A 144,179-nucleotide genomic window follows, 5' to 3' on the forward strand; every position below is an offset into this window, starting at 1 on the left:
AAGGGGCATTCTAAATGGGGTGTTATGCTGCAAGATGTTTGATAGTTATTCAGTTTATGACCCAAGCTCTGAAAACTCCTCGCTGACATCTTCCAACAGGTTACGGATGCAGCTAGAAGATGCCGAAGCGATCATCCAATCAGCTGTCAGAAGTCATGTAATGAAAGTGTGAAAATTCGTTAAAGCAAGAAAATTTTTTAAAACCGAACATGATTTTTATCATGTTATACCAACGTGAAACCCCATTTCCCCATGTTAAGCATGGATTTCTATTTAGAACGCCATTCTTAACATAGGGAAAGTTGTGGGGAGTGACGCAAAGTTTGGAATTAAACGTTTGGCAGTCTTTACTCTGGCATTTTTTGGCTGCTTGTTTAACCTGCCGGAAAAGGTCGTAAACTGCGTGTTTACATCTGATTAAAATTTTTTAATTAAAGTTAATAAAGTAAGGGAAATAGGTATGAAAATCCAAAGTTAAGAAGAAGGAATCTGTTAAAGTAAAAAAAAAGGTTTCCATGTGGGGATTTTTACATTGAAAGGGTGTGACTTTGCTGCTTATCGATTAGATCGGGTGTGTTGAGGGAGTACAAGTGTTGCAAGTTCCTCGGAGCACATTCCGTGGAAGTACTTGTAAAACAGGCAGATGAATACAACATTGTTTGGCAGAGGGATGCAGGACCGGGTTAGGTTTTCGTTCATTCGCTTTCTGACGCGTATTCACTTATCCTCCCCCTTTTTTATGCACTCCTTCTCTTATTCTCTCTTACCCCGACTATTCTCAATCCTCCCATTCCTTTATCACACTCGCCTCCTCATCCCATTCCTCTCTCGCATCTTCACTTTTACTAAGGCTTGCGCCATGCCCTGCCTTTCTGTCATGTTTACACATCTAATATTTGTTCCTCCTCTCCCTTCTCTCACGTACACCGACCGTTTAATTCACACACACGGGCACTGGAAGCAGATCCTGAAGCAGTATTTTTTTCTTATTCACGTAAGAGGCTATTATTTGAGACCATATCTTCAGGCACACTTTGTCGGGAGTTGAGCAGCAAAATGTCTGTTGAGATTGGATTTGAAGTTCTGCATGTCAGTATAGTCAGGGAAGCTGGAGACCGGGAGGGAATTCCAAAGTCTAGCAGTTCGAAGGAAGAAACTAGTCATATATAAAATATATATCACAGCGTAGGTTATGGTCCTGGACAGTGCCAGAAAACCATCTTCCCAGGCATTACATTTTTTTTGAGAGAGAGAGAGAGAGAGAGAGAGAGAGAGAGAGAGAGTGTGTGTGTGTGTGTGAGAGAGAGAGAGAGAGAGAGAGAGAGAGAAAGCGTGTGTATTTGTGAGAGAGAGAGAAAGAGTGTATGTGTGTGAGAGAGAGAGAGGAGAGAGAAAGAGAGTATGCAACAGAGAGAGAGAGGAATGGTTCATCGCCGGTTACTCGAGGCGACCATCACTGGGAAATTCTGACGGATCCAAATTTTGCAACTATCTAGTCTGCCACCCACCATTTCTTTGGAGTGGGTGGGCGCTGAATTCTCCTCACATTAAACTGAAATGATTTCTAAACTTGCTGCAGTGGGAATGGGGGGAAGGCAGTAAGTACATAAACACAGACGCATATTCTCCTCTCTTTCCTCCTTCTGTCTCCCCCCCTCTCTCTCTCTCTTTCCCTCACTCACATTCTTCTCTTAGGCTTTCCTTTTTGTTATTCTTGTACTTCTTTCTTTTTATCTTTTTTCCTCGTCCTTTCTCAACATTTTTTGGGGAGGAGCGGGGAGTCGGGTTCCCACGCCTACCTTCCATATACCCTTTTCTATTCAAATATTGGTTTTCTAGTTTGTGTATCCATCTTGAAATCTGATCGGTCTAAAAACAACTTGTACTGCCTACCCCCCCCCTTTTCTAGTATAAAATTACCGATTATTCCAACCATTCACCCCCTCCTCTCACTCCCGTTCCTCCCTCTTTCCCCCCCTCACACGAATGGCGAAGAAGGCAGCACAAATTCCCGACGGACGATCTCTACATTTTTTACAAATACAAATCTGACCAGCCCAATAATTCCAAAATTATTTTCCACTGTTTTTTTTTTTTTTTTTTTTTTTTTTTTACATAAAAAAATAGAGAAAGATATTGTAGTTTGCTCCTGTGCACTCCTGTGAAACACTCTTTTTCTTTTGCCTGCTTCCCACCTGACTACAACTTGGGTGTCTTCAGGTCCAACATAAATAAGTTCCTGGTGAACCGCCTCCTTAAGTAAGACACTTTCAGATCTCCATTATTAACGATTACTACGATATTGTCCCATTGATTACTGTACACGCAATAACCCTTATCCTCGAGTGGCCTCCGGGCCTTGATACGTGGTGACTTCCATGTAAAAAAAAAAAAAAAAATCTCCCCTGGTTGTGTTTTTCTTTCTGCTCCACTACATGCCGTCGTCTTCAACTTTACACGTCCTTCTTTTTCAACCGCACTTTTTCTTCTTCCGACCTTTTTTTCCTTTTCTTTCTTCATCTCGCACACGTCCTAATTTGCATATCTGCCTTTTTTCATCTGCAAGCTATCTTACAGTTCTTGCTGATATTTTCCCACGCGCTCATATGCACCCTGTTAAACCGAGCCATAGATGGCGAACAGGTTTGACGCCAAGAGATATTAAGGCTGACAGGGCTCAGATGAAAATCCAGGCTGACTCAGTATCAGGGTCCGTTGCTCTCTGAGTAAAAGAGCCACTCACACTTGCAGCAATTGTATAAAGATATGCAACTGACCAAGCCGGCTGCACGAAGTGACGTCATAGCAGAGATAAAAGGACACACGTGTTCAGAGAAGCGGTATGCTCGTCAAAGCAGGTGTTCGAGATGGAGTGGTGTTCGAGGCGTAGCCGGTGTTAAGAAAATTACGTAGGTGACGTCGCAGCCGAGACGAGACGTCATGCGCGGTCGAAAGAGGATAAATGAACTGTATAAATATTTAGAGAAAAAAATGTGTTGTTGGAAATACTAGGTATAAAGGCTTTTGTTAAAAAAAGAAAGTGGGTCGAGTTTTTTTCTGGTCTCAGTTTCTTTGATATACGATTGATTGACTACGTTACATTTGGTGGTCGGTGCCTCTGTATGTGGCAAGTAAAGGCGTTTTAAGTGCGGAACTGCAAATCAATGGCGCGATAGTGGCAACGTTGCTTCTGTGCAATTCCTTTGTGCGTTCTGCACCAAACCTTCGTTTGTATATGGATAGACCTTGTCATTAGATTTTTATTTTTTTATTTTAGATAGATGTGGACTACCTCACTTCCTACAGCTGGGATCATCGGAAATTATTAGCTACTAGCAAGACCCGTGAAAATTCCACGGAATAAGAAATATATTTAATCAACAACTGTTTTGATAAAGAGCGCAAAAATTAGGAGGTTTTCTTTTTTACAGAAAAACCAATAACACGCAGTATTTTTTTTTTTTACACATACATATAATACACATGTATATAATCAAATAACATTATAAACAACATCGTAAGGCGGGGCAAATACCGTAACCAGGGTCCGGAAAATATCGTATCCACATCGTAACCTGAAAAAAAAAAAAAAACGTATCATATGACCACTGTATCCACTGTATGATAAAAATATTTCTCTGTGATTTATTTTACGCTAAAGTTCGCTATCTCTAAAGAAAAAAAAATATCCATATATATATATATATGTGTGTGTGTGTGTGTGTGTGTGTGTGTGTGTGTGTGTGTGTGTGTGTGTGTGTGTTTTTGTTTTTGCGATACGTCTTGAATTAATTCAATTATTTACGAAAGTGCATTTTTATCTAAATGCGAGTTCGGAATAATTTTCCCTTTAATCAATTTGGTACCCCTACATGGGGAGCGGCATATATATTATTTTTAAAATATAAGTATCCGCTGACACGTGTTTCGTCGTCTACGACTCATCAGAGTGGCTGAATCTAACGAGATTCGAAATTGGGACCCCATGGTAAGAAACCTAAACCCTTACCCCTCGTCCACCTCGCTGATTTATATATATATATTACCACAAGGCTGCCCGGTGTTGCCCGGTCGTAAAATACACAAATATATTTTAATTTATCCAGATTTCGTATTTATAGTAGTAGTAATAATAATAATAATAATAATAATAATAATAATAATAATAATAATAATAATTTGGTTCTATAATTAGAACCAATTCTTTATTGATTATTATCTTGCATCCAATAAATAGTAATGATTAAAAAAAAAAAACGACTTGGATGCCATCAGCTAGAATCGAAACCAAAATATTTAGCTTTCGAGCGGCATTCGCCACAATCTGACCAAAAGACACATGAATATCAAAACCTCACAAAATAACACACTTAAACATACAAATGTATGTCTGCGCATGCGTAGAGGATACACTTTAACTCGACTTACGCCGGTCAAGTTTCAATTTTTAAATTTTGACGCCTGAGCAGCTCTTTTTTCCCCTGCTAAAAACCAAATCGAACCAATTAAGAGGTTCTTCTTCGTTATTGTATCGAAATCCGACAGCCGAAAAAATAAAATTGAGTTTTCATAAAAAAAAACAACAAAAAACAAAAAAAAACAAAACAATAACCATTTTTGTTTATTTCAACAATAATCAATTTTATCTACCTAATTGTCAGGTCACAATTAGGTAAATACGAGGGCGTGCAATAAGTAATGCCCCTGACCAACTTCCAGTTGTCTGATCTAGCTGAAATTTTGCATGTGCAATGATTTATATCTCTACGGGTTATGTGGCAAATTACAGCTCTTAACTAATTGTGGTTTCTGTTTTACATGTGTTTGAACTGAGTCAGGTGTGAAATGGAGCCTGTTAAATGTCGAGCAGTGATCCGGTTTTTATATTTGAAAGGACGCACACCACAGGAGACTTTTGATGAAATGAAAGAAACTTATGGTGATAATGCCCCATCATATGACCTTGTAAAACACTGGCATCATGAATTCAAACATGGTTGCCCCCCCCTTCTGCCATTGATGAGGCATCTGTCCGTCAAGTTGAGGCTGCCACTTTGGAAGATCGGCGCATTACTATTCGCCAAATAGCCTAAGATGTCAAGATTAGTACAGGGACTGTGGAAACTATCATTCATGACCATTTGCATATGCATAAGGTGTCTGCCAGATGGATTCCCAGGTTGCTCACACCATTCCAGAAGCGAGAACGCGTCGAGTGCTCGAGGATGAATTTGGAGATGTGCCAAGAAGATGAGTCAAAGTTTTTCAAAAGACTGATTACACAGGATGAAACCTGGGTCCATCACTATGATCCAGAGACCAAAGCTCAGTCAATGCAGTGGAAGCACTTGGACTCACCACCTCCAAAGAAGACAAGGGTGCAGCCCTCCGCTGGCAAGGTCATGCTCACAGTCTTCTGGAACCAGGATGGAGTAGTGATGACAGATTTCCTGACAAAGGGTATCACAATTATGCTTCAAGAGGCGGGGCAAGATCAGCAAAGGTACCCTCCTCCTGCAGGACAACGCTTCGGTCCACAACTCGCATGTCGCCAGATCAGAAGCACAGGCGTGTGGTTATGAAATCCTACCCCATCCTCCCTACTCTTCTGACCTTGCACCCTCTGATATTCACCTCTTCCCAGCCATGAAGTTGTTTTTGAAAGAAAAGCGTTTCCCAGATTATGCAGCCTTGATTTCTGAAGTCAACGTCGTGGTTGGATGACCAACCTGGGGTGTTCTACAAAAACGGTCTCCAGAGTTGCATCAAACGATGGGATAAATGCATAACTCTGGGTGGTTCCTATGTAGAGAAAGACTAATAACTGTGCCAAGTTTCGTCGCTCTACTACTATGGGAAGTGGGTTAGGGGCATTACTTATTACACGCCCCTCGTATTATTGCATTATTACATAAAACATGTACTTCGTACAAGTAGATGATAGTGCTGCATCCACCATTAATTCTAACAAGACGGGCCGAGTTACTTCCCCTGACTTGATGCTGTTGATTTATATAAATACTTGAAATTTTTCGAAAATTATTTTCATTCATAAGTAATTTTCTATCTTATCGTTTTTCCTAATTTTTTTATATATTCATTACTGCAACATGACAATTCAGTAGATACCATTGGTTTCACTTGAAATTCAAGAGTTCAATTTTCAAATTTCACTACCATAACGAAAAAGAACCTATTAAGTTTCAAGTCTGTGGACCAAAAAATGATAGTGTAGTTTGATAGAAACCGTTCCTCACACACACACACACACACACACACACACACACACACACACACACACACACACACACACACACACTTGCACACACTTGCACACACACACACACACACACACACACTTGCACACACTATTTATATAGAAAGATAAATACAAGAGATAGAATAATTAAATGAAACAGAAATTATAGATGAAAGAATATCCACTAGTCAAGGTAGAGGGGTGTAAAAGGGAAGGAAGTGAGAGAGAGAGAAAGAGAGAGAGAGAGAGGGGGAGGGGGAGGTAGAGTAAAGAGGGGGAGATTCAGGTAAAATAGTTGTTTTTAAGCTGATTACAACGTGCGAAATATCTGTTACAAGATTCTTGGGAAGTATTAATACGACGTGGGCGGATGAAGAAGGTAGAATGAGACAAGGAAGGCGGGGATTAAATTAGTGGACGGCAAAAAAAAAAAAAAAGGGTGTGAGTGGATGGGATCGGCTAGAATCGGGCGTGGCGGCCAAGTGCACCTAACCTGTCCATTTTTGACCGCGTCTTCGAAACAACTCTTGAAAAAGAAACCTTCACTATTTGCGTTTTTGCGCCGACATTTGATTAGGCTATCAAACTCGCAAACGCCTCGAATTACAAACCCCGAACCATCTCTTAGGTCTTCTCCCCGTGTGTATGTGTGTATGTGTGTGTGTGTGGGGGGGTAGAATGTTGAAAGGTTGGATGCGCGAGATAAAGAGAGGGGGGTTACGTGAGAAATAAATTGAAAACGAAGCCGAAAGTTTTGCTATCAGCACTTCATTCCTTCAGATTCGTTTTTCGTAAAAACGTATTTCGGATTTTTATGCCAAAGCAGATGAAAACTTTATTTGAAGAATAGAGTAATAGAAGATTACATATGTACAGTAAAATTGTCGCCCTAGAAAAGACGACATGCTTCCATTTCCATTTGATGAAAACCGTTTTCTTTTCTTTTTCTTTTTTTTTTTTTTTTTGTTGCAGGCCATCTACTAGTTGGCCAGTTGTGCGCAAATCCCAAGAGCGATAGGAGCCTTTTATCATGTCGGAAAGTGACACAATGTTAAAGGAGCGAGATCGAAGATGCGCCGCTGTATAACTCATGCTCTCTACCGATCCAAATTGTGACAACAAAACCATTACCTGCACCCTCAAAATGTAAATTCGGGAGCTTCAACGCTTGAGGGCACAGCTTAATGTATCAGACGACCTACAACTATGGTCTTTGGTGGGGTTTAAATGAGGGCCACATCATGTCAACTCACATCTTCGAAGTTGGCTTGAAAATCAACACCAAAGTGTACCGGATGTGCTGAAGAGTGTGGTGATTCCCTAGTGCAATCAGGTTGCCACTGGCAGACCATGGATGTGGCAGCAGGACTCGATGCCGGCTCACAGTTTATTCATTCGGGAGAGAAAATAGATCTTTGTGATTACCACAAGCTTTTTTATTACAATAAATCTACATAAACGACTAGCTGGACGCCCGGGATGCCCAGTCGTACAATACGCTTAAACATGACGTTTTAATTCATGCAGATTGCGTATCAATACCTTCGAAAATTCACTTTTAATTTTAGTTTTAAAACATGCAAACGAAGAAATGATTTGCGGCGATTTTAAATGGTACTTCTTTTATCGTAAACTGAACTCATTAATAAGAAAAAATTAAAATAAAATGGTCAGGTACGCTAGGTGTGTCAGAAACTTCGTGAAAAATATTGAATAATTCGACCCCCTGTCTTTCCAAGCTTATAACTACTCGTAAAATGTAATTCAAACCCTAATTTATTTTCAATTAAAGGAGCAAGGACCAAGGTTTCATTTAAAAAACACACACAAAAACAAAAACAACGTTATTTAAAAAAAAAAAAGGTTTTAAACTTCGGACTTTACAGGTAAATTTCTAAAAAACGCTACTTTTTTGTTTTAAATTTGAATATATTATTTATTGATCTTTCATCTTCAATTTGTGATATATAAAACTTTGGTGGGTAAATTAATTATTTACTTTTTAACAGACATTTCAAAGGGGGGCGTGAATTAATTCGAGCCCCTGTCTTTCCAAGCTTATAACTACTCGAAAAATGTCATTCAAACCCTAATTTTTTTTTTTTTCAATTAAAGAAGCAAGGACCAAGGTTTCATTAAAAAACAAAAAACAAAAAAAAAACAAACAAACAAACAAACAACGTGGTTTAAAAAAAGGTTTTAAACTTCGGACTTTACAGGTAAATTTCTAAAAAACACTACTTTTTTGTTTTAAATTTGAATATATTATTTATTGACCTTTTATCTTCAATTTGTGATATATAAAACTTTGGTACATAAATTATTTACTTTTTAATAGACATTTGAAAATGGGTGGGGGCGTGAATTAAAAAAAAACGTTTGTCTAAAATATTATATTATATTTATTGGAAAGAGCATAAAATTTCACATTGACCCTGAAAATATCGTAAAACTAGAATCAATAGAAAAATTTTGGTAGATTTTTAAAGTTTAAACATTGAAAGATATTGAGTTCGTAAAATTCAATTAATTTCATTACTGTTTTTTTTTTTTAATAAAAAATAATATTTCTATTACTTTTTATACAACATTAATAGTTTATTTTGGAAGTATGATCCATAAAGAAAATAAACAACCCACTTTTAACAGAGAAATTACGAGTTTTTATATTTTATTCGCAATTTCGTGTTAGAGGTGTCAAAAATTCCTACAAAAATTCTGATACACTTAGATGTACACCCGGGATTGAACAGGGTATCATTCGATCTGTAGTCGAATGCTCTGCCACTAAGCTATATCTCCAGATTATGGTAAATCTTGTTTGTTTTTTTTGTTTTGTTTTTTTGTTTTTTAAGAAGAAATGATTTGCTGAGATTTGATTATCTCTCTTGGTTAGTGCAACGTAAAATATTCCCCTTGAAAATTATTAAGAGAGAAAAGTTATTTTTAAGATCAGATTTTTTTTTCGATACTTATCAGATGGATTGCTATACAAAACATATCTAAGAACACTGCCAGACATATTTTTTTTTACACAGGAATCATTACTTATCAAGGCCCGGAGGCCACTCGAAAATAAGGGTTAATGGGTATACATTAGTCAATGTGATTATAGTGTAGTAAACATAGGTAGTTGAATTTTTGTAAGTTGGATTACTTAGGGGAACGGTTCATCAAGAACTTGTTTACGTTGGACTTGAAGACAATCAGATTGCAGTCAGCTGGAAAGCAGGCCAACGGAAGAGAGTTCCATTGACATGCAGTTCCAAGAAAGAAGCTTTGTTCATGGAATCTACATTTAGGTTTAGCGACGGATACAGATTGTGGGAAACTATTGATAGTGATTTGGGCTAGGCGAGTGCTTTTTGTGAAAGTTTGGCAGGGGAGGACCATAGATTGAAGCTCAGACGAGAATCTGCCATCGGTATAACAATAAAGCAGAGTCAGGCTCGCAACGTCTCTTCTGTAGGAAAGATGTTGCAGGGAAGAGAAAAGGGCATTCCCCACTAAGCTACGAAGTCTATTTTGAACCCTGTCAAAGCAGGAAAAGCTGCTTCTAGCAGCTCCTGCCCAGATGTGGCAATAGTACTCCATCATTGGCCGTACCTGGCTTTTATATAAGTAGAGAATTGCATATGGAGTGAGATATCTACCGGACCGGTAGAAGGATCCCACCATTTTCCTAACTTTGAGTAAGTAACTTACTCTCTCTCTTTCTCTCTCTCTCTATCTCTCTCTCTTTCTCTCCCTCACACACACACACACACACACACGCACACACAAAATGACTTTTATATAATAGAAGAGAAGTAATAGAGATAATATTTTTACGAAAAAAAGATGATTGAGACAACTCTTAAATTTTCTTTTCACAATAAAAATTGAATAATAAAAAAAAGTGATATTGATGCATTGTACGAACCGGATGTCGTTACTGCTATATACTACGAACCGGATTTCCTGTAAATGCCCGGAAGGACTGGACCATCAATTGCGTGTCCTTGTGCTCCTATATTACGTTATTATTTAGAAAGTCATTCTTAACATGGAGAGAGAATTTTGTAACTATTATGTACTTTCATCTAATAATTTAACAAAGGAAAATATCGTAAAAATTGAATTTAACTTGAAAATACTATTTAAAAAATAATAATTTGAACGGGCTTCCGTGCATTTTTACCAACGCTCGACATATTCAGTCGGTGGCATCAGGATCCGGTCGAGCCCGAGCGGACATTTACGAGAAATCCGTTTTGTAATATTGTTGTGGACTGGTGGATATATTATACATATCCACCAGTCGTATAAAATAGGAAAAATGAATTGAATTGAGGAAGGAACGAACAACGCGTTTATTGAATTAAACGAAGTAGAATTTATTTCATGAAGAAACAAATGAAAGAAAAGGGTACAGCAGCACGTGTTCAGTTTGGCGTGCGTCTCTCGCTGTTAATTGGTGAGACGGAAAGTCTATTGTTGTAGAGAGAGAGAGAGAGAGAGAGAGAGAGAGAGAGAGAGAGAGAGAGAGAGAGAGAGAGAGTCAATCCAGTTTGGCGTGCGTCTCTCGCTGTTAATTGGTGAGAGGGAAAGTCTATTGTTGTAGAGAGAGAGAGAGAGAGAGAGAGAGAGAGAGAGAGAGAGAGAGAGAGAGAGTCAATCCAGTTTGGCGTGCGTCTCTCGCTGTTAGCTGGTGAGAGGGAAAGTCTATTGTTGTAGAGAGAGAGAGTGAGAAAGTCAATCCAGGCCATGGAGATAGAAAACTTGTAAGGTGTACGTACTGTCTGTTGACTCATGCCCCACACACAGTAGCAGGTGGCGTGAGGCGCGCGCGCCCCGCAAGCGAGCCGTTTGGTCCGTCGGCGCTCAGCTCGGAAGGCGAGTCGAAAAAAACTAAACAGCTCAGCTCTCTTGCTTTTATAGGTGTTTCCGGTGGTCTTTTGCGCATGTGTGGATTTCCTTCAAAGGGGAAGTGGCGTTGCATACGTGTGCGTACATGTGTGCGTGCATGTGTGTACGTTAGCGTGTGTGTGTATGCACGTGAATGTGAGTGTATGTACGTGAACGTGAATATATCTACGTGTGTGTATGTGCGCGCGTACGTGTATGACAAGAAAATGGTTTCAGATGTGAACGCGTGTTTTTGTGCGAGACTAGAAAGGCTTGCACAATATGCACAATTATTGACTTCCGGTTCGTACAATACAGGAGAACCAAAAATGTTTGGTACTTGTCCAGTTTTTGAACTAGACAAAAAACAAACTTTTTTTTCCTAATTATGAATGTCTACGGAGATGATACAGTAGGATGCCGCATCCCCAGCTTAAACCAAATAATATATACGGAGAGATACAGCTTGACATATCTATCACATCAAACGGAAAGATGCCAGTGTTTTATGACAAAGACACACGGCTCAGCAGATACATAAGCGATAAAGTTATCAAACCAGACATTGTTATCTCGAACAAAATCGAAATGTTTCGGTTGAAATAATCTCCAACGATCTTTAGGTGTAACTCAAACTTTTATTGCCTTTGCTAACAGTTATTTTTTACTGTTTGTTTATTTTTTTTTTCCACCTATTTTTTCTGTTGAAATTTCTTGACAATCGTTAATTTACGATTTAGTCAATTTACAACTTAACTAGTTTGCTTTTCTTGTCTTTTGATTGGATAAGCGCTTCATCATCCGACCGTTTACGTAAACAGTCGAAACATGCCGAACGGATAGTCTGCTTTGTTTGGTTCAGAAACTGTACCAGTACTGAATATTCATATTTGATGAGATTTTTAGGGCAACAGAAGATAAAGAATATGTAAAAATAAAAAAATTGAATTGAACAAATCCAAAGAACTTTACTTAGTAAGAGGTGTGTGTGTGTGTGTGTGTGTGTGTGTGTGTGTGTGTGTGTGTGTGTGTAAATGAATAGGCAGGAAGATATGTGTGCGTGTGTACTAACGCATACATTTTTTTTATTTTTGTATAAAGGAGTAACCACTTATGAAGCCCCAAAGGCCACTCAAGGATAAGGGTTAATGAGTGTACAGTAGTCAATGGGACAATATCGTAGTACTCTTTAGTAGTGGAAATTTGGTAATTTGGATTACTTAAGGGGACGACTCATTAAGAATTTGTTTACATTAGACTTGAAGACGACCATAATGTAGTCAGCTGAAAAGCAGACAAACAGAAGAGAGTTCCACAGGCGTGCGGTTCTTAGAAAGAAGCTTTGTCCATGGAATTTACGTTTAGGCACAGATAAAGAGTGAGGGAATTATTGATAGTGGTTTCAACTAGACGAATGTCTTTCATAAAAGTTTCGCAAAGGAGATCATACATTGCAGCTCAGACGAGCAATTTTATTTTTAATGAAAGCATGTGCATGTATGACCTTGTGTATATGTGTGTTCGTTAAGTGCGTGTTTCACTTGTCGTGAAGTAGTTTGTGGAGGCCCTCGTCATGTTTATCAAGTACCTTCGCACCAAAATGTCCCGGGCAATACTGTCTCACACGCACTTGTGCTGTCTATTAAATCAAAGGATAAATGAGTTGTGTTTCTGGGACTGAATATTACAATTGAAAGTGTCTGAGCAACTCTGTCAACATTCCCCCCTGTGGTGGAACCTCAGGCGATTAACAATAAACTTACTCCTTCCCAGAACGAACCTCGAATCAAACAGAACCAAGCCGACAGCAACACAGTCACTGTCGAACATGTTTTGAAATACCGTTATAGAGACAATTCTCTATCGATTATTATATTGTACTCCATATATAATATTTTCAAATACATTTCAAAAGTTTGTGTTTATGCAATTACGTTACCGTGTTTAAAATAGTATTTTCAAGTCTCATGGTATCATTTTTTTTTATTAAACTGTTAAGTGTAAATACAGAATAGTTACAAAACACCCTTCCCTCCTAATAATTTCGTATTGATTGGCTGATTATATATATTTTTGGTAGATTTCTGGATGAATAACGATTACAAATTGTCTAAGGAAGGGAAAAGTAGAAGAGTAGGGAGAAAGAGAGAAATAAGGGAAGCATACCGTAGCAGCATCATAGTAGTAGTTCACTACACGAGTCCCCCTCCAAATAACGGAGTTAATACCCTCCACAGAATTATTAAATATGTATATTGCCTAAATTTGTTTTAAAATAAAAGTATTCATTTTTCTTTTTCCATGTTACTTTCCTACCAGGCCTAGACTCATATGTGTCAGCAATTTTATCTTCAACTTTGTCGGTATCATCTGTCTTAATAAGTTTATCATTAGTAGTACCGTCATTTGTCTGTGCCTCAGTCGGTCTAATTTTATTATTACTAGTGTGTTCTATGTACGGCTTTAATCTATCTATTGATACGTGTGTATGAGTACCGTTGTTCATATCGATCTGATAATACTTATTTGATCGAGTCAAAACTTTATAAGGACCTGAGTACGGTGCTTCTAATGGTTTCCTAACGCGATCAACACTAAGCCATACTTTTTCATAGGAAGATAAACTTTCGGTATAAATGTTTTGGGACTGTCATGGATATATCCTTTTCCGTTGTTGAGTACATCAATTTGGGACATGCATTCACACAAATTACGTATGTACTGGTTATTAACTGGAGTTTCTCCTACTTTCTGCTTGTGTATCAACTGCTGAGGAATCAATATCGGAGCTCCAGTAACAGACGTAAAAGGGAAAAGCCTGATTCATTAGGGATGCTACGTATACCCAGCAGAATCACCGGTATCGCTTTCATCCATGATTCTTTTCGAGCCATTATTGCCGCTTTAAGGGTATGGTGTGCTCTTTCGATCATCCCGTTACTTTGAGGGTGATATGATGTTGTCCTCAATCGGTAAAAATCTACCTTGGCTAATTCCTGGAACAATTCGCTCTCAAACTGACTACCTCTGTCAGTTACAACATGCAGTGGGACTCCAGATCGAGATATCCATGCATTGATAAACGCTTCTGCTACCGACTGTGCAGTTATCTCAGTCATAGGCTGTATTTCAATCCAACGAGTTGCACGATCGATGCAAGTAAGCAAATATTTGTAAGGGCTCAGGTAAGGGTCGGACTCATTTTGCGTTAAGGGCAAGGGTTCAACGATATCGATATGTACCGTCTGGAAACATGCAGATGGTAACTCAAATTCTTGGACTGCAGACTTTGTGTGTCTGTGAATTTTTGATTATTGACACACTACATATTCTGCACAGAATTGTTTAATCGTTTTTATCTAAACTAGGCTAAAAGTATCTGGGCTTGACTAGTTTTATAGATGCTCCTGTACCAGGATGTGCCAAGCTATGTAAAGTGTTGAAAATAGCTTGACGAAGCTCTTTTGGGATAAACGGTCTGGGGTACTAGTATCGCATAGGACTGACACACAGTATTCTTTCAAATTAGTGTATGACTTTATTTCGTCATCACCTTTTTGTGCCTGGGCTATTTCAGCCAAGTCGCATGCATCTATCTGCACAGCTAATGCAGGCCGAGACATACAGTCTGCAACTATATTCTCAGCTCCTTTAATGTACTCCACGTCAGCAATATATTCGGCAAGCACTGATAAGTGTCGCTGTTGTCGATCTGACTTTGCTTAATTTCGCATAATGGCCTATGGTCAGTGTATAATGTCACGTGACGACCTTCTATGAGGTGGCGGAAATGTATCACTGAAAAATAAGCTGCTAGTAGCTCTCTGTCAAACGTGGAATACTTGGCTTTGGTTTGAGAAAACTTCTTGGAAAAGAAACCTATAGGTACTGGTTTCTTATCTGTCAACTGGTGTAATGCAGCACCAGCGGCGTATTGACTAGCATTTGTAACTAAGTGGTATTCTGTAGCTGAAGACTGTTGATGAGCTAACGCCGTAATTTCTGATAATTTGCTTATTATTGTTTTGAAGGCGTTAGTTTCTTCTTCATTAAGCTCGGTCTTTGCTCACCTCATCCGTTCGGACAGTGGTAAAATTATGGATGCATAATTAGGGATTGTGCGAGACTTTTTCTAGTCTCGCACAAAAACACGCGTTCACATCTCAAGCCATTTTTCTTGTCATACACACACGCAAACATACGCGCACACGTACACACACGTAGATATATTCACGTTCACGTACATACACTCACATTCACATGCATACACACACGCACACGCTAGGGTACACATATGTACGCACACATACGCGCACACGTACGCACACATGGCAACGTCACTTCTCCTTTGAAGGAAATCCACACATGCGCAAAAGACCACCGGAAACACCTATAAAAGCAAGAGAGCTGAGCTGTTTCACCCTTTTTCGAGTCGGCTTCCGACCTAAGCGGTCGACGGACCAGCCGCCCCCCTTTCGGGGCGCGCGTGCCCGCGCGCGCCTCATATCACCTGTTACTGTTTGTAGGGCAAGAGTCAACAGACAGTACGTACGCCTTACACGCTTTCTATCTCCATAACCTGGATTGACTTTCTCTCTCTCTCTCTCTCTCTCTCTTTCTATATATATATATATATATATATATATATATATATATATATATATATATATATATATATGTTTAAAGAAAAAATAGAAAAAACCGAATGAAATTATTAAAAAATCAACGTTTCGTCCTTGTCTAAGAGGACATCATCAGGATAATTGAAATAAAAATGTGATAAAAGAAAAAGTCATAGATCGTGCGAAAAAAGACAGTTTTTTAAAATCCAACCCATGTCGGGAAAGGACGAATATGTGTGCGTATGGGAAGGTTGTTTGATGTCTATATATACAATTTTAAAATGCATTTAAAATAAATATGTACATTTTTTTTTTTTTTGCGAAACTACTCATTTTCCTGAAAACATTCAAAGAAAAAACGGCTAGCCAGGATCCACCCTGATACCTTGCTCTTTGATTATTATTTTCCCTATGCTAGGAGTTAAATGGTAGAAGCCTTTTCTTTGCGTAATAGTATTAGAGGCTTCTACCATTTAACTCCTAGCATAGGGAAAATAATAATCAAAGAGCAAGGTATCAGGGTGGATCCTGGCTAGCCGTTTTTTCTTTGAATGTTTTCAGGAAAATGAGTAGTTTCGCAAAAAAAAAAAAAAATGTACATATTTATTTTAAATGCATTTTAAAATTGTATATATAGACATCAAACAACCTTCCCATACGCACACATATTCGTCCTTTCCCGACATGGGTTGGATTTTAAAAAACTGTCTTTTTTCGCACGATCTATGACTTTTTCTTTTATCACATTTTTATTTCAATTATCCTGATGATGTCCTCTTAGACAAGGACGAAACGTTGATTTTTTAATAATTTCATTCGGTTTTTTCTATTTTTTCTTTAAACATAACGTCAACCACCGCTGGTACATTTTTTCATTCCTTATACATATATATATATATATATACAACAATAGACTTTCCCTCTCACCAGCTAACAGCGAGAGACGCACGCGAAACTGGGTTGATTTTTTCTCTTTCACTCTCTACAACAATAGACTTTCCTTCTCACCAGTTAACAGCGAGAGACGCACGCCAAACTAAACACGTGCTGTACCCTTTTCTTTCGTTTGTTTCTTCACAAAATAAATTCTAGTTCGTTTAATTCAATAAACGCGTTGTTCGTTCCTTCCTCAAAGCAATTCACTTTTTTCTTCCTCAAAACAATTCATTTTTCCTATTTTATACGACTGGTGGATATATATAATATATCCCTGGTGCCACCAGCCCACAACAGGACTAATTTGCGATAAAAACCTGTCATCCCCAGAAATCTACGTAAGCATTTTGAGTCCTTAAAATTTTCAAACTCTTTGATTTTCTTTAACGTAGGCAACAAGCCTTCTTTGCTTACGTGAAAACCTCAGAAATCTAACTCTGGTACTCCGAATACACACTTATCTAAGGAAATCTTTAAATTGTTATCACTAAGGATCCTAAATACTCTATCTAAATCTTCCTTGTACTGTTGCTCACTTTCGCTAAAAACTAGTATGTCGTTCTAAATATATAAATATGCAATTTAATTTTTAAAATATTTTATCCATAAAACACTGAAATGTAGTCGCAGCATTCTTTAAACCAAATGACATGTAATTAAACCAAAAAGGTGTTACTACTGCTGTCTTAGGCATATCTTCAGGGTGTACCTTAATCTGATGATATGCTGCAGTTAAATCTATTTTGGAAAAATATTGTTTATTAGCTAACTATGTGCAGAAGGAATTCATATTTGGTACCGGGTAGCAGTCTGTTTTGGTAATGCTATTTAACGCACGGAAATACCGCACGCTCGATATGACCCATCCGGCTTCTTCATCAAGTGCAAAGGGGTTGCCCACTCGCTACTGGAAGGCTGGATAATTCCCGTATTTAGTAACTTTTTAAATTCTGACTGTGCTGCGTCTAACCGTAAAGTTGTCTGGCTTTAGCAAAGACTGGTACGTGACTGCCTGTATCAATCCTGTGATACACTCCACCATAGTCTTTGTTTGTGTCGCTATGTGGTGAAAGCGCATGATTATATTTACCTATTACTTCTGTAACATAATCCGCTAGGTCTATTTTGTTAAAAAAAACTTTGCCTACAAAACTCCTCTGTCAGTTTTTGGTCAACAGACATGTAACTTTATATATAGGGTATTCGAATCCATACGAAACTTTATATTTCGGTTCTAAGCGGGGAAAATTGGCGCAAAAGTGTGAAAATTAAAAAAAAATGGTGAAGGTCTAACGACAGCATTACGCATTTGCATGTGTAAGATAATAGCTATTGGTTCATGTTTTAATTTTTAACCTTGCAGCAAACATGTCTTCATAGCTCAGGCATTAACGTCAAAAGAAAAAAGTAAATCGTAAGCTAAACGATTTGGTTTCGATTCTCGGTCGTGGCGTCCGTGTCATTTTTTATTTTTTTTTTTAACTTTTTAAATCATTACTATGTATTGGGTCCAATATAGTATGATGATAAATGCGAAATTTTCATTAATCAAGATATCACATTTAAATGTATGTTTCGACCGGGCAATGCCGGGCGGCGTGCTAGTATAATATATATATGTGTGTGTGTGTGTGTGTGTGTGTGTGTGTGTGTGTGTGTGTGTGTGTGTGTGTGTGTGTGTGATTAATTTCCACATTTTCCCACAATTAATATTCGGATGGAAATAATCGCGGACAACGTGGGTGAGACAGGATTTAAATTTCGTCTGCGATTTAACAACCATTCCAAAAAACTATCAGATGCCACATTAATCAAATAAATCTTGGTAAAATATCACTTTTCTTTAAATATCCATGAAAAGAAAAATTAAATGTCCTGATAATAGAGAAAGGTAGTTTGATTGAAGCATTGCTGGTAAATAACTGTGGAAGAGTATAAGAAGGCTATTGCAATGCAGAAAACCGGCTGTTGTATAAGCGTAGCATATGAACAAAAATGGACAAGCGAAAGAAGGTTTTATTTGTTTTGTTGTTTTATTTAACTTCGGGGTTTCTATTATTGTACACATAGATTCGAAAAAGTTGTCAAAAACAAATATATAACAAATAAATGTTATCGATGGATAAGTTACTTTTCTACCTAACTGGATATTTTTTAGTGTTTTTATTTAATGTAACATGTTTTTTTCAGCTCGAAAAACATACAGTGTTTACCGATGTATTGGAAAGTTAAAAATGGCGACCGACACTCTCTTTGACACGGTAAGTTTGGGAAAAGGAGTTAAAAATAAAAAACTAGACAAAATACTGTTAGAAACTCGCTCAATATATGTTACCGTGACATAGGTTGACATATATTCGGTGGGTTTTTAACAGTATTTTGTCTAGTTTTTATTTTTAATTCCTTTTCCCAAACTTACTGTGTCAAAGAGAGTGTCGGTCGTCATTTTTAACTTTCCAATACATCGGTAAGCACTCTATGTTTTTTGAGCAGAATAAATATGTTACATCAAATAAAAAACACACAAAAAATATCTAATTAGGTCGAAAAGTAACTTATCTTGCCTTTGATAACATTTATTTGTTATATATTTGTTTGTTTTTTTTTTACATCTTTTTCGTATCTATGTGCTCTTATGGTTGTCAACGGGTTAAAGTAGATTTATTTGTAAGAAAATTGCGTTAAAATAACTTAAACGTAATACGGAAATGAACGATGTAAAAAAATGCAGAAAGTATTAACAATTATTTAGATAATTTAAACGCGAAAAAAAACCCAAACAATTGGGACGCTGAAAACGTACACAGTAAAACAATACGTTTTATTGTCGCGTTGATTATTAGTTTATATACGCATGCGTAACCGGAAGTTGTAAACCGGATGTTGGGTTATAAAACCCGTTACAACGTCATCTGAGTTTTATAATTATATAGAAGATATACAAAATAAGTCCATTGATAATCCATAAGGAACGGAAAAACAGAGAAAAGGATATTTCACTAGAAGTTCAAAATGAATAAATAAAATGGTAACAAAATCCAATCAAATCGTTTGTTCTGAATTTTCGTCATCGATTTACGTCATCGATTTAGAGTTTCACTGAGACTCTGAACACCAAACGAACATTTATTTTATTTTATTTTTTTTTTTGACAAGTTGTTATTTAACAGCAAACTTGATTTATGTATTGTATTTAAATGTATTCTTTGTACTTAGGCACTCATGTTACCGTGCTAAAATAAATTTTAACAGTTATTATTTAGAAAACCATTCTTAATATGGGAGGGGGAGTTTTGTAACTATTCTGGACTTTCGCCTAACAATTTAATAAAAAAAAAAGATATCGTAAAACTCGAATTTAACTTGAAAACACAATTTAAAAATAGCACGGTAGCATAAATTCATAAGTACCAAATATTTAGGTATTTTTTTAGTCCACCTCCACAATTTTCTTTAAAATGACGACTTCTGAAGGTTTTCGACTATGCTGAATAAGAAAATCTCATTTCAATTTTGCAGAGACAAGTAGTTTTCGAGATATACATATATGTACTATGCACTGTAGTTCACTGGCGGCTATGTTTGTACGCGCGCGTGATAAACAAATCTACTTCTCTGTGACCGACACTGCATTTGTTGCATATGTATTTTTCCTCTCCCTTTTTGTGTAATTAGCTCTCGTTAAAAATGCAGTGCTTATGCGTCTATGTTAACGCGCTATTAAGAACGGCTTTCGGAATAAACATCCAACCTCTCCATATTAAGAACGGTTTTCGGAATAAACACCTACAACCTTCCCATGTTAAGAACGGCTTTCGAAATAAAACCCCCAAACTCCCCATGTTAAGAACAGCTTTCGAAATAACCCCCCAACCTCCCTATGTTAAGAACGGCTTTCAGAATAAACACCCGAAACTTTCCATGTTAAGAATGGCTTTCGGAATAAGCATCTTAAAAATTGTGAAGGTGGACCTAATGTAAAAATTTACCAATATTTTTAATGTTGTTTCTTTTTGTTTGTTTGTTTGTTTGTTTGTTTTTTGTACGTTATGGTTATTTGGATATAATTTTTTTCATGTTATTTAATGCACAGAGTATTTAGTTCTCTTCCGCTGCAAGAACTGTGGCAGTGTGGCAGTGTGGCACCCACTGCGGTTGGAAAGTCAGCGCCCCCGAGGAATCTCTGTGAATTGTTAAACAAACCCAGATTGTTTATTTGTGTTTGTATCACTATTAATTTCTATCATTAGCCACGTTGAATAAAAGCTTACCGATAAAAGATGACCAATCGGGTGTTGTGGACAGAAGAGCAAAGTTGCAATAAAACCGGATCCATCATGGCGGAGACTTTTCATACAGGAAGTAGAATTTCTGGAACAATTTTTATCGGCTGCTGTTGAACTTACATTTCACACAGTGTCTGTATTTTTTCTTATAACAAATGGGGTAGCAGTGTCAGAAATAGCGAATAATTCCACCCCATCTTTCCAAGCTTATAACTCCTCGAAAAATGCAATTCAAGCCCTAATTTTTTTTTTCAATTAAAGGAGCAAGGACCAAGATTTCATTAAAAAAAAAAAAAAAAAAAAAAAACGTGTTTTTTTTTAAAAAGGTTTTAAACTTCGGACTTTACAGGTAAATTTCTAAAAAACAGTATATTTTTTTTTGTTTTAAATTTGAATATATTATGTATTGACCTTTTCTCTTCAATTTGTGAGTAAATAATTATGTACTTATCGGGGTCTAAATTAATTATTATTACACATTTACAAAATGGGAGGCGTGAATTATTCGACCCCCTGTCTTTCCAAGCTTATAACTCCTCGAAAAATGTAATTCAAGTCCTAATTTTTTTTTCAATTAAAGGAGCAAGGACCAAGGTTCCATTAAGAAAAAAAAAAAGAAAAAACAAATAACGTGGTTTAAAAAAAAGGTTTTAAACTTCAAACTTTACAGGTAAAATTCTAAAAGAACACTATGTTTTTTTTTTAAATTTGAATATATTATGCATTGACCTTTTCTCTTCAATTTGTGAGTAAATTAATTATTTACTTTCGGGTGACTAAATTAATTATTTGCTTTTTAATAGACACTTAAAAATTGGGAGGGGGGGTTCGTGAATTAAAAAAAAAACGTTTGTCTAAAATATTATATTCGATTTATTGGAAAGAACATAAAATTTCACATTGACCCTGAAAATATCGTAAAAATAGAATCAATAGAAAAATTTTGATAGATTTTTAAAGTTTAAAAATTGAAAAATATTGAGTTCGTAAAATTCATTACTGTTTAAAAAAAAAAATTTCTATTACTTTTAAAACAACTGTAATAGTTTATTTTGGAAGTATAATCCATAAATAAAATAAATAACCCACTTTTAACAGAGAAATTTCGAGATTTTTATATTGTATTCGCAGTTTCGTGTTAGGGGTGTCAAAAATTCCTACAAAAATTCTGATACTGGGGTTCGTATGGTATGGTTGCTTTTTTTTTTTTTCATTTTCATTGTAAATATTTGTTTCGTTTATTTTGTAGTATTTTACAGAATTTCAACCATACAGAACCGACTTTTTGCCGAAGCTAATTTCCAGAACTAGCCGGAAACTAACGAAGCGTTTTATCAGATCGGAAGTCGCTAAAAAATCATGGCAAATAACAAATAAAAACCACATCAAACGTAAAATCATCAAACCGAAAATGGCTGACTGTTGTTTTTAACCCCAACTGTAACCAAACCCTAAACTGTGTATTAATTAACCATTTGCCGACGACTGGATTCGTTTGAAAACACAAAAAAAAAAAAAAAAAAAAAAAAAAGACGAATGTTTTTTTTTTTTTTTATGGGTTTATTTTTTTTTAATTACTAAAAACAAAAAAATTCGTTAGGAAAACTAGAAAAGTTGAATCGTGTTCCTGTCTTTTCTTCCTTTCCAGACACTCTTTGTAGGTAAGTCTTCAGTATCAAAGTCACATCAAACGTAAAATGATATGGTTATGATGACTGAACTTATGCTGAAAGACAGTAATTTATAAATAATGAACGTATTTTATCTTTAAAATCACTGAAACACCGAAATGAGTTGAAACAGATACATCGAGGGTATTGCCAAGGCTGCTGCAAAAAAGGTGGACTCTCTCTGCCGTGTTGGAAAATTACTTAAGCCTGAGAATATATTGTATCTCTACAAGGCCATCATTCGCTCATGTATGGAGTACTGATGTCACATTTGGGCTGCTGCATCTGCTACTAGTCTCTTCCTCTTAAACAGGGTTCAAAAGAAAGTCGCCAACCTTATAGGTCCTACATTGTCAGCTCCAACCGCTTTCCCATCGACAAAATGTTATATCACTATGTTTGTCGTACAAGTATTTTAATGGTATGTGCTCCGACGAACTACAAGCCCTTGTACCACCTCTACGAAAATAGCGATATCTGGTTGTCTTCAAGTCCAACCTAAACAAGTTCTTTATGGGCCATTCCACTTAAGCTAACAAATTTGCCGAATTTCCGTTACTAACGATTACTATATTGTCCGATTTTACTAGTGTACACTTTTTGATCTTTATCCTCGAGTGGCCTCTGGGCTTGATAAGTGGTAATGCCTATGTAAAAAAAAAAATCTAGGTCAGAGTTCAAGATGAAAATCACACATTTGACGAAAACTTTGCTTCACCATAAAGATTCGCTGGTTGGTCCATATTGTAGCCAAAGAAGTCCCTCGTCCTTTATTAGCTCAACCGAGATGCTTAAAAAGTAATGCCTCCTATTTTCTATTTCGCCTGAATGGATATGAGAGGATTGCAAATTGCATGGTTATGTTGACTGAACTTATGCATTCATGATCTGCAAATTTCATCTCTCTGTTGCAGATATATTGATCTTGAAAAAGTTAAATCAAAATCGAAATTTTATCTTGTAACGTGGCCGTTACGTTCGAATTGTGTTCATTGCAGTTCAAACATCTCTTGAACCCCCACGTCGTCTGGTACCGTTGAAAAGGAACAAAAATAAATAAAGTTCGACTCAGCTTTTCTTTCTGTTTTAGCAAAAGGCATTTATTTCCTTTATTACTTTCCAAATAATGTCTGCTTCTTGTTTTTATTTTCTGCTCGACTACACGACGGCCGTAGCCAACCATTTCTTGTTTTCAACTTTACACGTCCATCTTTTCGATACGCATTTTGCTTCTCCCGATCACATGGTGTCCTTTTTTATCTTTGTTCTTCTCGTACACGCTTGCTAATTTGAATATGTGTGTTTTTCCGGCTACTGCTGCTAATATATTTGCACGCCAGCTATCTTACAGCTTCTGCTGATATTTTCCCACGCGCTCATATACATTCTGCTACAACCTGAATTTCAACTTCCGATTTTTCCAAATCTGATGAAGGATCCAATGCTCTTTGATGGTGATAATCACCATGCAAAATATCAGACTGATCCGATAAATAGGTTGCCATGATATAATGTTAAGAATTCCTCATATAATTTGGAAAACTAATGGATAAATAAAACTTGTGCCTATCCTTACGTTGTCAGCCAAGCGCATACAGTCTCAAGATTAACTTTGGTTCGTGTTTTCATATGCAGTGTTAAATACATTAGCACTTATGCTATCACTAAAATTTATTTGCATTTTTACATATGCCAGACATGACGGCATACCCAACAACCAGGACATTCCTTCATGGCAAAATTTGGTGTCCCAGAAAACGTAACGACAGACAGAAGTCAACAGTTTGAGTCAAACCTATTACACAAACTATCAAAACTTTTGGGCACCAGGAATATCCATTCTATGGCTTATCATCCCCAGGCAAATGGCATGGTCGAGCGATTACATCACAGCTTAAAAGCCTCCTTACGGGCGCAACTTACTAATGATGCAAAATGGTTAGAACGCCTTCCACTAATACTGTTTGGGCTGTGCACCACAGTAAAGCGGGATATGCAGTGCTCAGCAGCAGAAGCCCTGTATGGAACCACATTGCGGTTACCAGCACAATATTTTTTGAAACCCCAGAGAAGGTTTGGGATGTGACAGCATTTGTCGACTGAGTGACAAAAATGGGTAAGATTGCATATTCTCTGTCAGGGTTAAGTAAAAATACGGACACATACGTGCCTAAGGTATTAGAGACTTACACTCACGTCTTTATCCATAATCCGGCTAGGATGCATTCTCTGTCACCACCGTATCGTGGTCCCTTTAAAGTTATCAAGAAACACAAAGTTCTTCAGGGTTCTTATTAAGAATGAACAGCAGAACGTAAACAGGTAAGAACCTAGAGAAAAAATATTTAGAAATAGCACCCCCAAACGCTGTGCCAGCAGATATGAAACTTGAGCGAGTTGCCCGGGGAAAAAAGATGCGGTCAAGTAGATATGACAGATGACCAGCCCATTTCAAGAACTTTGTTTCTGTATGAATAAAATAAAAATGAATTTTTATTTTTCAGATACTCCATATTTTGGGGGGAACAGCACCGGTTACGAAGTAGACTGGAGAGTTACTTCCCTTGAGAGGCAGAGCCACCATGAACGTAAGTACCACTTTATTGTCTTGTTCTGTATTGTAGTGTTGTTGTTTTCATTCACATTTGTCGATATTGTAATAAATATGTATTTATGTACTCGAGCTTAGTCTAGCCAGTCATCGTATGCTATTTATTAACGGCAGGTTAATTCAATTAACAATAAGACACTAATACTTACAACAATTACTTTTCTATCTTATCTTCTTTTGTAATGTTTGGATATTTTCATTACTGCGACTTGGCTATTCAGTAGATACCATTGGTTTCATGTGAAATTCAATATTTTGATTTTCGAATTTTGCTACAATAACGAAGAAGAACCGAGATTTTTTTTTCCGCTGTGTAAACGTTGTGCGAATTTGAACTCGAATTTGTAACATAAAATAATACGTCTTCATCAAGCATGAAATCAGTCTTTGCTGCCCCCCCCCTTTTTCTTTCCTGGTAGCACAGCGACATTAAAAAGAATCAAAGTCCGTGTGATCTTAAAACGGTGATTTTGTTGTATTAAGTTATTAACTTACAAATTTTAATTCAAATACATACAATGCTTACATCAAAGAAGAAAAAAAATCTAATTCATTTCCCGCGAGCCAGGCGCGGTCGGCTTGATTGAAAAAAAAAAGCACTTCTGCATTACATGAACGGCGGCCATTTTTTTTTTTTGGGGGGGGGGAGTGACGCTTCTCGGTCAAAGAACAGTGGACGATGTTGTTTTAATTTGAAAAATGTTTCATTTAATTTATTAATTTGTTCGAAATTATTGTTGGTCCTTCAATGTTGCTTTGATTCGAAAAATCATTTAGATTATTAATTTGTTCGAAAAAAAAAAAAGAAAAACAATTTTACTTTAAATCCAATGTTGCTTTAATTCAAAAGTTGTTTTATTAAAATTATATTTTCTTACGCAGATTTTCAATAAATGTTTCTACAATTTTATATTAATACATTTTTATACAAAAATGTTTTTGTTTTAAAATATCAGGTTGTTGCATAAGTTCCCGCCGTTTCAAAAAAATTTTGTTCTAAATCATGTTTGGATATTTGGCAAAATGTTATATATCATTAGAAAGTACGTATTCTGTTCTACAAGATAATGGTTATCGTTTTTTGCTCATATAATTTTTTCTCGTTCTTCAGAATCGTCAAATGAATTGTCAAGTAGATAAAAAAAAATCACATTTTCGACACCTTCATATTTTAGCTTTCAATCGATGTTAAAAAGCGAGTGAAGTGACCAAGGATATTTTTGCCGTATATGGAGAAAACGCTATAGCTGAGAGAACTGTTTGGTTTGTTTACCAAATTCAAACATGGTAATTTTGACCTCAGTGACACTCCTCATTCCAGAAGACCAATCAAGATAGACGAAGACAAACTCAGGGTTCTATTGAAGAAGATGGCCATCAGACATGGAGAGAATTGGGTGAAAAGATGAAGTGTGATTTTGCGACAATTTCACATCACCTTCAGTCGATGGGATTCACACAAAAAGTTGGAGCTTGGGTCCCACACGAACTTACTTTTGCTGTTAAAAAAAAAAAAAGAACGATATCCTTTTTTGGGTCTGATGAGGTGATCTTCTTGAATTGGGATTCCACTGAAACATGTGTGCACATATATAGCCAATAATATTTATATAATAAACAGACTGCCATTGAGCACTCTTTAATAATCACACAGGTTTCATTGGATTTTCCTCTAGAAAACCAATCTATATTCAGTTGAAATAAAAGTCGGTCAATTTAGAGCGTATGCTAATGATTAGCATATTAATGATTGGATCTATCTGACAGACGTTAAAAACATTGAAAAATAAATGTTTAATTTTCAACAGTATTTCTCACGGTTAACAGTGGCCTTGCTAATGGAGTCAGAGATGGCTTCTGTCGCCGGGTTCGAATCTACTGCACTGATGATTCCCGAAAGGATCAAATACTTGTGCCTGTAGGTATTTAGTAAATACTTACACACACACACACATATATATATATATATTGTTATACATGCGATAAAAGGGGGGGTCAAGTAACAAATAGGGTATGAAAAGAAATTTACGATAAAAGCCAATAAATGTTTATCTTTGTAACACATTACCCAAAAGGGGGGGGGAATTTACGAGAAAACAAATCCAAGTATTTATCACACATGTGACACGGGTAAAAAACAAACAAAAAAAAACAATTAGAGACACGATGACGAACACAGTAAAAATGCAAAAAAGAGCGAATACAGACACCAGTGATAATATTTTCAAAATTAACTTTATTATAACAATTTAAACTATGGTAGCGTGGGGGGGGGGGGGGTTAGATTAAATAAGATAAAAAAAAATTATAAAGATGGCGAAGGGGTAATATAAAAAACGGAAATGCCGACGAAAATGTATCCTTAAACAAAAAAAAAAAAAAAAAAAAAGATGGCCAAATACAGCATCCGCCAATTCAGTATACGAGAGAGGATATATGGAGAGATAACTTATAATCTTTACTTTTTTCTTTCGCTTTTACGGGGAATTTAACCGCCATTTTGTTCACTTCGAACGACTGTCCATAACATGCTATATTCCTGTATGATATCCAACGTTTTGGTTATTCTTCGAGAATCGTGTCTCTTGTGTTCATGGAATTAACACTATATTTTGACGACGCCAGCTTGTTCTCTCAGGCATTATTTCTTTTCTTTCATTGTTGATGAGGGGGGGGGGTCGACATCGGTTCGTTCTCTGTCGTTTGGTACGGTGGAAATTTTTCCACCTCCGCACGGCGGGATCTCTTTCCTGTACCAAAATGTCTCTTTTCCTCTTTCTCTTCTCTACATTTCTTATCCCTCTCTTCTTTCTTTGTTGCTTAGCAACTAGCAGGGGTCGGAAAATGGGTCATTGACCAGGTCATTTGCCAGCTTGTGTCTTTCTCACCTCTCTCTTTTTAGGTTTAGCCTCTTCCTCTTACTGTCTCTTTCTCTCTCTTGGAAACCATGTTCATTTTGCCTCGGCGATAAATTACAAAAATAAAAAAAAACAAGAAAAAAAAACATACATTTCTCGTTGGCCTAAAATGAAATATTTAAATTTTCATTTGAATACATAATCCAATTTAAGGATTATATCAATATATATATATATATATATATATATATATATATACTAGCAAAACTACCCGTTGTTGACTGGGTTCAAAAACAGCCTACAGAAAATGGACTCTGATTTATGAAAGTATGATAGGTTATGAAAAGGAAGGGTTGTAAAGAGATAGCTTCGAATTTGGGGGTATCAAAACCAAAGCAAAATATGATGAAAGTAAAAATAAAATAGATAAACCCCATAATTTATTATGCCATACCTGTTCACACTGAAACACTTATCACAATATTATGTGGATCTATACTAAAAAACCTTGTTAAATTTTGTGACATATTTCCATTCTATGGAGGTCAGGCGCGAACGAACACCCCATAATTTTATTATGTCATATTTCTTGACTGAACTTAACTGAAACATAATTATCAAAGTATACTTACGCAGATGGATATGAAAAGTCTTTATTAAAGTTTGTGCCTATTTCCATTCTATGGAGGCCAGGCACGAACGCAGACCCCACAATTTCATTATACCATCCCTATTTAAGATAAAACATACTTATCAAAGTATTATTATGTACATCTATATCAAAAACATTTGTAAACGTTTTTTATTTAATTTTTAAATTTTTTATTTCCATACTTTGTGGACCAGGCGCGTACGCAGACCCCACAATTTTAATGAATCATCATTATGCCAGATCAAACATACCCATTCCTGTGTCTCGATACATCTTCTATCATTATAGGTGATTAGTTTTCTATAATAGTCAACCATATAGGAGCCTATTCGTGACCAGACACACAGACAGACGTTCAGTTATATATATATATATATATATATATATATATATATATATATATATATATATATAAAAAAGTAAGTCTCTGTTCTAAAATAACTATAATTTATTCAAATGCTGTAATATGTTTCTCAATTAGTGTGTGTATGTTACTTAATGTGTGGTAATTAAATCTTTTCTTTTCTTTTCACACCTGTTATATGAATTTGGTTTCTAATCTTGAAGTGAGAATACGTGAAGTTATGAATTCTATCCCGCAGGAGTTTCTTGTGAAATCAGTTGCTGCGGTTCATGGTCGACTTAAAAAAAAAATGGTGGTGGCCATATTGAATTTTAAATAAAAGTCCATGTGATATACTTTATTCTCATATTCATTAATTGGATAAAATTATACTTCCAAAATATATTTTAGTTATTTTAGAAGAGGGAGTTACTTTCGGATCACCCGGTATTTATATATATCTATGTATTTCGTTCTTTCTCTCTCTCTCTATATATATATATATAAGAGAGAGAGAGAGAGAGAGAGAGAGAGAGAGAGAGAGAGAGAGAGAGAGCAATTAAGCTATACAGAGGTGTCTGCATTTCATCTTTACATGTATACATGGAATAATATATAACTCTATCTCTCATATATATATATATATATATATATATATATGAGAGAGAGAGAGAGAGAGAGAGAGAGTTACATTTAATGCTACCAAAATAAAGTTTCTTTCTTCTAACAATTATAAGAAACATTTTTAACCATCGATGCCACGGCTTCCTGCAACTCCAGAATTCAAACTTTTTGGCATAATATAGAAGGTACTGCCAAGTCTGCTGCAAAGACGGCGCGCTCCCTCTACCATGCTAGAAAGCTTATTTCACATTACAATATCCTATATCTCTACAGAGGCATTGTGGTCCTGACAGGAAATACACATGGAGCATTGTTGCCACATCTGGTCTGGTGCACCAACCACCAGTCTTTCCCTTTTAGACAGGCCCCCCCCCCCATAAAAAAACGCTTCTGATTTAATAAGTTCCACATTGTCTATCAAGCCCCCATTGCTGTAATATTGTGACCCTCTAATTTTTTAACAATTATTTCCACGGAATGTACTTCGATGAACTTGCTGGACTAGTATCCACCTCCTGCTCAGTTCAACATAAATACCCTTCGCCAACTCGACAATCAGCAAAATCCCACCTCTTCACTGTAGAAGTTCCCAGATGCGGGAAGGTTTTCTAGTCTAATTACTTTTTTCTTTAAACTACTTTCTTTTGGAATTCCCTCTCTGCTCCTTGTTTTCCTGGAGATATCAACACAGACATTTAAATAGAACACGAACGAGCATCTCACTGCACCAACTCCCATGTAGGAGCCTAATTCACAGTATCCCCTTACGTCCCAGTCGCAACGTACCTTGTTTGGATATCACTTCAACTACAAATAGATGTGCATACAAGCTTATATACTTGCGCATGTTTGCGAGGTTGAGAGTTTGTTAACCAGTCCTGATGACGGTGGCTTGTAACACCAAGTTGCTCCTGCGGCAAGTCGATGGTAGCAGATTTAAGGACTTGCCATTTTGTCACGGATTGATATTTGTTTGCAGAAGAGAAAACTGGTTATGAAGTTGTACGTTGAATTGCGCACCAGCATCCAACTTCAAATTAGCAATGTCGATTTGCCTGTTTGATTGCTCATCTTGCCTGAAATCGAAGTCAAAAAATTGCTCAAACAAGAGTCTGGTTTGAGTTTTTTTTTTTTTTTTTTTTTTTTTTTTTTTTTACACAGTGATCACCACTTATCAAGGCCCGGAAGCCACTCAGGGATAAGGGTTAAATTAAGTTAAAGAGCTGAATTCGCTTCCATGAAGCATGGATACGCTAAACTCTCATGATCAATCAATCAGTGCTAATAGAAATGCGTGCTAGTAAGAGTTTACAGAAGACACTGAGCATGCAGAAGTCTGTGGAGACTTTCATAAACTTTACCGGATGGTGAAGCAGACAACCAACGAGTGTTGAGTGTTAGCGAAACACTAGGTGTGTCAGAAATTTCGTGAAAAATAGTGAATAATTCCACCCCATCTTTCCAAGCTTATAACTCCTCGAAAAATGTAATTCAAGCCCTAATTTTTTTTCAATTAAAAGGAGCAAGGACCAAGGTTTTATTAAAAAAAAAACAAAAAAAACAAAAAAACAAACAACGTGGTTTTTTTTTTTAAAAAGGTTTTAAACTTCGGACTTTACAGGTAAATTTCTAAAAAACACTACTTTTTCTTTTAAATTTGAATATATTATTTATTGACCTTTTCTCTTCAATTTGTGATATATAAAACTTTGAGTAAATTAATTTTTTACTTTTCAATAGACACTTGAAAATGGGGGGGGGTGAATTAAAAAAAAAACGTTTGTCTAAAATATTATATTCGGTTTATTGGAAAGAGCATAAAATTTCACATTGACCCTGAAAATATCGTAAAAATAGAATCAATAGAAAAATTTTGATAGATTTTTAAAGTTAAAAAATTGAAAAATATTGAGTTCGTAAAATTCATTAGTTTAATAAAAAAAAAAATATTTCTATTACTTTTATAAAACAACTGTAATAGTTTATTTTGGAAGTATAATCCATAAAGAAAATAAACAACCCACTTTTCAAAGAGAAATTACGAGTTTTTTATATTTTATTCGCAGTTTCGTGTTAGAGGTGTCAAAAATTCCTACAAAAATTCTGATACCCCTAGTGAAACACTTCGCTCACATGACAATACTGGACGAACAATTGAAACGCTGGAAAGAGCACGTTGACGAGTTGCTTAATCGTTCTGCCTTAGCGGCAAATGTGGCTGTAGCCCAAACCAAGGAATATGATTGCATGCCCCATATGCTGAATGAAGTGAGAGATATTTTGCACTGCGTAAAAAACAACACGGCTCCTGGTGAGGATGGGATACGGGCAAAAATCTGAAATGCCGTGCCTGAGGTGCTTATCCCATGGGTTCTACGAGTCTTCAAGGCAATTTGGCATGCGGAAGCGTTCCCTCTTATTAGAGTGAGGCATTGCTTCTGCACTTTTCTTCAAAAAGAGCAAGAAGAAAATCAGCTCAAATTACCAGGGAGTAAGCCGCATTGATGCCGAGGCAAAAACCTTTGCAGCTCCCCTTTTGCTGCATCGATTCCAAAGAGTCCACAACACTTGTACACGGCCTTCAGAAAGCAGCTTTTGATCAGGATTTGTACCCACCAGATCTCCAAATTTCGGTGCACCCTTGAAAATCGTTGGGTGTTTCAGCAGCCCAGAGTCTTTGCATTTGACTCCATTGATAGAGGCTGGCTCAGGCGAATTATGCTAACAACTTTTAAATTCAAGTTCACTTCTAACAAAGCATATCGCCACTTGGACGTAACGAGCAACTATTTGGGACCATGCCTAAGAAAGATTAACAAGATGTTGGTTTACATTACATTGAAACTTTTGCATAGCAGTACAGTCAGAGACAGGTAGCAGGAAGGGAATTCCAAAGTCTAGTTCTACAAGGGAAGAAACTATTAGAGTATAAGGCTTTCTGGCATTTAGGGACCTCAAAAGTGAAGGGGTGTGATTTTGTTGCTAAGCGGGTTTGTCAGAGGGGTTGGGGCTTAGTTGATAAAATGGGACCTATTAGATCAGAAACTCTTTTTTTGACCCTATCCAAGAGGGCAAGACTAGTGGTAGATGCGGCACTCCATGCATGTGCGAATGGTGGCCTTGTAAAGGTACAGGATACTCTCAAGTGCGAATAGTCTTCTAACACTATGGAGGGAACCCACTTTTTTTTTTTTTAACATGGGGGGGGGGGGTCACCACTTATCAAGGCCCGAAGGCCACTCAGAGATAAGGATTATTGCGTGTACAGTAATCAATGAGATAGTATTGTAGTAATCATTAGTATTGAGGGTTTTGATAGTGTCTTACTTAAGGGGGCGGTTTGTCAGGAGTTTGTTTATGTTGGACTTGAAGACGTCCAAGTTGTAGTCAGGTGGGAAACAGGCAAGCGGCAGAGAGTTCCACTTGCGTGCAGTTCTAAGAAAGAAGCTTTGCTCATGGAATCTACGTTTGGATTTAGGCACAGATAAAGAGTGGGGAAAATTATTGACAGTAGTTTCAGCCAGACGGGTGTTTCTCGTGAAAGATTGGCGAGGGGCGGGGGACAAGGGATTTGAGTTCAGACTAGCACCTGCCATGGAAATAACGATAAAACAAAGACATGCTCGCAACGTCTCTTCTGTGGGAGAGAGGTTGCAGGGAAGAGAAAAGGGCATCCCTCACTAAACCACGAAGTCTATTTTGTACTCTGTCAAGGCAGGATAGGCTGTTTTTAGCAGCTCCTGCCCAGATGTGGACGTACTTCGCTTTTATACAGATAGCGAACTGCATCAGTAGTGAGATATCTTCTGGAGCGGTAGAAGGATCCCACCATTTTCCCAGCGTCCCTGGCAACAGATTTGATGTACGTGTTCCATTTTTGTTCCAGTTCATATTGCCCGCGAATGTTAGGCTGACGATTTTGATGGAAGAATTCTCAGGCAGTGTGTTATTTGTCATGGATATTAGTGATTGGAGAGGAATCTTGTAATTGTTAAGGGAAAGCAGCTTAGTTTTACTAGCATTTTCTATAAATAGCTCATATACCACAATTATAAATAGCTCATATACCACAATTATAAATAGCTCATATACCACAAGGTAATAGAATATTGCGTAGAAGAACATGAAGAGACTTTTTTACTAGTAAGAAAAACTAGTTTAATAAATTAAAGATTTTTATTGATGATGTGTTTGTTTATGTAGGAGTTTTTATAGGTTCATGGTTATTGTGTGCAACTTACCATAAATGTGCGACGTATTCTTGCAAATAATCGAGGTTTTTAAAAAAATTTTATGATGGAGTTTTTACTTTTGTCACTAAATCTGATTATCTTAAGCATTTTTATTTCCAGGGAAGAAAAAAAAGATTAACTCCAGAAATACAAGTACGTGAATACTTTCAAAGAAGAAAATGTCACTGAATAAAAAACATCACAAGGTAAAAAAAAAAAAAAACCCATAGAGTAAAGGAAAAACGTTACAGAGTAAAAGAAAAACACCACAGTGTAAAAGAAAAACACCACAGTGTAAAAGAAAAACACCACAGAGTAAAAGAAAAACACCAGAGTAAAAAAGAATGCCACAGAGTAAAAAAAGAATGGCACAGAGTAAAAAAAGAATGGCACAGAGTAAAAGAAAAACGCCACAGAGTAAAAAAAGAATGCCACAGAGTAAAAAAGAATGCCACAGAGTAAAAAAAGAATGCCACAGAGTAAAAGAAAAACGTCACAGAGTAAAAGAAAAACGTCACAGAGCAAAAGAAAAACGTCACAGAGTAAAGAAAAACGCCACAGAGTAAAAGAAAAACGCCACAGTAAAAAATGTCACAGAGTAAAAGAAAAATGTCACAGAGTAAAAGAAAAACGCCACAATAAAAGTAATACACTGTAGAGTAAAAAAAAGGCTCAGAGTAAAATAAGTCACAACGTAAAACCTGTCATAAGGAAAAAATGTCACACAAAAGAAAGTAATAAAAGAAAAAGTCACAATGTAAAATTCTTTAAAAATATTTATTTTAATCAATTTAGAATTTTTCTTTTACTTCCTCAATTTTTATGGCAACAAAAAAACGACGAATGCAAAATGTTTTGTGTTTATTTATTTTTCTTTAACGTTCTTTGTTTTTCTGCATGTTCCACAATTTTCTCGTCTACTTTGAGACCTTTCCGTTTACGAACGGTATTCATGTATTTTCGTGCCAGGTTATCGGAGTCGGCTTTCTCGCCATAATGGAGGTATTCTTCGTCTGTGACTGGTTCCCAGAATGGATCGACATCTAACACCTGTCGAAAAATACAAACATTGATTAGGCCGAGAAAAAGATTTTTGCGAAGAAGCACAAAATACTAAAACTCTGGATAATGTTGCTTGGTTTTTGTTTGTTAACGGTTTACGTGAGAGGAAGAGTGAATAGGAGGAGGAGAACAGAGAGAGTAGCACAAGATTAAAGGAGAGTTACATCTGCAATATCTTTGGTAGTGAAGGTTAAGTGAGATCAGAAGTGGTGGTGGAAGGGGAGAGAAATTTGTGCTTTAAACTAGTGATGGGACGATTCCAATATTTTATGCGATTCCAATATAATTACCAATTCCGATTTTTTAAAAATCTCTAAATATTTAACTATAAAGTTGTTATTTTTCAAGATTACCGTAAAAAACATTTCCCAATTTCGTACCAAATTCCCGATTCCAATACAATTACTGATTCCAATCACGTTTCTTTATAAATCTCTAAATATTTAGCCATAAAATTGTTAGCTTCATGATTACCGTAAAATCACGTTAGATGTGCAGATATTTTCTCAAATGTAAAAACACATTTGTGAGGGAATGATCTATAGATATTTATTTATTGGTATTTTAAAATCAATAAATATAGATTATTTTATATCATTATTATTAACAGAAGAAGATTGTGTCTAAAAAAAAATCAAATACAAAAGCTAAAAAAGTTTCGATTTTTTAGTTCTCGATTCCGATTAATCGCGCCAACACTACTTTAAACTAAACAAAAATTCCATGAACAGAGTTTCTCATCTAGAATTGCAGAACACAATACGAAGAGATTGCTTCCCAGCTGACCAAAACATGGTTGTTTTCAAATCTAACGTAAAAAAGTTTGTATTAAACGACTTTCATAAATAATCAATTTCCACCAATATTGATTATCGTGGTGTTCATTCAATAACTTGTGGCTTCTAGGCCTTGATAAGCACGGACTCTTTTGCAAAATAAAACAAATATTAGCAGCAGTATAAAAGGATAGGCAGATAATGATGTCATCTAATTTATAAAATGCATTATGTCTTTGTCTGTCTCCATATTTTCAAACTATCTCTTGCATAAATAAAAGTAGCAGAGCAATGTTGGGTCCTCAAATGATCGGATTTTTTATGGACCGTTCTTTTATGGGTCCATAAAAAATCCGATTATTTGAGGCCCCTAGCGCCACTTTATTACTTTTAGTTTTGGAAGAGATAGAGTTTGAAAATATGGAGACAGACAGACAGACATAGTAAGTTTTAGAAATTAGATTTATTTACAATTCATGTAAATAAATATTAGATTTTTATGTAATCTAATGTGCTGGTTGTGTTTATCACTTGTTCTTTTTAATTTAATTTGGAAAAGAATTGCATATACTTTTATTTTCACTGTATTCAATTATTTGTATTGTAGATCCGTTGGTTGGTTTACGACATATCAACCCTTTTCGGGTTATTTAATGCCGAATCCAAAGATTTTGAAGAAAAGTTTTTTTAATAGAATATATTTGTTGTTTTTACGTCGGTTTCTATTTAACCCATAGTTGAGACCCTAACAGGTACTACCACTCCGGGTCAGAGTGGACCTGGGAGCAATGGTAATTAAAGGGTGGCTCCACACTCCCCAAGGCCCACAAGCTGGGGCCTCACCACTGGATATAGTTTAAGGTCATATCCAGGACCCCCATTGAGGGACTTTTACCCTCTGCAGGGGGGGGGGGGTGTCGGCGTATTCTAATGCCCCACCGACAGGGCCTTGTAGATCCGTGCCACCCTTGGTTGACTTAATATATTGTGGTGTTCCAAACACGATCTGGAGCAGCTTTTTTTAGAATACAACCTTAGAGAGAGGAAAAAAAAAAAAAAAAATTGAAATACCTCCCAATGGCTGAACTTCAATTGTGGACTTGCAAGGCCACTGGTTTTCTTTCGGATATCCTCCGCAAACCCAAAGCTGTCAATAATGGGAAGAACGGCTTGAATGATAAACACCTGAGTGCCTTCACGCATGTCTTCGTATAAGACACGACCATTACGTTTGCCAAGGACGGCATACAGCTTACCTGCAGAGAAAAAACAAATTATCATTTCACGTTTTAAATTATTTGAAAACACTTCTCATCAGATTCAGAGGTCATCAAACAGTGAATCTATTTTATATTTCTCTTAGTCCCTCTGGCGATTATACTTTTTTAAGAAACTACTGGACCGATCTGGCTAAAATTTTGCATGGACCTTTGTTATGATTATGCGCAGCAAACTAAGTATTATCATATCCATACATAAACAGTTAGGGATAAACCACAATATTACATTTACTCCAGAAGTTTTCTTGGAAACTACTGGTGCGATTTGCTTGAAATTTTGTATGGACGTTTGTTATGATAAAATGCAATGAACTAAGTACTATAGTATTTGTTGCACAGTTAGGGATTATTAAAGATTAGTATTTAATTAAAAAAATGAGCGCAAATGTAACTTTCAATTTGGCATAAAATACCCATTCAAAGTCAATGGGCAATAACTTTTGCCTAGTTTAATGACTGTTTTCCATGTGTTGTTGGGCAGCAAATATTTAGGTACTTATGCAGAATAAGAACCATGCTTTTGTCTGAATTTTCTGATCAGTTTACGTAAAAGCATTGGAAGGTTTCAAACAAAAGTTTGGTGACTTTTTTTGCGCAAACACTAGCCAACTTTTTCAATGGAAAGAAAAATATTCTGTTATTACAAAGATAATTCAATAAAAAATTAATTGAAAATATCTTGTTGTTGTTTTGAAGGAAAAACAATGAATAATTTGACAATTTTTACAAAACTTCAAGAAAAGTTAAAATTCAAATCAAGAAAAAACAATCATTGTAAGGTAAGTTTCAGGAAAAGATATCTATTTTTTTGAATAACAAATAACTTACATTAAACAAAATAGTTTTTGATTTTTTTTATATGCTTCTTTTTTATGATTTCGTTCAAATCAAAATAAATATTTGTATTTTATTTTAAAATAAACCAATGGTTGGAAATGTTTTCTTAAATGATGTTTGTTCGCTGCTGTGATTTCATTGGCTCAGTATTTTACGTAAACTGTCTGGAAAATTCCTGCAGTAGCATGGTCCTTATTCTGTAAAATACCTAAAGTTAAATAAATCTTGTTTGTTTTTTTTTTCTTTTAGCGAAATTAATTTAAAGTAAAATACAAAAATTAGCAATGGCTAAAAAAAACAAAACAAAAAAAACAAAACCCCTGCTTAACTACTGCTAAAATAATAACAGATCTCATATTTAAAGCGATTGTGCATAAAATCTCCAAGGTTTCATAGCAAGACGCTAAACTGTTGATAGTGTAGTCGTGAATTGTTGATGGTTGGTCCATGCTGATGACAGGTTAAACCCAGAAACATGTTCATGGATCAAATTTTATGTGCATAGAAATATTTAAATAAAATACTTAAATAAATGAAACTAATAAAATAAATAAAAAAAAATAAATACAAGGGAGGTAACTTCTCTCTCTTCATCGCCTTAATTAAAGCGAAAGTTGAAATACAAAAATAAGTAATAATAAAAAAAAAAAGTGTACATATTGCTAAAAAAAATAACAGATCTCATTATATATATATATTATATATATATATATATAATATATATATATATATTATATATATATATATATATATATGTATTGTAATCATGAAGGGAAAACTTATCATTCACAATTAAAAGTAAAATGCGTGAAACGTTTAAAAAAAAGAAATTTAAAAAGGGAGGAAATAAAAAGGGCGGGGGAAGCCAGCTGACCGGTTTCGCCCTCACTTTCTCAAAGCTGTATTGAGGGATTTAAAAAGGAAAAAATCAAAAACATGTACATTATTAAAGTAAAGTTACGTTGCGTTCTGTTCATTGTTGAAAAAGAAAAAAAAACAGGGAAGCGATTAAAATAAAGCAGCGTAATGATATTTTCAAAAATTCTAGTGGTTAATCGTGCTCAAATCTAAGAAACATTCTCTCTGTTTACAGAGAGAAAACCTCTTCAACTGAATGTGAATAGTCTCTAAGATCTTGAGATGGAATGTTGAATGAGCACGACTCGGGATTGAAAATGAGTTCATGCTGAAGTTTGCTGCACATAACATTTTCTTTTTTAGAAAATGAAGGCAAAACTGGTCAGCTCACTCCCGCCTCTTTATTTTTCGTTCTCTTCGCCCTTTAAAATTTTTTTTTTTTATGTGTTTTACGCATTTTACTTTCAATCATAAATAGTAAAAGTCTTCCCTTCATAATTGCAATATTTAAATTTTGTAACCCCCAAAGAATCATGAAATAGACATATATATATATATATTTAATATGTATCAACTGTTTTATTATGTATGGTTGATTTCTAAAAAAAAAAAACCCCAAAACGTTAATATCTGTACGTCTCATTTTTGAAATCGGTTACAACAATTTCGAGTACAGAATCAAAAAGAACATATAATTTCACATGTCAAATTCTATCAAAATTGCTTCACAACTTGCGAAATGGCAAAGAAATTAATAAATTTTGCGTGAATTGGTCTGTAATTTCAAGTATTTTATATATTATATATATATATTGATGTAATTTGGAACCTGAATTTTTTAGCTTTAAATGCTTATAACTACTGAATCAGTGTGAATATTTACAAAATTCAAAACTCCATTTACTGAACTTGTTATTTAATCAAAATTGTTAGAACAATCTAAAATAAAAAAAAATAACTGTGTACGTTACCAATTCGCATCTTATTTTTAGGGTTTTGACATTCTTCAAATCAAACTTGGGAATTTTTGCTTTTTTTTTTTTTTCATTTTTCTTAAACTTTTTCTTCTAGGGGATGGGACATTCAACCAGATGTCTGATATTTACCCCTATTTTAGTGAGTCCAACCAAGAGATCTTTTCAGGATTCTAGCCGTCCCTTTCAGTGCAATCGTTTGTATTTCACTTGCACTTGGTTCACCGGTGGGAATCTTTGTGCAATTTCAAACTAAACCCTTTATTTAATTCATGGGACTAGATTGTTCTTGTCCTGTCAGTCACGATTGAATAAAAGTCTTGTTTGTTAATTATTGTTAGTCACAGTCTAATAGTGTTAAACTCCCGATTAAAACTGATTGCTAATCAACATGATTATCTGTTGCACCATGAATCTGAGCTTGGCATAAAGATTCCAGAGTTTGAAAAATTGCATCTAAAGAAGGTCTGAGGTTAGATTGGCCAAAACATGAAAATAACAATCAGGGTGAGAAGAATTTTTTTGAAAACTCTTTCACCACAAACCAGAAATATTGCGACTTGGAGATAAGCGACTACTATTTGGGATCATTTGGGAAGTTGGGCTGTGAGATGTTTGTTTACATTACATTTAAGCCTCTGCAGGTTAGTACAATCAAGGAAGCAAGAAACAGGGAAGGGACTCCAAAGTTTAGCAGTCCAAGGGAAAAAAGCTATTAATAATCTGAATATTCTAAATTATCAATTCTCATCTAAAAAAATCTTCTGTAACGTAACACAAGAGATGAAAAAAATCTTCTGTAACGTAACACAAGAGATGAAACGAAACTCACCTAACACATCCGCAGTCGCCTGAATGTTACATTTGTACATCGCTGCCATTAATCTTTGCGGTTGCGTCTGGAACACTTTCCGGCATCCTTCCTTCATCGTTGACATCAGCTGCCCTGAAAATGGGCCATAGGCCAACTCTTTACCGACGATACTGTCCGTTTCGGACGTACCATTTCTCTCAAGGATCAACGCTTCACCATTAACAGCTGGATGAGGAATGTCCATGGGTGCATTACCGTTGACAACATCAGTCTCATAGTCCCACTGCTCAACGCAGAAGCAGACGCCGTGCAGCGGTTCTTCGCATAACGGACCTGCAAGAGATGCCATTTGAAATCCACTGATGATGCTATGATCGTAATTACGCAAGTCACCGGCTTTACCTTCAATGTAATTCCAAATTGACGGACGCTTGTAATCGGGTATATGGTTAATGAGTATGTTGCAGCCGACATAACGCGGACCAAATGACCAGATATGATCAACAAATCCGTTCCATTCTTTGCCAGCCTTGTTGAAGGCGTCTGTCAGTTGGACGTGTAAGTTCTTGACGTTTTCTGCCAAAGTTTTGTTAACAGCGACCAGTTCTTGTGCGCTACTCTTGTTAGAGATTTCCTTTTTGATGTAGGCTTGGAGGCCCTTCAAAATGTCCGTACTCTCTTCCAAGATCTTGATGACAGATTCTGGAAGCGCTTTCGCCCGAATTCGAAGCATGCATTTCTGGTTGGGTGTGCGCAATTCAACAAGTCCGGGCTCAATCACTTCTTCGTCTTCCTCCATGTCACGCATCCGGGAAGTTTTTATGAAATTCGTCTCCAAGATGACCTCGTTCACCATGTCTGTCTTTGGGGGTTCCACAATCGTTTCCCGGAATGGTACGATTGGTAACGAAGCGTTTACACCACATTTGGCATATCTGAGGAGAACAAAAAAAAAAAGACAGTTGAACGTATAAACTCAAAAAGCGATAGAAGTTTGGGCGCTCATAGAAATAAAGTCAATTTTTTGATAACTACCATTTACTAAGCAGAAATGCAAAAGATAATTTTTTTTTTTAAAAGGGGTTACAATATATCAAGGCCTGGAGCCACTCGAGTATAAGGTTTAATATGTGTATTGCAGTTATTGGAACAGTTGCATAATAATCATTTGTAGTGGTAATTTGATATAATTACATTATTTACAACGAAGGTTGAATAAGAACTTGTGTACATTCGACTTGAAGACAATATTGTAGTCAGCTGAAAAGTAGACCAGTGGAACAGAGTTCCACAGGTTGATAGTTCTAGAAAAGAAGCTTTGTTCATGGAATCCAAGTTTAGATTTAGGCACCAATAGCGAGTAGGGGAATTTATTGATCCTGATTTTGGCTAGACGAGTGTTTTTTGTAAAAGATTGGTGAGAGGGGGGGGGGGATAATAGATTGGACCTCAATCGGACACTTTCAATGAAAATAGAGACTGAACAGAGACAAACTCGCAACATCTCTTCTGTGAGAAAGAGGTTGCAGAGAAGAGAAAACGGCATCCCCCACTAGATTACAAAGTCTGTTTTGAACTCTGTCAAGGTAGGATAAGATGCTTCTAGATGCTCCTGCCCACATGTGGCAACAGTACTCCATCTTAGGACATACTTGGCTCTTAAACAGGTACAGAATTGCATGAGTAGTGAAATATGTACTGGAGCAGTAGAATGATCCAATCATTTTTCCAGCGACCTTGGCAACGTACCCCCAATAAACCCGACAACCAGCAAAATCCCACCCCTACACGGGAGAGATACCTAGATGTAAGAAAGCCTTCTACTCTAATAGTTTCTTCCCCAGAACTGCTAAACTTTGGAACTCCCTTCCGGGTTCCTGTTTTCCCAACTGTACTGACATGCAGAAGTTCAAGTCTAATGTAAACAAACATCTTGCTGTTCCAACTCTTTACATAGTATCCCTGCAATTTATGTCCTCAATAGTAGCCCTTTACATCAAAGTAGCACTGTGCCTCGTTTGGGGTGAAAATGGAATAATAAAAAAAAAAAAAGGATTAGATGAGAGGATGCTAAAATAATCAAACATTAAATAATTTTAAGAAAAAAAAAAAAAAAAAAAAAAAAAAAATACGTAGTCTCCAAAAGAGCCAAATGAAGTTATTCCCAGAAATTGCCAAAATTTTCTTTTCACAATATAAACAAATTCATTCATATTTTAGTTTCAACTTATTAGCTAATTTAATCCCCAACCCTGCCTTCGAAAAACCTCGATAAACTGCTCCTGCCCCAAATTTAATGGATAGCGAAAATTAAATGCAAAGTTTTAATTTTATTGTGTTTATTTAACTTAATTTTTTCTTTCTTTAATTTTTTTAGGCATCACCACTTATCAAGGCCAAGAGGCAACTCGTGGATAAGGGTTAAAGAGTTTACAGTAGTCAATTGGACAATATAGTAATCATTAGTAATGGAAATTCGGTAAATTTGTTAACTTAAGTGGAACGGTACATCAAGAACTTTACGTTGGATTTGGAAGCAACCATATTATAGTCAGCTGGAAAGCAGGAATCGACATTGCAAAATAAAATCATATTGGATAGTAATTTCAAAATAAAATATGAATGTGCAGTTTTAGCCCGACACTGAGGCGCATTGCAATATCTTTGTGGGTTTTGGGTAGACTATATAAAGTGGGAATTCTGTATATGACCAAGTTTTATTGTTGTTTATTAGTTGTTTTTTTTCTTTTTGTATGATTTATTAACTCTATCAATTTCGTTTTGTATGAATTCTGAAGTTAGTTTCTTCATTAATGTTTTGATTTTGACAGAGTTTGAATATTTTGTTATTGCATTTCTCTATTATAAAATTATTATAAAATTATTATAAAATTATTATGAAATTACTAACTCCATTACAAGGTACCACCAGTTCTTCCCGTTAAAAAAAAACTCAGAAAACTTGAAACCCTTGACCCAACTAACAAAACCATGAAAAGCCTAGACATAGAATTCTTATACACAAACGTTCCTACTAAACAAGGCCGATAGCCATTAGTCGCGTGCTCTCGTGTAATGAATGAATGCGTGAATGTAGGATTGACATGAAATTCTTAAAGATAAACTAAAATGACCGAAAAATGGGTTGAAATGACTTAAATAAATAAATAAAAAGTAAATGACTTAGAATGACTTTAATGACCTTAAGAATGACTTCAATGCTTAAAAAAATAACTGGAATCCTTCAAAAACAACTTGAATGATCTGGAGAATGACTTGAATGGCTTTGAGATTGGTTGTAAAGTGGGTGATCATTTTACATTAAATTAATAGAGAAAAGTGATCCCCCACTTTATATCACAAAGTTACAAACATAAGTACAGTATGTAGTAAGAACAGATACTACATTTTGATCTTGGCCAAAAGGCCAAGAAAAGGGTATGTATTTGCTCTCCAACCGAGCAAATTAGGCACAAGGCCGATTTTAAAAGTGAGGAGTGAAGGGGAAATGGGGACCAACTCCCCGGGGAGCAGGGGAGCTGGATAGTGACAATTGGTATGATAGGTTGCCCCTACATTGACCAAAAGAGAGTCGCAAACCTGATAGGCCCTGAACTGGCATCTAAGCTTCAGCCTCTGTCCCATCGACGAAATGTTGCATCCCTCTGCCTTTTCTACAAGTATTTTAGTAGTGAATGCTCTGACGAACTGCAATCACTTGTGCCCCCACAACGTGTGCACCCTAGACAAACCCGACAGGCTACTAAATCCCACCCCCACATTGTAGAGATCCCTAGATGTAAAAGATCTTTTTACTCCAATAGTTTCTTCCCCAGAACCGCTAGACTCTGGAATTCCATTCCAGGTCCCTGCTTCCCCAACAGTACTGACGTGCAGAAGTTCAAATGTAACGTGAACCGACACCTTGCTGCCCAAATCCCTACATAGTACCCCAGTAGTTGTTGCCCCTGATAGTAGCCCCCTACACCAAAGTGGCAATTTGCCTTGTTTGGGGTGAAAATGTAATAAAAAAAAAAAGGTCTTATATGTGGAGCTGCCCCCACATATGGTCTTTGCTTGCAGTATCTGCCGGAACAGATGCTGCACTTTAATCTTGGCCCAAAGGCCAAGAAAAGGGTTGTATTTATTTGCTTCCCCACTGAGCAAATAAGGCACAAGGCCGTTTTTTGATGTGGAGAGAGAGGGAAAGGGGTACCAGCTCCCGATGGATGGGAAATGGGAGCTGGATAGTGACAATTGGTATGAATGGTTGCACCTACATTGACCCAGGTCTTATATGTGGGGTGTTCCCCACATATGGTCTTTGCTTGCAGTATCTGCCGGAACAGATGGTATTTATTTGCTCCCCCACCGAGCAAATTAGGCACAAGGCCGATTTTTAATGTGAGGAGTGAAGGGAGGGGGAAGGGGAAAAGGGGACCAGCTCCCGAGAGGTGGGAAATGGGAGCTGGTTAAAGGTCAGGCATGTGGGGTCGCCCCCACATCTGGTCTTTGCTAGTCATAGCTTGCAGTATCTGCCGGAACAGATACTACACTTTGATCCCGGCCAAAAGGCCAAGAAAAGCTAAGAACAACATCTATTAACAACAGACCTTTGATCTTACCCAAAAAGGCCAAGCACAAAAGTGTTACAGACAGACCGACCGACCGACCGACCGACGGACGGAGTGACTTATAGAGTCGCTTGCACGCGACTAAAAATGTATCATATATATATATATATATATATATATATATATATATAGTTATAACGATCAAAAACTAAAGGGGAAATAACTCTAATAAAGGAAGTAAGAGTTATTTCCCTTAGATACAAAAAAAGATAAAGACTGGAGAGTTCCAGCCAGAGAGAATAGACAAGATGGCGACTTCGCTAACACGTGCATCAGTCATCACATCGTGCCGTAAATATAATTTGTGTTTCGACCATAATAAATAGTATTTAACCTAAAATGAGCTTGTTTACTTTTCATTCAAATATTCCATGATTCTGACAACCCATTTCTCTGGACATTATATATATATATATATATATCTATATACACATATAAAATGTTTATAGGAAAACTATGCTTAGTCAATTATATTTCACCTTTTATTTATGAAGCTCGATGTATGTTAAATATAACTACAGAGCATATACAAATAAATGACAAAAAATCTGCATTCCAAATTCCAAGATACTGTTCATCTTACTGTTTATTTTTTTTCAGGATGTTAAAATGTTCAATTTTTAACAGCACCCGTGTCATAGCGCAGAAGCAATCATATAATTATGTCATCTTTTGAATATTTTCCGCCCTGACTAATCAGACGAATAAAAACTCATTAACTTTAAAATAAAAACATCATATCATATCAGAAGAATAGTAGCAATTGTGTTTTATGTGTATTCACGCCAAATCAAAGATGGCTGAATAGCATAGAACATGAAATTATCAATGAACAACATCTTGGAATTTGGAATAGAGACATTTTGCCATATATATATATTACAGAATCTCATTTGCATTATTCCGTCGACAACATGGAGCTTAAAAGATTAAGAAAATCAAAGTCAACCTTTTTTTCTTGATCATTTCTCGAGATGCAAAGTGAAATAGATGGACGTATCCTTACCTATCTGTCAGGTCATCTATACATCTTCGTAAATGTACTTCTCCCGCTGCAACAATCACATGTTCACCCGTTTCTTGCACAAGAACTTCGACGCAAGGGTCAGCTTGGTTGAGTAACCGTAAACCTTTCTCCAAGAGCGGCATGTTCACTGGCAGAAAAAGAAATAATAAAAAATAGAATATAAAGTCACTGCAAGTCGAGAAAAACTTGAAGATTTTTATTAAATTAAGTTTGATTTAAGAGAAATGACTCTTGCTAACCATTTTGAAATAAAATGTCAAAAAGCAAGGGAGATAATTCAACAATTATTCGTACTTAATAGATTTCTACAAATTCACATTATTTACTTAAAAACGATTTTCTTTAATCAATTCATGTTATTTTTTTTGGAATATATTTTCATTTAGTCACAGGTATGTACATCACACAGGTTTTACTTTATTTTTGTTTTTTAATACCAGAGGAATTCTAAACAAGAACAATTTTTTTATGTCCATAGATAAATAGCTTAGCTTTTTCAAATGATTTCCTTACTAATATTTGTTGGCTCCAAAGCCACCCGTACAATTGGTGAAGCCTCAAAATACATGTCTGTAAATGCGGGGCAAGCGACTGTCTGTGAAAGAGTGGCAGTTTTTAGAATGTGGTCCTCTAAACCTCCAAGACCTGTGGAAAATATAGCAACAATAACATCATTAGAAATGGTTTAATTTCAAAGAGAAAATGGTATACTATCAGGACGACGGTTCTCATCTTCAGTGTTATTCTCGTGTTTCGGCGGATAAAACTCGGAACTGAAAATAATACTCAAAATGAGAACAGCAGTCGAAATAATCCAAATCGTCAACTCTCACCCAGATAATCCAAATCGTCAACTCTCACCCAGATAATCCAAATCGTCAACTCTCACCCAGATAATCCAAATCGTCAACTCTCACCCAGATAATCCAAATCGTCAACTCTCACCCAGATAATCCAAATCGTCAACTCTCACCCAGATAATCCAAATCGTCAACTCTCACCCAGATAATCCAAATCGTCAACTCTCATCTACAAAAATTCAGAAACAGAAAATGTTTTATATTATTTGGATTCTTCAAACTCATCTCGAGTGCCATTTGCACAATGTTTCGGTCAATTTAACCTTAGACTTTCTTCAAGTGTATTTTGTTGAATATGGGAATCTTTCAATTGGACTTTGGAATTTGCACAGACTTTCAAATGGAACCTTTTATTTAATCCACAGAAGAAGCATGCTTCCGTAAATCATAGGACTTCTAAGTTCAAAGTAATTTGCAATTGTATTTTGAGTGTTGCCTATACTAAGGATTGAACCTCGAGTCTTCAGAAAAGTGTAACTTTACAACTGAATTTTACCAAGGACTTTATCCACTATGCCACAGATCCTGCAGCAGATCAGACGTTGTATTAACCAAAACAGTGAAAATAACTCAAGATGAAAACTATAGTCTAAAGAATTCAAATAATACAAACAATTAACATTTGTTTAAAAAATTCAGAAACAGAAAATTGTTTATATCAATCTTTGTAAAATGGTGTGTACGTGAGGGGGTGAAGCTTAATAACAATTTTATGGCGAGAGGAATGGAATGATGTAAGAAAAGTCAGAATGAGAGTGAAAGAGGGTGGGGAGGTGGAAGGAGGAGAGGTGGTGAATTGAAAGAGAAGAAGCAAATAGATGTGGTCGGGTGTCGATACCTAAAACATTCCCAGCTGGTACCTCCTCCATCAGCTCGAGTTCCCTCCCCATGAACATATAAAGATCTTCCACTTGAAACGACGTGATGTGCTGACCAGTCGGAAGTTCACTCACTGTTAAATTGCTCGACTCTTCACAACTCATCTCCTCACGATCCTGAAATATGAAATTAAAAAAAAAAAAAAATAATAATTTTACAAAATAATCATTTTCTTTTTAACAAGTTCGTGCCGACATCTTTTGGCAGTTTATAAGTTTATAAGTTACTGGAAAAGAAGCAGTTAAAAAAAACAAAAAAAAAAACAAAACAAAACTGATATAATTTGCTAATCAGTTGTCAGCAGACGATAAGTTTCAATTAAATAAATCAATTCCAAAAAGAAAATTTTGTTTTAACCTCTGCCCACACACAAAGAAAGCTAATTTATTTTAAAAAAAAAAAAAAAAAAAAAAAAAAAAAAAAAAAAAAAAACAAACAAACAAAAACGCTTAATATGATATTTTAATTTGTCCAGATTTCGTATGTTTCATTATGGAGTCGTGATTTCAAAAGAAAAAAAAAAAAAGTATTTGGGTGCCATCAGTTAGAATCGAACCCGAAACATTCAAAGCTGGTGATGTTACCACTGTATCAATGCGACACGCATAAGAACTGATTAAAAATTAAAAATCAACATGAATAAACAAGAATACAAATGGATGCATAAAACGCATAACGATTTTTTCACTTTTGACTCGTTTTTGACCCCTTAAAAACTATTTTAACTGGCGAAAGACCCATAAAGAATGGTCCGTAAAAAATCATATCATTTGGGGCCTCTAGCACTGCTCTCAGTTTCGGAAGAGATAGAGTTTGAAAATATGGAGACAGACAGAGATAGTAAGTTTTATAAATTAAATTACCTGCAAATTTTAAAAGACAAGCGATGTCACAAAAGCTTAACGACACGGCACAAATATTGTATAAGTTTGGTAAACTGCATAAGTATAAAAAATGTTTATTTCCAATGCAGCAATGAAAAATATTGCTGCAAAAATGGTGGGTTCCTTCTACCATGCTAGAAAAATACTCACACTTGCTAGTATTATATATTTCTACAAAGCCACTATTCGTCTATGCATAAAGTATTGTTGCTACATCTGAACTGGTGCATCTACTACTAATCTTTCGCTCTTAGACATGTTGCAAAAAATCTAATAATATGTACTGTATTCACAACCAAGTTCTAACCTCTTTTCGATCGTCACAATGTTGCATCTCCTGTACTTGTTTTCCAAATTTAAATTTAATATGAACAGACATCTTGCTTCTCAACTCCGTATTTAAAGTGTCTATGTAAGCATGATCCCTTGATTCACAGAGAATTCTCATGTCTCAAATGCAATGTGTTTAGTTTGGGGTGAATAAGCATTAAAAAAAAAAAAAATTTTCAAGTGCCTTACATTTAAAATTTTAGCAGGGTCATGTTTTGGTCCCAAGACATACAACTTGCATCCTTTCTTGACAGTTCCACTAAAGATGCGAGCAAAAGCGACAAATACGTGTTCAGATTCTTTTTCATCTTTAGCGCCGTCGGTGTTGTTCACTTCTGCAATGAAACAAATAAGTAGAACAATCTATTTCATTGTTGATGGACAAAATCGGAATTACATGTGACAAATCTTTGAACGCTAAAAAATGTTTTTTTAGTAAAACTTTGGTCTCAATAAAAAGAACAAAACACTAGCCTAAGGTCAAACTATAGAAAACAAAAACAATTTCAATTATTAAATTTAAAAGATTTTCATGATGATGCTGGCCAGCCATACAGATATGATTTCAAGTTGAACAGGCCCATTTGACAAAGGTAACAGTATTCACTTATGGGCCAGGAGACTTGGGTTCAAGCTTTGGTTCAGTCATACAACAGACTTAAAAAAAAAAAAGAAAAGAAAAAAAAGAAAGAAAAAAAAAAAGAAAAGAAAAAAGAAAAAAAAAAAAGAAAAAAGAAAAGAAAAAAGAAAAAAAAAAAAAAAGAAAAAAAGAAAAAGAAAAAAGAAAAAAAAAAAAAAAAGAAAAAAAGAAAAAGAAAAAAAGAAGAAAAAGAAAAAAAGAAAAAAAGAAAAAAAGAAGAAAAAGAAAAGAAAAAAAAAGAAAAAAAAAGAAAAAAAAGAAAAAAAAGAAAAAAAAAGAAAAAAAAGAAAAAGAGAAAAAGAAAAAGAAAAAAAAGAAAAAGAAAAAAAGAAAAGAAAAAAAGAAAAAGAAAAAAGAAAAGAAAAAAAGAAAAAAAGAAAAGAAAAAAAGAAAAAGAAAAAAAAGAAAAGAAAAAAAGAAAAAGAAAAAAAAGAAAAAAAGAAAAGAAGAAAAAAAAAAGAAAAAAAAAAAAAGAAAAGGTACTTGATATCCTCTTACTAAACATTCAGCATTTAAAAAGGAAGTAGTTATGAGAACGGATTGGTGCTCTACACCTTGGTGGAGCAGCTAATGAAAAGGAAGCCTTTGGGTTGCCCTTAACTATAGTTAGGCCCTTTAGCCATTTTTTTATTCAGTTGATTAAAGTTTTAATAATTAAATGACATTTTGCACCTAACTAAGTACATAGGATCATCTAGTTATAGTCAGCTAACGTAGTTTCTAACTTCCGGTGTGGCTGCTACCAAAAGCGATGACAAGGCAAATCAGTTCCTTCGCTTTTTTTTTCTCATGCCTCTATCTCCCATGTACATGTTTTTTTTCTTTTTTTTTTTTAATGTTTTTCTGATCTTTCTTTTTTTTTTATTTAACTAGCGGGGGTGGCCAGCATTGCCCGGGTGTTTGTAGGTGTGCGTGTAGGAAAAACAGTGTTGGAGGAAAAGAACGTGGAAAAAAAAAAGTTTTGGTAGGCAGGTAGGCTCGAACCCGAAGTCTTGAGGTGAAGACGGAAAAGAAAGTGAAAGAAAACGTGATATCTTACCGGGACGCTAAGAGGGCAGAGGAAGTGAGAATCGTTCAAATTAAATGATTAAAACGTTAAGTGAATGAGTTCCCACAGGTGTATAAATTTAACAATGTCAAACATCACGCACTTAACTTTGGCTGCAAGCCAGTTAAGCTTGAAACTTTCTGCGTATTTGTTCGTTTCCCCAAGATGTTGGGGGAAAACCAGCTCCCCATGTTCGCTTTTATATTATAGATAATCATAAAAAAGTTTTTTCAATCTTATTTTAATTAAGAATAATTGAAATTATTTTTTTTTTGTAAAGAATTATTAAAATTATTATTTTTTAAAGAATGATTGAAATTATTATTTTTTTTTTAAAGAATGATTGAAATTATTATTTTTTTTGTAAAGAATTATTAAAATTATTAATTTTTTTAAGGAATGATTGAAATTATTATTTTTTTTAAAGAATGATTAAAATTATTTTTTTTTAAAGAATGATTGAAATTATTAATTTTTTTAAAGAATAATTGAAATTATTAATTTTTTTTAAAGAATTATTGAAATTATTAATTTTTTTAAAGAATGATTGAAATTATTAATTTTTTTTAAAGAATGATTGAAATTATTAATTTTTTTTAAAGAATGATTGAAATTTTTTTTAAAGAATTATTAAAATTATCATTTTTTAAAAGCATGATAGAAATTATTTATTTTTTTTAAAGAATTATTAAAATTATCATTTTTTTAAAAGCATGATTGAAATTATTAATTTTTTTTAAAGAATGATTGAAATTATTAATTTTTTTTAAAGAATGATTGAAATTATTAATTTTTTTTAAAGAATGATTGAAATTTTCTTTTTAAAGAATTATTGAAATTATTTGTTTTTAAAGAATTATTGAAATTATTATTTTTTTTTTTTAAGAATTATTGAAAACACTTTTCAAAACTATTTTGGGAATATTATATATTAACTGTTTTTCTCATGTTTGAAATTTGGATTTCAATTTTAATTTTATACTTTCCTAAACATATATTTATTATATAAATTCAAAAACTTTTATTTTTAAAATTCCAAAACTCAGAATAAAAAAAAAAAAAAAACATTTTTATATTTCTATAAACATATTTCTTATAAAATTTCCAATGAAATAAAAACTTTTATTTTTGTAATTTTGTTATTAAAAGTGCAAATAAAGACTAATTATGTTATTTTTATCTTTTTATAATTTTGTTCATTTTTATCTTTTTATAATTTTGTTCATTTTTATCTTTTTATAATTTTGTTCATTTTTATCTTTTTATAATTTTGTTCATTTTTATCTTTTTATAATTTTGTTCATTTTTATCTTTTTATAATTTTGTTCATTTTTATCTTTTTATAATTTTGTTCATTTTTATTGCATATTTTTCAATAATGCCCTTTTCTTACATTTTACTGGCGGGGGTGGTTGTAAAATATGCTTAAATATGATATTTTAATTTGTCTAGATTTCATATATATTATTATAGAGCCGTGATTTCAAAAATAAAACAAAAAGTATTTGGGTGCCATGAGCTACAATCGAAACTGAAAAGCATTCAAAGCTGGTGACGTTACCACTGTACCAATGTGACACGGTTATAAACTGATTAAAAATAAACTAAGATAAACGTACAAAATGTATAAAGATTTTTTTCAATTTTGACCCCTTTTTGCGCCCTTAAAAACTATTTTAACTGGCAAAAGACCCATAAAAGAATGATCCATAAAAAATCCAATCATTTGTGGCCCGTAGCACTGCTCTGACTTTTAGTTTCGGAAGAGATAGAGTTTGAAAATATGGAAGCAGACAGACAGACATAGTGAGTTTTATAAATTAGATTTCAATAAATCGCTTCACAATAGAAATACTCAAGAACAATAAAAGTGAAGGAACTGATTTGCCTTGTTACCGCTTCCGGTAGCAGTCACACCAGATATTAGGATTGGTTGGTTGTTTTTGTTTTACGGCATATCAACCTTTTTCAGGTTATTTAATGCCGAATCTAGTTATTTTAAGGAACGATTTTTAATGGAGTATATATATTTTTTAAGTCAGATTCTATTTAACCCATAGTTGGGACCCTAACAGGTACTACCACTCCGGGTCAGAGTGGACCTGGGAGCAATGGCAATTAAAGGGTGGCACCACACTCCCTAAGGCCAGCAAGGTGGGGCCTCACCATCGGATATAGTTTTAGGTCATATCCAGGACCGTCAGATGTTAGGAAGTATGTTAGCTGACTATAACCAATCATCTCGATGATGGCCTTATAATCATGTATTTGGACATTCCAAACAGTCACTCATCTAAACATCAATCCAACTAGATAAAATACTATAATGAAATTATGGTGCTTATTTACTATTAGGTACTACTAAAAATTGCATTTCAAGTAAAACGTTATTGTATCTGCACGTCATATTCAAATATACAAAATAATAAAAAAATTAGTAAAAAAAATGATCAATTAGAAAATCGCATAGAACTTATTAAAAATACACATTGGTCTTGTTATACTTTCTTGATCCGCCATTGCTAACAGTGGGAGTACTTCAAGTTCCCGGAAAACAAGGGAGATAAGTCGTACTTTCATTTAAGCAAGTAAAAAGAAACATAATATGATTAAACAGAAATTTACAATAAAATTAATTTTTACTTGTAATCAATCTTCTCAATTGTTTTTCATAATTTTTGGTTATTTTACTTATTTCAGCATGACACGCAAGTACATCAAAATGTTTTTCTTTTATTTGAAATGCAATTTTCAATTGTGACTAAATAATAAAAAAAAAGTTCCGACATTACTATTGCACATACTGGTAAAATTAAACTATAGACCATAAATAAAAAATAAAGTCAGAGTTCAAATATGAAAATTTCTTGGTTCAAAAGAATTTTACTTTTTCGTGATGTTTGCCAAAGAAAACTAAAAAATAAGAAAATAAAACACAACAACAAACCATTTTCTTTTGATTTTTCTTCAAGTTTTACACCGTTTGATTCTTCTGCGTTCAATCTGCCTGCACGACGTTCCAACAACAGACGCCTTTTCTCTTGTAATTCAGCTTCTGTCAAAGGACTTAAATAATAATTAAAAAAAAACAATTTATATATGTATATAATTTCCTTGTTTTTTTTTACATAATTTGTTACAATCTGGCGTAATATCGACATAATCACGTTGTTACAATCTGGCATAATATCGGCATAATCACGTTGACACACTGGTTCCCATCAGATCACTGAAGTTAAGCAACGTTGAGCCTGGTCATTACTATAATGGGGGACCAATTTGGGAAGTCCAGGTGCTGTATGTAGGAGGACGCTGACACCTCCCTGCAAAAAGTTGCAAAAAACCTAACATCGTCATCTCCCCTAATGGGGATATACATGCGACTGAGGACCGCTTGTGAATTTCATACTTCCATGAAACTTCCTCCTTCAGAGGAAGCCGGTTAAACCATGAATAGGGTTGGTGCTGACTGCACACAATATCATTAAACCATACAAAACATGAAACTAAATAAAAATTCAGATACTTGTCGATTTTGAATCTAAAACATGATAGATCCCATTTTCAAAATTACAAAACTATCAATACAAAAATCATTAAAACTATCAATACAAAAATCATTAAAACTATCATTACAAAAATCATTAAAACTATCATTACAAAAACATTAAAACTATCATTACAAAAATAGTTGCATTTAAACACTTCAACACGCACACACCAATCATTTGTATTATTCGAACAACTGTTCTTGAAGGATTCTCTGTGGGGATGAAACGCGGATGCCCGTGTAATTAATTGCCATAAATATATTTTCATACTTACATAAACATAAAACGTTAATCAATTTGTGTTTCTAATAAGACATCCTTTAGGGCTGGATGCTTTGACAATAATTATGTTTGAAACAGCCAACCCTGAAGGATAATTAATGTTTTAATGTTTATATAACATTTATTTATAAAGATTGTTATTGAGCACTTTTGATAAAAAAAATATTGGTTTAATTTTATCAACACATTTGAACTTTAATATATATATATATATATATATATATATATATATATATTATATACATACACACACACAACATTTGGAAAATCGATGACATAATTTTGGAATTAAATGTAAATGAAAAAGTTTTGATGATGTAGGTTTGGAAGTGTTCATTTATATATATATATATATATATATATATATATATATATATATATATACACTAGCAAAAGTACCTGTCGTTGACTGGGTTCAAAAACAGTCTACAGAAAATGGACTCTGATTTATGAAAGTATGATAGGTTATGAAAAGGAAGGGTTGTAAATTTGGGTTGAATTTGGAGGTATCAAAACCAAAGCAAAATATGATGAAAGTAAAAATAAAATAGATAAACCCCATAATTTATTATACCACACCTGTTCACACTGAAACACTTATCACAATATTCTGTGGATCTATATTAAAAAACCTTGTTAAACTTTGTGACATATTTCCATTCTATGGAGGTCAGGTGCGAACGAACACTCCATGATTTTATTATACCATATTTCTTCAAACTGAAGCATAATTATCAAAGTATACTTACACAGATAGATATGAAAAGTATTTATTAAAGTTTAAAGTTTGTGCCTATTTCCATTCTATGGAGGCCAGGCGCGAACCCAGACCCCACACTTTTATTATACCATCCTTATTTAAGTTAAAACATACTTATCAAAGTATTCTTATGTACATCTATATCAAAAGCACTTGTAAACGTTTTTTTTTTAATTTTAAAATTTTTTATTTCTGTACTTTGTGGACCAGGCGCGAATGCAGACCCCACAATTTTAATGAACCACCGTTCTGCCAGATCAAACATACCCATTCCTGTGTCTCGATACATCTATCATTATGCAATCAGTTTTTTAAAACAGTCAACCATATAGGAGCCTATTCGTGACCAGACACACACAGCTTTATATTATATATATATTAGATTTATATATATGTATATATAAAATTTATGTATATGTATATATAAGATCTATATTTATATACATATGTATTTATAAAATTTATATTTATATATGTATTTATATATATCTATATACAATATTTCACATTTATTCAGAAGGAAGGAAGTAATTTTTGAATTACTGTAGTTATTTTTTACCTTTGTCGATTTTGTGGAAGCAGTTTCCGTTCTACTGGCACCATTTTTGACACAAATATTATCACAGGGACTTCATCAGATGAACTGCACCTCAGGAAATCTTGAAAAAAAACAAAACAAAAAATAACAATTCTCTGAAGTTATTCTAAAATGTGCAAAGGTGAAATGCATTTCAACTGCTGTCATGAACCCAGACTTAGGGTTAGTTTGATAATTATGCAATGAAAGACATGAAAAAAAGAAAGGAAGGTGCTTCTTCAGTTTAACCTCAATATTAAAAAATTAGTGTGCAAAAACTTTATTATATACCTGTTGTTTATTATTCTAAAAAAATAAAATCATCCCTGTGCAAATTTTGGAAGTGTTAAGTTTTGAGACATTGTGTTGAACAAAAATGGCGGTGTAGTTCAGTTCAGTAATCAAGATGGCGGCCAAGAATCAAATGCGGTCCATGCCATAGTTAACGGCGAACTGATTGAGTCCAAAATTCGACAATTTTTATAATAATTTTTAAACGTTTTCATTGGTTGTTTAGCACAGCCATTGGTTATAAAAATGATAGGCGAATCCATTCGTCTCATACCCCCATCAGGAGTGAAAAACATTTTACACACCCCATTTTTTTTATATAAATGAAAAATCCTTTCGGATTCAATTTTGGTTTCACTTGAGAAAAGGAAAGAACAATAAATAAATAAATAAATAAATAAAAATAAATGAACAAAGAAAAATAAACCAATAAAATAATTGTTTTTTTTTTTTTTTCTTCTGGTTTTGGGGGAATTTGTCTTTATTCTCATTGGTCAAAAAGAATTATTAATATATTGGTATAATGTGTGCAAAAAGAAGCCATTTTTTTTTTTTTTTGATACGTATAAAAATAAACACTTTTCAAATATATATAAACATACAAATAGAATACTTTTCAAATACACAAACATGTGCACAAAAATTCACAAATATACATTTTTTTTTTGTTTTGTTTTATCAAATGTTTGCCAAAAAAAAGATACAAAAAAGAACTATTTGACAAATAGGAAGTTTACGAAAAGGTTTTAACAAGTGACTTTTTTTTTTTTTGTAACAAAAACTGGAAACATTATGTTAGGTATTAGTTGGTTAATTTGATTAGTTCAAAGTCTTTACTAGTAAATTCAGTCCCATTGTCTGAGCGAATACATTTTACTGAACCGCACGGGGCAATATCAGCTAAATATTTCTTAGTGGCGAGGATAGTGTTGGATTTATATTTTAGAAAATACACCATAATTAAACCGGAAAAATCATCAATAAAGTTCAAAACGTACCTTAGATTGTTTCTCCTCATTGGGCTGATCGGACCTGCTAAGTCACAATGCACAAGTGAGAGAATTTTCGTAGCTTTTTTGTCTGGCGTTCGGCTTATATCTTGTCATTTTCCCCTGAGCACACACATCACAATTTGGGAGATTGTCTGAAGGTATTATTTTCATGCCTTCGACTACATTTGGTAATTTTTTTAATATCAGCTGTATTGCAGTGTCCTAGAATTTTATGTCAGGTTTCCAAGTCGTGACGGGCAGTTTTTGAGGGAACCATACTTTTTAAATAATATAGTCGGCCATTTCTTTAATATCAAATACAGTTCCATTGGGGTATATCAATTTTGATTTATTTTGGCCAAATTGTATATTCTCGCCTTGTTTAATTGCAGCCTGCACGGAAAATATGTCTTGCTTAAATGTAGGTATGAACAGAGCATTTTTTAGAATACAGTTACAGATTTCGCCTTTATTATTTTTTAGGGATATTTTAGCATCGCCTCTTTTCAAGACTATATCATTTATTTGACTACCGTCGGCAAGTTCGACAAAATGACTGAGGCTGATGAGATATTTTGCTGATTCAATTTGATTTATATTTTTAAACAAAAATTGTATTATTTGGATTATTCAGACTATTGTTCTTGAGTGTCGATTTTCACAACATTTCGGTCGATGTAACCTCAGACCTTCTTCAGGTGTATCTTGTCGAACTCAGAAATGTTTCTGTTGAACTCCAAAATTTGGATGGAATTTTGAACGGAAGCATTCATTTACTTCATGGGGATAGCATGCTCTCGTTCCATCAGCCATGACTGAATAGAGGTTCTAAGTAATTTGCAATTGTATTTTTCGGTCGCCCACACTGAGAATTGAACCTTTAACCTTCAGGAGAATATAACATTTACAATTGATTTTTCCAAGTACTCTAACGACTGTGCCACGAGTTCTTGTGCAACAAAAATATTAGATGAACTTGCATACTTTTTGGTGTACCATCTTTTTTTTTAACATAACAAGTAAGTACACAATAAACGTTTTGTGCCATTCTGTTTTTTTTTGTTTTTTTTTTCATGAGCAGCTTCAAATATTTAGGTGAAACTGGAGAAACACCAAAAGGCATTATAACTCTAAAATCATTTACCAACTGACAAACTGCTGCTGTGAAGAAAGAGAGAGGCGGATAACTCCTCACACTACAGTTATGGGCTGCAACTACTGCAACCAGCATTTTATAAAAAAAAAAAAAAAGAAAAAGAAAAAAAGCTGTCCTTCTCCAGCGTCACCTGGGAAATGCCTTTTACTTTCATCTTGCTCATTTACACCTGCCCCTGTTTCTAATTCTTGTGAAAAAATATTTACATATCAAGATAATTTAATAAGGAATTAATATCTGTCATGGAGATAAATCAGTTTGACAATTGCTTTAGATTTTTTTTTAACAATAAAATAAGCTTACGATATTAGTGAATTAACATGTGAAACACGTTAAAAAAAAAATAAAATAAAAATAAAATAAAAGTTATTTCCCTTGAACTCGAGAAGGGAGAGTTATTGCCCTTGAATAGAGTCGGGTCACGAGTTTTAAAGCGTCTCGCGACCACATCATGCATCCCAGTGGCTTTTACGTGACCACCTAATCAGCAAGTTATTAAATAAACGTGTTGAAGGCTATACTTAATCCTTTGAAGATTTTTGAGAGGTTATTAAACAAACAGCACTTATTATTAGTCATAAGAGAAATTAAAAAAAAACAAAACGGCTATACACTAGGTGTATCAGAATTTTTGTAGGAATTTTTGACACCCCTAACACGAAACTGCGAATAAAATATAAAAAACTCGTAATTTCTCTTTTAAAAGTGGGTTGTTTATTTTCTTTATGGATTATACTTCCAAAATAAACTATTAATGTTGTTTTAAAAGTAATAGAAATATTTTTTTTTATTTTAAAAAAAAACAGTAATGAATTTTACGAACTCAATATTTTTCAATTTTTAAACTTCAAAAATTTATCAAAATTTTTCTATTGATTCTATTTTTACGATATTTTCAGGGTCAATGTGAAATTTTATGCTCTTTCCAATAAACCGAATATAATATTTTAGACAAACGTTTTTTTTAAATTAACGCCCCCCCCATTTTCAAGTGTCTATTAAAAAGTAAATAATTAATTTACTCAAAGTTTTATATATCACAAATTGAAGAGAAAACGTCAATAAATAATATATTCAAATTTAAAACAAAAAAAGTAATGTTTTTTTTTTAGAAATTTACCTGTAAAGTCCGAAGTTTAAAACCTTTTTAAAAAGAAAAAACACGTTGTTTTTTTTTGTTTTTTTTTTTTTAAATGAAACCTTGGTCCTTGCTCCTTTAATTGAAAAAAAAAAAAAAATAGGGCTTGAATTACATTTTTCGAGGAGTTATAAGCTTGGAAAGACGGGGTGGAATTATTCACTATTTTTCACGAAATTTCTGACACACCTAGCTATAAACCCTTCCTTTTTCAGTCAGATTTTTGTGAAATTTAATTGAATTATTGGTTATAGTCAGCTAACATACTTCCTAATTTCCAGCATAAGGCTACCAGAAGCAGTAAACAAGACACATCAATTCTTTCGCTTTTTACTCTCACGCCTACATCTCCCCTGAGCATGTACTTTTTTTTTTATACTTTAATAAACATATTTTTATATAAATTCAATACTTTAATAAACATATTTTTATATAAATTCAATACTTTAATAAACATATTATATAAATTCAATACTTTAATAAACATATTATATAAATTCAATACTTTAATAAACATATTATATAAATTCAATACTTTAATAAACATTATATAAATTCAATACTTTAATAAACATATATTTATTATATAAATTCAATACTTTAATAAACATATATTTATTATATAAATTCAATACTTTAATAAACATATTTATTATATAAATTCAATACTTTAATAAACATATTTATTATATAAATTCAATACTTTAATAAATTTATATTTATTATATAAATTCAATACTTTAATAAACATATTTATTATATAAATTCAATACTTTAATAAACATATTTATTATATAAATTCAATACTTTAATAAACATATTTATTATATAAATTCAATACTTTAATAAACATATTTATTATATAAATTCAATACTTTAATAAACATATATTTATTATATAAATTCAATACTTTAATAAACATATTTATTATATAAATTCAATACTTTAATAAACATATTTATTATATAAATTCAATACTTTAATAAACTTATATTTATTATATAAATTCAATACTTTAATAAACATATTTATTATATAAATTCAATACTTTAATAAACATATTTATTATATAAATTCAATACTTTAATAAACTTATATTTATTATATAAATTCAATACTTTAATAAACATATTTATTATATAAATTCAATACTTTAATAAACATATTTATTATATAAATTCAATACTTTAATAAACTTATATTTATTATATAAATTCAATACTTTAATAAACATATTTATTATATAAATTCAATACTTTAATAAACATATATTTATTATATAAATTCAATACTTTAATAAACATATTTATTATATAAATTCAATACTTTAATAAATTTATATTTATTATATAAATTCAATACTTTAATAAACATATTTATTATATAAATTCAATACTTTAATAAACATATTTATTATATAAATTCAATACTTTAATAAACATATTTATTATATAAATTCAATACTTTAATAAACATATTTATTATATAAATTCAATACTTTAATAAACATATATTTATTATATAAATTCAATACTTTAATAAACATATTTATTATATAAATTCAATACTTTAATAAACATATTTATTATATAAATTCAATACTTTAATAAACATATTTATTATATAAATTCAATACTTTAATAAACATATTTATTATATAAATTCAATACTTTAATAAACATATTTATTATATAAATTCAATACTTTAATAAACTTATATTTATTATATAAATTCAATACTTTAATAAACATATTTATTATATAAATTCAATACTTTAATAAACATATTTATTATATAAATTCAATACTTTAATAAACATATATTTATTATATAAATTCAATACTTTAATAAACATATTTATTATATAAATTCAATACTTTAATAAACTTATATTTATTATATAAATTCAATACTTTAATAAACTTATATTTATTATATAAATTCAATACTTTAATAAACATATTTATTATATAAATTCAATACTTTAATAAACTTATATTTATTATATAAATTCAATACTTTAATAAACATATTTATTATATAAATTCAATACTTTAATAAACATATTTATTATATAAATTCAATACTTTAATAAACATATTTATTATATAAATTCAATACTTTAATAAATTTATATTTATTATATAAATTCAATACTTTAATAAACATATTTATTATATAAATTCAATACTTTAATAAACATATTTATTATATAAATTCAATACTTTAATAAACATATTTATTATATAAATTCAATACTTTAATAAACATATTTATTATATAAATTCAATACTTTAATAAACATATTTATTATATAAATTCAATACTTTAATAAACATATTTATTATATAAATTCAATACTTTAATAAACTTATATTTATTATATAAATTCAATACTTTAATAAACATATTTATTATATAAATTCAATACTTTAATAAACATATATTTATTATATAAATTCAATACTTTAATAAACATATATTTATTATATAAATTCAATACTTTAATAAACATATTTATTATATAAATTCAATACTTTAATAAACATATTTATTATATAAATTCAAATAAAATAACTTATTTTTAAAATTAAAAAAAAGAAAACGTGTAGGAAATATAATTTCTTATAAAATTTCATACACATATTTCTTATAAAATTTCATACACATATTTCTTATAAAATTTCATACACATATTTCTTATAAAATTTCATACACATATTTCTTATAAAATTTCATACACATATTTCTTATAAAATTTCATACACATATTTCTTATAAAATTTCATACACATATTTCTTATAAAATTTCATACACATATTTCTTATAAAATTTCATACACATATTTCTTATAAAATTTCATACACATATTTCTTATAAAATTTCATACACATATTTCTTATAAAATTTCATACACATATTTCTTATAAAATTTCATACACATATTTCTTATAAAATTTCATACACATATTTCTTATAAAATTTCATACACATATTTCTTATAAAATTTCATACACATATTTCTTATAAAATTTCATACACATATTTCTTATAAAATTTCATACACATATTTCTTATAAAATTTCATACACATATTTCTTATAAAATTTCATACACATATTTCTTATAAAATTTCATACACATATTTCTTATAAAATTTCATACACATATTTCTTATAAAATTTCATACACATATTTCTTATAAAATTTCATACACATATTTCTTATAAAATTTCATACACATATTTCTTATAAAATTTCATACACATATTTCTTATAAAATTTCATACACATATTTCTTATAAAATTTCATACACATATTTCTTATAAAATTTCATACACATATTTCTTATAAAATTTCATACACATATTTCTTATAAAATTTCATACACATATTTCTTATAAAATTTCATACACATATTTCTTATAAAATTTCATACACATATTTCTTATAAAATTTCATACACATATTTCTTATAAAATTTCATACACATATTTCTTATAAAATTTCATACACATATTTCTTATAAAATTTCATACACATATTTCTTATAAAATTTCATACACATATTTCTTATAAAATTTCATACACATATTTCTTATAAAATTTCATACACATATTTCTTATAAAATTTCATACACATATTTCTTATAAAATTTCATACACATATTTCTTATAAAATTTCATACACATATTTCTTATAAAATTTCATACACATATTTCTTATAAAATTTCATACACATATTTCTTATAAAATTTCATACACATATTTCTTATAAAATTTCATACACATATTTCTTATAAAATTTCATACACATATTTCTTATAAAATTTCATACACATATTTCTTATAAAATTTCATACACATATTTCTTATAAAATTTCATACACGTATTTCTTATAAAATTTCATACACATATTTCTTATATAATTTCATACACATATTTCTTATAAAATTTCATACACATATTTCTTATAAAATTTCATACACATATTTCTTATAAAATTTCATACACATATTTCTTATAAAATTTCATACACATATTTCTTATAAAATTTCATACACATATTTCTTATAAAATTTCATACACATATTTCTTATAAAATTTCATACACATATTTCTTATAAAATTTCATACACGTATTTCTTATAAAATTTCATACACATATTTCTTATATAATTTCATACACGTATTTCTTATATAATTTCATACACGTATTTCTTATATAATTTCATACACGTATTTCTTATATAATTTCATACACGTATTTCTTATATAATTTCATACACGTATTTCTTATATAATTTCATACACATATTTCTTATAAAATTTCAAATAAAATAAAAACTTATTTTTTTCATTTACTATTAAAAGTCCAAATAAAACTAATTGTTATTTTTATCTTTTTATAATTTTGTTGATTTTTCAATAATGTCCTTTTCTTATATTTTATTTCAAAAAATCGCTTCACAATATAAATTCTGAAAAACAATAAATGTGAAGGAACTGATTTGCCTTACCAGTAGTGCTACGCTGGAAGTTAAGGAGTACATTAGCTGACTATAACCAAAGTATTTATGGTATTGTTTGGTTATTACATCAAATGATTCGAATGATTAATAAAAATTATAATATATTTAAAAAAGTGTTAATTTAAAATGTTACAGTTGAATAAGACATATGATAGACTGATAATTTAATTAAATAAATTAACAAAATAAATTAATTTATTAAATTAAAAGGATATTTGGAAAATATTCTTACCTTTCTTCAAATCTTGGCTTTTTTGTGGCAACGAATCAAAACTTCGGGAATTGCTACACATTAATTTTTCAATTCTTTCTTTCGACATATTTATAGGTGGCGGTAATTTCTCTGCTATCATTCCTGCAATGAAACACATGAAAAAGAAACTACAAATCTACATCATTTAGTAAATGTATATCGAATGGTTTTCCTCATAAACGTTTATTAAAGCTTCAGATACGAGAAACTATTTAATCAAACCTTTCTAGGCTTACTGAAAATTAGTTTGCATAGAACTTAACGTAACCAACAAATCTGTCTTCTTTTAAAAATGCACACATACAAGAAGGGGGAAACAAAAAACGTTAAAATTTAAGTTACATAATGTCAGGCTGTGATATTAGCGACTGTTATCCTTCCCCTTTCAGAGCGAAGATCAGAGAGAATGTGAGAAAATGATTCACGAAGACGCACAAAGGCGAGCGGTAGTAAGATGAGTATGTAATGTTATGACCCTTTAGGCTGTGATCATAGCATAGTATCTGTTAACTGTGGCAAGCGGGAGCAATGGTCAAAACATTATTATTATTATTGTTATTGCATTCTTATTAATTGATTTGAGCGACGGATGGTCGCTGGATCAGTTATTATGATTAGAAGAATAAACAATTAAACTGGGGAATAAATGATTGACGTGTAAATCGCAAAAAGAATGCGAAAATAGAAAATAGATGTAAACATTCTTTTGGATTTGGATAAACAATTAACTAGTTGTGGATTAGATTGGTATGAGACACGTAATTAAATGACGTAAGAGAACACGTGATGTAGTTAGTTTTGGAGAGATTCAGAGAGTTGAGGATTGACCACCAGAGCAGACAGACATTGGACAGACAGCTGGGAGCGAGCTGTATGAACAGAAAATGTAGACTAACTGCAGATCCTGTTAAAACCAATTGAGACAACTGTAATAAATTTATATTACAAAAATATAAATAGTTGTTTTATGGTTTCACAAAGAAGAACAGTTGTCTCAATTATATGGTGCGGATCGCTTCATGGTTGTCACGGAGCAGCGGGAAGATACAGAAGAACTCTTCAAGAAAACAAAAGGTATGAAGCATATATTATTCTTCTTACATATGAACTGTAAAAATATCCTGTGCGATAAGTCTGATACAACATGATTCCGTTCACACGTCAATATCATGTCCCCTCGCTAACAACATACATACGATTTATACGTTCATTATCTGTCTGTTAAAAGAACAATATCTTACATCCACTAGATAACACATGACACGTTTTAATGTATCATCTCCATTCCAATTTCAACCAATATACAATAAGTAGATAGGTGGGAGTGGGTTAGAGGGCAAGTGCGGAAGTTGTCAGTTTGTATTGATTAGGAGAGGTTGGGAATGGTGACTAAGACAAACGACTAGACATAGGATTTCTGGTTATAAGTTAGGAGTCAGGGTTGATTGAGACAGTTTATAGCTTCAGAAGTTCTGAGAGAGTTCTGCTTTAGGCAGATAGGGGTAACCTCAAGCGAAATTGGAGATCGGCGCTGATCCAGGATCAGCCAACTTTGATTGAAAGACAATGACGTCTCAAAAGACAAATTGTCTAGTTGTGTCTTAGCTGATACACTGGAACTAAACCGAGATGAGGATGCTATCATTTGTTGGTCCTTTTCTGTGACGGCATCACATGTACATAGCCAAAGAACAACTGTGTTTTAAACAATGTATTCGAATTTGGGGTTTCTTTTTGCACGTGTGCACTAGTGCATTGCCGAGATGACCACATGGCTAAAATGAGAATAAAAATAAATGAAGACCAATAGAAGACCATGTCACACAAATGTTGGGGTCGACAGTGATCGTTTAGGGGATTACAAAATCATTTTGTTTAAAGTTGATCACACAGTAGTTGTAATGTAATATGAGAGTAATGACAGTATAAAAAGTCAGTAAAAGAGTAATGACAGTATAAAAAGTCAAGTCTATTGGGTTATGTCTCCTTCCCCATTTCCTCTTCCACAGGAGGGAGGGGGTGAAGGTGAGGTGTATTTGTACGGTATAATAAAACTCCACACACACACACACACAAGGTATTAAAATTTTAGGAAAAACGTATTTAATAAAAAAAAAAAATTGATTACAACTACTGCTACAAAGAAAGAGAAAGAGGTCGATGACCGGCGTACACTATAGTTAGGTCTAATAGGTTTTCTCCTAATTAGTATATTATTTCTAGCTGAAGATGAGGCATCCTATAGGATGCAAGCCACTCACTCGTTATCTCATATATTCTAACCGAGAGATCTTTTTAAGATTCTAACTGTCGCTTTAAGTGCAACTGTCTATCTCTCTTGCACTTGGTTCAAGCGAGGTAATTTTGGAAATTCTTTCTCATTAGTCCAGTTCCTCCTATACAGATTGGAATGATAAAATTGTCGCCCTAGAAAAGATGATATGATTCCTTTTCCGTTTGATGAAAACCAATTTTCTGTTTTTGTTGCAGACCATCTACTAGTTGGCCAGTTGTGTACAAATCCCAAAAGCGATAGGAGCTTTCTGTCCTGCCTGAAAGTTTAATGAGTAATTCATGTACAATTTGTTCTCTACTGATCCAAGTTATGACAACAGGACCATTGCCAGCACCCTCAAAATACAAACCTGGATGGTTCAATGCTTGAGGCCGTGCCCAGGGTGATGAAAACAAAGCCTCCGGCCATGGTTATGGTCTTTGATATGGTTTCAAGTGAGGACCACATCATGCCACATGATATCTTCGAAGTCGGCATGAAAGTCAACACCAAAGTGTACCTGGATGTGCTGAAGAGTGTGATGATCCCCTAATGCAAGCAGGTGGCCGCTGGCAGACCCTGGCTACAACAGTAGGACTTGACGCCGGCCCACAAGTCCAAAGAGATCCAGGCTTGGCTTCAGAAGGAGTACCTTTCTCACACTGCCCCTCCTCCTCCCCTGGCTTCAGAAGGAGTACCTTTCTCACACTGCCCCTCCTCCTCCCCTGGCTTCAGAAGGAGTACCTTTCCCACACTGCCCCTCCTCCTCCCCTGGCTTCAGAAGGAGTACCTTTCCCACACTGCCCCTCCTCCTCCCCTGGCTTCAGAAGGAGTACCTTTTCCACACTGCCCCTCCTCCTCCCCTGGCTTCAGAAGGAGTACCTTTCTCACACTGCCCCTCCTCCTCCCCTGGCTTCAGAAGGAGTACCTTTCTCACACTGCCCCTCCTCCTCCCCTGGCTTCAGAAGGAGTACCTTTCTCACACTGCCCCTCCTCCTCCCCTGAACCCGCTGTACTACTTTGTTTGGTCAAACGTCGAGAACATCACCAACATGATCTTTCATAACATCAAAGCCAGCCTGATCATCACCATCTGCTGGGTATTCGCTGAGTTGCAACTGGCGCTTGTGGAAAAGACGTGCTCCCAGTTCTGAACCAGTATCGAGGAGATGATTGAGGCTAAAGGCAGCTACATTGAATAGATGTCAGTTCTACTACGTAATCAAGTTACTTGAATTGATTTTTTTCAACAAAGTTTTAAAATAAAGCTGCATTGTTAGCATTACAAGTTGATTTTTTTTCTTTTTAGATAATTGTTATTTTATCAACTTGCATGAAAAGAGCTACGTAAAAGATGCTTAAAATCGTTTGAATCATGCAAATACCATCAGTAGTTCAAATGTTATGAGAATTTCAAGTGCAAAAATTTAGGCTTTTCCGTGGACATTTTTCTTTAGAAAAAGTGGGCTAAATTACGGACCTCAACATTTCAAGAAATTTGGTAATTTCGCCATCATTTATTTTTCAAGCTATTCTCATGAAACTAGGCACTCTTATGTAAAATTGTGTTCTTTCTGATTATGCAGTCAAATTTGATGAATCTCTTTACCATAAGCCACAAATTATAAATTCAGATGTACAATTTTCAATTTTTTTTTAAAACCGGCGCATGGTATCATACAGTGGGTGTCTATTCATGAACAAAACTAAGTATTATAGTGGTATTTAAATATAGCTTTATTGAGAATAGGCATTTTCCTGCCTCCTCACTAAAGGAGAGCTTAATCTTAGGTGTAGCCATTGAATGCCTAAAGGGCATTCATGGCCGGTATTTACTACTCCTCTCAAAGAAAAAAAAATTGAGTAGATATGAATTAATCTCAGGAATAAATCAAAGAAAATTTTTCATATAGATTTTGGATTTCTGTAAAAGATGGAAATTCCAATAGTCGACCAGAACTTATGCATTTTGGGACCAGTCCAATTTTCAATTTTGTAAATCCTGTCTATCTGGCCCAAAATATACCCCTATTTTCTGAGATGCAAACATGAATCCTCTAGGTAATTTTCACAGTACCATATTATTGGAATGCTTATTTTATTCTCTTTCCATCAATGTAATTCTTTTAAAAATTGACCTACAAATAAAGAAGATATGGCTTGTTGAAGCACATCAGGTATGTAATATTGCCGATATCCACGAAAATACAGCATACACTTGTAATGCTAGTATTGTTGTTTCCTTTAGGGCGACACTTTTATTGTTCTACCCTGTAATGACTGAAATGCAGATCTTCCTAAGATTCCAGTTTCTTTTCATGTCATACATAAGATATTTCGTTATCTTTTCCATTTCAGGTGTTATCTTTTCCATCCCATCTAGCATCATTTCTGCAGGGTGTGTGTAAACGGACGTATCTGGTTTGGCTTCTAGTATTAAATCAAAATACAGTTTTCGAAAATGATATGCAAAAAAAAAAGAATTACTTACCTAAAACTGCTTTTGATAGTGGAAGCCATTGTCCACAAATGGCCTGTAAATGGACTTTAGCATCTGACCGTGAATCACGAGCAGATATTTTCAAATTTAAGGACTTAACAATTTTTTCAGTCATTTCTTTGTCTCTTAAATAAATAAAAAAAAAATGCAATTTTTCATTAGTTCAAAGTTAAATATAAATTGAATGAATTATTTCATCCAAATATGGTGTTTAACGTTATAAAATGACATTAATTACAATAATTAAAATAAATTGAATGAATTATTTCATCCAAATATGGTGTTTAACGTTATAAAATGACATTAATTACAATAATTAAAATAAATTGAATGAATTATTTCATCCAAATATGGTGTTTAACGTTATAAAATTACATTAATTACAATAATTAAAATAAATTGAATGAATTATTTCATCCAAATATGGTGTTTAACGTTATAAAATGACATTAATTACAATAATTAAAATAAATTGAATGAATTATTTCATCCAAATATGGTGTTTAACGTTATAAAATGACATTAATTACAATAATTAAAATAAATTGAATGAATTATTTCATCCAAATATGGTGTTTAACGTTATAAAATGACATTAATTACAATAATTAAAATAAATTGAATGAATTATTTCATCCAAATATGGTGTTTAACGTTATAAAATGACATTAATTACAATAATTAAAATAAATTGAATGAATTATTTCATCCAAATATGGTGTTTAACGTTATAAAATGACATTAATTACAATAATTAAAATAAATTGAATGAATTATTTCATCCAAATATGGTGTTTAACGTTATAAAATGACATTAATTACAATAATTAAAATAAATTGAATGAATTATTTCATCCAAATATGGTGTTTAACGTTATAAAATGACATTAATTACAATAATTAAAATAAATTGAATGAATTATTTCATCCAAATATGGTGTTTAACGTTATAAAATGACATTAATTACAATAATTAAAATAAATTGAATGAATTATTTCATCCAAATATGGTGTTTAACGTTATAAAATGACATTAATTACAATAATTAAAATAAATTGAATGAATTATTTCATCCAAATATGGTGTTTAACGTTATAAAATGACATTAATTACAATAATTAAAATAAATTGAATGAATTATTTCATCCAAATATGGTGTTTAACGTTATAAAATGACATTAATTACAATAATTAAAATAAATTGAATGAATTATTTCATCCAAATATGGTGTTTAACGTTATAAAATGACATTAATTACAATAATTAAAATAAATTGAATGAATTATTTCATCCAAATATGGTGTTTAACGTTATAAAATGACATTAATTACAATAATTAAAATAAATTGAATGAATTATTTCATCCAAATATGGTGTTTAACGTTATAAAATGACATTAATTACAATAATTAAAATAAATTGAATGAATTATTTCATCCAAATATGGTGTTTAACGTTATAAAATGACATTAATTACAATAATTAAAATAAATTGAATGAATTATTTCATCCAAATATGGTGTTTAACGTTATAAAATGACATTAATTACAATAATTAAAATAAATTGAATGAATTATTTCATCCAAATATGGTGTTTAACGTTATAAAATGACATTAATTACAATAATTAAAATAAATTGAATGAATTATTTCATCCAAATATGGTGTTTAACGTTATAAAATGACATTAATTACAATAATTAAAATAAATTGAATGAATTATTTCATCCAAATATGGTGTTTAACGTTATAAAATGACATTAATTACAATAATTAAAATAAATTGAATGAATTATTTCATCCAAATATGGTGTTTAACGTTATAAAATGACATTAATTACAATAATTAAAATAAATTGAATGAATTATTTCATCCAAATATGGTGTTTAACGTTATAAAATGACATTAATTACAATAATTAAAATAAATTGAATGAATTATTTCATCCAAATATGGTGTTTAACGTTATAAAATGACATTAATTACAATAATTAAAATAAATTGAATGAATTATTTCATCCAAATATGGTGTTTAACGTTATAAAATGACATTAATTACAATAATTAAAATAAATTGAATGAATTATTTCATCCAAATATGGTGTTTAGCGTTATAAAATGACATTAATTACAATAATTAAAATAAATTGAATGAATTATTTCATCCAAATATGGTGTTTAACGTTATAAAATGACATTAATTACAATAATTAAAATAAATTGAATGAATTATTTCATCCAAATATGGTGTTTAACGTTATAAAATGACATTAATTACAATAATTAAAATAAATTGAATGAATTATTTCATCCAAATATGGTGTTTAACGTTATAAAATGACATTAATTACAATAATTAAAATAAATTGAATGAATTATTTCATCCAAATATGGTGTTTAACGTTATAAAATGACATTAATTACAATAATTAAAATAAATTGAATGAATTATTTCATCCAAATATGGTGTTTAACGTTATAAAATGACATTAATTACAATAATTAAAATAAATTGAATGAATTATTTCATCCAAATATGGTGTTTAACGTTATAAAATGACATTAATTACAATAATTAAAATAAATTGAATGAATTATTTCATCCAAATATGGTGTTTAACGTTATAAAATGACATTAATTACAATAATTAAAATAAATTGAATGAATTATTTCATCCAAATATGGTGTTTAACGTTATAAAATGACATTAATTACAATAATTAAAATAAATTGAATGAATTATTTCATCCAAATATGGTGTTTAACGTTATAAAATGACATTAATTACAATAATTAAAATAAATTGAATGAATTATTTCATCCAAATATGGTGTTTAACGTTATAAAATGACATTAATTACAATAATTAAAATAAATTGAATGAATTATTTCATCCAAATATGGTGTTTAACGTTATAAAATGACATTAATTACAATAATTAAAATAAATTGAATGAATTATTTCATCCAAATATGGTGTTTAACGTTATAAAATGACATTAATTACAATAATTAAAATAAATTGAATGAATTATTTCATCCAAATATGGTGTTTAACGTTATAAAATGACATTAATTACAATAATTAAAATAAATTGAATGAATTATTTCATCCAAATATGGTGTTTAACGTTATAAAATGACATTAATTACAATAATTAAAATAAATTGAATGAATTATTTCATCCAAATATGGTGTTTAACGTTATAAAATGACATTAATTACAATAATTAAAATAAATTGAATGAATTATTTCATCCAAATATGGTGTTTAACGTTATAAAATGACATTAATTACAATAATTAAAATAAATTGAATGAATTATTTCATCCAAATATGGTGTTTAACGTTATAAAATGACATTAATTACAATAATTAAAATAAATTGAATGAATTATTTCATCCAAATATGGTGTTTAACGTTATAAAATGACATTAATTACAATAATTAAAATAAATTGAATGAATTATTTCATCCAAATATGGTGTTTAACGTTATAAAATGACATTAATTACAATAATTAAAATAAATTGAATGAATTATTTCATCCAAATATGGTGTTTAACGTTATAAAATGACATTAATTACAATAATTAAAATAAATTGAATGAATTATTTCATCCAAATATGGTGTTTAACGTTATAAAATGACATTAATTACAATAATTAAAATAAATTGAATGAATTATTTCATCCAAATATGGTGTTTAACGTTATAAAATGACATTAATTACAATAATTAAAATAAATTGAATGAATTATTTCATCCAAATATGGTGTTTAACGTTATAAAATGACATTAATTACAATAATTAAAATAAATTGAATGAATTATTTCATCCAAATATGGTGTTTAACGTTATAAAATGACATTAATTACAATAATTAAAATAAATTGAATGAATTATTTCATCCAAATATGGTGTTTAACGTTATAAAATGACATTAATTACAATAATTAAAATAAATTGAATGAATTATTTCATCCAAATATGGTGTTTAACGTTATAAAATGACATTAATTACAATAATTAAAATAAATTGAATGAATTATTTCATCCAAATATGGTGTTTAACGTTATAAAATGACATTAATTACAATAATTAAAATAAATTGAATGAATTATTTCATCCAAATATGGTGTTTAACGTTATAAAATGACATTAATTACAATAATTAAAATAAATTGAATGAATTATTTCATCCAAATATGGTGTTTAACGTTATAAAATGACATTAATTACAATAATTAAAATAAATTGAATGAATTATTTCATCCAAATATGGTGTTTAACGTTATAAAATGACATTAATTACAATAATTAAAATAAATTGAATGAATTATTTCATCCAAATATGGTGTTTAACGTTATAAAATGACATTAATTACAATAATTAAAATAAATTGAATGAATTATTTCATCCAAATATGGTGTTTAACGTTATAAAATGACATTAATTACAATAATTAAAATAAATTGAATGAATTATTTCATCCAAATATGGTGTTTAACGTTATAAAATGACATTAATTACAATAATTAAAATAAATTGAATGAATTATTTCATCCAAATATGGTGTTTAACGTTATAAAATGACATTAATTACAATAATTAAAATAAATTGAATGAATTATTTCATCCAAATATGGTGTTTAACGTTATAAAATGACATTAATTACAATAATTAAAATAAATTGAATGAATTATTTCATCCAAATATGGTGTTTAACGTTATAAAATGACATTAATTACAATAATTAAAATAAATTGAATGAATTATTTCATGCCTACGAATTCCAATTAATCGCTTAAAAATGATTGTTCTTATAAAAATAAAAGTACTTGATCAATTTACGTAATTTTTGGAATATGATATTTTTGTTTGAGCACAGTTACATACATCATAAAGATTTTCTTTATCTTTGTTTTGCAGTATCAGAGGAATTCTGGACAAGAACTATTTTTTCTGCCCATAAATAAGCAGCTTAGCCTTTATAAAAAAGCCCCCAAAACTCAGTGCCCAATATTTGTAGGGACATTAATTTTTCTAAGTTTCAAGTGTACTGACTTCTCAGTATGAATCCCTATTTACGACTTTTAAATAACTAAATGGAAAAATCCAATTCTGGATGGTCAAACTTCGATCCAGATATATTTCCCATTTTTCAACATGCATTGCAACCATGCACTTCACTAAACATGCAAATGTTTACAAACTTACTTTTTTATCACAACAGCATTGTAGACAGCCCAAAGGTTCTCCAACACAAACTGTACAAATAATGGCTTTTTACCTTTAGCCTGGAAAAGAAAAAATAAATCTTTATTATATTTAGCAGAATTGTTGTTTTTTCTTGGCAGGCCAAAAAAAAAAAAATCCGTCTATTCATTCTTTGTATTATTCAAACTACTGTTTTCATCTTAAGTGTTTATCTTTACGTTTCAGTTGAGGGAAACTTTCATCTTAAGTGTTTATTTTCACAACGCTTCAGTTGAAGTAAGCTTCGACCATCTTCAAGTATATCTCATTGGAATCAGCTCAGAATTTTGAATGGAACCCTTTATTTAATCAACGGGGGTAGTATGTTCTCGTTCTGTCAACCATGACAGGATAGAAGCTCTAAGTAATTCATAATTGTATTTCTAAGTGTTGCCCGCACTTAGGATTGAACCTTTAACCTCATGAAGAGTGTAACTTGCAACTGAATTTTACCAAGTACTTTATTCACTATGCCATGGACTTGTTTCGAATTCCGTGCAGATTCTCGAGTTTGGCAAGGTACACTTGAAGAAGGCAGAAATGTTGTGCAAATAACACTCAAGAACAGTAGTCCGAAGAAATCAAACAGTCGTTTACATAACGTATGGCATAAGATCAAAAACCAACAACTATTTAAAACAAAACTGATGTATTTCTAAAGTACATAAAATATAGGTGCTGGTCCAGTCGTTGTCACGCATTGTCTACACTTTTTCAATGTCATTTTAATTTTATCACATTATCAGATTCATAAATTTCTTTCACTATTGATAATTTTTTGGTGTTTAGACAATCTAATGCACAAGTGAAGACTGCATTTCAAGTAAAAACTCCTTGATATACTTATGTATCCCATGAAAACATAAGTATCTCCATCAAAAATTATTGAGAAGAATTTTTATCTATTATTTGAAAGGCAAATATCTGTGTTAGTGTGTGTGTGTGTGTGTGTTTGTATGTCTACTAAAACTTTTTGTCATATGCATCAAAGCAGCATGAACATGGTATCATTAGAAAGAGCGATGTCTCAGACATATAATATAGAAAAATTTAAAAATCAAAAAAAAAACAAAAAAAAACCCACAAATTATTTCATGTAGAAATGTTTTGTTTTGTTTGATGAGCGTAGGTAAAAACCTTGCTTTTGATGTCTGTGAACTGTCCATGCACGAACGGTTGATTCATTCTTTCATTTAAAAAAAATAAATTTGCAGTGTCATAACATTTGCATTGTTGTGGTCCCATCGATAACGTGTTCGCTTACGAACATAACTTTAACTAATTTGCACCCAGCACGTGGCATTTTTTTGTTGACAAAATTTTGCTTTTGATTTCACTTTTGGCTGATGGCACCCAAGTCCTTTTTTTTAACCGGATTTTACCCCTCCTCCCACTAGTTAAAAATAAAGACCATGTTTAGAAAAGAAATCATTTTTAAACAATTAATGAGAATTTGTAGGCATTACAAGTTTTGCTTCTTTAAATTATTTTTAAGTTATCCTTTCCCTCATTAGATTGTTTTTAAAATAGCAAACAAGACAGTCACTCTTTGTGATTTTTGGAATATGATATTTTTGTTTTGTCACAAGTATGTACATATTTTCCTTTTTTTCTTTTTTTTTTTTTTTTTTTTTCTCTTTCTTTTAATGAGAAAATTCTGGACAAAAACCGAAATTTCTTTACTAAAAAACTAAAATGTCTCAATGTAGTTGAGGGGCAGAAATTAGAAGCTCAGAGTATTAATGCTGGAGTTCCTCAGGGATCCATCCTGGGCCCAACTCTCTTCCTAATGTACATCAATGATCTCCCAAATCACATCCTAAACTCATTCGTAGACATTTATGCTGACGACACTAGTATTTATGGCAACATTTCAAAGGTCGTAAACAACCAAGTTCTCTCTGATTCTCTCTTCTCTAATCTTGTGCACATGTTACAATGGGGAAAGAGGTGGCTGGTTAATGTTAATGCATCTAAAACCAAGGTTCTATCATTACATCATCAATGCTCTGATCCTCGTCTAGCATCAATTGAAATGAATAGCTCTCGTCTTGGGGAGACTTCATGTTTTGACAAGTTTCTGGGTCTGACCTTTACTCCTAATCTGAAATGGAACACTACATCAAATCTGTTGCCAAGGTCGCTGGAAAAATGGTGGGATCATTCTATTGATCCAGTACATCAATCACTGCTGATGCAATTCTCTACTTGTATAAGAGTCAGGTACGTCCATGGATGGAGTATTGTTACCACATGCTGCCAGAAGCAACTTATCCTGCCTTGACAGAGTTCAAAATAGACTTTGTAAACTAGTGGAGGATGCCCTTTTCTCTTCCCTGCAACCTCTTTCCCACAGAAGAGATGGTGGGAGCATATCTCTGCTTTATCGTTATTTTCATGGCAAGAGCTTGTCTGAGCTCCAATCTATGGTCCCTCCTCGCCAAACTTTCACAAAAAACACTTGTCCAGCTGAAACCACTATTAGTAATTCCCCCCACTCTTTATCTGTGCCTAAACCTAAACGCAGATTCCATGAACAAAGCTCCTTTCTTAGAACTGCACATCTGTGGAACTGTTCGGTTTGCCTGCTTTCCAGCTGACTACAATATGGTTGTCTTCAAGTCCAATGTAAACAAGTTCTTAATGAGTCATCCCTTTAAGTAATCATTTACCAAATTTCCCCTAACAATTACTACGATATTGTCCCATTGACTAATGTATACTGATTAACCCTTATCCTTGAGTGGCCCCCGGGCCTAGATAAGTGGTAACTCCTTTGTAAAAAAAAAAACAAAAAATAACTTATTGTAAAATATCTAAAATTATTTATCTAAACTTAAATTCAAATTATCTAAAAATGAATATGATTCTTTGTTCCATATATTCTGATACTTACCTGCGCAATTTTTTGTTTATTTCTTTGCTTCTATTATACAAATTCAAAAAGGATTTTCTGCACACCCAAAGAAATAAATCGATACGAATACAGTGTTTGCTTACCTGAGCACCTTTCATAATTCTTTTTGCTTTTGTATTCAAGTAATAATTGCCCCAAAGGGTTTTGTTGAGCACGGAACAACTGATACCCAATTTTGCGCTGTAAAGCTGAGCAAAATGGCTGATACTAAAAGAATAATAAAAAAAAAAAATAAATTATTTATATGAATAAAGCAGTAAAAGACAAAAGAATCGTTTTTGGCATTGGAAAATAGGTACAATGTTTTTCTGATTCCGATACTAACAAAAGTTCTGATTTTTCTGATTAATTATTCCAACACTAATATCTTTTGATTTTTCAAGGTTTAATGAAATAGTTTTTTTTTTTGTTTTTTTTTTTGTTTTTGCTCTTCTCACCTGAAGCCCCATCCGTCGAGAGCACTGCTGAATATCACGTTGCCCTGATCTGGCGAAAAATAGATATCGGAATCATCAGTTTCTTCTTCAAAGCCAATACTCCAGTCACGAGATGACGCCTGTAAAAGAAAGTACGTTTCTATAACGACCTTAGTTTTCGAGGTGTTAATCGATAATTTGTATTATTTGGACCAATATTCTTATTTCGGTTATTTTCACAACGTTTTGGACCTTATGTAACCTCTGACCTTCTCCAGGTGTATCTTTTCGAATTTGGGAATTGTCTTGGATAAAGGTGTTTATTAACAAATGAGTTTTAAGTGACAGTTTTCTTTAGGTTTAAGGTTCAATCATTATTACAGGTGACAACTAAGGATAAAAAAAAGTTAACACTGCTACCAGGTCATGGGTGACAGAACAAGAGTAATCTACTCGCGTGAATACAATAGAATTCAGTTGAAATGCCATATAGGTTTCTGGGTTTGCAAAGATGCACCTGAAACAGGTCGGATGATCTATCGGCTGAAATAAATCAAGATAAGAATAGTTCGAATAATCCAAATAATGCAGTTTTTTTTTTTTTTCATTAAAAACTGCAAGGCGAAGACAACAATAGGTGTTATAGATGCAGACCCAGAAAACTCTTTTGTCAGAAACATTGTTCATGGAAAGTGTGAACTAAAGGACAAAATTAAGGGATGGGAGAGTGACAAGGCTGCTGCAAATAAAACCAAGATCAACAACTTTCTATCCTCTTTACAGAATGTTATTCATTTTTTTTTTTTTTAACAAGGGAGTCACCATTTATCAAGGTCTGAAGGCCACTCAAGGATAAGGGTTAATGAGTGTACTGGGATAACAGTGTAGTAATCGTTAGTGGTGGAAATGGGGCATAAATGGATTATTTACAAAACAAAAAACTTGTTTACATTGGACTTGAAGACGGCCATATTGTAGTCAGTCGGAAAGCAAGAACAGAGTTCCACAGGCGGGCAGTTCTAGGAAAGAAGCTTTGTTTATGAAATTTGCGTTTAGATTTAAGTAAATATAGAGAGTGAGAGAAATTGTTATTGTTAGTTAATACAAGCCTGGGTACCTGGCATTGCCCGGGGGTTATTGGAGGTGCGTGTTCAGCAGAAAAAAAAAAAAAAAAATGGTAGTAGGCAGGCAGGCTCGAACCTGTACCGCAAAAGAGGAAAAGAATGGGGGAAGGGAAGGGAAGAAAAAAACAAAAAACAAAAACAAAAAAAAAAACGTGATGTCTTTGCCGTTGCGCCCATCGCAAAACGGGAAGTGGCGAACATCAAAATTAAGGTTAGTCAATCGGAAAGAGTGGACGACTTGCGAAAATATCTGCGAAAAAAGCGACTCGTCCTTGTAGAAAACTGGCTAGTTGAGGGTGAAGGAATTAATGTTTTTGAACAATTTTTCCATATTTGAAAGTTCGAGGTTTACAATGATACTGGTTTCGTCATGTTCCAACGTATCTGTCAAAAGTTTTTAGCAGACATACAAATACACCGACATTTGGGATTTATATTATAGATATAAAAGTCTTTGTGATCTGTATATAATATTTATTAAAAAGATTAAAAAGTTTGTAGTATTTGAACAATGATTCTTATACTGGTTATAGTCATATTTCAACTGTAATCTGACGCCCTTCAGGTGCTTTTTTTTTTTTTTTTAGCTTGAAAATCTTTGTTAAACATGGGAAGCTATACACAGAACTACAAACTTAAGTCTTTATTTAATCCAAAAGGTTAGATTGTTCTGATTCTATTCAGCCATGACAAGGTAAAAGTATTAAGTTATTCTTAATCATTATTACTTGCAGTAAAGATTAAATTTTTGACCTTCAGAAGATTGACACTTAGAAGTGATTATTAAGCAACACTTTTATCCGTGATCATTTGCAAGTTCAAAAAGATTAAACTGGAGAAGCTTAAAGGTTATATTGGCAAAAAAGTGAAAATTTAAACAAAGATGAGGATAAAAGTCTGAATAATCCAAATATTACAACAATTTTTTGTGCGTGTGTTATTGTCGCTTAATATATGAAAGTATTTGAAAAGTTTACGTGGATCTATGTATGCGGCATTCATCTTAGATAGGTTGAACTGATTTCCTCCAAAGGAGAAAGTGTCAAGGGAATCCAGGTCAAGGGGAGATGAAGACGTTAGGGTTTTGCTGTTCTTGCATGGAGGTGTCAACGTCCTATGTTGAGTGCTTGGCATTCTCAAATGGTCACCCATCTGATACTGACCAGGCTCAATGTTGCTTAACTTCAGTAATCTAACGAGAATTGATGTGTCAATGTGATTATGCCGTAAAGTGTTTCTTGACTAACTTTTAAAATAACAAGACGAGCAAGCGGGATCCACGAGTGAAAAATTTACTTTTACCATGACTAATGTTTATGCACAATTTAAAAAAAAATCCAAGGTGTGGTTATTGAGAAAAGTGCAAACGGATGAACAATTTGGGGGCAATTTTACCCCTATAATGCCCCCTAGGGGGAACAACTAGATTTATCCTGGAAAATCAATTTTAGCAAAAATTTACTTTCACCATGACTAATGTTTGTGCAAAATTTTTTTAAAAATCCAAGGCATGGTTATTGAGAAAAACGTGAATAAATGAACAGGAGTGAATTACTAGGTCCAATCCCTCCTTTGTCAGAGGCCCCAAAAATTCATAAAAAAAGAATGCGATTGAGCGCTATTGTGTTAATATTGCAAGTTATTAAGTAGTATAGTTCAGAAAAATTGAGAATAAAATCAGAAATTTCAAAACAAAAATATTAAAGGCAATAAAAACAAACCTCAACGTCTGTAGGATCTTTTTCATCTGTGGAATTTGGAATCTAAAATGTAAAAAAAAAGTTTTTATATTTATAATTCATAAATAAATAAAGCTTTTATATATTTATAATTCATCAACAGAAAATGATTTGTAAAGAAGTGCCAGATTAACCTACAAAAGTTTCAATGAAATAATCAGCTGAACCAGACAAGAAAATTTAAACAATTTTATCAAAATACAAAGTAAAGTTATTCAAAAGTCAATTTTTATCCAGAATTTCCCCTATATTAAAAAACAAAAATAAAAAAACTTCACGATGTATGTATCCCTGATGAAACAAAAATGTCATATTTAAAAAAATCTTGTAAATTGATCAAGTAGTTACATTTTTAACTAAAAAAATCAAATTTTATGAGCAAGCAAAAAAAGGGGCTGTCTCACAACGCTGTCTTGAAAGAAACAAGAGAAAATAACTCCATGATAATTCAAACTTGTGAGATCAGTTTTGTAATGCCTACAATTTCAGATTAATCGCTGCTAAAAAAAAAAAATGATTTTTTTTATAAAAATAAAACTACTTGATCAATGTATTGTATTTTTGGAATATAATTGTTTTTTAATACAGGGGGAATTCTGGACAACAACCATAATTTTGTCGGTTAATATATCTTAGTCGTATTCACAACATTTCGACTAATGTAATCTAATTTTCCTCAGGTTTTTCTTTTCGAATTTGAAAATCTTTTACTGGATTAGACAAATAAAGAGATCGATTTTACTGCAGTAGACGTATTGGTATAATGAGAAATTTGAAAATCTTATGAAACCAGATAACACAATGCATGATTTTTTTTTTTTTTTTTTTTTTTCAAATAAAGGTATTTTTTGTTTTAATCCAAATTTTCGGGATGATAATACAGACATTTTTTTTCATTGTCAAGATTTTACAGTTTTGCTGAAGATCGTCAATTTCTTCCGATTTAATTGAAGAAACTATTTTTAATGTCCGATAGCTGTAGTAATATGGGTTCAGATGTGTATACAAATGTTTATTCACATGTAATCATTCTTTGGATTTACAATTATTTTTTTTTTAAATATAATTATCCACCGTGGATAATTATATTTAAAAAAATAATACATGTACCGCTCCCCATTTGGGAGTCAAAGAGGAAATTACTCGTAACTCGCATTTAGGTAAAAATGCACTTTTGTATAAATAATTGAATTTATTCAAAACGTATTGCAAACAAAGACAAATAAACATCTTGATTTACAACTATATATATTTACCCCCAGCTCCTTACGGCTAAACTAATCACACCTTTCTGCGATCCTGACGTTTTTCTGCAGTCCTGTCCCATTCTCTTCCGCCATCTTGAATATACTTTTGTTTTCTATTTTGAAAAGGGGAGCTCCCTTTTCTCCAGCAATTAATCAAATTTCCATACCACCAACAGACTTTACATACACCGGACATACCAGCAACTTGGTTATAAAATAATTATACATTGAGGTGAGGAATGATAGACAAATAAACAGTTAGACATTTCTCTACTTAAACATACCCATCTACTTTTGTTTTTCTTTACTTTCATGATTTTGGTCTTTCTTTGCATTGTTTTTGGCTTTTAAAACTTCCATATATATATATATATATACACACACTCCTATGAACATTTTTTGTGAGTTAATATTCATATTAAAAACTTTTTAATTCTATTTATTTAAAAAGAAAATAACTTTGTTATATATGGGTCATGGAATTGCATTCATCTGCAAAAGATCTAACTAATTTACACATTCTTTTAAACATTCAATTTAATTAATTCCCTATTGATTTTTTGGTTTTCTTATGGGATGACCATCTTTAGTTAACTATTGTCTTATGGCATATCAACCCTTTTCAGGTTATTTAATGCCGAATCCTAAGATTTTGAAGAAAAATTTTTTAATAGAATATATTTATTGTTTTCAAGTCGGTTTCTATTTAACCCATAGTTGTAACCCTAACAGGTTCTACCACTCCAGGTCAGAGTGGATCTGGGAGCAATGGCAATTAAAGGGTGGCTTCACACTCCCCAAAGCCCGCAAGCTGGGGCCTTACCACTTGATATAGTTTAAGGTCATATCCAGGACTGATGATCATTTTTAGTTAACTATTACATATTCATGCAGATATTCTACATGATTTATACTTGCATAAAAAAGCTTATAGTAAACACAAACCTATATATATATATATATATATATATGCATATGTATATTTGTTGAAAAAAAATTTGCCTATCAAACTCCTCTGTCAGTTTTTGAAATACAGACAGAAAACTTAATAAATAGGGTATATATAAATAGAAAGAAAGGGTTTTTAATATACATAGCAATACACAAAAAAATCAAATTTACAGGAGTATATATATATATATATATATATATATATAGGAAAGCAGTCTTCCACTTTAAATACTTACTTCTGATGATTTTTCCATCAATCTGCTCGTAAATAACTCGCTTGTCAGAACATTAACCTACGTGAGAAAAACACAAAGCAAAACAATTTATAAATGAAGATCCGATGAAAATATAGACAAAAAATATGTGCATCTCAGCATCCACTGTTTTGTTCAAATCTATATCAGTGCTTCCCACTATAGGGAGTATGGCCCACAATAGAAGTGAGGGGGAGGGGTATTTTGATTTATAGGGAGCACACCTGAAGAGGTTTTATATTTTTATTTTTCTACTATTTCAATATTCTAGAATAGAATACAGAAATGTACTCTTTATTATTTCAGAATAGACTTTCGTTACCATATTTATTATTTTAATACTAATTAAACTTTCGTTAACATATTTATTATTTTAATTAATTTTGTTAATATATGAATATTTTAATACAACTTAACATTTTGGTGATACATTTATTATTTTTATACTAGTTTAGGTTTCACTAACATTATTTTAACATTATTTAATATTTTGTTTATATATTATTTTAATATCACTTAATGTTTAACATATTTATTATTTTAATATTTATTATTTTAACATATTTATTATTTTGATATTTATTATTTTAACATATTTATTATTTTGATATTTATTATTTTAACATATTTATTATTTTGATATTTATTATTTTAACATTTATTATTTTGATACATTAATTATTTTAAAATTTATTATTTTGATACATTAATTATTTTAAAATTTATTATTTTAACATTTTAAAATTTATTATTTTAAAATTTATTATTTGATATATTTAATATTTTAACATTTATTATTTTGATATATTTATTATTTTGATATATTTATTATATTGATATATTTATTATATTAATATATTTATTATTTTAACATATTTATCATTTTGATATATTTATTATTTTAATATTTATTATTTTGATATTTATAATTTTAACATATTTATTATTTTAATATATTTATTATTTCAACATATTTATTATTTCAACATATTTATTATTTCAACATATTTATTATTTCAACATATTTATTATTTCAACATATTTATTATTTCAACATATTTATTATTTTAACATATTTATTATTTCAACATATTTATTATTTCAACATATTTATTATTTTAACATATTTATTATTTTAACATATTTATTATTTTAACATATTTATTATTTTAACATATTTATTATTTCAACATATTTATTATTTCAACATATTTATTATTTTAACATATTTATTATTTTAACATATTTATTATTTTAACATATTTATTATTTTAACATATTTATTATTTCAACATATTTATTATTTTAACATATTTATTATTTCAACATATTTATTATTTTAACATATTTATTATTTTAACATATTTATTATTTCAACATATTTATTATTTTAACATATTTATTATTTTAACATATTTATTATTTCAACATATTTATTATTTCAACATATTTATTATTTTAACATATTTATTATTTTAACATATTTATTATTTTAACATATTTATTATTTTAACATATTTATTATTTCAACATATTTATTATTTTAACATCATTTAATGTTTTGTTAACATATCATTTTAATACCACTCAGTTTTTTTAACATATTATTTTAATAGAACTTAATATTTTGTTAACCTATTTATCATTTAAAAATTTTTTTTAATTTTTTTTTTATGGAATTTTCACCCCAAACAAGGCACATTGCCACTTTGATGTAGGGGGCTACTATCAGGAACATAAGCATCAGGGGTACTGTGTAGGAAGTTGGGCAACAAGATGTCGGTTCATGTTACACTTGAACTTCTGCATGTCAGTACAGTCGGGGAAGCAGGAACCCGGAAGGGAATTTTAAAGTCTAGTGGTTCTGGGGAAGAAACTACTGGAGTAGAAAGCTCTCTTGCATCTAGGGATCTTTACTGTGTAGGGGTGGGATTTAGCTGCTTGTCGGGTTTGTCAGGGGTATTTACGTTGAAGGGGCACAAGTGCTTGCAGTTCGTCAGAGCATTCACCGTTAAAGTACTTGTAGAACAGGCAGAGGGATGCTACATTCCGTCGATGTGATAGAGGCTGAAGTTTAGCTGACAGTTCAGGACCTATCAGATTGGCGACTCTCTTTTGAACCTTGTAGGAGCGAGAAACTAGTGGCAGATGCACCAACCAAATATGACAACAATACTCCATACATGGGCGAATGGTGGCCTTACAGAGGTATAGGATACTTTCAGGCGTTAATAGCTTTCTAGCACGGTAGAGAGGACCCACCTTCTTCGCAGCGGTCCTGGCAATGTTCTCAATGTAATTGTTCCAACTCATGTTTCCTGTGAACGTTAGGCTGAGCAGTTTAAAAGATGTGCTTTCAGATAAAAAGTCATTGGCCATTGCTATTGGCGTTAGGGAAGGTTTCTTGTAATTATTGAAGGAAACAAGTTTAGTCTTACTTAACGTTTCGCTTAATTCGGTATTACCAAATGCTGTATTTTAAAAAGACATGAAACCATTACTAGGCCCCTCATGGAAAAAATAATGGTGTTAAGACGGATTCATGCAAATAGATTATTTTCTGCATAGTGTCTCTCTTTCTTGATTGTTTGTTATGGATGTAGAAAAGATTAAAGATGAGAGAACATGTTAATTTAGGACCTCAAATTGGCTTTTTTTCTAGCTTGTTGTTTTTATATGTTTTTTCACGTGCTCAGAACTTCAACTATTTTGTTTGTGTTGATTTATTTTTATGGGTCACATTTTGTTTTAACGTGCCGCCTTTTTTTTTTTTTTTTTTTTTTAATATATCCCCTTTTTATATTGGTCGCATTATTTTTTATATATCACTTTTTTGTATGTGTTGCCTTTTTTTTATATATGTTGCCTTTTTTTTTATGTGTTGCCTTTTTTTATATGTGTTGCCTTTTTTTATATGTGTTGCCTTTTTTTTATATGTGTTGCCTTTTTTTATATGTGTTGCCTTTTTTTATATGTGTTGCCTTTTTTTTATATGTGTTGCCTTTTTTTTATATGTGTTGCCTTTTTTTTATATGTGTTGCCTTTTTTTTATATGTGTTGCCGGTACTCCTGCAGTATTTTACCCACCGATTTCACGATCTTAGCCGAGCGTTGACGAACGCTTTCGGCGTTAACGCCGACGAAAGCCGAGAATTCGGAGCTACGGTGCAAGAAGAACGCTAAAAGTATGTGAATAGCAACAACATTACAAGGAAAAGATATTACACACACACGCACAACAAAATGCAACAACAAAATGGATAAAATGCAACAACAAAATGGATAAAATTAATACAAAAAATTTGGATAAAATAAATCACAAACACTTACCGTAAGTTTTTTTTTAAAGTAAAATAAATTTATTTTGTTGAATATTTTTTTTGGTTCATTTTGTTTTCCGATAGCTTTTTTTTTGGGGGGGGGGGGGTAAGCAACAGTAATAAACACTTCAATGTTTTTTTTTTGTGTGTTTTTAACAAAACGTTATTAAACAGTAACAACAATGTTTTTTTTTTTGTTTGTTTGTTTTTTCAGTAATGTTTGTGGGGGGGGGGACAACAATTACTGTTTATCTTTAGTTCCGACTGGAAGATTTTCTACTGACTGTAGAGAGGCAAAGTAGGGAGCAAAGGGTTTTCAGAGGATGTGGAAAGAAGCTCCTTCCCAAACCGGGTAGCCTTCCGCGATTTGATTTATTATGGAGACAAAAGGGTTGTGTCCAAATTTTTTGTCTCCACATAAATTCGCATAAATATGTTTCCAACAGCTCCCGTTTTTTTTTTTTTTTTTTTTTTTTTATCGCTAAATTAAATAGCTGAAATGAAAGGCTGTGTATTTTTACTTTGAACAATAAAATAACTGAAATGAAACGCTATGTGTGTAATTTCAATGAAATTTATTCGTCTGCTGCGCGTTCGTTTGAAGCGCCCTGATTGGCTGATAGAGTATCGTACCGCTCGCCATGTTCCGGCGTTTTCTGACGGATGTCGATCAACGCTCGGCTAACATCGTGAAATCGGTGGGTAAAATACTGCAGGAGTACCGTGTTGCCTTTTTTTATATGTGTTGCCTTTTTTTTATATGTGTTGCCTTTTTTTTATATGTGTTGCCTTTTTTTATATGTGTTGCCTTTTTTTTATATGTGTTGCCTTTTTTTTATATGTGTTGCCTTTTTTTATATGTGTTGCCTTTTTTTTATATGTGTTGCCTTTTTTTTATATGTGTTGCCTTTTTTTTATATGTGTTGCCTTTTTTTATATGTGTTGCCTTTTTTTTATATGTGTTGCCTTTTTTTATATGTGTTGCCTTTTTTTTATATGTGTTGCCTTTTTTTTATATGTGTTGCCTTTTTTTTATATGTGTTGCCTTTTTTTTATATGTGTTGCCTTTTTTTTATATGTGTTGCCTTTTTTTATATGTGTTGCCTTTTTTTTATATGTGTTGCCTTTTTTTTATATGTGTTGCCTTTTTTTTATATGTGTTGCCTTTTTTTATATGTGTTGCCTTTTTTTTATATGTGTTGCCTTTTTTTTATATGTGTTGCCTTTTTTTTATATGTGTTGCCTTTTTTATATATGTGTTGCCTTTTTTTTATATGTGTTGCCTTTTTTTTATATGTGTTGCCTTTTTTTTATATGTGTTGCCTTTTTTTTATATGTGTTGCCTTTTTTTTATATGTGTTGCCTTTTTTTATATGTGTTGCCTTTTTTTTATATGTGTTGCCTTTTTTTTATATGTGTTGCCTTTTTTTATATGTGTTGCCTTTTTTTATATGTGTTGCCTTTTTTTTATATGTGTTGCCTTTTTTTGCTGTGTAACTTTTTTTTGATGCGTTTCTTTTTTTGTATGTGTTTCTTTTTTTGTATGTGTTGCCTTTTTTGATGTGTTGCCTTTTTTATGTGTTGCCTTTTTTGCGTAATGTTTTTGTGCAAGTCATTTTTGTGCATGTCATTTGTTTGCACCATTTTTTTCAGGGTTACCATTATCATTGTTTCTGATATCTTTGTTCCCGATAAACTTTATATTAGACTCGCCGATAGTATGACAGTTGTATCAGACATAATTAGCACACATAATTTAGAGTTTAAAAAAAAAAAAAAATGCTTAAAATCTTGCAAATCCATATTTTTTTAAAATTCAAAAACATTTTTGGTTTACTTACCTGTTCAAGAATCTGTTGCAGATGCAGGTATGCCTGCAATGGTTCCATGTGCATCTCTGTGATAAGACGGTCAATCTTATTAAGCATCAATACGGGCTTAATACCTTCCAACCAGGCTTGCCGCAGGACAGCATGCGTCTGAAAAACAATTAACAAACATTAAATTATGCATAAAAAGAAGAGAACATTTCTATATGGATTTCTGGAAGGATTCATCGTGGATACCTCTCAGCTTCACCCTGATGGATCACCACACTTTCAACAAAACATTTGATGAACCCCTTGAATTTACAGGTGAGGCAGGATGTCACAATAAGGTGTATTAAGAGATTGCTCCAGCATTGTGATATTCTTCTTGCCCAGGGCAATATGAGCAGGTGCAATGTCATGGTGAAGATAAAGACCCTGTAAGCAAAAGTGCAATGCTTGCAGTTATATATTCTCGTAATATTATATGACGTACATATTAGGGACCCTATGTGAGTAACCATTGTTAGCTGGTGTGAATTTAGACAAGGGTCACATTTAGTGCAGGTTATGATAACCTTCATCTGCAAACCGAATCATTCCCAGAGACAGGTGGCATAAAGTTGAGGAAGGAGTGGGGCAGAGGTCAAACGCTGTAGATAAAAAAGATACGACGTACCTTCAATAAGTTTCGAGACTTTTTTTTGTACATGCATTTAAAATTGTTGTAGACTCTTGAAAATTCAGTATGTTATTGCTATATCTTCTAATGAAATGACTGGCCAATTTTTATGATTTCAGGTTCAAATAAACAGCTACAGCAGAAATTAGAATACATCCTACTAAAGCCGGATTGTTACAGCTGGTGAATTTAAAAAATGCAACGTGAAAAAAAAAAAATAAATAAATAAAATCCGAACGCAAAAAAAAACAAAAAATGAAATCCGAACGCAAAAAAAAAAAAAAAATGAAATCCGAACGCGAAAAAAAAATGAAATCTAAAATTAAAATGTAATGTGAACAAACATGTCGACGCTGAATTCCTTACTTAGGTTCCTGTAGGCATGGTACTTAATTCTCAATAGTTCCTTATGTCTCAATGGTAATTTGCCTTGTTTGGGGTGAATAGAAGTTAAGAAAAAAAACCTCCCAAAAAACAGATTGTTCTCGTTTCATTAACCATGACTGGATATAGTTTGGTTGTTTGGTTTTACGCATACCAACCCTTTTTGGGTTATTTAATGTTGAATCCAGTTATTTTAGAAAAAAGTTTTTATGCTTCAAGTTCTTTATATGTTGTGTTTGGTTTGATTGCTTTGTAAAGAGAAAAGGGGAAAAAGACAAGGGAGGTGGGAAAAGGTGGAGAGGGCAAAAAGAAAGGGGGAAAATGTGGACTGTTGTTTTTGATTTTGGTTTTGCAAAAAGGAATAGAAAAAACAAACAAAAAAAAAACATCAATGTTAGATGCATTTTACCGCAGGAAGTCAATATCTTTAGACAGCCTGATCTAGTAGCATCAGCATGACTGGATAGAAGTGTTAATCATTAAATTATTCTTAGAAGACTGTCACTTAAAACTGATTGTTATTGAACGTATTTAAGTGTTGTCCCACAAGTACATGGACAATTCTCCTATAAATTTTGTATGATTAAAAAAAAAAAAAAATTAACAAGCGAAAATCATACCTGAGGGCTGACTCCTTCAACAACATCAACCAATATAATCGCGCCATCACAAAGACGGACTGCAGTCGATACTTCGCTGGAAAAGTCAACATGACCAGGGGAATCAATCACGTTGATCAGGTAGTCTTCTTCACCTGAGAATAAAATACAACAAGATTGATTAAAAAAAATAAAAAAAAATAAAACAAGATTGATTAAAAAAAATAAAAAAAAATAAAACAAGATTGATTAAAAAAAATAAAAAAAAATAAAACAAGATTGATTAAAAAAAATAAAAAAAAATAAAACAAGATTGATTAAAAAAATAAATAAATAAAACAAGATTGATTAAAAAAATAAATAAAACAAGATTGATTAAAAAAATAAATAAAACAAGATTGATTAAAAAAATAAATAAAACAAGATTGATTAAAAAAATAAATAAAACAAGATTGATTAAAAAAATAAATAAAACAAGATTGATTAAAAAAAATAAATAAAACAAGATTGATTAAAAAAAATAAATAAAACAAGATTGATTAAAAAAAATAAATAAAACAAGATTGATTAAAAAAAATAAATAAAACAAGATTGATTAAAAAAAATAAATAAAACAAGATTGATTAAAAAAATAAATAAATAAAAAAAGATTGATTAAAAAAATAAATAAATAAAAAAAGATTGATTAAAAAAATAAAAAAATAAAACAAGATTGATTAAAAAAATAAATAAATAAAACAAGATTGATTAAAAAAATAAATAAATAAAACAAGATTGATTAAAAAAAATAAAAAAAAATAAAACAAGATTGATTAAAAAAATAAATAAATAAAACAAGATTGATTAAAAAAATAAATAAATAAAACAAGATTGATTAAAAAAATAAATAAAACAAGATTGATTAAAAAAATAAATAAAACAAGATTGATTAAAAAAATAAATAAAACAAGATTGATTAAAAAAAATAAATAAAACAAGATTGATTAAAAAAAATAAATAAAACAAGATTGATTAAAAAAAAAAAATAAAACAAGATTGATTAAAAAAAAAAAATAAAACAAGATTGATTAAAAAAAATAAATAAAACAAGATTGATTAAAAAAAATAAATAAAACAAGATTGATTAAAAAAAATAAATAAAACAAGATTGATTAAAAAAAATAAATAAAACAAGATTGATTAAAAAAATAAATAAAACAAGATTGATTAAAAAAAATAAATAAAACAAGATTGATTAAAAAAATAAATAAATAAAAAAAGATTGATTAAAAAAATAAATAAAACAAGATTGATTAAAAAAATAAATAAAACAAGATTGATTAAAAAAATAAATAAAACAAGATTGATTAAAAAAAATAAATAAAATAAGATTGATTAAAAAAAATAAATAAAACAAGATTGATTAAAAAAAATAAATAAAACAAGATTGATTAAAAAAAATAAATAAAACAAGATTGATTAAAAAAAAAAAATAAAACAAGATTGATTAAAAAAAATAAATAAAACAAGATTGATTAAAAAAAATAAATAAAACAAGATTGATTAAAAAAAATAAATAAAATAAGATTGATTAAAAAAAATAAATAAAACAAGATTGATTAAAAAAAATAAATAAAACAAGATTGATTAAAAAAAATAAATAAAACAAGATTGATTAAAAAAAATAAATAAAACAAGATTGATTAAAAAAAATAAATAAAACAAGATTGATTAAAAAAAATAAATAAAACAAGATTGATTAAAAAAAATAAATAAAACAAGATTGATTAAAAAAAATAAATAAAACAAGATTGATTAAAAAAAATAAATAAAACAAGATTGATTAAAAAAAATAAATAAAACAAGATTGATTAAAAAAAATAAATAAAACAAGATTGATTAAAAAAAATAAATAAAACAAGATTGATTAAAAAAAATAAATAAAACAAGATTGATTAAAAAAAATAAATAAAACAAGATTGATTAAAAAAAATAAATAAAACAAGATTGATTAAAAAAAAAAAAATAAAACAAGATTGATTAAAATAAATAAATAAAAAAGATTGATTAAAAAAGATAAATAAAACAAGATGGATTAAATAATAAATAAAACAAGATGGATTAAATAATAAATAAAACAAGATGGATTAAAAAATAAAAATAAATAAAACAAGATTAATTAAAAAAATAAAAATAAAAGATTGATTAAAAAAATAAAAATAAAAGATTGATTAAAAAAAATAAAAATAAAAGATTGATTAAAAAAATAAAAATAAAAGATTGATTAAAAAAATAAAAATAAAAGATTGATTAAAAAAATAAAAATAAAAGATTGATTAAAAAAATAAAAATAAAAGATTGATTAAAAAAATAAAAATAAAAGATTGATTAAAAAAATAAAAATAAAAGATTGATTAAAAAAATAAAAATAAAAGATTGATTAAACAAATAAAAATAAAAGATTGATTAAACAAATAAAAATAAAAGATTGATTAAAAAAATAAAAATAAAAGATTGATTAAAAAAATAAAAATAAAAGATTGATTAAAAAAATAAAAATAAAAGATTGATTAAAAAAATAAAAATAAAAGATTGATTAAAAAAATAAAAATAAAAGATTGATTAAAAAAATAAAAATAAAAGATTGATTAAAAAAATAAAAATAAAAGATTGATAAAAAAAATAAAAATAAAAGATTGATTAAAAAAATAAAAATAAAAGATTGATTAAAAAATAAAAATAAAAGATTGATTAAAAAATAAAAATAAAAGATTGATTAAAAAATAAAAATAAAAGATTGATTAAAAAATAAAAATAAAAGATTGATTAAAAAATAAAAATAAAAGATTGATTAAAAAAATAAAAATAAAAGATTGATTAAAAAATAAAAATAAAAGATTGATTAAAAAAATAAAAGATTGATTAAAAAAATAAAAGATTGATTAAAAAAATAAAAGATTGATTAAAAAAATAAAAGATTGATTAAAAAAATAAAAGATTGATTAAAAAAATAAAAGATTGATTAAAAAAATAAAAGATTAAAAAAATAAAAGATTGATTAAAAAAATAAAAGATTGATTAAAAAAATAAAAGATTGATTAAAAAAATAAAAGATTGATTAAAAAAATAAAAATAAAAGATTGATTAAAAAAATAAAAATAAAAGATTGATTAAAAAAATAAAAATAAAAGATTGATTAAAAAAATAGATTGATTAAAAAAATAAAAATAAAAGATTGATTAAAAAAATAAAAATAAAAGATTGATTAAAAAATAAAAATAAAAGATTGATTAAAAAAATAAAAATAAAAGATTGATTAAAAAAATAAAAATAAAAGATTGATTAAAAAATAAAAATAAAAGATTGATTAAAAAAATAAAAATAAAAGATTGATTAAAAAAATAAAAATAAAAGATTAATTAAAAAAATAAAAATAAAAGATTGATTAAAAAAATAAAAGATTGATTAAAAAAATAAAAATAAAAGATTGATTAAAAAAATAAAAATAAAAGATTGATTAAAAAAAATAAAAAATTGATTAAAAAAATAAAAATAAATAAAAGATTGATTAAAAAAATAAAAATAAATAAAACAAGATTGATTAAAAATAAAAATAAATAAAACAAGATTGATTAAAAATAAAAATAAATAAAACTAGATTGATTAAAAATAAAAATAAATAAAACAAGATGGATTAAAAAATAAAAATAAATAAAACAAGATGGATTAAAAAATAAAAATAAATAAAACAAGATTGATAAAAAAAAGAAAGATTGATAAAAAAATAAAACAAGATTGATAAAAAAATAAAACAAGATTGATAAAATATAAAACAAGATTGATAAAATATAAAACAAGACTGATAAAATATAAAACAAGATTGATAAAATATAAAACAAGATTGATAAAAAAATAAAACAAGATTGATAAAAAAATAAAACAGGATTGATAAAAAAATAAAACAAGATTGATAAAAAAATAAAACAAGATTGATAAAAAAAAGATTGTTTTATTTTTTTAAATCAATCTTGTTTTAACAAGATTGATTTAAAAATAAAACAAAAACAGATTGATTTTTTTAATCAATCTTTTTTTAAAAAAAAAGAGATTGATTAAAAAAAAAAGAGATTGATTTAAAAAACAAAAAAAAAGATTCATTAAAAAAAGAGATTGATTAAAAAAAAACAAAAAAAAGATTGACGAAGAAAAAAGATTGATTAAAAAAAACAAAAAAAGATTGATTAAAAAAATAAAATAAAAAGATCAGTTCAATCAAAAAAAATCAAAGTCAAAGCGAAATCTTTAAACTACACAGATATGACAAAATTAAATAGACACTTTTATCATCATTAACTAGCATGGTAACCTGGCATTGCCCAGGAGCAAGGATAACAAAACAGAAGAGTTAAAAAGTGTGCATAGCATGTTTTCTTTTGAAAAAACTCTTTTCACTCGATCTTCTCTTTTCATTCTCTCTCTGCTTGTTTATATCTCTCTCGCTTGCTCTGGAAAATAAGCCCCCGCCCCCACACCACTCTCCATCTATTTCCAATGAATCCTAAGACAATAAATATTAAAAACAAATTGCTCTTATATTTTACAGGCTCTATGGACAAATTTATATTTAGTTGACCTTTGACAACTAAATATTTGCATTTACTAGCCAAATAGAAAAGTTGCCAGCCAAACCTACATGATTTTTAGAATATGACATATTCGTTCTGTGACGAGTATTTACATCATAAAGATTTTTCGGTACTTTTTTGATAAGTGTAATTCTAAATCTACAACAAATTTTATGTTCATACTTGAAAGTATAAACATTCTAATTACTTCAGATATTTTTTTTAAACAGCCTTCATTAAAAAAAAAAAAAAAGTATATTGTTATAAGAAACTTTTATTGTTTAAATAATTTAACTTTGTTCGTTTTATATAAAAAAAGTTGAAAAGATATTTTTCACTCAGTAGTGAGCTTTAGAAGATTGTCAGTGAAAGAAATGCAATCGGCAAAAGATAAGCGTTTCATTATTTCTAGTCGCCACTTTGAAAAATCATTCGCAAATGTGACTGTTTCACTCGCAATGTACAGCCCTGTTTTACCATAAAAAGAATATATCAACATTCTGGGTGCATCTTTTGTCGTTTTGACTTTTAGATCGACACAGGCGGAAATGGTATGTGATATACGTTTGAGAGAATATTAGTTGCCACTTCTTGCCAGTTCAGTCAGAGAAAGCAACCGAGTTAGAAAGACATTCTTTTTTTTTTTTAGATGGTTTGACTTAAAATTAAATTATTAAGTAATGAACTTAAAATAAAACTCTCCTATCCCTTTGATTTTGCAGCTAACTGGACGATCAAGTTACGGCTAGTTGAATAAATCATTCAATGTTAAATTAATGAATTTCATAATAAACCTGATAAGCTCGAAATGACCAAATTCAACTAAAAAATTCAAATTATTCCCATGAAGAAGACAATAACACATGCATGTATGGTGTCGTCCAAGACGAGAAATTAGGATTTTAAATGACGTTGAGTTGAAGTAGTGGTTTGTAAAAAAAAAAAAAAAAAAAAAAAAAAGTTAAAAATTAAAAAAAAAAATGATTAGTCTATACAACAGAAAATCATCTTATAAATGAATGCAAAGCTTTTTAAACAAGTCACTCACCGTGTGTGTAGTGCAAAGATATAGCGCTCGATTTCATGGTAATCCCACGGGATTGCTCATCTTCACGGCTGTCCATGTAACGGACCTATAAGGAAAAGATCATATAAAAAACACAATTATAAGTTTAAAATATATTAATTATTGCATACAATAAGGTGACTATGATGCAAATATGTAATGGATAAATATGTATTGTACTTATATATAAAATACTATAATACCAAGCAGTCTCAAGATTGCCCTAGGATGAATAAGAACTCCCTCGATGTTCCCAAGAACAAATGATGACTCTCTCAATACTCCCCTCAAAATAAATAAGGACACCTTTGACACTTCTAGCTTTAATCCTCTGATATTACCATTTTTATTATTTATTCTGTTAATTTCTATAATCTAAAATTTTTTAGTTATAAAAAAAAAAGAAAGTGCTCAACCATAGTCAAAGGTTACCTGAAGGTTCTGTTTTCATTGGCTACTACAGAGATGTTGGGGAGGGCACTACTTTCCCAAGATTATTTCACTTACCCTTGATCTTTATAGTATAATTTGAGAGTTTAAGAAGGGGCATCATGTACTATTTTTAGAGTCTTTGGTATTACTCGACCAGGAATTGAACCTGGGTCTCTTAACTGGTTAGCAAACACTAACCATTATGCTAAACTGGATGTGCTTATAAAGTTTAAAGAAAATACATAACTTTAAAACTATAAAGTTAGGTTGAAACATTGTGAGAAGAACAACCAGGATGAGTGTAGTAGTTGAACAAGTCAAATAATACGTATTACTCGGCGTTGCCCGGATGCAATTACAATTTGTATACATATAAAAATATAGTACACCTAATATTATTCTCACGTTAAACGCAAATGTAAGTTTTAGAAATTACTAGCAGAGTGACCCAACGTTTTCCGGGCTTGAGTGATTATCAACAAATGCTTCATTTTCCCATATTTTTATTGCCATCGAAATGAGTGAAATCGCCCATTTTTTAATCAAATCGATTGATGACCTGCTCTAGTTCACCCCCACACCCTGCAGGGTACCGGTAGGAAACTTCACATGCCACTCAAACTTAACCTGTTTAGTCACGGCTTAAAATATAATTTTCACGAAAAAATTTATTCATCTTCTTCAACGTCCTTTGTCAGTAAATTGGCATTTCCCTGTTGTTCGGCATTTGAAACAACTCCAACAAATAAGACAGTGTGACTCATGTATTGTGTGAAATTTACTATTTAAAAGCAGTTTAAGAAAAAAAAAAAAAAAGGTGCCCAATAAGTACATTGGATTAGGAGACTGCATGTGTTAAAAGATTTGCAAACAAAACAGTCAACTAGTACAAATATCGAGTCAATTCAAAGGAAATGAATGTTACGGGTGCCTGTTTTTGTTGACAATCAAATCTGATGATTTGCACAGAAAGCAAGAAAAAGACTTAAATAGTAAAAAAGAAAAAAAAAAAAGGTTCTGAAATTTGGATTCAATGCTCAAACATAAATACTACTAATATTATTGACAATAATAATATTAACAATATTACTACTAATAATATTGTTATTACTGCAACTACTACTATTAAGACTACTACTAATATTAACAACACTACTACCACTAATAATAATAATGACATCACTATTGATACTACTACTAATAATAATATTACTGCAACTACTACTATTAAGACTACTACTAATATTAACAACACTACTACCACTCATAATAATAATGACATCACTATTGATACTACTACTAATAACAATAATATTGACAACACTATTACTAATAATAATGACATCACTATTGATACTACTACTACTAATAACAATAATAATATTGACAAATACTACTACTAAGAAGCGTGACTGCAGATTACATAAAGAAAGCTTATACTTGAACAATGATGCATGTGAAAATACCGCTTGGTTGTTTTATGGCATATCAACCCTTTTCGGGTAATTTCATGCCAAATTCAGTCATTTTATTTAAAATTATTTATGCTTCACGCTTTTTACATTTCCAAATAATTTATTCATGGTCTTTGGTTTTGTTGCTTTCTTTTGTGACATGTCAACACGTTTTTGGGGTTATTTAATTCCAAATCTGCTCATTTTAGTGAAAGTTTTTATATTTCCGCTAAATATTTACTCATGGTGTTCGATTTGGTTATTCTGTGGAGGAAAATTGTTATCTTTGGTTTTGCCGTTGCAGAACATTGAGTTTTACAAAGAGAAAGGGGAGGAAGCCATAAATGTTTGGCGCAATTTTTTTGGTCAGGATTGGTTGGTTGTTTTTGTTTTATGGCATATCAATCTTTTTCAGGTTATTTAATGCCGAATCTAGTTATTTTGAGGAACGATTTTTAATGGAGTATATTTTTTTTTTAAGTCAGATTCTATTTAACCCATATTTGGGACCCTAACAGGTACTACCACTCCGGGTCAGAGTGGACCTGGGAGCAATGGCAATTAAAGGGTGGCTCCACACTCCCCAAAGCCCGCAAGCTGGGGTCTAACCACTGGATATAGTTTAAGGTCATATCCAGGACCTTTTAGTCAGGAAGCCAGCATCTTCGGACAACCTGATTAGATAGTACCAGAAAACATTTCTTGATATGATTAAACTAATTAAAATAAATAATGATGCTTATGTACAGTCCACGTATTGCATTAGAAGAATTGGAAATATTTTACTTGGAAAATCGTAAATGTATCACTGTATCTAAGGGAGCAGTGATCAACTTTATCTTTTGGTTAATTCATGCAACTCTTAAAATGAAAAGGGACCACAACCCCCCTGTCTAATCTATGCAAGTCTTATAACTCTCAACCATTTTAAAGAAAAAGAAATACAACCATTAAAATAATTTTATGGTTTCGAGAAATAATGTGGATTATGTTTTATGACATTAATTCTTTTTGGATTATTTTATGACGTTATTAGTGATTTTGTGGGGGGATCAATATAATATCCTGATATGTGTAGAATTTAAAACGCGAAAACAAATCAGAATATTATCAGTTTTAAAATACAAAGTGATGATTTAAAGAATGTACATGACGTTATATACGGCACAATCACGTTGACACACTGGTTCTCGCCAGATCGCCAAAGTTAAGCAACAATGAACCTGGCCAGTACTAGATGAGTGACCATTTGAGAATGCTAGGTGTTGTGTGGACCGCACAGAGACGTAGAAATTCCTAGTTTGGTATCTAGAACTGTGTTTAATCAACCAGGAGAGATGCATTTCAGTTTTCGTTAAGACATGCATCTAGAAGGAAAACTCTAATGTAAACACCTGCGATCTACTGTCTGCTCTGTCTTGTGGTAGTCATCTGCACCGACTGAGATTAGCATTAACACCAAAAAGTGTGGTTGGTGCTACACAAAGCCTTCACCACTATAAACAAATCATGTGTAGATTTCCGAACAACTTAGTTGTTGTGGCGGCACCTCATATGTTGAAATCGACTGGAGAATCACACATGATGTCAACTGGGATAAACTGACAGAGGGGTGACAACAGATGTTTATAAATTCAATATCAAAAGAACGGCAAAAATAACATGCAGAGAGCATGTGGTTGTTACTTGTTGAAGTTTTGTTGGCACTTTTATCTACGGAAAAGAGTTCAGTTTTTGCATGAGAAAATAAAAAGTCTTTATTTAAAGATAAGTGCAAAAAGGAGCAACAGCTTCCAAAGAAAAGGACCAATAACCATGTATATTATTTGAACAGTTGTTGCTTAGGCAAGCAATAAAAAATGTTATGCAAAATAGCAAAAACGTGGATGTACAGCATGAGGTCACGTTTCTAAATTTTTGAAATGACGATGGATCATTTGCATTATTTGGATTCTTTGGCCGAGAAGAGTAGGCCAAAAAGTCCAAATAATATGAATAATCAATAATTATTGTGGTATTTTCAGGTTTCAGTTGATGTAACCTTTGACCTTCTCCAGGCATATCTTGTCAAACTCAGGACTCTGCACCGAATTTCAAACGGACATGGTGGATTAAGTATGTACCTATTTACTATGCCTCCCCACGGGACAGAGTTAGACACCAGGGTCGTTTTTTAACGTGGAGAAAAGGTACAAAAATAAAAATTGTCTCAGTCGTGAAGGATTTCTCCTCCACCGAAAGAGAACAAGAAAATGAAGTGCAGCATCTGAAGAACAGATACTACACTTTGATCTTGATGTAGCCAAATTCAGCCGTAAGTTACACTCTTCTGGAGGTTGAAGGTTTAATCCTCAATGCAGGGCAACACTCAAAATACAATTGCAAATTACTTAGGACTTCTACTCAGTCATGTCTGACAAAGCAAGAGTATACTACCTCCTATGCACAGCCAAGCATCACTAGCCCTCGACACACGGCCAGGCATCGCTAGCCCTTGACACTCTAGTTGACTTTCAAATACAAAAATAAATCAAAGTCAGACTCAAATCATAATTACCTTCTTCATAACATGACATTATTTCTCAACGTCTGATTCTCAAATTGTATAAACAATTCCTCAAAATATGCTGACGCCAACAGTAAAAAATCTGACTCAATTTATAATTAAAACTTGTTCATAACATAATGATTCTAACTCTTAAATAGTTCGACTCAACATGGTTGCATCAACTTTACTTTTCTTGCCAAAATAGCTGTTAATTTAAAAAGAAAGAAATTGAAATCCGTTAACTTCACATTATTAGGATGACTTCTAAACTTCATCGAAATTAAAGCATTTATTGGTCCAACCGCGTTTCCTACCGTTTGAGCTATCAACAAATAGATAAAACATATTTAAAATTAAACCACTTCAAGCAAGAAATAGTAACTATACACCAAGAATGGTTTATAATGAGTAAAATCTTTGTTTGGATGGACGAATAACGCATACAGAAATATGTCAGCAACTTTAAATACAAGCTGTTCATTTCAACTTGCCAACATATTTCTATTACTTTTGCGCATGCGAAAATTCAATCATAACTAGAATTGTTTTAATTTTAAATATTTCTTATCTATCTGTCAGGTTAGCTGAATGGGTATAAAACACAGCTGAAGTGCTTGATATTTTTATCCCTATTCTAGTTGGTGCTACGTACCCAAGTCAATTTTTTAACCTTTGAAATCAGTACTATATGTATAAACTTCAAACGTGATGGTGCCATCAACTCATTCTCTGCCACAATTTGTCCCTCTTTTCGCCGTCACTCTTCTTGTATACAGATTATATTTTAAGAACAAATGAACAAACCTTGCCAGACAGCCGTTGGGAAATGATCCCATTACTAGCGACCAATGAATCAGCCAAAGTAGTTTTTCCTGGGGAGAAAAAAAAGAGTTTTTATAATGCAATCAAAGATTCCTTATATTGATCAACATCAAAGTATATACTAAGTAATACAGTTTTAAAAGGATTAGTTCACACAGGAGCATCAATATGTAGGTGTTTGGGAAAACCTAAATTATAAAAGTTAACATTTGAATTATGGAATATATATTCTAAGCAACACTGTGAGTAATATTAGCAAATTATTTTTTGTAAAAAATATAATTTAGAGCATGCTACCACAACCATGCCCCACCCCTTTTTGTCTCTTGGTTGATGAAGGAGAATTTCTTCTGGACTGCAAATTTTTATTTTTGTCCCAATCCAAAATACCTTTTTTGCGGAGCTAGATTTTCTCATTAAAACCGCCCCTTTTGTTCTAACTCTGTACTTGTGACAACTATTTTTCTTTTTTTATTAGTTTCTACTCTATGGTTTCATTTTCACAATCCGATCCAAAATGAAATATTTTTCTCAGAAGTAATCAGCTCAGAAAGGGAGTTAATTACTTTAATAGCTTGTTCCTTCAACCACACATCTAAAATAATTATCAAGAAATATTGATATTATTCTATGTAAGAAAAAACACAAACATGATTACATGTTTGAATAATAATAAAAAAAGAAAATGTTCCCGCCACCATAAATAGTGGCGTCTAAATCATATGACACTACACCAAAGAGTTGTGAAGGGATGGAGAAAACCGAGAAGGAAGCGCACTAACCAGACCTCCACTTGAAAAGTGAGGAGAGTACTGGGGTCTCAAGGACACTTTTTGGCACTCAAACTCCAGGGAATACCAATGGCCATTGCCAGCAAGAAATCAAAGATAAGTAGCTGTTGCGATAATGTAAAGTAATCTGTGATGGTTGTTGAGAGAGGTGTAGAACACTGGAAATATGGGGAGATTAGTTGTCACTCCACCTCCAGGGAACACCACAGGTTATGGCCTGTGTGAGTGAATAATCTCAAACTTTGACGAATAACAAAGGTAAAGAGAATTATCAGAAGTTTTCTATTTTATTTTATCGCTATTTTTCAAAGATAATTTGAACACTCTCTGGTGTTTAGACTCTGCTGAAGATGTATATACGGCACAATCACGTTGACACACCGATTCTCGCCAGATCACTGAAGTTAAGCAACATTGAGCCTAGCCAGTACCAGATGGGTGACCATTTGGATAGGCTAGGTGCTGTATGTACCTTCTGGGAAGGTTGGGCGTGAGGCCAGCACCCTCACCCTGTAAAAAGAACTCCTCACTACAAAAACATCTACAAAAGTTGTAGATGGCCTATGCCCCTCCAGAGGCTCAAGTGCTATGGATGAAGATATAGTATCTTTTCTGTCTTTGACTAGCAGAAGAGAGATCCGTCTTGACTCAGGCAAGTCTGCTGCAAAGAAAGTGGGCTCTCTCTACTGTGCTAGAAAACTACTTATGCCTGAAAGTATCCTGTACCTCTATAAGACCACCATTTGTCCATGTATGGAGTAATGTTGATACATCTGGGCTGGTGCATCTGCTACTAATCTCTCACTCCTGGCTAGGGTTCAAAAGAGAGTCACCAACCTGATAGGTCCTGAACTGTCATTTAAGCTTCAGTTTATGTCCCATCGACAACATGTTGCATCCTTCTGCCTGTTCTACAAGTATTTTAATGGTGAATGCTCTGATGAACTACAAACATTTGTACCCTTTTGACGTAAATACCCCGACAAACTCAACAAGAAGCTAAATCCCACCCCTACACAGTAGAGATCCTTAGGTATAAGAAAGCCTTCTCCTCCAATAGTTTCTTCCCCAGAACTGCTAGACTTTGGAACTCCTTTCTGGGATTCTGCTTTTCCAACTGTACTGACATGCAGAAGTTCAAATATAATGTGAACAGACATCTTGCTGCTCATTTCCCTTCATAATATCCCAGCAACATATGTCCTCGATAGTATCCCCCTACTTCAAAGTGGCACTGTGCCTTGTTTGGAGTGAAAATTGAATAAAACAAACTTTTTTAAAAATATTATTTTGTCACATCCAGCAGAGTAATTCTTTTCAGAGGAGCTGGACCCTAACCTCACCCTGGACCCTAACCTCACCCTGGACCCTAACCTCACCCATATCTTTGTCCTTGAGGAAGATAAGTAAATAGGGACAATTGTAAAGAGATCAAAAATCATTAACTGTTATTCGCAAGTCTTTGCAGCGTTGATGAAATATCCAATGTAATTGGAAAAATTAACTAATTAGATTTCTTGTTTATTTCTTTACTATAGTGTAATTGTTTGCAGGAAAAGGATTTAAGACTGATAGGATTAGCTCCTCCAACTTTGTCTATACTAGCAAACTAAACAAAACTGCAGAAATATAAAATTTGATAAATTTGAATGAGAATTAAATGTAAAAAATATTTGTTTTGCAACAAAGTTAAAAGTAAAATATCTTTAAAATGTGACACAATGAAATAAATACATTACTTAGAAGACATGTGGAAATTAAAACATTGTAGAAAAATGTTTCAGACTATGTAACCTTCGACCTTCTTCAGGTGTATCTAGTCGGAATTTGGAAATGAGGACTTGTAGTATAATGAATAAAGTATTAGGTAAAATTCTAAGTGAAATGCTCCTTGAGGTTGAAGGTTCAATCCTCAGTGAAGGCGATATTAAGAATACAATTGCGAATTACTTAAGACTTCTACTCAATCATGGCTGACAGAACAAGAATATTAAAAACTCTTAAGTAATTCAAAATTTTATTCTTAGCATCGTCTGGATCGAGGATAGAACTTTCAGCCGTCAGAAGAAGTGTTGCTTAGAACCAAATCTTGCTTACCATTTCATCTGTCAGGTCACGGATCCTTGCGAACTTCGACTATCATAACCAATGAAAGGAAAGCATGCTAATACCCCGTAAATTAAATAAAGTGTTCTGTTCAAAACTCTGTGTGGATTCCTAGAGTTTGACAAGATACTGTTAGATATTTTATCTCACATGCTTTTTGCTCCAAAACAGTGGAAAAATAAGACAAACACAACAAGGCCTACCTTTAAATTCAATACAATTTTTATTGATCCTCAAAAGGAATGCCCGTTTTGCCTCTGTAAATAGAGCTGTTAACAACCTCAAAAGGTGATAGTCTTTCATCTTCGAAAGGAACTGGAAGCAGGTTCATCTGTCTTCAAAGATATGAGTTTGCAGCCGTTTGAAGGGGGTCGATATGATGCCTTCTGATATAAAAAGATTCAGTTCTTGCACTGAGACGATATTACAGAAGTTCATAATTAATGTTCATGTAGACAAAGTCCTTGATAACAGGTCGGCAATTCAGACCTAAAAAGTCTTTAGTGGACTTAAATAATAATCAAAGAGCCTAATTATTTAGGCTTGAAATAAAAGTCTCAAAGAGACGAAAGTTGGAAGCTCCATTAATGCCTCATATGCAGTGGGCGAGTTTCATAGATCCTTCTTGTACAGCTGGCTTGATGAAACCCAAAAGGCATGCAATGAAAAAAACAAAAACAAAAAAAAAAAACGCAAAAGCGAATCGCTCTGCAGTAAATACAATCGACCAATATGATTGGTCCAAAACAAATACAATGAGGCATGATGTAATTGTCAAATTTCTAACAATACATCTGAGAAAATCAGAGGTTACATCAGTTGAAACGTGAGAATAACACTTCAAGATGAGAATAGTAATCCAAATTTATTAATCCTCATCTCAAAAATTCAGAGAAATTTTTTTTTCAAATAAAGAAAAAGTCAACTTACCATGGTCTACATGAGCCAAAATGCAAAGGTTTCGAATATTTTGTGGGTTTTTCTGAAGTTGTACAAGTTTCTCCGACGTCGTCCTCATTTTCAAACAACTGAAATGAAAATATTTCATCACATTATGAGACGGATTGTTAGGATAGGTTAGAATTAAGTAGCAATCAAACCAAACAAACATGGCACACAAAATAAAAGGCTGAAGATAATGAATTAGGCAACTCATTGTTTGAACAATTAAATAAAATAATGTCATTAAGAAAAATAAAATAAAAATAAAAGAAAGAATGGTTGAAATGAAAACGTCAGACATTGATAAGTGATTGTACCAATAGACGGCAAAACTAAAAAGTGGTAAAAAACAAAAAAAACAAACAAATATATAACAACTAATTATTACCAAAGGTAAGATAAGTTAGTCTTCTACCTATCTAGATAAGTTTTTAATGTTTTAACTTATTTTAAAGCGTTTATTCAGTTTAAAAAACAAATAGTGTCGAGTATTACATTAACACACACACATGAGACGATCACATTTTTGGAGTCTCGATAATCGCTCAAAAATTAAACAAAATAGTGGTAGAAACCCACCCAATGTGTGCCAGTTGACACGGTTAAGATTCGGATTAAAAATTGTTATAAAAATAAATACAATTTAGGCGCGCAGTATGATTATGATTATGTTGGCGTGTGAAAAATAAAAAATAACTCCCGCGCAAATTCCGGCATGGCCTTATATATTAAATTGACTCAAAACGAGCGGACATAGTACAGAGCACCCCACGTGATGTTTCCGTCCAATGGCATTTCTTCAAGGACATTTTTCTAAACTTTTCTTTTTAAGCTCGCTGGGAGCCGGTCCAAATAGTATTTAAGCACACACAAACATCAAATCTCTCTCTCAACTACATTTTCATTCGGACGTTCCACGCATCTATCACTCTTTCATTTTCACCGCTCCGCGCGCTTCATACAATTTCACAGGCGAACATTACCTATTGCCTCTCTTAACATGTTTTAACATATGAACAGTTAACAAAAAAAAAGACATTCTCTTTTTTTTATACGAACACTTAAAAAGGACTTCTGAACTCATTATAAAGAGAATTATATTTTATTTGTTAATGGTTGGTTTCTGTGAATAAACCTCCGTTTGTTTTGCATGTAAGTCTTCTTTTTATTTTTATTTATTTGTGGAGGAAGTTAGTTCCTAAAAAGGCCTGACGACCCCCACACATGTACTGATTATTGTGGCAGAATTTTTAACTTCACTAATTTGTAAACCTTTCGGTGAGAGTCAAACAAATTTCTTTAATTACGTTTCAAAGTCATAAAATCACACGTGATTGCCTAAAACCGTAGGATTCCACTTCTCAAAGTTTGATTTGATTATTTGTAATAAAATTTTTTTTTCAATAATAAAATCTCGTTTGATTTTCTTATAATAATTAAAAGAAATGATGAAAATCCAATTAATGGCACCCACCCACCCCTATATACACAAAGACATCCAAACCTAAAATGGGCAAATGGTTTTTGATAAACTGCTTGTCGATTTTCGATTTGAAAACCGGAAATCATTATCAAGTAAATTTTTTTCAATTAAAATCAAAAGTGATAAAAATGGATGCATTCGACATGTGATTTTTGCAAAATATACGGTTTTTAACTGAATATAAATCCGAAAGATATACGCAGAGTGATATTTTGAAAACAACTTATAATGCGTTATATTCAATGACTTAATTCCAGAAAATAATTTGTTCAGATCAAAATTATTTTCAAATACGTTTCGACAAACTTGAATCTTCTCACTGTAAACACAACTGATCAGCCTGACTGGCAATAAAATCCCACCCCTTCACTATAAAGGTTCCCATCTGCACCAAACGTTTTTACTTCAGACTGTTTGCATTTGGAATTAACTCACTGTTCTGCTTCTCTGACTGTACGAACATGCAGAAATTTAAATGTAATGTGAACACCTTGCCACACAACTCCCCATTTAGAATTCCCCTGATAAATATGGATCCTAGGCTAATCACAGTAGCTCCTTATGTCCCAGTGGCAATATACCGTATTTGGAGGTGAATAAAAGTTGTGTGTGTATGTGCTGTTATAAAAGATAAAAAAAAAAAAACATTGGTACCGTCGGTTTCAAATCCAAACAGAAGGGACCTATAGTTAGTCGGCTATGCCGGACTCTCTTCCACTCTCCTGTCTGCCCGGAAATGGACATCTGAAACAGGCGGTACGAATGTTTTTCCGATCCTCTATAACACGTATAAATAAATATTACGTTCTTATTTTAATATTTTCTTAATTGAGCACTATCCTCAGGTTCTCTCCCACTCGCATTGTGTGTGTGCTCTAACAGATATAAAGAAAGAAAAAATAAACTGTGGATTTGAGACCATTTTTCAATTGTATAGGATTTTTGTCTTCCAAATTCATCTTTCAATTTAGTACCGTGCTGCTGTGCTGCTACCAGAGCACTTTTTTTTTTTTTTTCCAAAATCATTAAATACGGTTTTATAAATATGTCGTTTTGAAATAGTGCCGAACGGAAGCGATTGAAAAAAAAAAAAAAAAGAAACTGCGTACCTTTCAGCTAAGTCCATGATGTCGGATGTCCACCAAACAAAATGAACTGAGATAAAAACAGCAAGTTGGACAATTTTAATGAAACCGAAACATTTTCATATGATTGTGCAATATTCAATGATTATATTGCAATCCTAGTGTTGGAGGTTCAAGTACACAAAAATGAGTTTTACCGATTTATGTTTTATACTTTTAACGTTTTGGTTTGGTAAATACGAGCAAGTTGACTTAGCGTTACCCGGGGTCGGCCATGAATATCAAAATAGGAGTTAAAAATATGTTGTTGTTAATAATAAATATAAGAGGAAGAATAAGAGGAAACAAAATACAGAAAGATATGTCACGGAACATAAATGTCATATTCCAAAAATCATAAACTAATCAAGTAGTTTTCTTTTAACCAAGAAAATCAAATGTTATGAGGAGACAATTTTATTCGCAATATTTAATAAATAAAGAGAACCAACTTAATTCGAACTACAGAGATCAAAATCGGCTTTGTCATGATTACGATTTACTATTAAAATCACTAAAAACTGTAAGAAAATGATTATATATAAAAACTACCTTATCAGTTTACGTGATTTTGAGAATATATTTTCATTCCATCCATGACGGGTAGGTATATTCAAAGATTTTTCTGTATTTTTTTATTCTTTAAATAGGTTAAATTCTGGACTTGCACTGTTAAAACTTACCTCCACCTTTCTCATTTTTTGATTTCCATATTATTAGTATCATTATTATTAATTATTATTAATTATAATTATTACTTACTATTAATCGATTCTATTAAAAAATGAAATGGTGTAATGTATTAAATATCTTTTTTGCTGTTTTAAAATCCAGTTTAAGCAAAAAATAATCACAGAAATGAAATACATTTCGTCTCTTTAAACAAGTCAGTCATTTTAACATTTTGTTAGTAGTTAAAAAAAAAATTATTTTGTGACTTTTAGACATTTAAAGGGAATTTGGAAGCCTTTAAACTGTTGAATAGAAAGTTATTTAAACATACTTTAAAATTCTTAGCAAATTATTTTTTGTGTAAATTGCTCCAGACAAGGCATGAAGCCACTTGATGTAAGGAGGTAAATAATACGACTTCAAAGTCAAAATGGATAAATGTTACCTTACGCTACAACAAAACTTCGACCACTAATTTGTTTATTTAGGGGTATTCGAGCACCGCGCCCGCGCCCCCTTCCCCAACCTAAACACAATTTTGGTGAAATGTAAAACGGTATTCTACTCGGTAAATGTCAGCGTGTTTCTTACGGAAAAAATAGGTTAATTAGCCCCCAAAAGTGAGGAATTCTGGCTTCGCACAATAAAAACAAATGAAAAATTGTTGTGCATTAGTTCTACAAAAGCTCAAAATGTCAGAAAGTTAAAAGGCTATCTGAAAATGATGTCAGGTAGTTGAAGGGAGGGAGTGCAAACCGCCCCCCCCCCAGCTGTGCATTCGCACATTCCTATCGGAAACATTTGTATAATTGTTAACATTTCTTAATTTAATTATTTTTCTGTGTTCCTGCTTTTAAATTTTTCATTTTTTTTTTTTTTTTAGTTTTTATTTTTCAAGATTTTATAAAAATTATGTTACGCTGAAGGTCACACGTTCAGGAAAATATTTTGTTAATATGATCTTTAAGGGCTTTTTTTTTTTTACAATATTCCTAAAAAAAAAAAAAAAAAAAAAAAAAAATAAATAAATAAATTTTTTTTATTGTTACAATTTATGATGCTTTATTTTCATAAAAAAGCAAAAATAAATTCACCCATTTTTTTTTTTACGACTGAAAACTATAACTTTAGTAAAGATGTTTTTTGTTTATACAAAATAATACATTTCTGCTAAGATGCAAATAAAAATAATGAGTTTGTTATATTCCATGATCATCTATGGTATAAATCTCACCTGTCTGTTTAAATGTGTGTATGCATGTTTTTATGTCTGCCTAAAACTTTTGACACAGGCGACGGATTTTCACGAGATCGGTATCATTTTGAAGCTCGATCCTTTGGATGACAAATATCGAAAAATTGGCCAAAAACATTAATTCCTTCACCCTCAACTAGGCACTTTTCTACAGGGAGGGTCCGTTTTTTCGCTGACATTTTTTGCAAGTGATTCAACCCTCGACGTCGCATAAAAGGTGTTATTTCGACCACTCGTGACGTCACAACCACGGTAGGCATATCGGTAAGACCGTCTGTTTTTTTTTTCACCTCTTTTTCTTCTGGTGCGTTATGGGTTCCAGTCTGCTTACTACTATTTCTTTTTTTTGCGCTCAACCAACACCCTTACCCACACCACTTTCTTTTCCGCCTTGAACCTGCCGACCTACTCCAACTTTTTTTTTTTTTTTGCTGCTCAACACACACCTCCAAACACTCAGGCAACGCCACACACCCAGGCTAGTCTTCTTCTATAATATAAATCTCACCCGTCTGTTTAAATGTATGTATATATATATGTCTGTATATCTGCCTAAAAGTTTCGACAGCAGCGACGGATTTTCATGAGATCGGTATTGTTTTGAAGCTCTACCCATCAGACAACAAATATCGAAAAATTGGCTGAAAACATTAATTCCTTCGCACTCAACTAGGCACAGGGATGAGTCACTTTTTTCGTCGATATTTTCGAAAGTCATCCCCTCTTTTTGATTGACTAGCCTTAATTTAAACCTTTGCCACTTCCGGTTTGGCTTTATCTTTTGGAGGACAAATATCGAAAAATTGGCCAAAAACATTAATTCCCTCACCTGGGCAGTTTTCTACAAGGAGGGGGTCGGTTTTTGCCTCAAAAATTTTTTTTTGCAAAGTCATCATCTCGGTTGGATTGACTACGTTTAATTTTAAACTTTTTTTGAACTTCCGGTCGCGTTAAGACGTCACATTCTTTTTTCTTACCTTTTTTTCTCCTTCACGTTACGGGTTCGAGCCTGCCTGTCTACTACCACATTTTTTTGAACACACCTCTTTCTACCTGGACCGCCTACTATTGTTTTAATCCCACTCGCCCGCTACTACCACTTTTTTTGGCCAAGATCAAAGTGTAGTATCTGTTCTTCAGATGCTGCACTTCCATTTCGTGTTCTCTTTCAGTGAAGGTGCAGTCCTTCACGACTGAGACAATTTTTTATTTTTGTACCTTTTCTCCATGTTAAAAAACGACCCTGGTGTCTAACTCTGTCCCGTGGGGAGGCATGGTAAATAGGTACTACCACTTTTTTTTTTTTTTAACACTCCCCCGGGGTTTCTTACTACACCATCTGGGCAACGCTGGGCACACTCACTAGTTATTTGATAAATATTGAAAATTTCATTAAAATTGTTTAATTTCCTAATTTTTAGTGAATTTTTAAGTAAAGGTCAAAATCTTTATACATTTGGAGCACAAAAGTATTTATGGTTTATAAATTTAAAACAACTTTCATTCATTTCAGAATTTCCTTAATTTTATTTTGGGCTTATTCAAATTGGCATTTATGGCAACATTTAAAATTCAAGAAAATACAGAAATGTTTGTATGGTGCACATATCATTAACAAGACGAAGATTAAAAAAATTTTTTTTTTAATTGCATTTTCACCCCAAACAAGACACATCGCCACTTATGTAGGGGGCTACTATCAGAGACATAAGCTACTGGGCTACTATGTAGGGAGTTGGGCAGTAAGATATCGGTTCACGTTACACTTGAACTTCTGCATGCCAGTACAGTTGAGAAAGCAGGGAGCCGGAATGGAATTCCAAAATCTAGCAGTTCTAAGGAAGGAACTACTGGAGTAGAAAGCTCTCCTACATCTAGGGATCTCCACTGTGTAGGGGTGGGATTTAGCTGCTTGTCGGGTTTGTTGAAGGTATTTACGTCGTGAGGGCACAAGTGCTTGGAATTTGTCAGAGCATTCACCATTAAAATATTTATAGAACAAGCAGAGGGATGCAACATTTCATCGGTGGGACAGAGGTTGCAGCTTAGATGACAGCCTATCAGGTTGGTAATTCTCTTTTGAACCTTGTCTAGGAGATGCACCAGCCCAAATATGACAACAGTACTCCATACATGGGCGAATGGTGGCCTTATAGAGGTACAGCATACTTTCAGGCGTTAGTAGCTTTCTAGCACAGTAGAGTGAGCCTACCTTCTTCGCAGCAGTCCTGGCAATGCTCTCAATGTAATTATTCCAACTCATGTTTCCTATGAACGTTAGGTCGAGGAGTTTAAAAGAAGTACTTTCAGATAATGAATCTTTGGCCATTGCTATTGGTGGTAGGGAAGGTTTCTTGCAATTATTGAAGGAAACAAATTTAGTCTTGGCAGCATTGAATGTGACCATCCATTTTTGGACCCATTCTACTACAGATTGGAGGTCATCCTCTAGTGTTTCTGCCATTTCCTTAGATATGTGTTCATTTGTTTTCCCCTCGTACCTGTTATATAGCATGCTGTCATCAGTATATACACCCATCTCAGAGGCAATTTTGTCGGGAGGTCATTTATAAATATTAGGAATAATAAAGGTCCAAGGATAGACCCAGAGGCACTCCTGCATTTATATCATATTGTTTAGATGTATGACCATCGAGGACAACCTGGATTTTTCTCTTATCTAAGAAGAATTTAATCATGTTAAGTATTCGTCCAGTGATACCGTATGATCTGATTTTCCTGAGAAGACCTTCATGCCATACTCTTTCAAAAGTCTTAGATATATCTAGAGCTACCGCTCTGGCGCTCTATCCTCACCTGCTTTGTCCAGTGAATGGTATATACGTTGATGAAAAATTCCCCAAATCATGTAATTTGATCAAGGATTTTTTTTTTTTTTATTCATGAAAATAAAATTTTACAGTTTCGATGATGTGAAAAAATGAAATCAACAAATCAGTGGACAAGAGCAGGTAACTGTAATGCAGATGGAAACTCAAAATAATCGCTGATTATCTCCCTTTATATTCTCTGAAGAAACACGGCCTCGTCTGTCACTTATCGGTAAAAAACGGGAAATTTGTTTCTCGTAAATAAAAAAACAAAACCCCCCCAAAAAAAATAAACGAAAAACTTCTTGATCAATTTGTGTAATTTTTGGAATATACAATCTTTATTCCGTGGCAAATAGGTACAATATAAAAATTTTATAACCATAAACAGTTTATAAATGCCAATCTGAATAAGCACCTTCTATTTTAATTCAGTAAATTGTCTATCCTTCCAAGGAGGGAGTTAAAAAACAGTAATGAACAAATGCCGATTTATTTTACGGCCATCTTCGTATGGGATTTTACAATCGATTTATTTGTGATTGCGTATGAAAAAAAAAAAAGAAGTTAAATGTTCAGCGACCATATGGTTCATTTGTTGGCTTTTATTTAAGAGACATTATCGGCTTTCAGATCAAAGTGTAGTATACGATGTGCTTAGTCAAAAGTTCAGAAGGATTTCGAGGGGGAGTTTTTGTTTGTTCTAAACCACAGTAACCTCCGGTGCAAGTTTGGAGTTTAACCTAATTAAAAATTATGTACCTGCCACGAAACGAAAAAGGCATATTCCAAAAAACACATCAATTATATAATTTTGTAAAAATAATTTTTTTTTTCTCCCGTTTGTTTTTGTTTTCTACAATTAATAAACCAGTTTACAAGTAAATTCAATCTTGGAAACTACTCGTTTGCCGTAATTTTAAACGTTATTTTCATTTTCAGCGACCCCGAAAAACTTTAAGAGTGGTAATTTTAAAGGAATTTGAGGGTGGAGTAATTCTTCATATTTACCTTTTTTTTAATTGAATTGTTAGGTGAAAGTACAGAATAGTTACAATACACCCTCCCTTTCCCATGTTAAATAATAGGTTTCTAAATAATAGCGTTAAAAAATAGCTCGGATCGTAAAGTGCAAGAGTACCTCTAAAAGGTAACGCCGGATCGGAAAAAGAGCTCAAAATGAAAATAAAATAAATTCTCCGCTCAAAATAAGAAATGGGAGAAAAAAAAAAAAAAAAAAAAAAGAAAAAAAGTTAAATTCTCCGCTGTGCTGTTGCTGTGTTAGTAATTAAAAACTAAAACAAATTCTCGAAATGAAAAGAAATGTTAGATTCTCCGCTCAAATACCAATATAACAAATGGGAGAGAAAAAAAAAAATTAAATTCGTAAAAACAAATTATTTTTTACTTGTAAACTGGTTTATTCATTGTAGAAAACAAAAACAAACGGGAGAAAAAAGGAGCTCAAAATGAAAGAAAAATAAAACAAATTATTTTTACAATTGTAGCCATCCGTATTATAAGATTTGTGTGAATAAAAAAGTGCGGAGCGTCAGGATAATAATTCACGATTTTAATAGTAAATCGTAACCATTACACGGATGATTTTGATGTCTGTATTTAAAATAGAGTTGTCTCCCTTTATTAAATATGGCGGATTCAAATTTGATTTTCTTAGTTAAAAATAAAAATAAAGGCGGACCTGTACGAGAGTGCGCACTCCCTAAAATGCGCGTTTAGTTACACCCTTTTTAAAAAAAATTTTCCGACGATTAGCATAAATTACAGACTTAGGTACTAGTGCAGTGTACTTATTCATCGGCGCTGCTGAAATAACGTTATTGTTTAGATAGCCATTCTTAACATGAGGAGGGGACCTTGCAATTTGGTATGTTTTTATTAATAATAAAATAATAATCGAACTGAGTACAAACTTGGAGCAAGGGTCACAGCAAGAGCACTCGTGTCGTCGTGTACGCCAGCCCCCCCTTTTTGTTTTTTTCCATATTTTCATTTTTTAATGTTTTGATTAAACTGTACGAGTACCCAAAAATTTAATGACGTTTCTCATAACGTTCTAATCACGTGACACGTCTGTAAAGAAATGGATAGTAAATCAGGTAGCAATGAAGCAGAACGTTATAACGAGAAAGTGAATCTGAATCTCTTTCTTAAAAGTCATTAATTTTTTGGTGCTAATGAATGCACGCGCTATTTTTTTTTTAAATCGTATTTCCAAGTTTAATTAAAGTTTTATATGTTTTTTTTTTATTCAACTGTAAGGTGAAAGTACAGAATAGGTACGAATCACTCTCCCCTCCCCATGTTAAGAATGGCTTTTTACATGATAACGTTATTATTTCAGCACGGATCAATAAGTGTATGAGTACCAATTTTTTTTTCTGCTAATATGATAGTTAAGTTGGTAATCTATGATAATCGTCAGAATAATAATAAAAAAAAGAGTGTAAAACACGCATTAGGGTGTGAGCACTCTCGTACAGGCGTACAGGCCTAACAAAAATACTATTGGATCAATTTGTATGATTTTTGAAATATGACATTTTCGTTCTATGACGAATACGTACAATTATATAACATTTTCTGTATTTTTTTTTTTGTAATTAGGTTGAACTCTGGACTTGCACCTAAACCCCACACTTCAAAAACGGCTTGTTCCGTTAATGTACGTTTATAGCGTCCTAAATTAATGTACGCAAGTGAATCATTAATCAAATTATACATCCGGCTTCTTAAAACTTCTTCGTAAACGAACAGAACGTTTATGTTTAGAAACTTTATTGATCAGAAAGGACTTTTCCAGGGCATTTATCGTTAAGCAGAAAACCGAACAAAGCCAAAATAAAACAAATTTTTACTTTCTTTCCACCTTTACAATCATCTTAAAAATGACGATTTTTAAAGGGTTTCGGGTATGCTGAAAACGAATATCGCATTTAAATTTTCCGCGAATAGTTTTCCAGATATTAAGCAATGTAATTCCTTATGTTATAAGTGGTGGCCATTGTTATATAATTTAAATGCTATATTCGTTTTCAGCATACTCGAAAATCTATAAAAGTTGTCACTTTAAGGGTGATTTTTAAGGTGGAGTCTAAGTAAAAATTTACCATTTTAATCAAATAAAAAAATCTCCCTTGTGTCACAATTTACCTCCCTTGTTGAATATGTCGTCTTTCTTTGTAATGTACAAAACCACCATTCATTTCATTTTTTACGCAGATTTCTGCTGCGAAGTTACGAAATAATGAAATTGTTTTGTTTTTAAAGAAAACAACAATTGTTCGTTTTTGCAGACGTAAAAATCTTATTTATTTTTAAATAAATATATTTATATTTCGCGATAAACAAACAAATGAATTGAATGAACGACTACGAAAAGAAGTAATATAAATCGTGACAAAAAAACCGATTCTTTTCTGTTTACGTAATAAGTCTTATAGAATACAAACCAATCAAATTAAGTCCGGCTTACCTTTTCGGGGAAAATGAATAAATATATCAGATGGATATGGTCGTCGGAAATTCGTAAATTATCCGATGATTTACAAAAACCGAAGAAAACGATTCCAACATCGCAAAACATGTGTAAGTGTTTCAGCCATGTTGGTATAAATTCCACAGCGCCATCTGGCGATACAAGTTTAACAAGATTATCTCCCTTGCTTGACAGGATTATCTCCCTTGCTTTTCATAACCAACCTAATCACTGTAAATTTCTTTAAAGGAAACATTTTTTTGAGAAAGATACTAGTGCACTTATTGATCCGTGCTGAAATAATAACGTTATTATTTAAAAAGCCATTCTTAACATGGGGAGGAGAGGGTGTTTTGTACCTATTCTATACTTTAACCTTACAATTGAATAAAAAACATATCATAAAACTTTAATTAAACTTGGAAATACGATTTAAAAAATAGCGCGTATCAGTAAGTGCACTGCACTAGTAGGTGTGTCAGAAACTGACCTTACGAATTCGTGAAAAAATATTGAATAATTCGACTCCCTGTCTTTCCAAGATTCTAACAACTTGAAAAATGTAATTCAAACCTGAATTTTTTTCAGTTAAAGGAGCAAGGACCAAATTATATATAAAAAAAAATAAAAATAAAATAACAGGTTTAATAGCAAATTATGCAATATTTGTTTTTTAAATCGGTTTTCTGTAAAAGATTTAAAGAAAATAAACGAAATTTAACTTAGAAAAAATCGATATAAATTAAAAAAAACAAACACTTACCTTTAAAAATTACTAATCAATGTGTAGTCAAAATTCTGATACACATAGTGCACTAGCACCAAAGATAATTTAATGAATAAACATCATAAAAAGGTCACTTTTACAGAACTTGAATAGAAACTGTTTTTTTTTTCTTTCTTTCTTTTTTTGTTTTTGTTTTTAAATTCTACTAAGGGGCGATTAATCGGAATTGGAATCAGAAAAATTGGAAGACTTGAGGATATCGGAATCTGTATTGGAATCGAAAAAATTGTACCAATTTTCCGATGCTAAAACGATCTTTTAACTGTTTTTTTTTATTTGATTTTGTTTAAATCAAAATCTTCCATTGCTGGTAATAATGATAAAATAATAAATATTTATTGATCTTTAAGTACCAATAAAGCTAAAATCGATAGATCATCCTTCTCTGGTGTATTTTGATGTTTAGGAAAATATCTGCATATTTTACATATGTTTTTACGAAAATCGGGGAAAATAACAATTTTTTAGTTAAATAATTAGAGATTTATAAAGAATCGGAATTGGAATCGGTAATTGTATCGGAATCGAGGAATTTAGCACGGAATCGGTAATTGTATCAGAATCAGGAAAAATATTCCAATCGTCCCATCACTAGTGTAAACGTTAACTATTACAACCTGTTCTGCCGTAGAAGTTTAATTGTAGGTCCTGAGGTACATCATAATGACCATTGAGGAGATTGTAGGCCAAAATGATATCTTCATCTAATTGTTGGCACAAAGGAGGAAAGGTTATATTTCTTGAAATGGCTTTAGGGGTAATACTTGTTTGCACTCATAATGAAATAATTAATTGATAGTTGAACGCAAAGCATAGAATAAAAAATGAAACCTCTTTTAAAACGAAACAATGAAAGTGTTTATTTGGATGGCAGAAAGTTGAAGGTTGGACTGCGTCTGGGTTGAAAAAAGAAGGGTAGAAAGTTATTTGGGTATGTTGGTCAGGCAGCAGTTCTTTGTGGAGTTCCAGGTCCAGGTCGGGCAGCAATTATCTTCAGTGAAAATCGTCTATGCTGGAATGTCCAGTGAACAGGGATGAGAAAAGAGAGAGAGAGAGAGAGAGAGAGAGAGAGAGAGAGAGAGAGAGAGAGGAGTCTGTACTTGGCTGCTAGTTGAGCTCTCTATGCTGGCTGACAGTGGTTCTTCAAGGAGTTCATGAGATTCCTTAGGAGACGGAAGGAATCAATGTGCATATTGGTCAGTGTGTGGCCGAATCGCTCAGCAGGGGTATTAAGTGGTGGGGGATAGATTCACAAGAGAAAATAGATCTTTTATTTTATTGGTAACTGCAACATGGCTTTTGTAAGACAAATCCCGTAGTAGATATCCAGCGTATGGTGCAGAGGTACCATATGCTGGATATCATATATTAGATATGGAACAAATGCCTGGACACCATACTCTAATACAGCCATTCTCAACCTTTCCTCCCTCGTTGATGCCCTCGGCTTGATGTATTTCCCCATTTATCCCCTACTTCCATAAAAAAAAAACATTCATAGCCATCATAAAGTGACAGAAAAACAAGAAAGTAAAAAATAACCTTTTTATTGTTTATGACTTTAGATTTTGTATAAAAATAGTTTTATCCATAAATAGTATTATGCATTCGTATCACAAAAATAAAGAAAATCAACCTTTTTCTTAAATAGAAAATTATGAAGTTAATTTGTATTACGAAAAAATGATGAACAGAAAAATAGAAGTGTTGCGGGGCCGAATGTCAGCAGATACTGAGGCGTCTCCACACAATCCATAATAAGAAAGCCAACGGCATATTGAATACATGAATTCAGGTATATATGTTTCTTAGATGTGACATACTCTGAAAAAAAAAAATTATTTTTAAATTATCAGGTATTTTAATTATTTACTCCTAACTATATAATTTTTTACCCCCAAGGTGTAATTTTACTCCCAATTGAGAACCTCTGCTCTAATAAACGCCGGATGAGATAAACATAAAATGGAAGACATATTTAAAGGAGTATTGAAAATTTGTCAATGAAATTGATTGGACGCTTGTAATTAGACCTCATAACTATTTTTGATACAATTTAATGATCATTTAAATATTATTTTTACCAAGTTATTATTATTATATATATTATATTGCATTTAATTATTATGACATCGTTTGAATATTAGCAGCTGGTAGATTATTAATTAACTAAAATATCAATTAAGTAAAATCCCAATCGTCAATCATATAAACAACCGTTTTTATAATTTTTCTGTAATTTTCAAGTTTTAAATAAAACTGCGTATCTGTTCAGTAAAAAATGGAGTAAGATGTTACATCATTCCAGTAGGAAAGGTGAGTCAGAAGAGCTGGGGCACGATACAGAGGGGCGAAATGCGTGAGGGTGCCAATCGACCATACAACTAATAAAGTAGACACAAAGCAAAGAAAATGACGGCAATAGCAAAGAAAGATGACAAAAACATGTGCGGTTTAAGACAATTGGATATCATGTTTAATTGTTTACCAAAAAAAAAAAGGGTAAAATGTATGGCAATGGAGTCGGGATCAGCTGAAGTAAGAACATCCATCTTGTAAGATTGAGATTCTTGGGTCTTTGAGGTAGGAGCTGGTAGCTGGATGTTAGTGGGCACTGATACAGGTAGCCGAACGTCAGTGGGCTGCAGGAGCTGGTGGATGAAAGTATTTGAGCTGCAGGATTGAGCTGGGGAGCTGCTGGAGTGAGCTGGGGAGCTGAAGTCACTGCAGTAGTAAGGTAGAATCGCTAGAAGCTAGAGGAGTGAACCGAAGTTGCTGGAAGCTGCAGAGTAAGCTAAAAGCCACAAGAGTAAGCTGGAGAGGTACTGGGGTGAGTTAGAAGTTCAGGAATAAGCTGGAACTTGAGTGACAAGCTGTAAGGGAAGGGCAAGAGGGAGGTAGCAGTAGAGAGTGGAGTATGCATTGCATTCTGCTGCCCTCGGTTTCCATGGTGTCTGAGAACGCCAAATTGACAAGAGTCAAGTCATGATGAGAGTCTTCCTATATCCTGGGACAAATTGGAGATTTGCTCTGAAGGCTGCTAGCTTTTTGGGGAGCTGTTGTGCTACAGGCTCCATAACCAGTGATGGTGTCACTAAAACATGAATGATTATGATTAATTTCACATCGTATTACTTACAGCTAAAAGTGTCTTTGGTGTTTATTAACTGTATTTATTTTGATCTAGGTTCGAAATAACAGTCCCGTATTTTTGTTTGGATTGTGAAAGATGAAGTTTTGTGTTTTCTCTTTGTTGTTGAAGCAAAAGTTTTTTTGCTATTAACTCATGTGGGCATGATGTATATCCAGAACTGTAAGATACTAAAGTCAAACTTGCAGCTAACATCGTTTGTTTTACCTTTCAGTTTCAACCACACCACATAATGATAGCGACTAACAACCCTGCAATCCTTGGTCATGTGATTAAACACCTTAAAATTAGTACAAACCTGTTTGTGTGCAGCCTGTAGTGTTCAGTGCAGACAAAAAAAGAATGAAGAAAAAAATGGCTGCTGCTTGTCACCTTATATGCAAATGAGATGCTTCCAGTTTGAATAAAAAGTTTGAATTTTCAGAGACTCATTTGACTTTTGGATTTAGATGTTGGAGTAGCAAGTTTTGAAAGTAGGATATTGAGTTTTGGAGTTGCGATTTTTGAAAGCAGGATATTGAGTTTTGGAGTAGCAAATTTTAATTTGATTAAATAAAAGAACTTAAAAATAACCGAGTTTATTTAAAACACAAACACAAAAACAAACACCAACACTCAGTCATCAACAACGAGATTATATTTTCATATTGTTTTTCTTGATGAAAAAAACCTTTAAAATATTTTAAACTTTTTAATTCTTAAAGAATTAATTATAAAATAATTAACCATAAAGAGTTTTACAAAACCATGATTTTTCCTTAAAAAACGGTTATATTGATATAAACATTAAAAACTTTCAAACTGTGTTTATAACAACATTCAGTCGTCAACAACGAGATTATATTTCCATATTGTTTTTTCTTAATTAAAAAACTTTAAAATATTTTAAACGTTTTAATCCTTAAAAATTAATTATAAAATAATTAACCATAAAGAGTTTTACAAGAATATGATTTTTTTTAAAAACAATTAAATTAGTTATATATTTTCGTATTTTTTTTTTAATTAAAAAAAAAAAGTTATATAATCTTTATAAAAATGTGACTAGTGTGGTCGACGCCAAATTGTCCCTCCACCAAATTGGCCATGCCGTCGAATTGATTGAGCTAAATCAGCTAAGCCAAGATCTCGACGCCAAATTGGCCATCCCAAAACGTCCCATTCTCAATGCTGAGAACAGATACTACACTTTGAATTACTTATTTGTAGAAAATATTAAAAATTTACATTTAAAACAAATTGGGCACAAGGCGATCAAATGTGTGGGGAATATGGGTGTCGTTGGTCATCCTTGATCTAAAGCTATAAAAAAATCTCTCTCCCACTCTTAATTGGAATCATCTCAGACACCAAAATACCACATTTGCTCTAATGACTATCTTACTTAAGATAACCTAAAATTTATTGGAAAATTTTATTTTTTAAGGGAATGGCAGAAACACTAGATGAAGACCTCTGTAGCGGTCTAGGGTATAGAAGGAAATGCGTGTTCATCTCACGTTTGGGTGTCGCCAATTTGTAGTGGACTGGTGGATATATTATATATATCCCCCAGTCGTACAAAATAGGAAAAATGAATTGCTTTGAGGAAGGAACGAAGAACGCGTTTATTGAATTAAACGAACTAGAATTTATTTTGTGAAGAAACACATGAAAGAAAAGGGTACCGCACGCGTTTAGTTTGGCATGTGTCTCTCGCTGTTTACTGGTGAGAAAGAAAGTCTATTGTCGTAGAGAGAGAAAGAGAGAAAGTTAATCCAGTTTGGTGTGCGTCTCTCGCTATTAGCTGGTGAGAAGGAAAGTCTATTGTAGTATAAAGAGAGAGAAAAAATGAGAAAAAGTCAATCCAGGCCATGGAGATAGAAAACGTATAAAGTGTACGTACTGTCTGTTAACTCTTGCCTCCAAACATACAGTAGCAGGGGACGTGACGTGTGCGGGCGCGCGCGCCCCAAAAGGGGCGAAGGGTTCGTCGGACCTCTCAGCTCGGAAGCCAAATTGAAAAGGGTTGGAAACAGCTTGTCTCTTGCTTTTATAGTTGTTTCCGGTGGTCTTTTGCGCATGTGTGGATTTCCTTTGAAAGGGGAAGTGACGTTGCCCATGTGTGCGTACGTGTGCACGTACATGTGTGTACGTTAGCGTGTGTGTGTATACACGTGAATGTAAGTGTATGTATGCGAACGTGAATATATCTACTTGTGTGTACATGTGCGCATATGTTTGTGTGCGCGTATGTAAATGACAAGAAATATGGCCTGAGATGTGAACGCGTGTTTTTGTGTGAGACTAGGAAAGGCTCCCACACCTCCAATCTGTGGTGGAATGGGGTAAAAAATGGATGGTCACATTCAATGCTGCCAAAACAATTACAAGAAACCTTCTTTACCACCAATAGCAATGGCAAAAAACACATTACCTGAAAATACTTCCTTTAAACTACTCAGCCTAACAGGGAACATGAATTGGAACAGATACATTGAGAGCATTGCCAAGCTACTGCGAAAAGGTGGGCTCCCTCTACCATGCTAGAAAGTTACTTAAGCCTGAAAGTATCCTATATCTCTATAAGGCCACCATTCTACCATTTATGGAGTACTGTTGTCACATTTGGGCTGGTGTATCTGCTACTTGTCTCTCACTCCTGGACAGGGTTCAGAAGAGAGCCGCTAACTTGATAGGTCCTGAACTGTCATCTAAGCTTCAGCCTCTGTCCCATCGACGAAATGTTGTATCCCTCTGCCTGTTCTACAAGTACTTTAACGGTGAATACTACAAGCACTTATACCCCCTCGACGTAAATACCCCCGACAAACCCGACAAGCAGCTTAATCCCACCCCTTCACAGTAGAGATCCCTAGATGTAAGAAAGCCTTCTACTCCAAAAGTTTCTTCCCCAGAACTGCTAGACTGTGGAACTCCTTTCCGGAATTCTGTTTTCCCAACTTTACTGATATGCAGAAGTTCAAGTGTCATGTAAACAGACATCTTGCTACTCATCTCCCTTCATAATATCCCTGCAATTGAATAATATATATATATATATATATATATATATATATATATATATATATATATATACACTGTGTGTGCAAAATCAAGACTGTTGATGGCAACAAAAAGTGTATTTGATTTTACGTTACAATTGTTTCAATGTCTAGTTCGACAATTTCAAGCATTATGCCGTTTGAAAATTTTCAAAAACCAGCATTTCTTCAGACTTTATGAATAAACACACTTTAGGCAATGTAGCATTTTTTGAATAGCAAGAAAAAAAGCGGGGGGTGGGGGATCCCTAACGGGAAAACCATGCGAGAAATATTTACCTTGGTTGTGGTTACGGAAAAAAAAAAATAAAAAAATAAATATATATATATATATATATATATATATATATATATATATATATAAAATAAATTTGGATTTTACTTGTGCAAATGGAAATTCAATTAACTTTCTTGAAGTTATATATTTGGATTTTACCGTCACTGGATTATTTATCTTTCACCAGACTATCCATTCATGTGTAATCACCTTTTTCTTCACCGCATTCCCTCTGCTTCACTTTTTTTGTTTTCAAGTAAGATCTTTGACTTACTTGTTGTTTCATCAAACACTTTTGCATGCAAAATCCGATCACGCATTTTGCTAATTCCTACCCTCTGATGAGAAGGAGAGTATTTCTTCGAAACTCCGTGGATTAAGGACTATCCACTTATCTAGTGTTTCCTTTTCAGATTCAATATGTTTTTAACTCATTTCAAAGTGTTTTTTAAAATGTTTTATTAACTGTTTGCTCGTATATATATATATATATATATATATATATATATATAGTCATCCACATACAGTACTGTTTCGCTGTTTCACAACTCATCAGTGCGGCTAGACAGGCAACTACCTCAAGCTAGGATTGAAACCCGACCGTTTACACGGCAGTCAAGGCTTCTAACCATTACGCTATTGGCGGCTGCTTGAACGAGTAGTGAGTTTAACGATGTTTTGATATCGTCCGTATATATATATATATATATATACAAGCTGGACGCCCGGCGTTGCCCAATCATGCAATACGCTTAAACATGATATCTTAATTTATGTAGATTATGTATGTATTATTACAGAATCAATCCTCTATTGAATATTATATGTTACGAATGAACGAAGAAATGATTTGTTGTGATTTTAAATGTTACCTATTCTTTTTATCGTAAATTGAACTCATTAATAAGAAAAAATTAAAGTAAAATCGTGAGGTACTCGAGCTTGAACAGGGGATAATTCGATCTGTAGTCGAATGCTCTACCACTAAGCTATATCTCCAGAAGACAATAAATCTGTTTTTTTTTTTTAAAAAAAAAGAAATCATGTGCTAAGATTTTATTATCTCCCTTGCCGATGTAACGTATAAAAATTCCCCTGTAAAAATCTTCTTTTTATTTATAAGAAAAAAAAACTAACTTTATGATCTGTTTTTTTTTTCGATTGTAAATACATATCGGATGAATTTATGCACAACACATATTTAAGAACTCTGCCAGAAATATAAATTAGCTTTGTGTGAAATTTGCAAAAGGTAAGCTCAGCTGTTTAGGAACCTACGAGGAACTCTCTCTCGCGCGCGCACACACACACACACACACACAAAGTGACTTTTATATAATAGTAGAGATACAAAGTTCATTATTTTGATCTTAGCCAAAATGCCTAATGGCTAGTTAATCAATATAATTGACCACAATATATACAATTCCTAAGTTGAAAAATACTATAATTGCCTTTGGTCAGAGGTTTTGTAAAAAATATATTTATTTATCCTTTTTATTAAATTCTTAATCTAAACATCTAAAAATATTTAGATTAAAAAATGTCTAATAAATTTGACAAAGCTAATTTTAAGATAGTTATGAGTTGCCTCCCCTGACATATTTAATAAATTCAACTGTTATAGTTACCTCCCTTGACAAGTTGATTAACCAAAAAAAAAAAAAAAAAATGGTTGAAACGGACAACGTGCATAAGTTATTCGTTTTCCGTAAAACCATAAATATTTATTTATTTTTATTTTAGACATTTACAGGTATCTTGAACTTTTCAACTTTAAAGTGGCTGCCATTAAAACAGGCAACACAAAATTTCGGTTATCAACATTAAATATGATGAGTTGTCTCCCCTGAAACATCGGCATTCTCGTTACCTTAAATGTAGTTGCCAGGATTTTTCCAGGTGCAACTTTACTATAGTGTGTCGTCCAACCCAACCGTATATTTTCGAACAAAGGCATTGCAGGAAAAAATATTATTACGTAATTAGTGTGATGTCGAAATTAGTATTAATTCCAAAATTTACAAAACATCGTTCAGTAGAAGACGTGCTAGAGCTGATTTTCGGAAAAAAAAAAAAAAAAAAAAGCGGGAAGTATTTTCGAGCATAATCAAGATGGCCGACTTCCCTTGATTTCAAGCATCTAAAGATTAATTTACAGTGAAACTGCAACTTTGAAAATTCCACTGATCTGAAAAACCAATAAATAAGTTTATGCATTTATTTTTGATGAGCAGACGACAGTGTGAAAGAATGAGTGATTTTTCTGACAAAGGAAAAAAAAAAAAAGCTGTATTCTAGGTCTGCAGTATTTTTGTGTGAGCAGTCGCCTGAGATGTTGGAAATTTTCTGTTTCTATTTCTATCCTTGTAGCGATGTCACTAATAAGGGTGCTGGAGGTAAACGTTTTACTGGGCTGATGTTATCTGGCTGATAGTCAGGGACCCGAACCTTGAATTAACCACTAAGGAGGCCATCCTATCAGCAAGTGCAAAGTACTTGGGCTGCTGTATTCCCATTTAGTGAATGAATTCTGGACCATGCAGTAGCTTCTGGTGGGACTTCTCGATGCCAGTGGGTAATTGTTACGGCTTTATCTTATCATGTGCTGTAAAAAAAAATATTTCTTCGTTTCTTTTTCTGTCTTACTTTCCCTCTCTGTCAATCTGTTCCACAAATCCCAAAACTCCATCATGAAAAGTCTCCAGAAAGAATACAAAATTAAACCCAGAACTACAACTTCCAACGTAGCCCCCACCCCCTTCACTACCATGTCTCCTTCTCTAACATAAAGAGTCTACGTTCCAACCTTCCAGAGGTTGAAACCCAATTACAGGAGACTAAACCAAACCTATTATTCCTAAGTGAAACTAGCATTGGACCGACTATTTCCCTCGATAAGTTTGTGTTTATAAAAGATATTCTAACTTAACATCCAAATCTGACCCCCAAGATCGTCGTGGAATATGTGCCTACATTAGAGATGGCTTTCCATGTGGTAGGGACATCTCTAAAGAAGACCCGGAATTGCTCTATATGTGCTGCCAGGTTGCACTTAGTCACACCACAGTGTTTATATTTGCCCTCTGTCGCCCTCACAACAGCGGAGTTACTATCTTTAAGAAAACTGACCACATGCTGTCTGCTTATCCTTCGACTAGCATTCACGTCTGTGGAGACTTCAGTATCCACAATGTGGAATAGTTAGCCCACTCAAACAAGACAGATAATGAGGGGGAGGTTCTGTCATGATTTCTCTATAGCTTATGACCTAACTCAGATTGTTCACTAACTTACCTACATGCGTCAGACACTGACGGTTAGTATGCAAGTCTCCTAGACCTTTTTCTCACAACTTGCTCTGAGTTATGATCAACCTCCGTTCTGTCTCCACTGGGATCTTCCAACCACTTTGTTTTTTCAGTTAAAATAAAATGAAAATGTAATAAGTCCTCTGACATACCTCTCTATTCTACAGTAGATAGATACTGTATGGCTGACTGGGATAGCTTCTGTACATTTATACCAGATCCACCTCTGCATTCCATGTATAAAAAGAAATGTATCCTCTATAGTATCAGACCTGATGGAATGGTTAATTGTAGGTATAGACGGTTTCATACCCTTCAAAAAATTCCAGCAAAAACCTAACAATCAGTTGTGGTTTTCTTCAGAATGTGCTGCTGCCATTGCGCACAGAAAGCACTATTTCCACTGCTTCCAATGTAATAGATGTACTGCGACTAAAGCCACCTTCAGGACTGCCAGCAACCACCGTAAAAGAGTAATAAAAAAACGCAAGACAGTTGTATGCTTAGTCTGTCAAGTCCAAAGTAGTTGAGCAGCAGCTTGGTTCCCACCAATTTTGGCAAATAACAAACAGGGTCTCGAATAAAAGCACGTGCTCTATCCCAACCATCATCAATGGACCTGAGGTAATTTCGTTAGCATCGGACAAAGCCAAACTCTTTGCCAAGAATGTTCTACCCTATGCGATCAGGGTTGCCAAACCACTGATATTTCCTCATGTCTCTGAAAACATGCTATGCGACATACAAGTATATGTGCATGATGTTGTCAAGCTAATCAAGAACCTTGATTCCGGTAAACAACTATAGCATTCCAATTATAGTGCTGAAAAAGCTTCAACCAGAACTAGCTCCCATACTTGCAAAGCTGTTTAAGCAATGTCTTAAGGAGAATTGCTCCCTAACACCCTGAAAAACCTCATCAGTATGCCCTGTATTTACGAATTCAGGTGATTGGTCATCTCTCTCTCTCTCTCAATCCAGACTCCTGTGTGTCATAAGTGAGTTGCTGAAATCTGTGTTAAATAGTAGTCAACCACCTAAGGAAAAATAATCTCCTTAGTGACATGCAATATGGTTTCCATTCTGCTAGATCTACAGCAGATGTGCTAATAGTTATATTTCATAGGATTAGTGAATTTCTTGACAGAGGCTTCCTTTCTAAGACACTTGCTGTTGACATATCAAAGGCTTTTGATAGGGTATGTCATAAAGATCTACCCACAAAATCTCCAGCTACGATAAAACTGGAAATGTTTTCTCAGTTATTAGGTCATTTCTCTCTGATAGGTTCATAAGAGTAGTTGTTGATGGGCAGAAATCAGAAGCTTACAGTATTAATGCTGGAGTCTCTCAGGAGTCCATCCTGGGCCCAACTCTCTTCCTGATCTGCATCAATGATCTCCCAAATCACATCCTAAGATCATTCGTAGACATTTATGCTGATGACACTACTATCTATGGCAACACTTCAAAGGCCATAAATGATTAAGTTTTCTCTGATTCTCTTTTCTCTGGTCTTGATCATGAGGTGCAATGGGGAAAGAGGTGGCTGGTTAATTTTAATGCAAGGCTGCTGGAAAAATGGTGAGATTATTCTACCGTTCCAGTAGATATCTCACTACTGATACAATTCTCTACCTATATAAGAGCCAAGTGCATCCAAGGAAGGAGTATTGTTGCCACATCTGGGCAGGAACTGCTAGAAGCAGCTTATCCTGCCTTGACAAAGTTCAAAATAGACTTCATTTCTCTTCCCTGCAGCCTTTATTCCACAGCAGAGGTATTGCGAGCCTGTCTCTGTTTTATCGTGATAAGTGCTCATCTGAGTTCCAATCTATGTCTCACTCATTGCCTTTCACGGAAAACACTCGTCTATCTAAAACGACTATCAATAATTTCCCCCACTCTTTATCTGTACCTAAACCTAAACGTAGATTCCATAAACAAAGCTTCTTTCTTAGAACTGCACACCTGTAGAACTCTCTTCCATTTTTCTGCTTTCCATGCGACTACAATGTGGTCGTCTTCAAGTTCAATGTAAACAAGTTCTGGATGAGTTGTCCCCTTAAGTAATCCAATTTACTAAATTTCCACTACTAACGGTTACTACGATATTGTCCCATTGACTAATGTACACTCATTAACTCTTATCCTCAAGTGGCCTCCGGACCTTGATAAGTGGTAACTTCTTTGCAAAAAAAAACAAAAAAAAAATTATTGCATTGTGTGTATGTGTGTGTGTTAGTGTCAGTGCGTATGTTTATGACTGTGTGTGTGAGTTGAGAAAGGTATTATTTAGTTCATTTATCCCTTCATCCCACCTTCCGACTTTATGTCACATCCCCCCGCATGGTAGGAGGGCTGTAAATATTGCTTCTTGAAGTGTGCCATATTAGTGCTAAATACTACAACTCTTGTTTTCTACGCATTCTGTCTAGTCATGAACACAAATACCATTTTCTAAACCATTTCCGCGTTTGAGGTCACAAAAATATGTCAGTATGTGTGCATGTGTATTCCCTATATATTAAAAGGGTTAAAAATCTACATTAAAACTAAAACTGTATTCATATATAAATATTCCGGGGAAGACAATGGAAGAATCCTGAATCCTTAAGTGCAATTCTAAAGTGCTTATGATGGCTAGACCTCCCTTAAAACTTCAAATCTATCTTATTTACATGAAATTTAAATGATATCTATAAAATCTTCCAAATAAGACAAGTGAAGAGGTCCCTAATCTCTAAGTGCCTTCCTAAGGGAACTATGGAGATCGAACAGTTTTTAAAACTTCACATATGGCCTATTTTGATGCATTTTTTTTTTCTATTCACCTTCACCCCAAACAAGGCAGATTGCTACTTGGACGTAAGACCATGCCTATAAAAGATAAAGATATGGGTTTACATTACATTTAATCTTCTGCATATCAGTACAGTGTGGGAAGCAGGTAGCAGGAAGAGAATTCCAAAGTCTAGCTATTTAAATCATCATCATCACTGTCATCATCATTGTTGTCATCATCATCATTGTCATCATATTCATTGTTATCATTGTTGTTATTATCATCATCATTGTCATCATCATCATTGTCATGTTCGTTGTCATCATCATTGTCGTCATCATCATTATTGCCATTATCTTTGTCATCATCATCATAGTCATTATCGTTGTTATAATCATCATCATTGTCGTAATCATCATCATTGTCATGATCATTATCGTCATCGTCGTCATCATCATCATCATCATCATCACCATTTTATCATCATTTTAGTTATCATCATCATCATTTTTATCATCATTATCATTATCTCCTCATTGTCGTCATCATCATCATCTTCTGTATCATCACTGTCGTCATTATTATCATCCTTGTTTTATCATCCTTGTTTTATCATCATTGTCGTCATCATTGTCATCATCATCATCATTGTCATCGTCGTTGTCGTCATCTTTATCATCATTGTCATCATCATTGTCGTCATCATTGTCATCATCATCATCATCATTGTCACCATCATTGTCGTCATCATCTTCATCATTGTCATCATCGTTGTCATCATCTTCATCATTGTCGTCATCATCATCATTGTCACCATCATTGTCGTCATCATCTTCATCATTGTCATCATTGTCGTCATCATCATCATCATTGTCACCATCATTGTCATCATCATCTTCATCATCATCATAATCATTATCATCATCATTGTTTCACCATTGTTGTCATTGTATTCATGTGTTCATTTCGACATACATTGCTCATGTTTTGCAACATACCATCTTTTATCTTGTGGTCCACCTGGAATTTCATTTGTTCTTGGTGGGGAAGCTGGAAGCCTGTAGACGAATGCATTTCAGCTCCAAGACGATGGTTGGTTGTATATATAGTTTTTATTCACTTTCCAAGTGTCGACCACAGAAGAATTGAAATTGAGTATCTTTGCTTGAGTGGTTAATTCTATTAGTCTCCATTTTCGAGGCACATCAGCTCCCTCCCCAGTGAGGGGGAACGACTTGTTAAACCGTCCGCTCTCTTTGACGTCCAAATTCTAACTAGTTTATATCCAGCCAAGCTGATCACGTCCTTCCGGTCAGCTATTTTTAGAACTTCCATGCAACTTGTCCATTTTATACCGAAATATGTTTTGACAATTTTTATGAAAAACATAGCTTCACGTCTCATCTCTTTTTCACCTCGCTGGTTAGATAGATAGCTAGATCGAGATAAATAGATAGCTAGGTCGATAGATACACATAGATATATAGATAGATCGATAGACAGATTAATAACACATAATTTCTCGTGTTCCACAACTACATAACATTTTCACTTACCATTGATCAGTAGGATCATAACTTTCACAAGAAACACTCGTCTAGCTGTAAACACTATCAATAATTTCCCCCACTCTTTATCTGTGCCTAAACCTAAACGTAGATTCCATGAACAAAGCTTCTTTCTTAGAACTGCACGCCTGTGGAATTGTCTTCCGTTTTCCTGCTTTCCGGCTGACTACAATATGGTTTTGTTCAAGTCTAAAGTAAATAAGTTCTTGATGAGCCGTTCCATATAAGTTATTAAATTTACCAAATTTTCATTACTAATGATTACTATATTGACCAACTTCTACTGTACACTCTTTAACCCTTATCCTTGAGTGGCCTCTGGGCCTTGATAATGTGGTGATGCCTTTGTAAAAAAAAAAAAAAAAAAAAGGATCAAGAAACAGCCACCTGAAATTCAGCACATTACATTAAAAAATTTACAGCATAATGCTTTTGCTTTGCTAACTGAAAATATATTGTATGCTATGGTAAAATCAGATGAGCTAGAAGTGAGAGAAGAAGCAATAAAAATAATTTTGTCAATTCGGTAACAATTCATGCATATAATATTAATTAAATTGTTCTTGTCGATTTATCAAGTCATTTTAAATTTATGTTTGCATTTCATTATAAACATTAAAATAGATAAGCTTACACTTTTAAGTTAGCTCAATAAAGTAATTTTTCTATTTTTTCAGGAAAGAGGAGCCAGCCAAAAAAAGATTTAAAAAAATAACACAAATCAATTTTAATGCCAATCATTGGTCTGAATTAATTGACCTTTCACAGAGTGGAGTTTGTGAACCGGCATTTACAGAAACATTTTCTGAAGATGAACTTTTGAATTCACTGATAAATGGAATTAAGTTGAAGTTTCCAGATTTGCCCTCACATTCACAAAGTGTTGAAAGGGCAGTTAAATTAACAACTGAAGCTTCTGAATCAGTGTATGGGTTTGAAGCAAGACACAAGCATATAATTGCAAAGGTGTTGTGTCGGCAAATGAGGCCTGCATTCGCTTCTAAGGAATCTTACATACAGCAATTTGATGCAATATGTTAATCAAGAGGATACACATTATTTTCTTTTTTTATAACAAAAACAATTATCTGTTATTTCAATCTTTTAAAATGTTATCATTTCCAATTTCATTAAGGAAGTTAAAAAAACGAATGTTGGAGCAGTCAGAGCTAATGGGGGGTAGATTTTTTAATTCTAGTTATCTTTTATCTGTTTTACCTTATTTATTTTATTTTAATGCAACAAAATAACATTTTTGGGTTTAAATATTGAAAATAATTTTTCTAACCAATTCATAGGGAAAATATATAAAAAAACAAAGATTTTTCAATTTGTTTATGTAGATGATCTTTAATGTTATTTCCTCAAATAACGGTGCAAGTAAGAGATCTACTTTTTTGTATGAGTATTAGGTATACTACTACACAACTTTCCTGGGGCTAGTTGAGTTGATTTTTTTTAAAAAGGTTAAAAATCGACCTACCCTAATATACATATTGGGAAACCAAGTTCGAAATCATCAGTTGATAAACCCACTTAGACACGCATGTTTATAACAGAAGGTTTATTACAAAGAGAACAGTTACAGAAAGAGAGACAGTTTACTGTGTGTGTGTGTGTGTGTGTGAGAGAGAGAGAGAGAGAGAGAGAGAGAGAGAGAGAGAAAGAGAGAGACAGACAGATAGTTAGTGGGATACCTTCCATATTGTCGTTTTTTCTGTGACGAGGTATTTCATAACGGAGCTATTCTAGAACAAATCACAAAAAGTATTAAAACAACACAAAAAAAAAAAGATGAATGTACGTGTTTTCTTTTATTGTGTCTTTTGGGAACTACAAAATACAAGACGTGCTGCTGACAATCGCGTGAAAACACTGCAACAAATAGGTAGTATCAACTATAAGGGAAACGATCTATTTACGCAAATAGTCAATTATATGAATAGATTCCATTTTATTAGGAAATAATACATCTTTTATATTAAAAGCTACGGTTCCTCTATTTTTTTTGCGAAGTGGGTGGGTGCTGGTGAGCATATTTTTCTGGCTGTTTTTTTCCTAGAAAAGATCAATAAAAGACAATAAGTGCTGCCCTCTACCAGAAAGGAAAAGGTAATACCCGGGAGGATGGGTTCATGAAATGATAAGTATAAATACCTGTGTCTGGTCCAGTTCTTTGTTACTTAAATGTTGGACAAACTTGATTTCCCGTTTTTTTAAGAAAGACTGTGCTTATCAATAAAAACAAGGTGCTTGTAAGGAATGGGAACCCAAAGGATTTCAGTTCTCATCGCGCCAATTTCGAGTATTGATAGAGAATATCGAGTTAGTCTCAGAAAAGACTGAAACAGTTTACAGTTTGTAAGCAGCAAAAAATGTAAAAAATGGTAGATGGAACTAAGCATGTGGTAGATTAGGTTGAAGCTCTAATTAGGGTTGGAGTTAAAGTTTAAAAAAATTTTAGCCTGTCAAAAAAAAAAAAAAAAAAAAGAAAAAAAATGATTGAAAAAAATTTCATAACAGAACAAAAATTAAACAAAAGAAAATGGCTGACCAGGGATGCTCTGTCAATACTCGGAACTGACTCTGTAAGAATTGCAATCCTATGGATGTTCATTTTTTACAGATTTTTGAGATAAGGATCGATAAAATTAGGTAGAAGTACTATATCAACTACGTCACAGGTCCTTGCATAGTGGATAAAGTACTTGGTAAAATTCAGCTTTAAGTTACACTCTTCTGGAGGTTGAAGGTTCAAGACTCAATGCAAGCGACACTAAAAATACAATTGGTAATTACTGAGAACTTTTGCCCAGACATGGCTGACGGAACGAGAGCATTCTACCTACATGGATTAAATACACATGTAACAGAGCACAAACGTGTCTATGTTAATGCCAAGCCATGTGCGCAAGTGACGTCATGATGGGGAAAAAGAGGAAGATATAAAAGAAACGTGTGCACAGACAGGTGAACATTTGGGAGCACATTCGAGAGCATGTTCGAGAGGACAGAGAGAGAGAGAGAAAGAGCACAATCATGTTAGAGAAGGCGATCATGTTAGAGAAGACGATCACGTAAGAGACATGTCGGTGATGTAATGAGAAGTCATGCGTGGTGGGAGAACGTGAAAGAAAGGCCTTTTCTTTTAAAACATGAAACAGTGAGTTGAAGTTCTTTCCTATTCTTTGTCTCCTTTGCGACTTAGGCTACATATGTTAAGCCGTGTACTTCATTACAAAGGGTTCTGTTTGAAAATTTGTATGGATTTCAGAGTTAAACAGAAAGGATTCCAAGTTTGACAAGATACACCTGGAGAAGACCGGAGATTACATCGATCTAAACGTTGTGCAAAGAAAACTCAGGATGAGAAAAGTAGCCTGTATAAAGCAAATAATACAAGACATGCTACTTTTCTGTGCTGAGTTCAGCGTGAAATATATTTGATGAATTAAAGATGAAGTTGTCGGATTATCGAATGAGAGGAAATACTAAAAGCGGATTTTATGCTGCACAAGTTTCATCGATATCGATGATGAAAATTCAATCAGCGCATACGAATGTTGTGAAACTTCAAATCTGTCTAATTAAAAATGCATTTGTATTCCCGAAAGATTTGCAAAAAAAAAAAAAAGGAAAAAAAAGGAAACCATAGAAAGTGCCATCATTTTCTCATAAAGAACGAAAATGTAAGACAAGAGCGACTGGAGAGTGTATACCTCCACCAACTCGCAATAATCATTTCAAATTTGGAATGACTTTACAATAAAAGTCTGCTTACCACATAGCCCGTAAACAGTTTCTGTTTTACCTGGGAGTCACCAGTACTTATCAAGGCTCAAAAGCTGCTTGAGGATAATGGTTAATAAATATAAAGTGGTAGTATAGTAATAGTAATAGTTAATGGTGTAGATTGAGTAATATTTGGATTATTTAAGGGGGTGGCTCAACAACGTTATGTCGACGTGATTATGCCATATGTAATTTTTTTAGATGAGGATTGATAATCTTTTGGATTATTTGGACTACTTTTCTCATCTTGAATGTTTTTTTTACAACATTTCGATGGATATAACCTCCAACCTTTTTTCAAGTGTATCTTGTCGAACTCGGGAATCTTTCTGTTGAACTCGGGAATCTTTCTGTTGAACTTGGGAATCTTTCTGTTGAACTCGGGAAATCTTTCTGTTGAACTTGGGAAATCTTTCTGTTGAACTTGGGAATCTTTCTGTTGAACTTGGGAATCTTTCTGTTGAACTCGGGAATCTTTCTGTTGAACTTGGGAATCTTTCTGTTGAACTTGGGAATCTTTCTGTTGAACTTGGGAATCTTTCTGTTGAACTTGGGAATCTTTCTGCTGAACTCGGGAATCTTTCTGTTGAACTTGGGAATCTTTCTGTTAAACTCGGGAAATCTTTCTGTTGAACTTGGGAATCTTTCTGTTGAACTTGGGAATCTTTCTGTTGAACTCGGGAAATCTTTCTGTTGAACTTGGGAATCTTTCTGTTGAACTTGGGAATCTTTCTGTTGAACTCGGGAATCTTTCTGTTGAACTTGGGAATCTTTCTGTTAAACTCGGGAATCTTTCTGTTGAACTCGGGAATCTTTCTGTTGAACTCGGGAATCTTTCTGTTGAACTTGGGAATCTTTCTGTTGAACTCGGGAAATCTTTCTGTTGAACTTGGGAATCTTTCTGCTGAACTCGGGAAATCTTTCTGTTGGTTGGTTGTTTCTGTTTTACGGCATATCAACCCTTTTCAGGTTATTTAATGTCAAATCCAGTTATTTTGAAGAAAATGTTTTTAAATAGAATATATCTGTTTTTTTTTTTTTCAAGTCTATCTCAAGTGTATTTCTTTTCAAGTTTCTATTTAACCCATAGTTGGGACCCTACCAGGTACTACCAGTCCGGGTCAGAGTGGACCTGGGAGCAATGGGAATTAAAAGGTGGCTCCACACTCCCCAAAGCCCGCAAGCTGGGGTCTCACCATCGAACATAGTTTAAGGTCGCATCCAGGACTGGAATGTTTCTGTCTCACTTAATATTTATATTAATCTTTTTGTTAATATGTATTGAAAAAAATATTATGGCAATAAAGCCTCTCTAAGGCATTAAATTTGAGCCCTCTTTGGGTACTTGAGAAAAAGTGGTCAACATTAGTGCGAATGCAACATTCTGACTTCTGGTCGTTGAATACTTTTTGACTGTTTACTGTATATGCCTCTGATATAGCATTTGTAGGCACTTAATTTCCTCTCATTTCTAGTGTTGATTGCTTGTGGCCTTGAGGTAAAATCTAGACTACGATGTCAAGGGTGGCTTTGTGACTGCATTCACATCTCTCCTCTCGACCATCAGTAATTATAACTTTCTAGACTGATGATTATGTAAGCATAAAACACAAGGCATAAAAATAATTGTTAATATTTATTTAAAAAATATTACGTACTTACAGGATCTGTGGAAATTCCACGGAATGTGAAATATGTTTGATCAACAAATATATTTTCATAAAGTTTATATTTTTCAAATTAGTTTTTTTTTTACAGAAAAACCAAAAACACGCAGCAAATATGAGTTTATTAACATTTCTATGCAAATAGTATCCATTGTATTTTAGATATAGAACTGACCCAAATGAGATAAATCAATAAGTACTAAGAACTACTCACAAAATAATATTGTGCTACATAGTTCAATACAAATAATAAAACCATATTGTAAGAGACACTCTTTAAATTATTCCTTCAGTCCAGCACCTCTTGGCTTACAATATTCCTTTTTTTTAGCACTGTTTCTTTCGAATGTTCCCTTTTTTACATAACGTTTTGTTGACTTTTTTTTCGGTGAACAACTGTTGCATGTCGAAATTACTATGAGTTCCTTTCTTACATGATTACAATAATGATCATATATTATTTTAATGATATTTGAAAACAAGGCTATATCAAAGGGGGAAGCCAGTCTCATAATCTTGTCCAAGGCTTCAAGATAGGCCCTTTTAAAACCAAATTTCGAGAATTTGACTTTTGTTTTTTTTTTTTTCTTTTTTTTTAATCAGTTTGACTTTCAAAAATTGTATTTGTCGTTTTTCAAAGCGTAAACTAAGGAAGGAACACACACACACACACACACACACACACACACACACACACACACACACACACACACACACACACACACACACACACATATATATACATATATACTTTTTATTTGTTCTTACATAAGCATTAACATGTCGCTACACATTTATGAGCATGTTTCGGTCAGCCAGTTACAAGTAACTAGAGACCGCTTCAGGCAATATAGTTTATACAAAAGTTCCAAAGTTTAGTTCGTAATCATTATGGACTAAACTTTTATATAAACTATATTACTTGAAACAGTCTCTATTAACTTGTAACTGGCTGACAGAAACATGTGCCTGAATGTGTAGCGACATATTAATGCTTATATAAAAAATAAAAAGTATATTTTGCCTTACTTCAGTATTGAGCACTCTTGTATTACTCTCGTTAAACTTTCATTGGTTCCTTTGACTCTGGAAAATATTAACCTGGAATGATATATATATATATATATATATATATATATATATATATATATATATATATATATATATATATATATATATATATCTCCAGTGGTGAAAAAACCGGACTAGAGTGTTCAATGTGTAGCCAGAGCAGTATATATGAAACTTATTGCTGTGAGTCCAGAATGAATTTACATATTGTTTCCGCTAGGAAGATATCCTCTGAAGATGAGGAGAGATCTGACCAGCTTCGTCAGAATTAAGAATCCATCTATGAATTCTGACGAAGCTGGTCGGATCTCTCCTCATCTTCAGAGGATATCTTCCTAGCGGAAACAATATGTAAATTCATTCTGTACTCATAGCAATAATTTTCATATATATATATATATATATATATATATATATATATATATATATATATATATATATATATATATATATATATATATATGTTATTTGTTTTTGTTTTTGCGATATGTTTTGAATGAATTTACGAAAGTGCATTTTTACCTAAATGCGAGTTGGGAATAATTTTCCCTTTAACCAATTTAGTACCTCCACATGGGGAGCGGTATATATTAGTTTTAAAATATAATTATCCACTGACACGTGTTTCGTCGTCTACGACTCACCAGAGTGGCTCATCAGAGATTCAACCACTCTGATGAGTCGTAGACGATGAAGCACGTGTTAGTGCATAATTATATTTATATAAATGTTGAGAAGCAAAAGTTACAGTTAGGTCATTTTTTTCTCAGCAGCCATTAAGCAAAATTGTTTTGAATCTTAGTATATATTGATACCATGATCACACCTAATACTCTTATCTTTAGCTTTTCACACTTTTGCCTACTTGAGTAAACAGGAAAGAAAACGTTAAAGAGTATGTGATTTACTGAGTGCATTCATCACACCAAAAGAGATTTCAAGAATGATTGGAGCATCCATAAAACTGTTTGTCATGAAAGTAGATATACGTACATAGTTAAATATGTATATTGATATATGTGCCTATATATACATGCATCTATCTATCTATCTATCTATCTATCTATCTATCTATCTATCTATCTCTCTCTCTCTCTCTCTCTCTATATATATATATATATATATATTGCTATACTCAAAGAGTGAAATATAATTGAAAAAGACATGTTTTACCAAAACAACAACAACAATAATAACAAAACACACACACACACACACACACACACACACACACACACACACACACACACACATATTATTACTTAATTTAATCACATGAAATAATATACGAAAGTATAAATTTATGCGTCAACTTTAAGTATTTACTTCAACAGTGCTCAATACGTAGGTAGAGCTAGGTAGTAAGTTATAAAATATATATGGCAAATAAGCTACACAGAATATTCCGCGTTTCATCCATGCTAGAATTCATCAGGCTTATGCCTGTTGTTTATCGTTATTTCCATGGCAGGTGCTCGTCTGAACTCCAATCTCTGGCCCCCTCCTCGCCAATCTTTCACGAAAAACACCCGTCTAGCTGAATCCATTGTGAAAAATTTCCCCCACTCTATATCTGTGCCTAAATCAAAACGCGGATTCCATGAACAAAGCTTCTTTCTTAGAACTGCACGCTTGTGGAACTCTGTTTCGTCTACCTGCTTCCCACCGGACTACAACTTGGATGTGTTCAAGTCCAATGTTAACAAATTCCTAATGAACCGCCCCCTTAAGTAAACACTTCATCAAATCTCCACACTAACGTAATGTACTTGCAATAACCCTTATCCCTGAGTGACTTCCGGGCCTTGATAAGTGGTGATCACTGTGTAAAAAAAAAAAAAAATGCCATATATATTTTATAACTTACTATATATCTATAACAATTTAACTACGGTTGTTAGTGGGAACTACTGCTGATCCCGTAGTCAAAATGAATGTACCGTGGCGAAGTACCGACGCATTTCATATATATTGAAAAGTATAGACTTCGTATCCTCGTAGGAGATGTCCTTTTCTCTTCCTTGCAACCTTTATCTCACAGAAGAGATGTTGCGAGTTTGTCTCTGATGTATCGTTATTTTTATGGAAAGTGTTCGACTGAGCTTCAATCTATGGTCCCCCCTCGCCAAACTTTCACAAGAAACACTCGTCTAGTTGTAAACACTATCAATAATTCCTCCCACTCTTTATCTGTGCCTAAACCTAAACGTAGATTCCATGAACAAAGCTTCTTTCTTAGAACTGCACGCCTGTGGAATTATCTTCCGTTTTCCTGCTTTCCGGCTGACTACAATATGTTTGTCTTCAAGTCTAACGTAAACAAGTTCTTGATAGGCCGTTCCATATAAGTTATCAAATTTACCAAATTTTCATTACTAATGATTACTATATTGTCCAATTTCTACTGTGCACTCTTTAACCCTTATCCTTGAGTGGCCTCTTGGCCTTGATAATGTGGTGATGCCTATGTAAAAAAAAAGTATAGCTTTCAAATAACAGCGTACATGACGGGTTGAAACGTCACCAATGTACACGTAGTATGTTTAATGGTAAAAAAAACAAACAAAAAAAACTCGAGAAACTGTCTTTTTGTTTGTTTTGACTAAGATGTCGTCGTGATAAAATAATTAACAAATACGCATTCGTATTTTGCTAATTGTTTCTTGTATTTGTTTGTATTTTTCAGGAGAAAGCTTAATATGGAAGACGCAAATATTTGGGAGCTAAACTCTTATATATATATATATATATATATATATATATATATATATATATATATATATATATATATATATGAAATGCGACGGTTTGTACATCACCAATCTAGCGTGTTTAATTTGTTTCTGTTTTTTATTTTTTATTTTTTTAAGACATCGTTGTCGTCGTTATGAAAAAGACGTCATCGTTATCGTGGTAAGAGAAAATGGTGTAAGTGTATTTATGTTTGTGACGAAGACGTCGTGGTGGTCGTCGTCAGGATGGTCGTCGTAGTCGTGATAAAACAAATAACAAATTACGCAATTTGTTAATTGTATATTGTTTTTGTTTTTATTTTTTTAGAAGAAATCTTAATATAAAAGACGCAAATATTTGAGAGCTTTAAAATGACCTATGCATTACAACCGGGGAAATAATATGTCTCTTAGTGACGCCATGTTTTAATGTTAGGAAGTGTTCTTTTATGGTATGAAAAACTGGATCCGGAATATGAGAATTTTCAGAACTCAGCCAATCATAATGGACAGACCTTGACATGGAAGCCTTTATTATTTATTAATTGAAAACTAGAAAGATTATGCTAGGTCTATGTATCTATGCGCCAGTTAGGGTTAGTGTAATTACAGATTTTGTGGAACATGTAGAATTAGTTATGGTGACAATGGTAAGGGTGGTAGAACTAAATATTTAGAGAGAAAAATAAAGACTCCTTAATCTAAAGATGTTGCGATTGTGATGGTATTGCTCGTAGAGTGCAATGTGCCATCTTATTATCACGGATTAATGTATTTAAAATGGTGTTCCAAAGCTATATAATATTGTGGCTATTAGCCTAGATGTATTGAATTTGTGTGTTGCATCTGTTGTTGCTTACGATATTTTGATCCAGAGGGGAAGTTCTGCAGTCATTTTATATATATATATATATATATATATATATATATATATATATATATATATATATATATAAAATGGGCATACATTATTAAATATAAATACATATATGTAATGTTAGTAAAAGTGTGTGTGTGTGCTTCAACCACCCCAACGTACACATTCAAAACATCACTCAATAAGTTTCGGGTCTGACATATAAATAGCGTCACTAATATAAAAATAACACCCCATATAATATTTATAAAGCACTACAATTCAAATGACACGTGTCAAATCTTGAGCTCAGTCGGATTATTAGTTCACTAATTACAGCTATTTAAGTGAAGCTACTATTGCTAAGTTTCCAAACGATGGAAAAAAAATTTCAATTTTGTGCGTTGATACAGCATTGCTTTCTTATGAGAAAAATACTATTCAAGTAAAGTAACTGTTGAAAAGTGTTATTTGAACACTGCTCCGTGGTAAACGGTATCCTGACTTTAAATAGACTGTACAAACACAAAGGATGCTGAACGGTGTGGTCTCTTGATTTTGGCAGTTGCCCCCGAAAAATATGAAAAAAGTCCTCAAACTCGTTTTGGTCGATCCTAAATTAAAGTTGCACGAGATAGCAGAGTTGAATATATCAGAAAGCAGTGTAGTCATCATTTTTGCATGTCGATGACAAATATGTCTTCAAAGTGGGAACCGCGTTTGCTCACAATCGCTGAAAAGGCTGCTGCAAAGAATGTGGGCTATTTGTACAGTGCTAGAAAGTCACGTTTGGTAGCATTCTGCATCGTTACAAATCTATTCTTCGCCCATGCATGGAAAATTGTTGCCGCATCTGGGCTGGTGCATCTGTCACCAGTCTCTGGCCACAGAAAAGAGTCTCTAACCTAATAGATCCCGCACTATCAACCAAGCTCTAACCACTGTCCCATCGCTGCAATGTTGCACCATTGTGCCTGTTTTACAAGGATTTTAATGGAATGTGACTAATTCGACAAGCAGAAAAAACCCACCCCTTCACTTTAGAACTCGATAGATGTTTGAATGTCTTATACTCTAATAGTTTCTTCCCTTGGACTGCTATACTTTGGAATTCCCTCCTTGTTTCCAGCTTCCCTGACTGTACAGACATCCAGAAATTTAAATGTAATGTGAACAGGCATCTCGTTGCCCAACCTCCTACATAGTGTTCACGTAGATATGGTCCCAAATAGTAGCCCCGTATGTTTCAAGTTGCATTATTCCTTGCTTGGGGTGAATAAGTGTAAAAACAAACAAACAAACAAACAAACAAACAGACAACAATTATACGACGATTGAGGTTGTTAATTTGCAACTGATTTAATCCGTAAATACGTGACAATGGATGATACATTCATCCACAATTTCACTGCTGAATCCAAACAGCAGTCAGCCGAGTGAACACTAGCAAATAAAAACCGACCAAAGCGACAAAAAAAAAAAAAAAAACGCAAACATCAGCAAGCAAAATTTTGGCTTCCTATTTTAGAATACGCAAAGAATTTTGTTGTCTATTACTTTGAGGATGGAAAAATAATCACTAGCAAATATTATATAGCACTTCCTGTAAATATATAGCGTTGCAAGATAACAAACATATTGTCGGGCAGAGGGTTCACTCACCTACTATTTAAGATACATCAAAATATCCTAAGTTGTTACAATTTTCCTGAAAGTAGATCATATTTTGCTTTTTTGGAAGCATATGAAATTCAAACAGTGAAATAAAATATTATAGCTTAAAGGGAAATAACTCATAGGTTAAATGAAAACATACTACCATTTTTAAACGCAGCTGATATTGGTTATAATAATGATTAAAAATAAATTAATGTAAATCAAATTAAAAATAAATTCAAGAGGTCAACTTTATATAATATTTCTAAATACATTACTTAAACCAAATTTATTTCTAATTTCCATTAAAAAAGTTAGAGCTAATTATTAAAAACAGATTTTCTTTAATGTCATTTGCAAATGAAATGACTTCTTGAATGTTGATTCCTTTTGAGTACATAGTATATATATATATATATATATATATATATATATATATATATATATATATATATATATATACTGGCAAAAGTACCTGTCGTTGACTGGGTTCGAAAACAGCCTACAGAAAATTGACTCTGATTTATGAAAGTATGATAGGTTATGAAAAGGAACGGTTGTAAATAGATAGCTTCGAATTTGAGGGCATCAAAACCAAAGCAAAATATGATGAAAGTAAAAATAAAATAGATAAACCCCATAAATTATTATACCATACCTGTTCACACTGAAATACTTATCACAATATTATGTGGATCTATATTAAAAAACCTTGTTAAACTTTGTGATATATTTCCATTGTATGGAGGTCAGGCGCGAACGAACATCCCATAATTTTATTATACCATATTTCTTCAAACTGAAACATGATTATCAAAGTATACTTATGCAGATAGATATGAAAAGTCTTTATTAAAGTTTGTGCCTATTTCCATTCTATGGAGGCCAGGCGTGAACGCAGACCCCCACACTTTTATTATACCGTCCCTATTTAAGTTAAAACATACTTATCAAAATATTCTTATGTACATCTATATCAAAAACACTTGTAAACGTTTTTTTTTAAATTTTTAAATTTTTTATTTCCATACTTTGTGGACCAGGCGCGAATGCAGACCCCACAATTTTAATGAACTACTGTTCTGTCAGATCAAACATACCCATTCCTGTGTCTTGATACATCTTCTATCATTATATGCAATCAGTTTTTTAAAATGGTCAAACATATAGGAGCCTATTCGTGACGACACACACACACACACACACACACACACACACACACACACACACACACACAAATTCAGCTTTATATATATATATATATATATATATATATATATATATATATATATATATATATCATGCAGGAATTATAATATATATGAGTCTGTATTTTCAGTATTAAAATCTATTTGTGAAACAGTCTACCTTTTGTGTATATTAACCAAATTGTGAACAAATAAACAAATGAATAAACCAACAGGAATACGACTTTATTATAATAGACTATTCGTGCGTTTGAAGGAGGAAAAAAAAAACAAAAACGAAAAAAAAAAAACAAAAACAAAAAAACAACCAGAAACTAAGAAGAAAGAAGTGCGCTTTCATCGAGACATTTTAACTTCAAACCATATTTTACTAAATTTCGAATCGACTTATTGTTTTCCGCGAGTTCAATTACCATTTTTTAATCATAGATTTCGTTGAATCATTGAGGATTTGGGATTTGAGAGTTTTAATAAGAGCTTTGGTACATTTTCGTTGATTCGTCCACATCCAGATTTCCTCATAATAGTTTTGCTCATAGTCATTCGATCTCTCATACGACAAAGAGTCTTTAAGTCACAAGCCGATCACAACGACGGCAAAACTACAGGGCGGAACGATTAAATTGTCGCTCTAATGAAAACAGCACTACAACTTTATTTAAAAATTTTTATTGAAAAAAAAAAAAAATTCAGGCAACTTGAATACGTAGTAGAGCTGACATCTATTTGATGTAGC

At 32.4% G+C, this 144,179-nt stretch overlaps 1 protein-coding gene and 1 pseudogene across 1 annotated transcript; both read right to left on the bottom strand.

Moving 5' to 3' along the window:
* Positions 1-34,738: 34,738 nt before the first annotated feature.
* Positions 34,739-115,731, bottom strand: LOC145249743 (elongation factor-like GTPase 1). The gene is made up of 22 exons (XM_080111655.1): positions 115,536-115,731; positions 104,663-104,760; positions 100,818-100,885; positions 95,562-95,646; positions 89,931-90,064; positions 88,278-88,415; positions 83,099-83,155; positions 80,647-80,688; positions 77,823-77,941; positions 77,469-77,592; positions 74,430-74,509; positions 69,188-69,321; positions 64,401-64,523; positions 56,036-56,135; positions 53,831-53,949; positions 49,385-49,530; positions 47,941-48,097; positions 46,756-46,887; positions 46,222-46,369; positions 40,600-41,516; positions 36,890-37,074; positions 34,739-35,030 (listed from the first exon to the last, which is right to left on the bottom strand). Exons 2-22 carry the CDS (start codon positions 104,748-104,750, stop codon positions 34,842-34,844), a joined length of 3,285 nt encoding a protein of 1,094 aa, XP_079967781.1. The 5' UTR covers positions 104,751-104,760; positions 115,536-115,731; the 3' UTR covers positions 34,739-34,841.
* Positions 43,884-44,021, bottom strand: LOC145249836 (U2 spliceosomal RNA; annotated as a pseudogene).
* Positions 115,732-144,179: the final 28,448 nt, after the last annotated feature.

The sequence above is a fragment of the Euprymna scolopes genome, chromosome 28 (assembly GCF_053919585.1).
Source record: "Euprymna scolopes isolate OS-2025 chromosome 28, ASM5391958v1, whole genome shotgun sequence".
Taxonomy (NCBI): domain Eukaryota; kingdom Metazoa; phylum Mollusca; class Cephalopoda; order Sepiida; family Sepiolidae; genus Euprymna; species Euprymna scolopes.

What these genes read in the sequence shown, in the direction of transcription:
- LOC145249743 (XM_080111655.1), bottom strand. Translation starts at nt 104,750, where the DNA reads ATGAGGACGACGTCGGAGAAACTTGTACAACTTCAGAAAAACCCACAA. An exon ending in GAATTATGAAAGGTGCTCAG is followed by an intron (nt 74,510 to 77,468) that starts GTAAGCAAACAC and finishes TTTCTTTTCCAG; the next exon opens with GCTAAAGGTAAAAAGCCATT. An exon ending in ACCCTGCTAAAATTTTAAAT is followed by an intron (nt 48,098 to 49,384) that starts GTAAGGCACTTG and finishes TTCATATTTCAG; the next exon opens with GATCGTGAGGAGATGAGTTG.